This window comes from Anas acuta, chromosome 1, assembly GCF_963932015.1.
Source record: "Anas acuta chromosome 1, bAnaAcu1.1, whole genome shotgun sequence".
NCBI lineage: Eukaryota > Metazoa > Chordata > Aves > Anseriformes > Anatidae > Anas > Anas acuta.
Window position 1 is genome coordinate 96,857,506 of NC_088979.1, and position 142,825 is coordinate 97,000,330.

Here is a 142,825-nt window from a genome sequence, read left to right on the forward strand (position 1 = left end):
TATAATACCAAAACACACCTCCATCCCAAAAGCTACCCGCCTCCAAGGTGCGACCACCCCTCACTGAGCATGCGCCCTGAATTTCTCGGAGCCTATTACTTTAAACGGAGACGGGAAAACTTTACACCAATCATAACTAAGATATGCTTGACTAGAGCCACTCAAGCTCCACCTAAAAGACAGAAAATAATATAAATTGGCCCGAGAGAGCGGGGATGTTAGGGAAGATAACCATCGTCAGGGGAGATACCATCCCGAGGACATACAACATCCTTAGGACCTCCTGACTCCTGGGATCAGTCGACGGGCTGAGCCTCTCTTCCCCCCCCCATTGGGACGCCTTTGGGTGAGATCTGAATATTTGCTTATAAATCTCTATATAGAGTCTTTGATCCTTTCAACGCGTTTATTTCTAGGCTGTGCACCTATAACACCTATAACACCTGTAACACCTGTAACATCTATACCATCTATAACATCTGTAACACCTATAACATCTATAACATCTGTAACGCCTATAACACCTATAACACCTGTCACATCTGTAACACCTATAACACCTGTGTATTTCATGCATACTAGCTTGCTTTTGCAGACAGTCACTATCGCCGGCAATCCAAAAGAACCTGATTATCTGTTGCTGTAATAAACCATACTTGATTGCATTGTGATAGCTCTCATTAATGCAACTAGGGTGAGGATGGTTATCCGTGATAGTTCAGTGTTCTGAATCTAACCAGACCCCCAGACGGTTAATGCATTTTTGGTGAATGTCTGAACGGACCCCCAGGCGGTTAATACGTTTTTGGTGAATGTCTGAGCGGACCCCCAGGCGGTTATTACGTTTTTGGTGAATGTCCGAACGGACCCCCAGTTTTGGTGAATGTCCGACTGGTTCAGTATTCTGAATCCAACCGGGCCCGTAACGGTTAATCAGCTACCCCCCTTTAACGCGACAGAGGTGTCCCTGCCCATGGCAGGGTGGGCTTTGTTCATCGTTATAAAAGAACTGATATTGTTGTGGCTCATTTGGAAGTCATAACATTTATTTGTAGCAGGAATGGGAAAAGAATTGAAGTTTATCCATTGAATCTTGGTAATGCTTTAATTTAAATGAGTAGAGAATAAAATACAACCTAATTACAAGCTTTTGAAGATTAACACGTAGAGCTTAGTCACTTATGGATATCTAAGGTGGGCAATCTTAAAGGGCTTGATTTTCCACAGTTCTGTGCTTACAGTTTTCTGAGCATCCTTTTTAAGTGTTACCAAACTGGTCACCATCTTCTAGTTGCCATTTAAAGTTTTGACTATTTTCATAACAGTTAAAAGATTGATTTTGTCACTAAACCTTAAAAGGTAAGTGCTATGCAGTTGTTTTTTCTTCTCTCCAATCTGAAACTGACCTGAAGAAGTTCATCTCCATTGCATTAGGGAAGATCAGAATAGAACTTGATGATTCCTGTAGTTTTAAGAGATGCACATTTAGAAAAATCGGATTCACTAACACTTTGTTAGCCTAGAAAATGGCATTATTTTGAGATTAGCTTTTGCAGGTTTGCACTCTAGTGCAAACAAGGTTTTCACAACTAGGAAATTGTTCCCTGACAAAACGGGGTATGACAATTTGAAGATGTGTAAAGACTTCCAGAAATTGCTTTGGAATGGGTATCAGCGATTCAAGGTAAAGCAAGCCACTGAAGGCATTGCGCTTTATTTGAAGTCCATAACACTAGAACGATTTTATCTCCAACCCTCTCCAGAATAGGGGCAGGGCATGACAGGGGAAGGATGCCTTGGTTAGCAGAACTGAAACTGGATTTCATGCACTCGAACAAAACCCTGTTCAGGGAGAACAAAGGACAAACATTGTTGTCTCTTTGCCTAACAGCAAGTGGTCAAGGCAAGAGCAGAGGTGCCACAGGAGGATCAACCGGCGACAGGGGGCAATCTCTCCTGCACCAGGCTAGACAGAGCTCTTGGCGTCAGGTGCTGGAACCCAACCTTCTTCACGGCATGGGGGGAGAAAAGCCTTTGCCCACCAGCATGCGGGTGCAGATCTGCAGACATCTGAGGTGGAAGCAGTGGTGGCAGGCATGCCTGGCCATGTGCCTGACAAACTGCATCTCTGCTGCAGCACAACTCTTTGGTGGTGCCGTGCTGCTGCTGAAGCTGGCTGCAGCCTACTTGATGCTCAGGGAGGTGTCTGAGTCATCTAGCTGCACACCAAGCATCCTTTTGATGTAGTGCTCTTGGAGGCACCGGTCAGCCTGAGCCTGCGGGAGCAGCAGGAGGGCAGCACCGTCAGGCAGCAGTGGCAGGACTGTGGCAGAAGCTCCCAGGCTGCTTTCAGTGAGATCTGGAACCAGCGGGTGCTTTCCTCCACTTTCAGGTAGGAGCCGGAGCTGCTGCTTTCAGGTAGTAGCAGGGGAAGCAAGGTCTAGGGAAGAAGCGATCCCCTTGAAACACAGCTTGATGTGCTTCTTTGGAGTGGAAACACCCGTGGTACAGCACCAGCAACAAGTGCTGGGCAGCAACATCTGCTCTGGCTGCCTTTTTGGCCACTGTCCTTCCAAAGAATGGGCCTGGAGTGTGCAATCGTTGACCAGCAGTGACTTCCTTTAGGAACCTGAAATATTAGGAATGGAAAGAAACACTGAATAAATGTTCTTCTCCAAACAAAAGCAGCACTTAGGAAAATGCCTAAACTGAAGTTAACTGGACTGCTGAAGTGGTAAGTAAGAAAAGAGGTTTTCACCTCCAGGTTGCTTACTTAATTCAAGAGCTGATCTAATAAGAAGCACCATGCAATGGTGCAACTGTGGGCCTGCATGAGCTGACTTTGCTTTTTGCTGTAGTTCCAACATGACACGAGCTACACTTCCTGTATATAATCATAAAATAATCACCCAATAGCCTGAGTTGGAAGCGACCCACCAGAATCATCAAGTCCAATTCTTGGCTCCACACAGGACCACCCAAAATTTAGACCATGTGTCTGAGAGCATTGTCCAAACGCTTCTTGTACTCTGTAGGCTCAGTGCTGTGACCGCTGCCCTGGGGAGCCTGTCCCAGTGCCCAAGCACCCTCTGGGTGCAGAAGCTTTCCCTAACCCCCAGCCTGACCCTGCCCTGCCCCAGCTCCATGCCGTGCCCTCGGGTCCTGTCGCTGTCCCCAGAGAGCAGAGCTCAGCGCCTGCCCCTCCGCTCCCCTCCTGAGGGAGCTGCAGGCTGCCATGAGGCCTCCCCTCAGCCTGCTCTGCTGGGGGCTGAGCAAACCAGGGGAGCTCAGCCGCTCCTCACACGTTTTGCCCTCTAGACCTTTTATTTACCATTTCCCTAGCTTCCTTTGGACACTCGCTAACAGCTCTATGTACTTCTTATTTTGTGGCACCCAAAACTGCACACAGTGCTTGAGGTGAAGCCACATCAGTGCAGAGCAGAGCAGAGCAGAGCAGGACAATCCTTTCCCTCAGCTGGCTAGGAATGCCGTGCCTGATGCAGCCCAGGGTATGGGTGGCCCTCCTGGCCGCAGGGTACGCTGTTGATACCTATTCAACTTGCCACTGACCACAGTGCCCAGATCCCTTGCTGCAGGGCTGCTCATCCCCCACTCTGTATGCATAGGCAATGTTGCCCCAACCTACACGTAGGTGAAGAATCTGTCGCTTGTCCCTGTTAAACTTCATACGTCAGTGATTGCCTGGCACTCGGACTTGTCAAGATCTCGCCACAAGGCCTGTCTATACACAAGGGAGCTCACATCTCCTCATAGTCAGTATGATTTGCAAACTTAGGATTTATTCCATCCATAGTGCATCCAGACACTACCTCGACATCGAACCTTTCCTTTCCAAAAAGGGGCCCATTTGACCCTGTAGAGAGGGGTGTGATTTAAAAGGCTTGGAGAACGTCACTGGTTTTGTTGAGTTGCTTTCCACACTGCTAAAATATCAAATCAAAGCCTAGGAAGCCAATCAAAGAAACAAGGGCTTGTACATCTACTCTGTTATGTCATCAGCAAAAGCTGTATAGGTTTTATTCTGGTTGGACCTGCAGAGCAGCCTCTGGGAGACTGCTGACCTTGAGGAGCATCGCCTGGGTACGCAGCTATTCCCTTGCAGAAGCGGTGCTGTGGAAATCACAGAGCATTTTCAAGGAGTGGCAGGAAACTAGGAAGAGATTGCTACATTCTTTAGTTCACATTGCTCGGGCAACTGATTTCCCTCCCCAGCTGGAAAACGTAGAGGGACATCAAGGAGGCCAGAAGGGAGCTATCACACGGGGAAGGGGAAGCAAGGTCTAGGGAAGAAGCCATCCCCTTTCAACACAGCTTTATGTGCTTCTTTGGAGTGGAAACACCCGTGGTACAGCACCAGCAACAAGTGCTGGGCAGCAACATCTGCTCTGGCCGTTCCACTGTGATGTCACCGTGGTGACTGCGGGTGTCACGGTGATGTTCAAGCATCTCCCACCAGAACGCCCAGACAGACCAGCTGGGTCTCACTTGCTGACTGGCAGGACGAAGACTGAGCTGGCCACTGAAATGGCTTCAGGCGGAAGTTTCAGTGAAGATGAGACAAAAGAAATTAAAAGGGAGCCGCTTCCAGCAGAAACTTCACCCGTTGCTGCTCCAGACAAGCCGGTTGAATCCTCAGAGTCCCCTTCTGCTGAGCCTCCGGGACAGGATGGAGGAGCAGCTTCTGATGGTGCTGCAGCATCAAGAGAGGGAGGAAAGGATTGCCCAGCTTCCACTGATAACCGTGAGAGCAGACGCGGTAGTTCTTCTGAGGAGCGTGCTGTCAAAACCAATGTCTTCTCCTTCCTCAGTTTCCCAACGAAACTGTGGTACCTAGTTGAAGGCGACGAGTTTAAGAGCATTTGCTGGGCTCGCTGTGAAAGCTGTATTGTGATCGATGAGGAAATGTTTAAAGTAGAAGTGCTGGGGAGGACCGGGCCGCAGAAAATTTTTGAGGCTGACAGTGTGAAGAGTTTCATTCGTGAACTTAACCTGTACGGATTCACCAAAATGAAATGGACCTTCCCAAGATCTGCCTCGCTTCCCAAATTCATGGCAGAAGATGCATTTTCTGCTCATAGGAAGGTACATCACTTGCTCCACACATGAACCAACACTCACGATATTCTAGTGGGAGATAGGGGGGGTTAAATAAAGTAGGCCTTGGCAATAGAGGAGGTGAGGACGACAGTAAATGTTCTAAACTTAATGTCTTTCTCAGGCTGGTGTCGAGGTATTTGTCAGGTGGCATTGATGAGTGGTAGAAATGTGGATACACTATATTTGGGTTATACTCAATGAGTTTAAATTAATGGAATGGAAATATAAATAAATTGGGCTATGAGGAGTCTACTCAGTTTAATATAGTTGCAAGATCTCTTGCTGTGCAATATCTGAATTCTTGTTTCAACTGTAGGATGCACATTAGCAGGGTAGTCTTACCTTTACCTCTATGTTAATGCTACGCAGAAGCATCTGTCGAGTCGTGGTACCTGGGTTTCTCAATCAACGATTTTTTATTATTTTTGGGAAATGGTAGCAACTAACTCTCCTCCTTTGCCTTTTTTTAGTTACTCCTCTACCACAACCCCAACTTCAAGAGGTATTCTCCCCACCTGCTCATCAACTGCAATCGCCGTGCCGCCCTGAAGAGGAAAGCCACGGCTGCCCCTGCAACACAGGCGGATCTGGATGCAAAGTGCCCCAGCAGCAGCAGCTCAGGCATCCAGCATGGGCGGGGAGCAGATGCTGGGCAGGAGAAGGACGGGATGGAAAAAGCTGCAGAAGAAGACACGCAGACAGCAGCCCCCCCAGGGTCCCCTCTCCCAAAGCGCCAGGCAAAAGCCCCCCCCCAGGCTAGCGGTGCCCATCCAGCCTCATGCACGGATGCTCCCTCCCTGCCAGGCCCCGCTGCAGAGGCAGCAGGCAGGGACAATCAACAGCCTCCGGCCTCCCCCCAGCTGCCAGCACGCAGCAGCCAGAGCCCACCTGCCTCTCCTACTCCCACACGGTACCACTTTCTGCCTCTCATGGGACCCGCCTTGCCACCTATGCACCGAAACGCGGCAGCTGCGCGCTTTCCCGGGGCTGCCAGACCTCCCTTGCGTCCACTTGCAAGTCCCGGGCTGGCAGCAGCCTCTGCCACGGCCATGCCAAATCCACCCGACTGGCAGCCCTCAGCACCCCCACACTGCCCAACTTGCACCTGCGGCTCAGACAGGACAGCTGCAGGCGATGGGCCGGCACCCTAGCGCAGGACCCACTAGGGATAGCAGGGAGAGCGGCACCCACTTCCAGGTTCAGAGTTGTTCAGAGTTGTTCACAGTTCATAGGCTGATTGTTCTGAAAATAGTTGTTTGCATAATAAACCTTTTACAGTTCTCCTGTGTCCATTTATTATTATTATATACATTTTTATGGTGTAACCTCAGATTGAGTTTGCTTTTCTTTCCTCAGAAGGAAGGACAAGCAACTGTTCTGACATCAGTGTGATGGTTTTCTGTAACAGCCAAGCTCTAGGTACTTAGCTGTAGAGAGTACAAGACTGGGCATGCTGCATGCACCGAGGATGCTCTTCCTAATGATGGCTTCTGAGGGCAAGTTGAGAAAGTCTAATTAAATAACAGCATTTTAATTAGAGAAGACTCAGAAAGGGAATGTCACCTTCATAGTAGGATGAATGCTTACAAGGGAAAGGCCCTACATTGCCAGGCAGTAACAACCTGTGCTTAAATTTCTGAGCTAACATTCATGAAGGTGCTGAGAAATCAAGTGCTTTGGAGAGGCATCCCTGAAAAGCAAGAGAGCAGAGTCCAGAACTGATGAAAAGATATGTATTTAAAATATTGATATTTCTAGAAATGTTGGACCACTCGGTGGATAAGGAACTGGCTGGATGGTTGCACTTGAAGAGTTGCAGTCAATGTCCAAGTGCAGAACAGTCATGAGCGGTGTTCCTCAGGGACCAGTCTTGGGACCACTGCTTTTTCATGTCTTTGTTAGTGTCATGGGCAGTGGGATCAAGTGCACCCGCAGCAAGTTTGCCAGTGAGCCCAAGCTGAGTGGTGCGGTCGACATGCTGGAGGGAAGGGATGCCATTTAGAGGGACCCGGCTCAAGAGGTGCACCTGTGAGAACCTGATGGAGTTCAACAAGACCAAGTGCAAGGCCCTGCGCCTGGGCCCTGGGTGAAGAAGGGATTGAGAGCAGCCCTGAGGAGAAGGCCCTGGGGCTGTTGGTTTGATGAGAAGCTCAGCATGAGCCAGCAGTGTGGGTTTGAGGCACAGAAAGGCAGCTGTATCCTGGGCTGCATCAAAAGCAGAGTGGGCAGCAGGGTGAGGGAGATGATTGTCTCCCTCTTCTCTGCTCTTGTGAGATTCCACCTGGAGCCCTGTGCTCAGCTCTGGGGCCCCCAGCACAAGAAGGACACACAAGTATGACAATGAGTCCAGAGGAGGGCCCCAAGGATGGATGGACGAAGGGGCTGGAGCACCTCTCCTGTGAAAACACGCTGAGGCAGCTGAGGTTGTTCAGCCTGAAGAACAGAAGGCTCTGGGGAGACCTTACAGTGACCTTACAGTGCCTAAAGGGGGCCTGCAGGAAAGCTGGGGAGGGACTCTGTCAGGGAGTGCAGTGACAGAACTTTTTTGGGTAATGGTTTTAAAATAAAAGAGGGTACAATTAGATTAGATATTAGGAGGAAATTCTTTACCCTGAGGGCAGTGAGGCACTGGCACAGGCTGCCCAGAGAAGCTGTGGGTGCCCCATCCCTGGAGGTGCTCAAGGCCAGGCTGGATGGGGCTTTGGGCAGCCTGGTCTGCTGGGCGGTTGTGGTGTAAATGCCTGAAGTAACTAGGAAAATAAAACTAACATTCACACTTTTAAGGAAAAGGTACAGCATTGAAGAGGCTTTCAGGGTAGGGCATAACTGCATTACCTGAGCATTCCCTAGGCTCCCAACCTTAGATGCTACCGCGCTGGGGAAACTTGGTGTGCTAGCTCTAAGGAACACCACGGAGCGTGGAGTGGAGTGGAGACACCACGGCTAGGCTCTGTAATCAGGTGGGGCCTCAATTGTTCTTGTGCACAAAGCTGCACTTTTTGCCACCCTAAGCCAAAGACCTGTCATCTTTTGACAAATGCTGTACCCTAGTGTACTTTTTGCTCATTATAATATCATTATAATACCACAACACACCTCCATCCCAAAAGCTACCCGCCTCCAAGGTGCGACCACCCCTCACTGAGCATGCGCCCTGAATTTCTCGGAGCCTATTACTTGAAACGGAGACGGGAAAACTTTACACCAATCATAACTAAGATATGCTTGACTAGAGCCACTCAAGCTCCACCTAAAAGATAGAAAATAATATAAATTGGCCCGAGAGAGCGGGGATGTTAGGGAAGATACCATCGTCAGGGGAGATACCATCCCGAGGACATACAACATCCTTAGGACCTCCTGACTCCTGGGATCAGTCGACGGGCTGAGCCTCTCTTCCCCCCCCATTGGGACGCCTTTGGGTGAGATCTGAATATTTGCTTATAAATCTCTATATAGAGTCTTTGATCCTTTCAACGCGTTTATTTCTAGGCTGTGCACCTATAACACCTATAACACCTGTAACACCTGTAACATCTATACCATCTATAACATCTGTAACACCTATAACATCTATAACATCTGTAACGCCTATAACACCTATAACACCTGTCACATCTGTAACACCTGTGTATTTCATGCATACTAGCTTGCTTTTGCAGACAGTCACTATCGCCGGCAATCCAAAAGAACCTGATTATCTGTTGCTGTAATAAACCATACTTGATTGCATTGTGATAGCTCTCATTAATGCAACTAGGGTGAGGATGGTTATCCGTGATAGTTCAGTGTTCTGAATCTAACCAGACCCCCAGACGGTTAATGCATTTTTGGTGAATGTCTGAACGGACCCCCAGGTGGTTAATACGTTTTTGGTGAATGTCTGAGCGGACCCCCAGGCGGTTATTACATTTTTGGTGAATGTCCGAACGGACCCCCAGTTTTGGTGAATGTCCGACTGGTTCAGTATTCTGAATCCAACCGGGCCCGTAACGGTTAATCAGCTACACCCCTTTAACGCGACAGAGGTGTCCCTGCCCATGGCAGGGTGGGCTTTGTTCATCGTTATAAAAGAACTGATATTGTTGTGGCTCATTTGGAAGTCATAACATTTATTTGTAGCAGGAATGGGAAAAGAATTGAAGCTTATCTACTGAATCTTGGTAATGCTTTAATTTAAATGAGTAGAGAATAAAATACAACCTAATTACAAGCTTTTGAAGATTAACACGTAGAGCTTAGTCACTTATGGATATCTAAGGTGGGCAATCTTAAAGGGCTTGATTTTCCACAGTTCTGTGCTTACAGTTTTCTGAGCATCCTTTTTAAGTGTTACCAAACTGGTCACCATCTTCTAGTTGCCATTTAAAGTTTTGACTATTTTCATAACAGTTAAAAGATTGATTTTGTCACTAAACCTTAAAAGGTAAGTGCTATGCAGTTGTTTTTTCTTCTCTCCAATCTGAAACTGACCTGAAGAAGTTCATCTCCATTGCATTAGGGAAGATCAGAATAGAACTTGATGATTCCTGTAGTTTTAAGAGATGCACATTTAGAAAAATCGGATTCACTAACACTTTGTTAGCCTAGAAAATGGCATTATTTTGAGATTAGCTTTTGCAGGTTTGCACTCTAGTGCAAAGAAGGTTTTCACAACTAGGAAATTGTTCCGTGACAAAACGGGGTATGACAATTTGAAGATGTGTAAAGACTTCCAGAAATTGCTTTGGAATGGGTATCAGCGATTCAAGGTAAAGCAAGCCACTGAAGGCATTGCGCTTTATTTGAAGTCCATAACACTAGGACGATTTTATCTCCAACCCTCTCCAGAATAGGGGCAGGGCATGACAGGGGAAGGATGCCTTGGTTAGCAGAACTGAAACTGGATTTCATGCACTCGAACAAAACCCTGTTCAGGGAGAACAAAGGACAAACATTGTTGTCTCTTTGCCTAACAGCAAGTGGTCAAGGCAAGAGCAGAGGTGCCACAGGAGGATCAACCGGCGACAGGGGGCAATCTCTCCTGCACCAGGCTAGACAGAGCTCTTGGCGTCAGGTGCTGGAACCCAACCTTCTTCAAGGCATGGGGGGAGAAAAGCCGTTGCCCACCAGCATGCGGGTGCAGATCTGCAGACATCTGAGGTGGAAGCAGTGGTGGCAGGCATGCCTGGCCATGTGCCTGACAAACTGCATCTCTGCTGCAGCACAACTCTTTGGTGGTGCCGTGCTGCTGCTGAAGCTGGCTGCAGCCTACTTGATGCTCAGGGAGGTGTCTGAGTCATCTAGCTGCACACCAAGCATCCTTTTGATGTAGTGCTCTTGGAGGCACCGGTCAGCCTGAGCCTGCGGGAGCAGCAGGAGGGCAGCACCGTCAGGCAGCAGTGGCAGGACTGTGGCAGAAGCTCCCAGGCTGCTTTCAGTGAGATCTGGAACCAGCGGGTGCTTTCCTCCACTTTCAGGTAGGAGCCGGAGCTGCTGCTTTCAGGTAGTAGCAGGGGAAGCAAGGTCTAGGGAAGAAGCGATCCCCTTTCAACACAGCTTGATGTGCTTCTTTGGAGTGGAAACACCCGTGGTACAGCACCAGCAACAAGTGCTGGGCAGCAACATCTGCTCTGGCTGCCTTTTTGGCCACTGTCCTTCCAAAGAATGGGCCTGGAGTGTGCAATCATTGACCAGCAGTGACTTCCTTTAGGAACCTGAAATATTAGGAATGGAAAGAAACACTGAATAAATGTTCTTCTCCAAACAAAAGCAGCACTTAGGAAAATGCCTAAACTGAAGTTAACTGGACTGCTGAAGTGGTAAGTAAGAAAAGAGGTTTTCACCTCCAGGTTGCTTACTTAATTCAAGAGCTGATCTAATAAGAAGCACCATGCAATGGTGCAACTGTGGGCCTGCATGAGCTGACTTTGCTTTTTGCTGTAGTTCCAACATGACACGAGCTACACTTCCTGTATATAATCATAAAATAATCACCCAATAGCCTGAGTTGGAAGCGACCCACCAGAATCATCAAGTCCAATTCTTGGCTCCACACAGGACCACCCAAAATTTAGACCATGTGTCTGAGAGCATTGTCCAAACGCTTCTTGTACTCTGTAGGCTCAGTGCTGTGACCGCTGCCCTGGGGAGCCTGTCCCAGTGCCCAAGCACCCTCTGGGTGCAGAAGCTTTCCCTAACCCCCAGCCTGACCCTGCCCTGCCCCAGCTCCATGCCGTGCCCTCGGGTCCTGTCGCTGTCCCCAGAGAGCAGAGCTCAGCGCCTGCCCCTCCGCTCCCCTCCTGAGGGAGCTGCAGGCTGCCATGAGGCCTCCCCTTAGCCTGCTCTGCTGGGGGCTGAGCAAACCAGGGGAGCTCAGCCGCTCCTCACACGTTTTGCCCTCTAGACCTTCTATTTACCATTTCCCTAGCTTCCTTTGGACACTCGCTAACAGCTCTATGTACTTCTTATTTTGTGGCACCCAAAACTGCACACAGTGCTTGAGGTGAAGCCACATCAGTGCAGAGCAGAGCAGAGCAGAGCAGGACAATCCTTTCCCTCAGCTGGCTAGGAATGCCGTGCCTGATGCAGCCCAGGGTATGGGTGGCCCTCCTGGCCGCAGGGTACGCTGTTGATACCTATTCAACTTGCCACTGACCACAGTGCCCAGATCCCTTGCTGCAGGGCTGCTCATCCCCCACTCTGTATGCATAGGCAATGTTGCCCCAACCTACACGTAGGTGAAGAATCTGTCGCTTGTCCCTGTTAAACTTCATACGTCAGTGATTGCCTGGCACTCGGACTTGTCAAGATCTCGCCACAAGGCCTGTCTATACACAAGGGAGCTCACATCTCCTCATAGTTAGTATGATTTGCAAACTTAGGATTTATTCCATCCATAGTGCATCCAGACACTACCTCGACATCGAACCTTTCCTTTCCAAAAAGGGGCCCATTTGACCCTGTAGAGAGGGGTGTGATTTAAAAGGCTTGGAGAACGTCACTGGTTTTGTTGAGTTGCTTTCCACACTGCTAAAATATCAAATCAAAGCATAGGAAGCCAATCAAAGAAACAAGGGCTTGTACATCTACTCTGTTATGTCATCAGCAAAAGCTGTATAGGTTTTATTCTGGTTGGACCTGCAGAGCAGCCTCTGGGAGACTGCTGACCTTGAGGAGCATCGCCTGGGTACACAGCTATTCCCTTGCAGAAGCGGTGCTGTGGAAATCACAGAGCATTTTCAAGGAGTGGCAGGAAACTAGGAAGAGATTGCTACATTCTTTAGTTCACATTGCTCGGGCAACTGATTTCCCTCCCCAGCTGGAAAACGTAGAGGGACATCAAGGAGGCCAGAAGGGAGCTATCACACGGGGAAGGGGAAGCAAGGTCTAGGGAAGAAGCCATCCCCTTTCAACACAGCTTTATGTGCTTCTTTGGAGTGGAAACACCCGTGGTACAGCACCAGCAACAAGTGCTGGGCAGCAACATCTGCTCTGGCCGTTCCACTGTGATGTCACCGTGGTGACTGCGGGTGTCACGGTGATGTTCAAGCATCTCCCACCAGAACGCCCAGACAGACCAGCTGGGTCTCACTTGCTGACTGGCAGGACGAAGACTGAGCTGGCCACTGAAATGGCTTCAGGCGGAAGTTTCAGTGAAGATGAGACAAAAGAAATTAAAAGGGAGCCGCTTCCAGCAGAAACTTCACCCGTTGCTGCTCCAGACAAGCCGGTTGAATCCTCAGAGTCCCCTTCTGCTGAGCCTCCGGGACAGGATGGAGGAGCAGCTTCTGATGGTGCTGCAGCATCAAGAGAGGGAGGAAAGGATTGCCCAGCTTCCACTGATAACCGTGAGAGCAGACGCGGTAGTTCTTCTGAGGAGCGTGCTGTCAAAACCAATGTCTTCTCCTTCCTCAGTTTCCCAACGAAACTGTGGTACCTAGTTGAAGGCGACGAGTTTAAGAGCATTTGCTGGGCTCGCTGTGAAAGCTGTATTGTGATCGATGAGGAAATGTTTAAAGTAGAAGTGCTGGGGAGGACCGGGCCGCAGAAAATTTTTGAGGCTGACAGTGTGAAGAGTTTCATTCGTGAACTTAACCTGTACGGATTCACCAAAATGAAATGGACCTTCCCAAGATCTGCCTCGCTTCCCAAATTCATGGCAGAAGATGCATTTTCTGCTCATAGGAAGGTACATCACTTGCTCCACACATGAACCAACACTCACGATATTCTAGTGGGAGATAGGGGGGGTTAAATAAAGTAGGCCTTGGCAATAGAGGAGGTGAGGACGACAGTAAATGTTCTAAACTTAATGTCTTTCTCAGGCTGGTGTCGAGGTATTTGTCAGGTGGCATTGATGAGTGGTAGAAATGTGGATACACTATATTTGGGTTATACTCAATGAGTTTAAATTAATGGAATGGAAATATAAATAAATTGGGCTATGAGGAGTCTACTCAGTTTAATATAGTTGCAAGATCTCTTGCTGTGCAATATCTGAATTCTTGTTTCAACTGTAGGATGCACATTAGCAGGGTAGTCTTACCTTTACCTCTATGTTAATGCTACGCAGAAGCATCTGTCGAGTCGTGGTACCTGGGTTTCTCAATCAACGATTTTTTATTATTTTTGGGAAATGGTAGCAACTAACTCTCCTCCTTTGCCTTTTTTTAGTTACTCCTCTACCACAACCCCAACTTCAAGAGGTATTCTCCCCACCTGCTCATCAACTGCAATCGCCGTGCCGCCCTGAAGAGGAAAGCCACGGCTGCCCCTGCAACACAGGCGGATCTGGATGCAAAGTGCCCCAGCAGCAGCAGCTCAGGCATCCAGCATGGGCGGGGAGCAGATGCTGGGCAGGAGAAGGACGGGATGGAAAAAGCTGCAGAAGAAGACACGCAGACAGCAGCCCCCCCAGGGTCCCCTCTCCCAAAGCGCCAGGCAAAAGCCCCCCCCCAGGCTAGCGGTGCCCATCCAGCCTCATGCACGGATGCTCCCTCCCTGCCAGGCCCCGCTGCAGAGGCAGCAGGCAGGGACAATCAACAGCCTCCGGCCTCCCCCCAGCTGCCAGCACGCAGCAGCCAGAGCCCACCTGCCTCTCCTACTCCCACACGGTACCACTTTCTGCCTCTCATGGGACCCGCCTTGCCACCTATGCACCGAAACGCGGCAGCTGCGCGCTTTCCCGGGGCTGCCAGACCTCCCTTGCGTCCACTTGCAAGTCCCGGGCTGGCAGCAGCCTCTGCCACGGCCATGCCAAATCCACCCGACTGGCAGCCCTCAGCACCCCCACACTGCCCAACTTGCACCTGCGGCTCAGACAGGACAGCTGCAGGCGATGGGCCGGCACCCTAGCGCAGGACCCACTAGGGATAGCAGGGAGAGCGGCACCCACTTCCAGGTTCAGAGTTGTTCAGAGTTGTTCACAGTTCATAGGCTGATTGTTCTGAAAATAGTTGTTTGCATAATAAACCTTTTACAGTTCTCCTGTGTCCATTTATTATTATTATATACATTTTTATGGTGTAACCTCAGATTGAGTTTGCTTTTCTTTCCTCAGAAGGAAGGACAAGCAACTGTTCTGACATCAGTGTGATGGTTTTCTGTAACAGCCAAGCTCTAGGTACTTAGCTGTAGAGAGTAAAAGACTGGGCATGCTGCATGCACCGAGGATGCTCTTCCTAATGATGGCTTCTGAGGGCAAGTTGAGAAAGTCTAATTAAATAACAGCATTTTAATTAGAGAAGACTCAGAAAGGGAATGTCACCTTCATAGTAGGATGAATGCTTACAAGGGAAAGGCCCTACATTGCCAGGCAGTAACAACCTGTGCTTAAATTTCTGAGCTAACATTCATGAAGGTGCTGAGAAATCAAGTGCTTTGGAGAGGCATCCCTGAAAAGCAAGAGAGCAGAGTCCAGAACTGATGAAAAGATATGTATTTAAAATATTGATATTTCTAGAAATGTTGGACCACTCGGTGGATAAGGAACTGGCTGGATGGTTGCACTTGAAGAGTTGCAGTCAATGTCCAAGTGCAGAACAGTCATGAGCGGTGTTCCTCAGGGACCAGTCTTGGGACCACTGCTTTTTCATGTCTTTGTTAGTGTCATGGGCAGTGGGATCAAGTGCACCCGCAGCAAGTTTGCCAGTGAGCCCAAGCTGAGTGGTGCGGTCGACATGCTGGAGGGAAGGGATGCCATTTAGAGGGACCCGGCTCAAGAGGTGCACCTGTGAGAACCTGATGGAGTTCAACAAGACCAAGTGCAAGGCCCTGCGCCTGGGCCCTGGGTGAAGAAGGGATTGAGAGCAGCCCTGAGGAGAAGGCCCTGGGGCTGTTGGTTTGATGAGAAGCTCAGCATGAGCCAGCAGTGTGGGTTTGAGGCACAGAAAGGCAGCTGTATCCTGGGCTGCATCAAAAGCAGAGTGGGCAGCAGGGTGAGGGAGATGATTGTCTCCCTCTTCTCTGCTCTTGTGAGATTCCACCTGGAGCCCTGTGCTCAGCTCTGGGGCCCCCAGCACAAGAAGGACACACAAGTATGACAATGAGTCCAGAGGAGGGCCCCAAGGATGGATGGACGAAGGGGCTGGAGCACCTCTCCTGTGAAAACACGCTGAGGCAGCTGAGGTTGTTCAGCCTGAAGAACAGAAGGCTCTGGGGAGACCTTACAGTGACCTTACAGTGCCTAAAGGGGGCCTGCAGGAAAGCTGGGGAGGGACTCTGTCAGGGAGTGCAGTGACAGAACCTTTTTGGGTAATGGTTTTAAAATAAAAGAGGGTACAATTAGATTAGATATTAGAAGGAAATTCTTTACCCTGAGGGCAGTGAGGCACTGGCACAGGCTGCCCAGAGAAGCTGTGGGTGCCCCATCCCTGGAGGTGTTCAAGGCCAGGCTGGATGGGGCTTTGGGCAGCCTGGTCTGCTGGGAGGTGTCCCTGCCCATGGCAGGGTGGGGTTTGTTCATCGTTATAAAAGAACTGATATTGTTGTGGCTCATTTGGAAGTAATAACATTTATTTGTATCAGGAATGGGAAAAGAATTGAATCTTGGTAATCTTGAATCTTGGTAATCTTGAATCTTGAATCGTGACGATGCTGCCCTCCTTATCCACTCGGTGGATAAGGAGGGCAGCACCGTCAGGCAGCAGTGGCATGACTGTGGCAGAAGCTCCCAGGCTGTATTCAGTGAGATCTGCAAGCAGCGGGTGGTTTCCTCCACTTTCAGGTAGGAGCCGGAGCTACTACTTTCAGGTAGTAGCCGGCTGAGTTCCTGTTTTTTTCTCAGCTCATTCTCAGGGTGGTGAAGGAAGCACAGCGTGTCCCCCATCAGCTTCTCCCTACTGCAGGTGCACTGCATCTCCATGCACAGGCTGGGGTTGTTCGCTGGCATCTCCCCCACAGTGCCCACCTCTGGGTGGAAGGCAGGCACCCAGGGGGAGTCCTCAGGGGCATGAGCAGGCGGTAGAGGACATTGTCTTCCTGGGCATTTCAGCCTTTGTAGAGGCAGCCCATGACGATGGCTGGCTGCATCTGTGGATTGAAGGTGTTCCTGGAGAGCCTTTGGCAGGCACCAAGAAGCTCATCCACCAGCTCCTCCACCACCTTGCACATGCCAGCCATGTATGGTGCTGGCCACTGGAGGTAATCAGCCCAAACTCTGCCCAATTGACAGGTGTCATTTGAGTCACTGTGTTCTTTGACTTCTTCCTCCTCCTCCTCCTTCCCCTTACTTGTGGAGCTGCCGTTCTTGCTGCTGCTGCTGCCCAGCTCACAGCTCCTCTTCCTGAGCCACCAGCAGAGCCCAAAGAGCAGTATAAGGAGGCCAGCAAAGGCCCGGAGCTGCCGCTGCTGCAAGGCAGTGAAGAAGAGGGCTCCTGGGGCCACCCCACTCTGCTCCTGGCTCTTCTCCTCCACCTTGTGCAGCAGCTGAGACATGTCCTGTCTCAGCAGCTCCGCACACTGCCTCATGTGCTCGTGCACATCCACATCCATGTGGTCAGCCACCAACTACGGCCTCTGGGTGATGCCCAGCACAGACAGCGAAAGGAAGATCACTCGAGCCATGGCATGCAGAAGCCGTGTGCCACAATCACCTACGGCCAAGCCCACAGTGTGGCAACACTACCAGCTGGTGTCCCTGATGACAGCCCCCGCGCTGTGACTTGTCCTCTGTGCTCTAAGGGGCCCCACAGCCACATCACACCAGTCCTTCTCGCCTGACCTCACACCTGCTCAGATCGCTTACATCCAAACTGAACCTCCTCTGACACACTTTTTGCTAATATCTCAGGTCCTGTTGCAGTCCCCAGAGAGCAGAGCTCAGCGCCTGCCCCTCCACTCCCCTCCTGAGGGAGCTGCAGGCTGCCATGAGGCCTCCCCTCAGCCTGCTCTGCTCGGGGCTGGACAAACCAAGGGACCTCAGCCGCTCCTCATACGTCTTGCCCTCCGGACCCTTCACCATCTTTGACATCTCCGTTTTCACCTCCTTTAGACATTCTCTAATAGTTTTATGTCCATCTTACATTGAAGTGCCCAACACTGCACACAGCAGTTGAGGGAAGGCCATGCCAGTGCAGAGTTATTAAGGAATTGGTTTTACATAACTTAGCAGCAATTCAGGATTTATTTTATACTTTTACAGTAAATAACAAGGTTAGATTGCATTTTTAACAGTGCTTAAACAGCATTAAATCATCGCCCAACTTACCACAGTGATTTCGACAGGATTTGCTACAATAGGAACAGTGACTTCTATAAGTCCCTCTATATTCATAGCCAGCTCCCACATGACCATTCTATATAAGCAGGATGAAGAGCTGGTGTGTAGTAAAGAATAAGTATTTTAGGTTTGGTTGCAGAAGGGTGATACACAGCTTGATCTTTCTTTGAAAATTTGTCCTTGACTTAGATTGGCATGAGAAGCAAATAAACTGTGGAAGAACACAAAACAGAGAAATGAAAAGTGAGTTCAGAGCTCTGTCCTGTCTTTCTTAACCTACTCAACTTTCAGACACAAAGACAGAAAATAATCACCAACTTACATGTCAAGACTACATGCATTTGAAACGTTGCCTAGGTAGAAATTCTGTTACCAGATAGGCTTTCCTTTCCTGTCAATAGGCTGTGACAAAGCTTTTTCCTGGAAGCATCTATTATTGTGTACATTTATACTCAAAAAAACCCCTGTGTTCATAAAAGAACCTTTAGGAGCCTGAGAATATTTAGAAGCTGCTTCTCCTACATGGTTCCAGATTCTTCTTGAGTGTGCACAGATTAGTCATAACTGTTCTAAGATCATTAATAACTTTTGTCACAGTTCAAAAGCAGCTGTCATCTTGTACATTGGGGAAAGTGTGTTTTTCCTGTAAAGTAATTATTGCTTTTATGCTGGCAGGCATTCTTTCTAAATTTTTCCTGAAGAATACTGAAAAAAAAAAAAAAAAGTAAATAATAGAAAAAAGTTTCTAAGCAGAGTTGTTTAGGATAATAGCTAGTGCTGCTAAAGCTATTATATTAAGTTCAAGAAAAAATCAGGAAGTGACATATATATATTGTATATAGGAGAAGAAAAGTAAAGGAAACACTCTTTTTAAAAATTATTTGGTTTTTATTTGTTTTGGTTTGAAAAGTTTAGAAAGTATTACAGGGAGCAATTAAAATTCATTTCTATATAGAGAATTTTCCACTGAATGAAATAAAAGTTTATATTTTGAGCAACTATTTTCACTTGCTTAAGCAACATGTAAACCTTTTCTCCAGTTTAGAAATTTTCTAAGACTCCTTTTCTGAATTAGTGTTAGAGATGTGTTTGTTTTTTAATGTATAAAATTCTGTTTAATCTTGTTTTCAAGGTAACATCAACAAGATTGATTATTTTTGTAGATTTACTGATGATTTATATTCTTATCTAATATTTTAATAGATAGAACGTAATGCCTTTTCTTTATTTATTTTTAATATATTTGGAAAGACAACATATGTTAAAAAATGACAAATTTTTAAGTGCTGATGAATCAATAGAGACTTGTCTGAGGTCATTCAGGGTGTTAGTCACAGAGAACTGAAATGCATCCTGTCGTTACTGATCAGCCATCTGACCACTTGAACCGTCTTTATTCTGTGCCCTAAAATGGATGTCTCTAACTAGATGCACACAACTATTGATAATAATGCCCCTGACTTCAGTCTCATAACTATGAAAAGTCTTCTGCATTGACTTAGTAGCAAGCGCCTCCTCTGAACTCCAGGGCTAAGAATATCTCACAGAAGTTGCTTTATAAAGTGCAATTCCTGGTATCTTGGCTGCAGAACAAGAATACATTCATTTCCTTATTCCCTAGCTGCACTGTGGTGTAGATAAACTGAAAAGGGGAAGAAAGCAATAAATGGGGTGATGAACCTCTTGCCAAACCTGAGCATTTTCTTTTGCAGTGCCCACATCCCTTGCTCCAACACTCAGGGCTGAATAGATCCCCTCTACTGATTCAAGTGGCATCTACCTTTAAGTACTTCTAGAAAAACTGCATGCAGATTTTTGGAAGCTGATTCATGGGGTGCTTTATGTAGTTTTGCTTTTTTTTTTTTTTTTTTTTTTTTTTTTTTACTGTGTCATGATGTGTTACAAGTTAAGAGTGACTAAGTTTTAAGAATTACAGAATGGTGAAACTAAAGGAAGTTTGTTCTCTTGAGGTTGCTTAAACAGCATGTATCAAGTGATGTCATTAACCTGCAGATGGTCTATCTGTGCTGCAGAGGTGGAGCAACTCTGTCTCTGCTGGGTTACAGGCTCAGATACTGTGTGACCTAAAGGCAGCAGTTATTAATTCTAAGGCCTTGAAGTTCTCACCTTGAAAAAGCACATTTGATTATCTGTGGCAGAAACTTAATAAAATTTATCAAACCTAAAGCAGCTCCATACAGAAGCAGCTCCATTGTCTCTTGTCTGGACCTCAGCTACTTGTAGAGATGTCAAGGTGAGCTTCCATAGTACTCCTCAGCATGTCCTGTAGCACACACACTACCTGGGATTACCCTGGATGATAAGGACTTGACTGTATACACCCTTCCTATCAATACATTTCCCTTTTTTTTTTTGAACAAGTCAGGTGTGTACCAAGCCAAATACTAGAATGGAGTCAGCAAATCTGTATGACCAATTTTTGCCCTCAGTGGCAATGATGGGTCTTAATTGGGATGTGCCTCACTAAATGTGCTCAGTGTATGCTGAACTCAGCAGTGAGAGAAAGATTCTGAATCACAGAATCACACAGAATTTCTAGGTTGGAAGAGACCTCAAGATCATCGAGTCCAACCTCTGACCTAACACTAACAGTCCCCACTAAACAATATCCCTAAGCTCTACATCTAAACGTCTTTTGAAGACTTCCAGGGATGGTGACTCCACCACCTCCCTGGGCAGCCCGTTCCAGTGCCTAACAACCCTTTCAGTAAAGAAATTCTTCCTAACATCTAACCTAAAACTCCCCTGGCGTAACTTTAGCCCATTCCCCCTCGTCCTGTCACCAGGCACATGGGAGAACAGACTAACACCCACCTCTCTACAGCCTCCTTTAATGTACTTATACAGAGCAATAAGGTCACCCCTGAGCCTCCTCTTCTCGAGGCTGAACAAGCCCAGCTCCTTCAGCCGCTCCTCATAGGACTTGCTCTCCAGGCCCCTCACCAGCTTCGTCGCCCTTCTTTGGACCCGCTCAAGCACCTCGATGTCCTTCTTGTAGCGAGGGGCCCAAAACTGAACACAGTACTCGAGGTGCGGCCTCACCAGAGCCGAGTACAGGGGGACGATCACCTCCCTAGCCCTGCTGGTCACAGTGTTTCTGATACAAGCCAGGATGCCGTTGGCCTTCTTGGCCACCTGAGCACACTGCTGGCTCATATTCAGCCGACTGTCCACCATCACTCCCAGGTCCTTCTCTGCCTGGCAGCTCTCCAACCATTCCTCTCCCAGCCTGTAGTTCTGCTTGGGGTTATTGCGCCCCAGGTGCAGGACCCGGCACTTGGCCTTGTTGAACTTCATACAGTTGACCTCGGCCCATCGGTGCAGCCTATCCAGATCCTCCTGCAGAGCCTTCCTACCCTCGAGCAGATCGACACACGCACCTAGCTTGGTGTCATCTGCAAACTTACTGAGGGTGCACTCAATGCCGTCATCCAGATCATTGATGAAGATGTTAAAGAGGACCGGCCCCAGCACCGAGCCCTGGGGGACGCCACTAGTGACTGGCCTCCAACTGGACTTGGCTCCATTTACCACAACTCTTTGGGCCCGGCTATCCAGCCAGTTTCTAACCCAACGAAGCGTGCGCCAGTCCAAGCCAAGAGCAGCCAGTTTCTTGAGGAGAATGCTGTGGGAGACGGTGTCAAAAGCCTTGCTGAAGTCAAGGTAGACCACGTCCACAGCCTTTCCCTCATCCACCCAGCGCGTCACTTTGTCGTAGAAGGAGATCAGGTTCGTCAAGCAGGACCTGCCTTCCATAAACCCATGCTGGCTGGGCCTGATCGCCTGCTTGCCCTTCAAGTGCCGCATGATGACTCCCAAGAGGATCTGCTCCATGAGCTTCCCTGGTACTGAGGTCAAACTGACCGGCCTGTAGTTCCCTGGGTCTGCCCTCCGGCCCTTCTTGTAGATGGGCGTCACATTTGCTAGCCGCCAGTCAGCTGGGACCTCCCCCGATAGCCAGGACTGCTGATAAATGATGGATAGGGGCTTGGCCAGCACCTCTGCCAGTTCTCTCAGTACCCTTGGGTGGATCCCATCCGGCCCCATCGATTTGTGGACATCCAAGTGCCGTAGCAGGTCACCAACCAGTTCTTCGTGGATGGTGAGGGCCACATCCTGCTCCCCGTCCCCTTCCACCAGTTCTGGGTACTGGGTATCCAGAGAGCAACCGATTTTGCCGCTAAAGACTGAGGCAAAGAAGGCATTAAGCACCTCCGCCTTTTCCTCATCTCTTGTAACTAAGTTTCCCCCTGCATCCAGTAAAGGATGGAGATTCTCCCTAGTCCTCCTTTTTGTGTTGATGTATTTATAAAAGCGTTTTTTGTTATCTTTAACAGCAGTAGCCAGATTGAGCTCCAGACGAGCTTTGGCCTTCCTAATCTTGTCCCTGCACAGCCTCGCTACATCCTTATAGTCCTCCTTAGTGGCCTGCCCAATTTTCCAAAGATTATAAACCCTCTTTTTTCTCCTAAGCTCAAGCCACAATTCTCTGTTGAGCCAGGCTGGTCTTCTTCCCCGCTGGCTCATCTTTGGGCGCATGGGAATAGACCGCTCCTGCGCCATTAGGATTTGCCTCTTAAAGAGCGCCCAACCTTTCTGGACCCCTCTGCCCTTCAGAACCGCCTCCCATGGGACTCCACCAAGGAGCCACCACCCCAGTACTGCGCATCACTTTACAATGTGGACAACATTCCCTAGGAAAATCCACTGCCATGAAGCACCCGTGTGTAGTGGGTTTATGTGGCAAGGTTTGGTAGTGGGGGACTGCTGGGGTGGCTTCTGTGAGAAGAATCCAGCAGCTGCCCTATGTTAGGTAAGGGCCAGTTTCAGTCAGTTCTGAAGGGACTAGCCAGAGATTAGCAAGTAGGTGATGTTGTTTGAGCCTCTGTGAGAGCAAATTTAAGAAAGGGGAACAAAAAATCTGCACGACAGTAGCTGGGAGAGAGAGGTGAGAAGCAGCTCTGCAGCCCCCAAGCTCAGTGCAGGAGGGCAGGAGGTGCTCTAGGCAGGCAGCAGCAGTTCCCCTGCGGGCTGTGCAGGGAGAGGCCCCTGGTGGAGCAGGCTGTCCCCCTGCAGCCCATGGGTCCCACATGGAGCAGATCTCCACGCTGCAGCCCCCCCGCGGGTGGAGGAGCCCCTGGTGGAGCAGGGGCAGAGTGGCCATGAAGGAATGGCGGAGATGAAGTGTCAGGGACTGACCACAGCCACTATTCCCCAATTCCCTGCGCTGCTGGGTGGGGGGGTGGGTAGAGTGTCTTTAGTTTGCTTTCTTTGTTTCTCACTTCTGTAGCTTGTTAGCAATAGGCAGTAAATTTTACAAATCTCCCTATGCTGAGATTGTTTTGCCCATGACGATAATTGTTGGGTGATCTCCCTGTCCTCTTTCTCTGTATTTTCTTCCCCTTTCCCTTTGAGGAGGGGGAGTGAGAGAGCGGCTGTGGTGGAGCTCGGCTGCCCAGCTGTGCAAAACCACCACACCTCGGCAAACAGGTGGACTGGAAATAGCGCGGTGAACCAGGGTACGCTCTCTGCTGTATTTAATAAAAGGACGAATTGGGCCCTTTTAACCAAACGAGCGCAACACAGACTTTAAAAATTATAAAAGCGAGGTGAATCAGCTTTGTTTCAATTTTGTTTTAATTTACAAAGGCAACGCATGGAGCACACACCAGCCCATTGCAACCCCCCCCAACCCCTCCCCTCACAGCGCCGCCATGACGGGGGCCGAGCCCGCTCCATCGCCCCTCCCCGCGCCCATCGCGCAGTCGCCTGGCCCCGCTCCCGTGGTGCCCGTGGCGGCGGTTCCCGTCCCCTCCCCTCCCGTCCCGTGCTGTGCCGAGCCGAGCCGAGCCGCCATGGCGCTGCACGTCCCCAAGGCCCCGGGCTTCGCCCAGATGCTCAAGGAGGGCGCCAAGGTACGGACAGCGCCGGGGGGGAGCCGTTGCCGGCCGTTAACGGCCGCAGCGGGGCTGAGGGGGCGGGAGGAAGGGAAAGGGGGAGGGGGGCGTCTCGGCGTGGCGGCGCGGGGAAGGTTCTGGAAGGGCGGGGCGGAGCGGCGGCATGGCGGGCCGGGCCGGGTGTCCCCCTGCCAGCAGCATCACCCCGAGCCGTGTCCCCAGCCACCGCGTCCTGCTCTCCTTGAGCACCCCGGGACGGTGGCTCCACCACCTCCCCGGGCAGCCCGTCCCAGTGCCCGGCTGCTCCTTCTGAGCAGAAATGGCTCCTCACTGCCACAGCGTCTGGAAATGGGCTTAGGGAGGCGTTTGGGCAGGGGAGGTTCTGTCGGTGGTGCTCAGCAAACATAAATCGGATCCTGCAGTATTATTAGGTGTATTTTTTAAGTATTTCTTTGTTTTTGGGCCTGCAGGAGAAATACCCCTGTCAGTGCTGTAAAGCAACATGATGTTTACCATATATAGCAGTAATATAACGTCAGTACTGATAGTAGTCAAGGATTGTGCCCGATTGAGCAGATACTTTCTGCAAAAGAGTGAGCAGAAAGGAATTAGGTTATCTTTTTTTCTTTTTTTTGTGGAAGGAAAAGGGGACGAAAATCTGGTAGCTGCTGCTTAATGGAAAGTGAAGCTAAGCACCTTGGCCCTCCCTTTGTGCCTTTCAAAATCTTCCTTGGAGACGAGGAATGGCCTATTTGAAGTGTGGGGAGGGAGTAGGGCAGCAGAATGGCATAGATGCTGATCCTCAAAAGAACCAAGTCAAAGGCAAGGCCACAATGTCTGGGGCTATGTCCTACCAAATGAGGAGGCAGCTGGTGTTCAGAGATGCTTGTTTTGTATTTAGAGAGCAAGTGTTGTTAGAGAGCGTCTGTCTCTTTCCTATCATAGGATACAAATACGGTGTGTCTGTTTTTTAAGTAAGGCCCTTTTGGGGGATCTGTTCTTACAAATGAAAACTGGATGATCAGCTTCTCAAACACAAATCTTTTCTGAATCATTCTGCTTCCGAATTTTCAAACCACGTGTTTGAATGTAGAACCAAGTTAAATGATTTGGTGGAATACAGAGTTTTAAGTAAAGAAGCAGGTACAAAACCTTCATTCTCTCCCTCCATCACCAAACTAGTACTGGTTATATTCTACCTACTTTTGGTATGCTACTGACATTTTTTAGAGCAGTTAGAGATGCAAACTGTTAAAAACTGAGTCACTTTTAAAGTGTTTTGTTCAGAAACGTGTGCTTGCTGAGCTGACTAGTGGAGTAGGATGACATGCTGGTTCTTGTCTCCTTGTCTTTGGTTAAAGTTTAGTTTGCTTTTAAACTTTTTTTTGCGAAATACACTAAGTTTATCTGAAACTTTCTTGCACCTGCTAGGTTACTGCTGCTTTGCTGAGAAGTGAGTAGTTCGTCATCTTTTTTGTTAGAAAGTGTAATTCTGACCAGAACATTTAAAACTCTTTTTTTTTTTTTTTTAGCATTATTCTGGACTAGAAGAAGCTGTCTATAAGAACATCCAGGCATGCAAAGAACTTGCTCAAACCACCCGTACAGCTTATGGACCAAATGGTAAATAAATTCTAAAACTATTTTAGTGATTTTGATCAAAATGGTATGTTTGAAGGCAAATCCTGCCTTGACCAAAAATCATCCATTCCTTTCTTGAGAAAATACTTTGGACTTGCTACAGGCACCCCAGATACAGTCATTGCATCTGTGTTGCTGGTTGGGGACAGTTACTGTGTCCTCTTTTCTGTCTTACTGCTAAACGGAAGACCTACAAAAATTAAAGGAAAGACAGTAACTTGGTAGATAGTCATGATAAGCGTAATAATACTGTGTCCTGACAGATACACCAAGGCAAATTGTGTTCTTCAGGATTGATTAATTAAACTATGTATCAATATTTATGAAGAGAAAACTGCTTATTCAGAACCGAATGTGTTCTACTTATTGTAACACTTCTAAATGTTATTTCACAAAAAATAGATTAGATTCTTAAGTTGTAAGCAGGGGTAATGTTTTGATGTGTGAGATAAATCCGAAAGCTATGGAAGCGGTATTTCTGTGCAAAACAACCCTTGCCTAATAAATGATTTTATTTTTTCCCCCTCAGGAATGAACAAAATGGTTATCAATCATCTGGAGAAGCTTTTTGTTACAAATGATGCTGCTACTATCTTGAGAGAGCTGGAGGTGAGTGAGTGAAATAGCTGTTGTGTTAAAAACACAGCTGGAAGGCTTACTTTCAGGCTTCTCGCATGTTGCAGAATGTGATAGTGAAACCTTTGCATGCTGTAAATGTAGCGCAGAATCAGGAAGAAAGATGTCTGATTTATGTTGTAGGAGAGCTGTTCAGGTCTTTGTGATTTTTTTCCATAGATATTTGTACTCTTGCTAATTACAGAAATTACCTAATTAAATTAATTGTACTGACTTCTTTTTCATACTTGGTGCATACAGTGTATCTTTAGATAGAACTTGAAGTAAGAGTGCTTATACTGGATGCACAGTAAAACCTGGAGCTGCAGTCTAGGTGGGATGTTAGTGACTAAGAGGTGCAACTTTTTTTTTAAAGGTCCAGCATCCGGCTGCAAAAATGCTTGTGATGGCTTCCCATATGCAAGAGCAAGAAGTTGGAGATGGAACCAACTTCGTCCTTGTTTTTGCTGGGGTCCTTCTGGAGTTAGCAGAAGACCTTCTGAGGATGGGATTATCAGTCTCAGAGGTAAATTCTGTTATTGCAGTTTATGGAGCTTGAGTTCAGGTTGCTATTACTCAGTGTTCATGGGTCACAGTACTGTGAATAGTCTGCTTTCTTCCAAATAATTTTTAGTCAGAAGTGTACAAAGAAGAACGATATATGCTTTCCTGCTTGTGATGGCTTGCTTCCCTTGCAAGCTTTTTCATTTATGTTTTAAGTCCCTTTTAAATGGAGGTAGAAGCAGTTTGAATGTGTACCTAGGTAAAATAATAAGTGTCTGTTGTTTGCTGCACAGGTGATTGAAGGATATGAAAAAGCTTGCAAGAAAGCCCTGGAAATTCTTCCAGACTTGGTGTGCTGTTCTGCAAAGAACCTTAGAGATGTTGAAGAAGTGGCGTCTTTGTTGCATACTTCAGTAATGAGCAAACAGTATGGCAATGAAAGTTTCTTGTCCAAGCTCATTGCTCAGGCCTGCGGTAAGTGGATAAGAACACTTCTGTGCATGCATCTGGAAAACTGGGTGGGTTTGCTTATGATTAACATCTTCATACAAGAAAACATGGTTATTTTATCAGGTTAAATTGGTGACATAGATTAGCCTCTGAAGTTAGTGTAGCCTTCTTTCTCATGTCAAACACTTCATTGATGTAGCTGAGAAAAATCCTGTGCTCTCTACTAAACGTTTATAGAAATAGGTTACTAATTTCATCTTCCAAGCAGAAAAACATCCTTTTTGGTCATTAAGAGGATCATTACACTCCAGAAAAGTTGTTGCTAGTCTCAGCTACAGAACAATGAAGGCAAGATTGCAATTGTATTGAGCTGTTGGTTTCTCCCTGTAAAGAAAAAAAATTAGCATTTGGTTTAAGTGCTTTCTGAAATACTGTGGGTCAAGCTTCACTCTTGAAATACGAATGTATAAATGGATGTTTGAACTTTTTTTAGGCCTGACATTATATTAATGTTGCTTTCTGATTATTACATTTTAAAAACAATTTAAAACAGTAAATTTGAGAGAAAAGGAAATTTATTTGGTGCAAGTTATCAGCAGATTATTTTTACCTTAAACTACATGGGCAGTTCAAACCGTAAAATTCTAGTACTTAAGAAAAACTCTAGGCAGTATTTATGGTGTCATAGTTTTTACTTTATTCATTAAGCAACAAAAATACATTATTTTATTTTCCTCCCAAACAGTCTCTATTCTTCCTGAGTCTGGTCATTTCAACGTTGATAATATCAGAGTGTGCAAGATTGTGGTAAGTTGGGCATAGCTAGCTTTACTGTTACCTAAAAAGTTTAATGAAAGGCGTTTAATTTTTAGATCTTTGAACTTTTGAAAGTACCTTTTCATACGTCACATACCTTACTTTTGACCACCAACTGCTCTTAAGATGGGAACCTAAGACAATGTTAGATGTTGCTGAATCAGCTTAAGACTTCTCTTGGTGTGACAACGAAGGTTGCTAGGCTCAGATGGACGTAGGAACTGCTTTTTATAAAGGGTACTGCAGCTTCCTGGCAGTAAATGGTCAGTAATATGACTTTCACCCGTTCCATCTTTTTTCTGCCAGGGTGCTGGTATCTCTGCTTCATCAGTGCTGCATGGCATGGTTTTTAAAAAAGAAACTGAAGGAGATGTTACTTCTGTCAAAGATGCAAAAATAGCTGTGTATTCCTGCCCTTTTGATTGTATGATAACTGAAACTAAGGTATGTAGGAGCTTAAAATAAGTTATGTATCTATATGTGCTTATATGTGGTTCTTAATCTCTTATTTTTAGCTTTAACTATAAATATTTTTGACACTTGGTGATTAAGATATATTTGATAAGATTGATTTCATTAGTTTAAAAAAGTTCATAGAACACTTCTGAAGCTAATTTTGCTTTACGGGGTTTTTGGAGGTGTGGATGCTATTTCTATTTTTACTTTTTTTTAAGACCAGCTATGTGCTACAATGTCTGTATCTTACGATGCTCTACAAATGTTAGAATTGCTTGTTTGTTTTTTTTGTTTGTTTGTTTGCTTGTTTTTATTTTTAACTTGTTTTACCGACATTGCCTGAGAAGGGTGGCAGTATGATCAAATGGGATCACTTGAGGTTTGCGGGTAGGTTGGGAGATAAAATGGTTTGCCAAAAACTTTTAGGCATGTAGATAACACCTTACTGATAAATGTATGTGTTCTACTAGGGCACTGTACTTATAAAGAATGCTGAGGAGCTGATGAACTTCAGTAAGGGAGAAGAAAATCTGATGGATTTGCAAGTCAAAGCTATTGCTGACAGTGGTGCAAACGTAGTAGTAACAGGTGGCAAAGTGGCAGACATGGCGCTTCATTATGCCAACAAATACAATCTTATGTTAGTCAGGTAAGTACTGGAAGAGCATAAAACACTTGGTCTACCAGGTTCATAAAGTTGGCATATCGTTCCTTGCCTCTCAAATGACTTACAATACACAGTATTGCTGACTGGCTTTCTAGTAGATCAAAACCTGAGCTGGTAAGTGGTGGTTTCATAAGTTATGTTTTTTGATAGTGTTTCACCTCTATATGGAAACCAACTGGGGAGTAACTTGCGTATATGATACTGTTACTTTGGAGTAAGGGTCTTTACAGCTTAACTGAAATGAACTGTGTAAAAACTTGTTGATTATGTGGCCACAAAGATTCATTGTACTGTAAGGGTTCTCCCTGGTCACAGTTGTCATGTGATAACCTTAGCAATGGTGAGGTACCTGTTTTCCGTATGTATCACCATTGCATTGATGGATGGAATAACTAATTCTTAATACTTTTCAGTCACTTCTGTGGACCTTTTTATGTATAATTAAGACATATTTGAATAGCTTTGGTAACTTCCATGTATTTGGGCTGCTTGTTTTAAAATTATTACAGAAATCATTGTATAGAGTCTTTTTAATTTGATGCAGTACATTTTGATGGATATCTTTAGTTACAAAATGCTTGCTAAGTTAAGGAGAGAATGCTTATTTGCGTGTATTAACATCTGTTCTGGAAACTCATGAATAGAAAAACTGTTTGTTTTTTATAGGTTGAACTCAAAGTGGGATCTGAGAAGACTCTGCAAAACTGTTGGTGCAACAGCCCTACCCAGACTGGTATGGAGTTCTCAAATGATGAGCAGGTGGGAGGGAACTGATGAGCAGGTTCGTCTCTTGACCGTTCTTTTTCTTCTCAGACCCCCCCAACTCTAGAAGAAATGGGTCACTGCGACAGTGTATATTTGTCAGAGGTTGGAGATACTCAAGTTGTTGTATTTAAGCATGGTACGTATGTATGTTCTATAGAAACCCTAATGCCACTGTTCTGCAAGTACGAAACATTTTTACATCCAAAAACAGTTCAGTAATGAGCATCTGTCTCTTAACAGAAAAGGAGGATGGTGCTGTTTCTACTATACTCATTCGTGGATCGACAGACAATCTGATGGATGATATAGAGAGAGCAGTGGATGATGGTGTAAATACATTCAAAGTACTTACAAGGGTAAGTAACCAGAACGTTTCAGTTACCAAAACCGAGATATGGACCAGTTAGAGGCAAGATCCCTGCTTGCTTTGGGCTTATTTGCTGTAGGGCTGTAACAGGTGCTTACATTGTCAGTTTTGGAGAGTTCCTGATACGTAGGAGAAGCTGTGTAGGGAAGATGGCTGCAGATGACCTCGTGAGCACAGTGTACGTAACAGGGTGCTCATCATGCACTGAATTCAGTTTTTCAGGAATGAGGCAAATCCTTGAAGACAGATTAGTTGTACTGCTTTCTAGTGGCAGTCAGCTCTTTGACCTCTTGATAAGCTTTTTGTTTCAGTGTTCTTTGAAAACCAGGCATCGAAGAAAAGCTAGATGGCTTGTTTGTCTCTGGGAATCAAGAGAAAGCGACTAATTGCAAATGCTATTTCTGGTTCATTGGTGACAAGACACACTTTCTCCACATACCACAGATACATCCTATAAGTAGAAAAACGTAGGTTTTTTTTGTGATCAGCTTTTGTGTTTTGTGTTTTTGTTTTTTTTTTTTGAGGGAGAAAGGAAATGTTTGAGTACTTACTTGGAAGGTGGTGTGCAAAAAAAGAAAAGTAGAACTCTTGTCACTCTATGTATCAACAGATGCGCATTGATACAGAGTATGGAAACATGTAAATTGTTCATTTGTTTGTCTCCTAAAGTTGCCTGAAGATAGGCATTAAGATGATTAATTGTCTGTTTAAAAGACTGGGTGTTCTTAAGTGAATGCTGATTTGCCAAGGGATATTCAAAATTCTGAATTGTTTCTAAAGCAAAAAAAGGACCCTTGTGATACCTGCTGATACATTAAACATTGTGTACAGTAGATTAGTCTCATTCATGTTGTCTCCAAACTACTTAACAGTTAATAGAAAAGATTCAAAAAAAAAAAAAATCAACTCTTAGACTAGGAGTAATAGAAGTCACTTTTACAAATAGAAAATACCTGTTTTTTTTTTTTTTTGATATTCTTTTTCTTTTTACAAAAGAAGCTATTTTTTTTCAGAGACATTTGGAAGGAATAAATAAATTTTGTTAAACTGAAAGTGTTCTAAAAAGAAAAATGAACATGATACTTCAAGCAAAGCTTCATTTTAGTGTGGTTTGTTTGCAGGATAAACGTCTTGTTCCTGGAGGTGGTGCAACAGAGATTGAATTAGCCAAGCAGATCACATCTTATGGAGAGGTACAGCAAATTTTTTTAACTTTGTCTATAAGCGTAGTTACATGTATTTTAACTTATATAGATACGTACCTTTGTATAAAAGTATGTGTATGTATATTAGTTCATATATATCAATAGAAAAACATGGAAAAAGGTACCTTCCTATCTTGCTGTTTCTTTCAAATGCTTATGTGGTTTTCAACTTCACTTTAGACTTGTCCTGGGCTTGACCAGTATGCCATCAAGAAGTTTGCTGAAGCATTTGAAGCCATTCCTCGCGCACTGGCAGAAAACTCTGGCATAAAGGCTAACGAAGTCATTTCCAAACTTTACGCTGTGCATCAGGAAGGCAACAAAAATGTTGGCTTTGATATTGAGGTAAGTAGTTCCTCACATTACTTGCTGCTCAGCAGTACTGGGTTATATTTAAAAGTACTTCTATTGCAGTAAGTATTTATAGATTAATTCATTTCATTGAAGCTCTGTGTTTCACAGAGCTAGTAAAATACTTCTAATAGAATTCTAATACTGAAGTTTTTTTGATCAGCAGGCAGTTAAAGCGAATGTAGTATAGCAGCCTCATGTAGGAGGCAGAGAGAGATACTGAACTAGTATGTTAAAGAACAAACCTGTTCTTTACTTATTTTGACTTCCTGCTAATGGATTAGAAATGAAAATCTTGTAAAGAGAGAAAACAACATCAGAAAAGTGATACTTTGTTGTAACCTTCAAAACCTAATAACTTGTTAGGTAGAAGCTTGAGAAAACTTAAAAATAAATAAATGAATTCTTCCTGTCTGATAGGCTGAATCTGCTGCTGTGAAGGATATGTTGGAAGCTGGTATATTAGACACATACATTGGAAAATCCTGGGGTATCAAGCTGGCTACAAACGCAGCAGTAACTGTCCTACGGGTCGATCAGGTAAGTGTAGAAATAATTTGGGTGATAAACTGAAACCTCTGCTTTAACTCAAGGTGCAGAGCACTTGTAAAGCATGTGAATGGTCTGGGAATACTGGGCATAAAAATCGATGTTGGAATCTTAGTTTAGAACTAAGTTGACCACAAAGTAGTTTCCTTGGGAGCTCATATTTTGGAATATGAGTTCAATACTGCTGCTTCCATACAAGTGCTGTAATGTTCATTTTTAAAGATCTGACAATGATAATTGATACCCACGGACAGAAAGGAACCTTCTGTAGGAACAAGGCTTATCACAACAAAACCTTCTGATGTATATTGGTTTGTATTATTTTTAACATGAAAAATCCCACTTAAGTAAAATGGGGGTTATAATCTTAATGGCAAAAATCTTTACATATTTTGTGGAATTCCAGTGAACGTGTATTTGCATGTAAAATTTCTGTAGATTATTATGGCAAAAACAGCAGGCGGTCCAAAAGCTCCTAAACAACAAGGACATTGGGATAAGGATGACTGGAAAGATGAGCCTGAGAAGTAGTATGCAGTAAGCTGGTTCTGTAGCAGTGATCAGTGTGCGAGTGCATGCATGACAATCACGTGTGGCAGATCTGTGTTTTCTTGAGGGCACATAACACTGCTGGTCTTTTGCTGATTGCTAAGTTTCTTACCAGTTCCACTGCAAGTTAATCTTGTTCCTAAAACCGAACTTTCATTGCAGTTTGTTTCATTGTACTCACAAGTTCAGTTTTAGCTTTACTTTGTCACTGTAACAAGTGCAGAAATGAGCCTCTAACAAGGTAGGATTAGTGGGCTAATTAGGCCTTAGAAGTGTGATGTCTAGGCTGGAGTTCAGAACAACAGCTCTGATAATTCTGCTTTCTGTTGTATGCACCCTGTGCAGCAGTCACTGGCTAGTTTATTTAAGCACTCACCTTTCCTTAGACTAACTGAAGTCACAATTTGCATGCAAAAATGAGGTAAAAGTCCTTTGTATATCAGGGCTCAGTTTCTGCCATTTTCAACCAGATGTATAATATTAATCACTGGTTTAGGTTCAGAGCAAGGAATCTGCATGATTTAGTGATTGTTGTCAGTCAGCATCAATGACTATAAATAAGATGTGTGGGGAAATGATTCTAACCTTATCTTTTTCTCCTTCCCTGTCCCCTTCAAGATCATTATGGCAAAACCAGCAGGTGGCCCTAAGCCTCCATCAGGAAAGAAAGACTGGGATGAAGACCAAAATGACTGAACAATTTAACTGTGCTTTTGAAGTTACATGATTGAGAGTTTTGTAAGGTTCCGCTTGGGGCCTGTCATGATGGTTTGGTCCCTTTAAGTTATGAACTGCGTCCACTAGGATGAAGAACTTTGAACACTTCAATAAATGTACTTACTGTTAAAATGTTTGCTGTCGCTTTATTTGGACTTGGTATGACATGTTTAGTCCCAGTATGTGAATGTGCAGGGATGTGCTGTGTCGGGATGGAAGTGGGTGGGGTGGGGTGGGGTGACCTTAGCTGGCTGCTAGCCACCCACCCAGTTGCTCTCTCATTCCCCCTTTCTCCACAAGATAGGGGAAGAAAAGATAAAAAGCTTGTGGGGGTATCACTGAGAGTTACAGTCTTGGGAATTATGTGATGAGGGGAGTGGTGAAAAGCAAACTAAAACTTCTTTCCCCTACCCCATCTCTCCTTCCTGAGTTCAATCTCATTCCGCACTCTTCTGCCTACCTGGGGCAGAGAGGATGAGGAGTGGGAGGCTAAGGTTGTAGAATGGCTTGGGGTGGAAGGGACCTCATCTGCTTCCACCCACCCTGCCATAGGCAGGGGTGCCACCCACTGCATCAGGTTGTTCAGGGCCCCAACCAGCCTGACCTTGAACACCCCCAGGGATGGGGCACCCACAGCTTCTCTGGGCGGCCTGTGCCAGTGCCTCACCACCCTCATGGTAAAGAATTTCCTCCTTGTATCTAATCTAAATCTACCCTTTTTTAGCTTAAGACCATTCCCCTTGACATACCATTACCTACCCAGTAGGTAATTCTCTTTTTTTATAAGACCCCTTTAAGTACTGAGAAGTTGCAATGAGGTCTTCTGTTCTCCAGGATGAACAGCCGCAGCTCTTTCAGTCTTTCTTCATAACAGAGGTGCTCCAGCCCTCTGGACCCACTCTCCAGATGGGGCCTCACAAGGGCAGAGCAGAGGGTGACAATCACCTCCTTGGACCTGCTGGTCCCTCCTCTGTTGATGCAGCATAGGATGCAGTTGGCCTTCTGAGCTGTAGGCACACTGCTGGCTCATGTCGAGCTTCTTGTCCACCAGAGCCCCAAAGTCCTTCTCCACTGGGCTTCTGTCAATGAGTTCCTCTCCCAATCTGTGCTCATCTCTGGGATTGCCCCAACCCAGCTGCAGCACCTTGCGCTTGGACTTGTTGAACCTAACGCGGTTCACATGGGCCCGCTTCTCCAGCCTGTCCAGGGCCCGGTGGATGGCATCTCTTCCTTGGGTCAGCCCCATACATTTATTCCGTTACCCCGCTCCCCAACCTTTTCCCCTGCTCTAGGATCCATCCCATGGGTAACAGCTGTTCAGGAGCTGTTCCAGAATTTATGGACCTTGATGAAAAATTGCTCCAGCAATTTTTGTTTGTCCCTGTCCACTGAGGGCAGTTTCTTCAGGGCACATCTGTCTGCTCCAGAGCCTGTGCACCTCCTCTCCCCAGGGTGTCCGTAGGGCCGCTCCTCACACTGCTCCCCTCACCACCCCCTGCCCTGCAGTGTTTGCCCTCCCTTCCCCAGGCTGCCCCCAGGTGAGGTGCGGGGCCTGGCCGTGCTGGGGCAGCCCTGGCATCACCTCACACTGTGGCTCCTGTTACCTGAGCTGGGTACGGGGGGTGAGCGACCGTAAGCTTGTTGCAGGGAACAGGCATCTATAAAAACTGTACCTCACTGGGATCCTTACCAGTATTTGAGTGTAGAAAGTCAAATGAGTTTTGAAGTAATTAAAAACAGCAGCCAGGCTGTAGTCTGTGCCTAAGTTCAGTGTTACATCATGCATCTGTTGTGTCCTCACACTTTAAGAGGCTCTAAACTCTCAAAATTTTTGTCAGTCTGACACTGGTGAAATGCTTCTCATCCTAATAGCCTTAGAAATAAGAGCAGAGAGTGTTAGCTGTTGAGAACTGTCAGGCACATCATTTGCAGAGCACTTGAAATCTTGCATGCACTTAAGGGGAAAAGCTGAAGCCCTGTGTTAAGATTCCTTGTGGAAAGCAAACAGCTCATGTATCTCAGTCACTTTAAAGAACTGTGCTTGAAATTCAAGCCACTTAAATAATTAATCCTTTTATTACTTGCCAGTGCTACTCCATTTCACAGCCAGGAGGGAGTGGAAGGCTAAATCAAGTCCCGAACTATCGTATGCCTAAATAAGGCTGCTGTACAACATCTACACTACTGCTTGCTTTATGGCCAGTAGCTGGCATGGTTGAAAAACTCAGCAAGTTTTCTGAAGGATTGGCATACTGATGAGTCAGCTGCACAAGTGCTGCTGCTGCTGACTTTAAGGGTAACAAGAACACATAAGGATACTCATTTTCTTAGTAAGGGTGTTGTGAAAAATTCATTGAATGAAAACAGCTGCTGCCTTAGCACAGGCAGCCAGAATTTTATTTATGTGAAACATTGCATGAAGCCTAGCCTGTGGAGAGGAGAACTTAAAAACCTCTACGTCACTGGAGGACCAGCATTCTTAACCCTCTAGCACAAAAAGGCTGAACTGGAACACCTGTACTGAGAGGGAGAGAGAGCCAAGTTCTTAGCCCTATCAAAATACCAGTGAGATTCCTATGTACAGAATTCCCCAAGTTTCCAAATTGAGGGTTCCCACATAGAAAATAAACCAACAGCAGAAAGATGGCCGATAACTGCATTTGTCTCAGCTCTGTGAGGTGTAGAAAGAAAGAAGTGTGTTCTAAGTGTAAGAGGCTCTAAAATACATACAGATGTAACTGAGCCAATTAGTTCAAAATTATTACTGGTCACTGTAAAGTGAAAGAATTGCTGAAATGTACAGCACTTGCAAGAGACTAAGAAAGCAGCAGTTGCTTGCCTGTAGCACCACACACATTACTCACTAGAAACCTGAAGCTGTAATTTTGAAAAAAGACTTTTATTTAAAAGTAGTGAAAACATTGGAAAAAGTATAAGTTAACCATTTGTCAGTGTGTTTAAGAAGCAAAGTATATTCTTGTAGTTAGCCCCAACATGTTAACATGATTTGCAAGTTCCTGCCTTCTTTCAGGCTGTTTAAGATGGATGCAAGAAGGTTTCTCTGATTTAGAGCAGTCGCTCATAGAACAGGAGATAGGCTTGTGAACTCAGCACTTTTGATAGAGACACAGCTTGTACATGGGTATCACTGATGTGGAACCACTGTCCTTTTACTGGTTCAGTTTCTAAAGCTGTCAAAGTAAGAATTTAGGAGATAAAGTTATTACTAGGAACTGAAGTACTTAATCCTGTTACTGTTTGGCAGTAAGAAGTAATTTGTAAAAATACTTGTAATTATTTACCTTCAGGAGATTGTCCTTTAAGGACAAGATCAGACAGATGTTTGTTCATATTTCTCATTTTAGCATAAGCAGTGTAGTGCCCAGACCTCATTGTTCCACTGTGCTCAACAACTCCATAGAGAGAGTATAATACTTTTGTACTCCCTTCGGCCACATTCTGTAAAAGTGAAAGTTATGGTACATGTATGTCAGTCAGGGACTGGATTCTAAACAGGCTAGAAAGTAAACACTTCTATTTGTTTGCCAGTGAAAGGGAAGTTGTCATTACAGGTCCATGCAAGGTGCTACAACTGTAATCAATGGAAATACACTGAGAGGCTCAAGTACAAATTGCACTTCCAATTTGTATTAGCACACAATAACGTGATGAGCATTCTACACAGATTCTGCTAAGCAGCTTAACTGTGAAAGCATATTAAAACATGGGAAAGGAAAATTTGACTGTTTTTCCACTTACTTTACATTTAACTGTGCAGAAAGGAGCCAAGTCAATCACTTCTGGAAACTTGATATGCCTGTTAACCTTCCGTAGATTAAATCCAGCCTTAAACAGACAGGAAGGAGAGGAAAAATCCATAATGTTAAGTGTAGCACATTAAAACCATCAGGTACTATGTACTCATGTAACTATGAAGAGATCTCTTGCTTTTTGGACACTGTAGCATGCCTGATGATCTAATTTTAGATTGCCAAAACTGACAAAACTCCTACTCTCACCTTATTCAAATAATCTTCCAGTAACAAACTGGAAAAGCAAAGTAAGAGATGACAAATATTTTTTCCTTAGTTGTATGAGTCTCTTGAAATATCCTACACATTTCATTTTCTCTGTGGAATGCTTTTCATCTGCTAAGTTACCTCCCTTATTTATTTATTTTAAGCATTTCAGTCAAAATACTTAATGGCTTTAAACTGAGAAAAGGCAATGCTGTCTCCTAATCCTATTTATTTTCTATCTTTCTTCTTGAAAAGTTAAAGCCCTAAATTTAAAGTTTTTCAAGAATTTGAGGAAAAAGGTAAGTCACGTCACTTTGGTGTCTATAAATAAGACTTCAGTTGTATTGTTTTCCATTCAACTGGCCTTTTTGTTAATTCATTTAGTAAGGAATCCTATTCTATCTGTATGGAAATGCAAGAGTTAGGAATGGATGTAGATGCAGGAAACAATGCTAACATACTACTTAATACAGTAAGTAGTAACCTCAGTGAAGGAACACATTTCAAGTAAGCTCCCAAAAAGTGTTGCCTCAATTATTAATAGAACATTTTTTTTTCCCCCTGGAAATGAACGCCCCAGTCCCTACCAATCACAAAAAGAAAACACAAAAACCTACCAAACAAAAACAACCCTGCACACAACTACCTCCCAAATGCTGAGGAAAAAAAAATAAAAAAAATAAAAAGCAGGCTTATAGGAAAATGGAAACGTGCTAACGTTAGATTTAAGTTAAGCTATATGCATATATATATACTGGACACACACTTTTTTTTTTTTTTTTAATAACAACCTGTTTGTTACCTGTTGAAATCTTTTTAAGTGAAGAGTTAAAATTGGAGGAGCAAGAGAGATTAGCATTTGCTTTTTGGCATTAGTATAAACATACTTCTTTTCACCTGTAGAACAGAAAAACCATCAATTAATATCTAAAGAAATGTTACATCACTAATTTATTTTCACTATTTATACTGTTACAATGTCATCCGCTATAGTGAATGAGAAACTGAACATTCCCCTTTAACACGAACTGTGAAACTGCCATCCTGCAGCTCCCATGTCACAAAAGTAGCTGCTCACATCACGTCTAAGCAGCATCAGCAAAAGCAGGATGAATTCTCACATGCTCTTTACAACTCAGAAACTGCATGTAGCTTTCTTCCACTGGTCTTCTGAGCAAACATCAACATGATTTCCCTATGACTGTTACAAGAGAAGTTTCATATTTGAGAAAGGAACAGAAGTCATCTGGTAAATAACCACTCTCTACATTCATCCACAAAATGAATTTCTAGATTGCAATGACCGCGCTACCCCAAAACCCAAACCAAACCCACTCCTCTCTGACCATTCTTCTGTTCTAGTCATTATTCTGTACACAAGCTTGTGAGCCCATTATTCTGCTCAATTAAGAATTTGTATTAGCCTGTGTAGAAGAGGTTCTCACAACCTGCACAATAAATACTGTTCTACTGATACATGCTAAGTTTGAAGTTACATAAATACTGTTTTAGGAACAGCCCCATCAACCACCCAAGCACTATATAGTAATCGGCTCTCATATGGGTTCCTAAATTTGTTAAAAAAAAAAAAAAAAAAAAAAAAGATAATTTATCATACTTTTCATGTTCTTTGGTCCACAATGTCTCTGCGTACATACATCACATAGTAGTTTATTCTTCTCACTAAGTTTCTCATTATGGGTAAATTGATACAAACAGTGATGTATTGAACCTTCTTCTGGGTTCAGGTCTTCCCTGTTTGCAAGAGTACAAAATGCCATTTCGGGATCTTCCGTCAGTACTTCACAAGTTTGAAGGTCATTTAAGATGCTCATATCCGATTCAACATTATCATTCAAGTGTATTTTTGAGAAGTCAGTAGCAAGCCCTTCCTCATCTTCATTTTCATCATCCTCATCTTTCAAAGATAGGTTGTCAAGGCCATTGACAAGCTTCACAGGAGAATCTAAAGCTTCTGTAGGGAGATCCATGAGAGACTCCTTTTCTGCACACTCTTGTTCTGGTTTTCCTGTATTTTCAAGCATATTCTGAACTTCTCTTTCAGTTCCCTCTATACTTAAGTCTTCGTGAGTTAAGCAGTGATCTTTGCAGTCATTTGATGACTCCTCTTCTTGCTTCACATCAGGAGTTTCAGAGTTAATATCTGCCTCTCTTTCCTGGTTATATTCTGCATCTTTTTCTGACTGTTCAGTAGCACAGATATCTGCCAATTGAAGTACTTTTCCTTGGAGCTTCTGCAGGCGGCGCTGGCTCTGCAAATTGGTAGATAGAACGTATAAGCATATAAAAAGTTTCAATGATATTAAGCATTTCCAGCCATTTCTTTATCAAATTATTTGTTGTATGTCATAGGTGTCAAAGGGGGAAGTTATCTATGATTTCATAACCTGAGGTCATCAGTTTAACTAACATTGAATTTACCCTTGCTCAGATATAGCCCCCACTACACCTCTGAATATTATCTTATTCCTTTCATGGCAACTATTATCAGAGCATGTAACTTCTTCATAGCTATGACATACATACAACTGATCGTCATGGTTGTGCATTTGACAGAGGAAAAATTCTAAGCCATCCCCTCCTCCTCTGTCTCAACTGAGGAAGCAAAAAGAATTTATTTTTTTACCATAAGTTGCAAGTGCTTTATTAATATAAGTAAAATGTTTATCAAAACCAACCTTGGCTTGTTTTTTGGCCAGTTTCTTTGTTTTTTTCTGAAGGTGCTTACTTGTACCAAGGGGCTCATCTCTCTGTTTAATATAACAGCCATCATTTTTATCCTCTTCTTCACCTTCAGATTCCTTCTCTTTGTTTTTTTTAGCATTTCTCTCATTTGTATTTTTTGTTTTCTACACACAAATAAAAAAACAAATAATAATTAAAAAAAACACAACCACAGAAATAGATATGTTACTGTCCTGAATAACAACATAGAATTTCAGAGAAAACTTCAGGGATGTTATCTGAGTTTTCAGCTCAAAATACAACATTTCACTGACTGTAACGTATGCCTAACACCATAATGCCCAAAAGGGTCATCTCACTCCAGAAGGAGTCCACGTGAAACAGTATCAAAAAGTATGCCTATCAAGGCTGAATTCTGAACATATAAAAAGACATTTATCTGTTAGAGGCAAAGGTAATTAATTAAATTCACTGAGGAATAGTATTTCATTCAAGTGCAGACATTTTCAGTTGAACTGTGCGCCGTATAATTTGTAGTACTGTCCTTTATTTGCTTCTGTTAAAGCAGAATTTGTTCATTGCAGATGACATGAACCCTTTAGTTGAGGGGATTTTATTTCAAAAAGCATTCCTTAGTTCTTGTGTGAGCAGTGCTACATGGCAAATCTGACATACTATATATGCAGATTGCCAGTATGAAACCCAGAGAAATCAATTTTTTGAGTGTCAGTTTTTGAGATCAATCATGTAAACCAAAACAGATCAACTTACATGAATAACTCTCCTGAAAATCTTATTTTCTACCTTTTGGGGACAAATTTATTATTTTAACTTCTGAAACGCACATTTAGAAAGCTGCATACATTAATTCCCTCCTGATTATAGAATAAAGGTAGTTTTATTTGCTTATATGAAAACAAGTCAGAAATAAAACACGTACAGTTTCTTACCTGATCATCTGGTACAGGAAGTGACAAATCAAGGAAAGATTCATGGACCAAGGACACCTTTAAATGAACATTAAACAGTCCAATTTAATTTTTTGGAATTGGCTGGCTTGCTGTCAATAGGCTTATCTGTATGTATCTTCGTTTGCATTCAAAGCATTCTTCTACTTGTGCGTACAAATGTAAAACAAAGCTGTTGGTAAATGTAGATAACTACTCATGACCAAAATCTACCAGTCACGTTACTCCAGAAGTAAGAAATGGTTTCCCAAGTTTTGGTTTTCTTGTAGCCTAGCACATGGGAACCCAATTTAGTGCCTATGGGATTGATTCTGTGATCAACTGGGATATTCATCTAGCCCACTCACTAATATCTGTAATTAGTTTGTTCTCAGGATGCATTATCCCTGCAGTGCCTTCTTCCTTATTTATTTCCTCACAACCCCACAATCATTCCCATGTGAAAAATTGAGACCTAATAGTCTGAGGGAAAAAGAGAGTTACCAGCAGCATTCTGCTTAAACAGAACAATTCATCCACTCTACAGTTGGCACCACTGGAAGGTGTTCACCAGGAATCTGAGTAATTTTTTTTTTGGCAGAGGCAGATTGCTAATGCTGCTGCCCTCTTTTTTATGGAACTCTTTTGAAAGGAACTGGAAGATTTTCTTCCCTTATGCTATAAAGGAAGATTCCAGCCAAACCATGCCCCTCTTCAAAAAGCATGTAGCTAGTCAACTCAGAAACATTAACTGAAGCAACTCTCTCTAACTGCAGTTATTTCTACAAATAGTTACTCTGGAGTTCTGTGGATTACATAAAAACATGCTCTTGGGTATTTAAGGCAGGCAGTTTACTTACTGTTCTGCATTCCTCACACATAATCGTACTGGTTAATTCTCCACCAAAGATTCGATCTATGAAACTTTTCATTCCCTTTTTCTTCTCATATTCTGAAAATTGACAAAGTATATAGTAAAGTTAGTAATATTGCGTATAATATATAATTTAATGATAACATACCAAATTAAAAATGCAGTATGTAAAACATACATAGCATGTGTCAGTGCCTGTTCTAGTTTACTTAGGAAGTACAGCAAGATTCTTAATTTAAGATCCTTTTATATATTAAAGGTATGGGTGTGAAAACACATTTACAGAAGACACTTTGACTGAACTGACAACTTCACTGCTTTCTGAAGTCAAATGCATTTTTTATTTTCTTAGAACTACTATATCCCAGTAGGAGTTCCTGTTTTCTCCCCGGATTTAACTCAGACAACTGTCTGAAGCTAATTTCCTCAAGTTATCTCTCCCGTGTAGCACATACTCTGCACTTAAACTTGCTCTTCATCTTCTAACCCAAGTCATGTTGAAAAGTTTAAACATTCTTCTGTTCAGTGTTGTGTGTTTTTTTTTTTAACAGCAATAAAAATCCAACAAACTTGTTTTTGACAGCACTGATGAGTAATAATGAGCTATAAGGATGGAGCAAGTCATTACATTCATGTGCTAATATCTTAACTTCTTTCATAGTATTTGAATAATTAAAAACTACCCAAACATCTTTTAATGTATAATGACTGTAGAATCAACTCTCTTTTACTCTTATTATAAAAGATATGCCACTGAAGTCAGTAAAACCTTTAAACAGAATATTTAACATTTACAAGCCTTATGTTCTAGATACATACATATTCAAGATGTAGCATAAATCTGCTTATTAAATATGTATCTTTTAGTCATAACTGTTACCACTAGTTTGCCTACTTGAATGAAAAGAAAAATGTACAGTTATCACATCATCACTGACACGTATTTTACCTTTAATTTTTGTTTTCAGTTCTTCTTCATTTTGTTTGTTAGAATCGGTCAGGGCCTTCAGTATTCCAACACTTACTCGCTGAAATTTTCAGAACAAATTGACATTGCACAATTTCTTAAACTAATTCAGTTAGCTTTACAAAATGATTCACATGGAGAAAGAAAATCTTTAGTAATTAAGAAAATCAATACAAACAACACAACTGCCTACAAAGATGCAACAGTTCTCACGTTTTGATATTAAAAAAAAGCCAACCAATCAATAAATACACCATAATATTACAATTAGTATTTAAGAAATATTTTAACATCTTTATGTTAAAAGACTTCCAACATCTTTGTTGTCAGCATGGACAGTGGGATGAAGTGTAACCTCGGCAAGTTTACTGATGACACCAAGCTGTGTGGTACAGTCGACACGCAGGAGGGAAGGGACGCCAGCCAGAGGGATCTGCACAGGCTTGAGAGGTGGGCACGTGAGAACCTCACGAGGTTCAACAAGGCCAAATGCAAAGTCCTGCATCTGGGCTGGGGCAATCCCAAGCACAAACACAGGCTGGGTGAAGAATGGATTGGAAGCAGCCCTGAGAAGGGCTTGGGGATTCTGGTGGATGAGAAGCTTGACGTGAGCCAGCAATGTGCACTTGCAGCCCAGAAAGCCAACTGTATTCTAAGTATCCATCAAAAGCCAGCAGGGAGGGGGAGGTTATTCTCCTCTCCTCTGCTCTGCTCATATGAGACCCCACCTGGAGCACTGTGGTTCATCCCTGGGGCCCCAACAGAAGAAGGACATGGACCTGTTACAATGAGTCCAGAGGAGGGCCATGAGGATAATCAGAGAACTGGAGCTCCTCTCCTGTGAAGACAGGCTGAGGGAGCTGGGCATGTTCAGCCTGCAGAAGAGAAGGCTCTAGGGAGACCTTACAGCAACCTTCCTAAAGGGGGCCTACAGGAAAGCTGGGGAAGGACTCTTGATCAGGGAGTGCAGATACTCTTGATCAGGGACTGCAGTGATAGGACAAGGAGTAATGGATTTAAACTACAAAAAATAAAGTTTATATAAGATATTAGGAAGTTCTTTACTATGAGGGTGGGTGGTGAGGCATTGGACCAGGTTGCCCAGAAAAGGTAAGGTCTCCCCAGAGCCTTCTCTCTGTGAATCCCTGGAAGTATTCAACACCTGCTTGGATGGGGCTTTGGGCAACCTGGTGTGGTGGGAGGTGTCCAGGCCCATAGCAAGGGGCAGGGATGAAATACTTCTCAAAATTAGATCTGGACAATTAAAAAAAAAAAAAAAAAAACACAAACAAGAACACCATGGGATTCCCACAAGTGTTCTTTCAGACTTTTCAGAAATGAACACAAAAGGATGTGATTTAGGATGACTGCACATGCTCCAACTTATTATTTCTGTAGTTTTGGACAAGTCAATCTACTTCCTGAAGGTCAACAGACATTTATATGAAAAATGTAAAATCAACCAAAGACCCTTTAGAACAAAACTGAACCTTTATACATGATTTTACTAGAAGAACATAGAGAATAGCCAGTATATTGCTTTCCAGAAACGCAGAAAACACCATTGCTTTTGAAACTTACACAACAAGGGCAATCTTTAAGAGATACAGGCCAAGAACAAATTTCTTTCTTTGAATATTCTTTTGTAAAATTAAAATCACAATACTTGTGGTTGCTCCTTTGCAACTGTACTACTCAGAGGTTGTCACATGCTACACTTCCGTTGTAATATGCTGCAAGTGCTTATGGGCAGCACAAAGCACTCTACAAGGGGTTGACTTGTCTGAGAAAGAATGCTTTTTCTCCCCTCAGATGGGGAGAAAGTCTTGGTCTGGGGTAGGAGGAAAGGTATAGGCAAGTGTGGAATTACACTCACTTGGATTTCTTCTGCTCTCATGCCATCAAGTAAGTAACGAAGCAATTCTTGACTGTCTTGCTGCTGATAACCTTTAAATCGTATTGCTCTGTTAATTGAAGTGTAAATTGATAAATGAAAAGCATAATTGACCTTAGAGATAGACAAAGTAAAAAACAATTCATTCCAAACATACAGAAACATAGTCTCAAGCATTCATGTATACAAGAACAACAAATGTAGTACACTAGTTTCTAAAAATGTAAGGCTAGACAATCTGAGCATATCGCTGGGTATCTTTCATTTTACTTCTATTCACTTATATTTTGGCTCTTTATCCTTTTTTTTTTCCAAAACTTTTTACTTATTATGGAAATTTTACATGCTGTGATGTGAGATCAAGAAAAAGAAGAAAACTGACCTTTGTTTAAACAACTAACATTTTTTTTTTTCCATACTCACTATACCATGCAATTATACAGATACTCACTTTTTACAAACCTGAGCAAAAAGTTCCTTAGGGGTAACCACCCCTTTCTTTGTCTCTTGCATTTCTGTCAGGAACTGATGCATGGCTAACGTCAAAGGACCTGGCGGATCTAGTTTTATTAGCTGAGGTTCCTGTTTTAAACAAAAGCAATAGAATTGTTTGGCCTTAATTTGATGGCAGATCCTTCTAGAATTAAGTTTTTCCTTGTCTGAAATTCCAAACTGACTAAATTCCAAAATTGCAGTATGTTAAACTAACAAAAAACAAACAAGAAATGGTTTCTCATCACACAATATCAAAGCACTGGGCTAAGAGTCCCTACCTATTTCTTGCTTAATTGCAACTCTGTATTTCTTGCTTTTAGTCAGGAAAATTCTACAATTTCTTAGAATGCACAACCCTTCTTTCCCAGCCAAATCTCTATTGTAATGATACATGCATTATTTAAGTTAGTGCTGAAGACATCCTCTAGTTTCCTATGTTGCATTTAGACAAATTACACTATCAAAAGTTACGTATTTTCATCACTTTAGAACTGAAAGGGCACTACTGACTTCAGTAGTAGGTCTATTAAATTCAATGGTGAAATTCCCACCAATTTTACATTTTAAACACTAACAACGTAAAACATTTTAAGTTAAACAGCTTTAAAATACAGAGTATTGTTTGTTTCTTTAACAGAATCGGGAAAAAAAAAAAAAACAAAAAAAAACCACTATGGAGGCTGAAGCTTATATACCATAGATAATTCAGGTGACTCAATTTTAACTGTCGTGTCAGGCATTTTAGCTTCTTTGAGCAGCTCCCTCAGGACTGGAGTTTGTGATAAGTTCTGTAGAAGAAAAAAGACAGACAAAGGATTGGTAGCCAGGGAACAAGACGATGGGCAAAGGAGCTCCATTTGCCATGAAATTTGTGGCAACCAGATTAACGGCAAGTTATTTTCGCCAAACAGGACTAGAACGGTAACTTCTACCATGGACACAACTTTGGAAATTCTAACAATGCTTAACAGCTAAAGATAAATTACATAGAGCTGACAGGACTTGCAACTATCCTCTTTGTGTATTACTTTAGGTTGCAGAAACCCTAAACGTACTACTATCTGGTTTTAAGTCAAAAGGTAAAAGGTAACTATTTCCTTGGTTTAAAACATGTTAACAAGTAAAAATGAATTGTATTTAGTAAAACCTGCAAGTACAATGGGTAAAAATTTTTACAAAAGTAAAATTTGCTCAAGTAAAGCTTCAGTATCAAGAATGCATTTGCTGAATGAATACATACAGAAAAAGGAAGCTCATTTTATCCAAACAATTCTTGACTCACATCCAAGACACACAAGATGGCAATGCAATATGCTCATGCAGTTAATATTGACCTCTATTTGATTTTCCTGTTGCTGAGAGAGAGTATTTTGTTTCAGTAAACACCCATAGTCTTCGGTTATTAATCTCGCACATTCTAAGAGGTCGATGAGGGTGATGAACCAGACTGTATTTTTATTTTTTTTACTAAATTAGGAAGTTGGCATGCTTAATCTCTATAAAGAAAAGATGCTGTCCCTCAAAGACGAGGCAATTGGTTACATCTTCACTTAGTGCAAGTCTGAACCTGCAGCTCCATTCCTTCATACTGTTCTGGGCCAACACACTATTTTTAAAACGAACCCATCATTCTTGGCAGATAAAAATCATATTTGAGTTGTGCCACTGTACAGTAAAGAAGGCGCTTTTTTTTTTGCATTTTTTTTTGTAACTCCTTTCTTGTTCTACTAAATTATTTTTAAAAGCAGCAGTAACTACTGTACCTGCATCACTGCATTAAAGAAACACGTATTCCCCAGGTTACTAAGTCCTTTAACAGTCACTTCTGAGTTAGTATTTGAAGGAGAATTCTCTTCTTTGAGAGAGACTTCTTTTTCTTGCTCATTTCTGTTGTCTTTTTCTACCTTTTTATTTCCAAAGTCTTTATTCTCTTGCTGTTTTTCTGCTGGAACAATCGAACAGACATATATTAACCCAGAAACAAGGAACGGGATAGGAAAAAGTTGTTACAGGCAGCAGCAATCTATAATGTTTAAAATTTAAACATAATAAAATTAATTCTGTAATTGTATAGCTGCAACACTACTGGTTTAATTTCTTAACTCCTAACACTTAGTCTAAAACAAGCAAACAAACATTTGAAGCCATTCCAGAGCAGCATAGAATTTAAACATGACACTTAGTTCGCAAGCCATTAACGCCAACAATTTCTGAAACTCAGCATGTGTTATTTAAGATTTCATTCTTGTTGCACCATCCTCTATGTTAGGGGTTTCTACAATAACCAATAAGATGACATCTGAGATAATACCCCTCTTGACATGGCCTTATTGTCTGAAATTAAACACGCAGGTTTCCCACTGACAAAGAACTCTGATGAGAGTACATTCATCTAAATAGATGAAACTGGGAGGTCCATGCTCTTCAAGACATTAGATATTTACCCCTTATTAACTTGTTGTACAGCTCAAAAATTCAATGACCTGTTAACAAAACCATAAATGAACTCTAGGTAGTTTTCAGAGTAACACCTGTAGTGGTTCTACCAGTTTAACAGTTTAGCCTTGATAATCTTTCCAATGTACAGGGCTGTGAGCCAAGATTGACTTAAGACAATGTAGTAACAGCTCAGAGAAAACAAGGAGAATGGGCAATGCAATCTTTGCAGATGAACAAGAAAACAGCTGGAAAACCTGAAACAGACAACTGCATCCAGGTATTCATCAGCACTCTTGTTCAAATCTAAGAAAAAAAAATATCGTGGCAACCAATTTAAGCTCAAATTTTAAATGTAGAGAAACCACCTCTTTGGTAAAGACTGATGAAACGCACCCAAAGATTCTGATTCCTTGTGGTAAATCAGCTGATTCCTGAAAAAAGTACTCAGAGATGACTACTGAGCATTGGTGGATTACGTGTGATCTGTTTTCCAAAGAGCCTAAATTTTGGTAGCCTTGAGTTAAGGTATTTTGATATGCAAATACTTCCAAGTATTCCAGTGGAAGTGCCTTGTAGAGAGAGAGAGTTTTACAGACCACAGCATGCTGTGGAAACTATGGGAGTTGTTTAATGACAATTTAATGTTTTTCCTCAAATCTCAAGAAAGGCTGAGCAATATGGATGAATAAATATGACACTCCTGAATACTGAGAGTCAATTCCTAACTCACTGAACAGACAAATGTCATACTTATTTTTTTTCTCCTCTCATTCCTGTATTTCTGGTTTCTAAAAGATATGGGTACACTAAACAAAGTCCTGGTCAGATTAAGTGGGCTAGGATGTTATGATTTCAGAACTCTGACAAAGAAAAACATAAAGGAATAAATTTGCTTTTTAATGGACCATAAAGTGTTCCAGAAACTAATTATTGTACATTCTTGATTTACAGAACTGTCTGCTGCATTAAAGGGACTTTCTGACTTACTGTCTATATACTATAGTCACTTACCTGAACGTGATGAGTCATGACAAACTTGTTTTTTAACATATTCCACCGTCTGGCCCAACCGTGTTGAAGTACTATATGGAACTTCATTATCACATATGTAGCACCTGTATCAGCCCACCCACCCCCAAAAGAGAAAAACAATTAGTTCTATTTTTTTCTATTTCAATTCCTCAACTATTTACTTGTTTGATGAAATTTATTACACAAAGTTATAAAATTGCAAGGTTTGTTTTGTGTGTGTGGTTTTCTGTTTTCTTTAGATTTTGAATTCTTACAGAAGTGTTCGATTTACTTCTCATTAAGAAAGTAAGTTAAAAATTATCTTCATTGAACAATTTTAGTGATTGAAAGTGATGACCTGCAAACATAAATTAGACCCTTAAAAGATGTTCTTACAAACCTATGCTACATGCAAAAGTAGCTGGGCAAAGTTTGCCTACATAAAGAAACTGAGTTATCAGCCCCATAGGAAACTATTTGCCAATTTTATAGCATGGAAAAAAAAAATCTGTTTATTCTAGCCAACAAAGTGTTCACTATATTTAAACTGGAAAAGAGTGCTCCATTAGTCCTGAATGCCTTTTTTAAAGTTTTATTTTGCTCTTTTGTTGCAGATATAAACCTGTTAATCTTTTTACAGAGAAAGAAAACAGATGGTTAGACCACTAATTTGTTTTAAACAAAATTGTGAGAGAAGCTGAGGTAATAAAGGCTTGAGTAAGAGTTAAATTCTGCCAGAACGCATACAGCATAAGGAGAGTTGTATGTACCAATTTTGTAGTTTTGCACAATCAACTCTTTGAAGAGGTCACAAAAGGTTTTGAAGAGAACACAAATACTTCTGCACTTTGAAACACATCAATTACAGTTATTAGGCACAAATGCATTTAGCAGATCTCAGGATTACCTTAAGTCAGACTAGTTTCCGATCTTAAAAACAGCAGAAGTCTGCAGTAAATTGCTTTCCTGTATCTCTAGCATCCTCAGTATTTGCTGAGAATATTCCAGCTTTTTCATGTCTCAATGAGAGAAAAACAAAACAAAACAAAAACTGGCACTACCTGTAGAATCCTTGAGTACGTATTTATTCTTTTTTTTTTTTTTTTTAATAATTAACAAGACTGACATTCTTGCTCCTGGAGTAACATACAATAGTTACTTCCATGGGCAATTTTTAAACAAAATAAATAAAAAAAATAGTTGAAAGTTGAAAGATTAAAAGACTTGAAATTATCAAGAGATTGATAATGATGCCTGTTTGACCAATGGGTGAAAGGCATACTGAAAACGTAGCACTTGTAACCCCAAAATAGCATAACTTAATGAATTACTAGAACTCTCCTCTTTCTTTCCATGCTCAAAACCATTTCTTTAGCAGTTTACAGGTATTATTCAAGTACAATTTCAATCATGTATGCACGCACACTGCAGACATTTACTCATACATTTGTAGAATTAATAAATTCTGATTAAAACTGCTTTTGCGTACTAATCCCAGGGTGAAATATAGTTCTGGATTGTAGTACTGATTTATAACAATAATTTACACCCCATATACCATCCTGTGAATAACCTCTTGGACAAATCTGTACAAATGAAAAATTGTAGAAGGAAGCAAAATACCTTGCTTAAATAACTTCCTCTCATTCACAAGTAAGTTGATTTAAAAACTAGAGATTTTAGAACTGAGAAAATGAAGTGTTTAGAACCCAGATTTTTAATGCTGATTTAAAAATCACAAAAATAAACTAATTCATTAGCAATATGTATTTCTAGCTATGTCCATTTCTGTTCTAGAGTACAATGGAAACACTAGTCATCACACATATGTGCGATACATTATCTCTTTACTCGATCACGTTATATAAAATGAACAAACGGTAGGTTTAGAAAGAGGTGAATTTAAGCAAAATCAAAACTATGTCAGATACAATATTTCTGCATGGCACCATTTAGAATATTAAGGTTCTCCCTTCCATAATAACACTATTTCTTTTAAGAGAAGGAAATACTACCAGGGAGATAGAATTTATATTGACAGATCCACTGGCACCTTGTAATTCTACAGATGTGCTTCTTAACTATACCTATGGTATGAAGAGGTCATAATTACTGAGGAAAAAAAATGAATCAATTTTTTCATTAAGCGTGCATCAGGAAAGAGTTTCCCCCGAGGGCAAAAGTCAAGATTTAGAGCGACATAACATGCTTCCATTTGTCAGTAATCTGATCAAGCAAAAGCAGTAAAATACTAAACCAACATTATTTACTACTTGGTCAATTCCAGGTTCAATTATGAAAGTTTTCTAGTTACAATTTTTACAGAAGAGTAATATTTATTCAGCAGATCTTAACAAAGACTGCTGGGATTTTTGTGTGTGGAATGATTTATATACATTTCTAGAGTTAACTCCCAGAAATCACATAGAAAACACAAATTATATCCCAACCTCTGTTGCCTTCTATGTGTTAACTGTTGCCTGACAAACTCACCACACACTCCAGTTGTCCAAACTGAGAACCAAACAATGGGGGTCTGATCTTGGCGTTGTGTAATGCTTTAAAGCATGCTGTTCTGGAGAATTTCTGCCACAGCCCTATAATGTTGATAACCAGAAGTGTCACAAAATCCAGTTGACTATCAATGAAACATATATAGTCAGTGTATAAAGTATTTAAATGAAAACTGTTTAATTATGTTCAATTAATTAGAATAAATAGATGGCTCTATTTCAAGACAGTTATTTCTGCAGAGAGAAAAGTACCTCACTGGGTGCAAAATAACCATAAAGTCGCCTGAGCACTGAAAATCTAATTTACAAATTTCACTTTGAACCGCTTGAAGAATGCAACAGGAAAAAAAAAAAAAAAACAACAAAAATAAAACCTCTTCAGCATGCAGTTCTAACTTTAATAAAATAGTATTAGCACAAGATAATATGGGAAAATAAAAAATTAGGAGCATTAACAGAAATTAATATTTTCTTAGAGAAATAATTTGGACTTTCTAGGAAAGTAAGCCTCAAGACTGTATTTTCGCCTTAAGTCTGCTAAATGCCTTTGTGCCAAGCTTCTAAATACTGCATTTCTAAGTACTTCACTTGCAATTCAGAGCTGACATTTTTCATAACACTAAAGTATATCAAATCATTCATGTAACACCACCTTTAAAATAACAGTAATAAAAAAGTTGTAACAGTTTAGCAGTTTTAACTCTGTTGCTCTGCTATATCAGGAGGCACTGGAAAATATGAATAGAAATAACAAGAAAACAAGAGATACCCTGTGGCCACATTTTAGACATAACCATATGGAAGGGCTTTCGTCTGTCTCCTCCTCAGAATTCTCTTGTGTCTTATTGTCTGCCTTGCAGTCCTGGCAAACGTGCCATTCCACGTTCACAAGGGCCTTTTTCAGATGACCTTGTTCCAGTCCTTTACGAATATGCCTGCACGTAGGTTCTACAAAATAAAAAGCACAAGAATGCTCTAGGTATCGTAACAAATGTAGACGTGTCTATGCTTCAAAGACATAAGCTGAAAACCAGAATCTATGATGACCTTTAGCAAAAACACCAGAAAACTTTTCAGAAAAATATTTTGTTCCAACACCTCTGAGGGAGCAACCACAGCCCCCTGCTATGGTTTGCAGTCTCCAAGGCAGCTCCCAGCTACCTACAGAAGTGGAGATTATGTTTCCAGCTGAGCTGTCTCTGTGAAATTATGCTGCAGACTATGGTAGAAAAGAATAGCAGAATCACCCTATCGATATCGCTATCACTTTGCATTACAATCTTACACCCTACTTAGGACTGCATCTTCTGGGCCTGCACCTATTTAAATGAACTCTGCTGAGAATAGATATTTGCTGCTAAGAGAAAATACCAGAAGTTTATTTTTAATTTTCCTTGTTTTCATTTTCTGTTGGTTACACTGACACTTGAGAATGAAGAAAAGCCATCTGTAAGCTTAAGTCCTATGCTGAGAAATCAAGAGTGACAGACAACAGACATGGCAAGCTGATTGAGGTTCTTCAAAACAACTAATGAGGAACATATTTTAAAGACTTCTGATTTTTTTTTAAATACAGCGCAGGTTTAGATGTTTATTATCAGCAGCCTACCATTCTTCACTATTTGCAGTTACAAATGTCTACATTTCCAAATACAAGGTCAAATATCTGACAGTATGAATAGTTACCTCAAAGTCAAGAAGCGCAGAGTAAAGAAACCCATGCTATTAGGAAAGCATCATGTGTACTTAGTATGTTAAAATCATATTTTTGTCAAACTTTTATTGAGAAGAATTACTTAGTTGTTTATGTATTTCAACAGTCTTAAGCCTTAGGTCTACAGAGGTGTTTTTATTGATTAAACAGAGACAGCATAACAGCTCTGTCTTTGTTGAGGACTGTATGCACAACTACAGCCTTGACATGCTAAACTTTTCTTCACGTGAGCTAAAACAAGTGTAAGTTTTGTACCTACAGTTCCGTTTCTGACCAAGCATACAGGATTTTATCTCAGTACAAACACCAGCCGGTAAGAGCCAAATGCAGATATTTAGATGCATTATTTAAGCTGTTAAAAACAAACAAAACCCACAGGCTTCAACTTCAACACTGTTTCTTAAACAAAGGTTTATATCTTGGCTGCTACTCTACAGTGCAGTTACAATACTTTCCATTTCCAGCTTTACAGGACTTTATCAGGGTAAGCTAGCCTGTTATTAGCCAAAGAAGTGATAGGGCATCAGCAGTTGCATCATAACTGATTTTTTTTCTGGAGAAAGATGAGGAACAGTCATAGCAGACCATTTGTCTTTTTGACACAGAAGCTAACACAAGACCAGGACAAAAAGACCTAAGAACAAGATAACATCTGAGTAATAGTTTCCAAGGCCTTATTATTATTTTATAACATACTTACAAAAGCAGCAACACTAAAGATTCTTAAAGGACTTCATTTATATGAACCCACACTCTATAACCACATCAAAGCCAGTGAAGCTACCTAGTGTAAAGGTATTCTAATATCAAAGACTTCACAAGCCTTCTTTGAGGTCAGAACAAAGATCTATTTTTTTTTTCCCTGTCGGACTACAAGACTTCTCTGAAGAAACATACCCAACATATCCAGAGACTCATCAGACTGTGCAGTTTTGCCTTTGGTGCGTTTCTTTCCCATATTTGCAGCCCTTGATTTTCTTTAAATAGAAGAAAGACCTAGCAAGGAAAAATAGGAAATTGGAAATTACATTTTGGTTTGACTTAATAATTGCTAAACAATAAATTATTTCCATGGCTGAGATGGCCCTTGAAATGAATTAACTTGTTTGACATTTTCAAAAGAAATTAAGTTAATTATACTTTAACATGAAGCAACTGTAACTGTGGTAGAGACAAGATGCCAGTGTGAATTACAAAAAAAAAAAAAAAGTGTTAAGACCTTAAATCAAAAGCAACCACCTTGTTCCTCTTGTGCACTAAGTTATATATCGAAAATCCTATATAATTTTAAGACTAACTAAAAACAGAGGGATTTTAGGAAATGGAATTGGGTTTGTCCTTATTAAATCTTCAAGTTTTTTTCTTGCATTTACAATCTTTCGGTTTTCTTTACTGAAAATTCCTTCAATCTTTTTAAAAGCCTGACGCATGAGAGTACTCTTAACACATTTAAAAATCCAAAACCAATGTGAGTTCCAAATTATAAGTTTCCTTTTTTTCAGGAAAATTTATCATTGCCTTCCCACCATAACTAGCAAATATGGGGGCTGGTATTTGGTATGACTGTAAACCTTTCTAGACAAGAGTGACATTTGAACAGAGCCCTAGGCCAAGTGATTCCCTTCAAAAACTTGGCTACTACACACACAGCAGGATATTCCACCCCCCACCTCCACCCTGGTGAGGCCCCACTTGGAGTCCTGCATCCAGGCCTGGGGCCCCCAGCACAAGAAGGATGTGGATCCTATTAGAATGGATCCGGAGGAGGGCCACGAAGATGATCAAAGGGCTGGAACACCTCTCCTGTGAGGACAGTTTAAGAGAGCTGGGGCTGTTCAGCCTGGAGAAGAGAAAGCTCTAGGGTAACCTTATGGCATGTATAGTGGCCTTCCAGTCTAGCAGCCTCCTCCCTAAAGAAGGCCTACAGGAAAGCTGGGGAGGAGCTCATTGCTATGGAGTATAGCAACAGAATGAAGGGTAACGGTTTTAAACTAAAAAAGGGTAAATTTAGATGAGATATAAGGAAGAAATTCTGTACCATGAGGGTGCTGAGGCACTGGCACAGGCTGCCCGGAGAAGCTGTAGATGCCCCATCCCTACAAGTGTTCAACACCTGCTTGGATGGGGCTTTGGGCAATCTGGTCTAGTGGGAGGTGTCCCTGCCCATAGCAGGGGGGGTTGGAATGAGATGATCTTTTAGGTACCTTTCAACCCAAACCATTCTGTGATTTTTATCTTTTAGTCTGCATTCTTTAAGGCTCTGTGGCTTACTTCACAAATATTAAAATTGGCATTTGTAGTACACTGAGAACATGAAACCTAGAAAGGTTCAAAATTGAGTGTGTGCAGTTTTATGCAGCCTTTGCAGACCTGCCTAACGCTGTTCTCCACCCCTCAAGTCAGCTTCATGTAAATGTGTCAGCACGCCACTTAATCTGACTTGTAACATCCATCCTTTCAAAACCACTTCTTACCTTGAACTCAGCACCACACCTGCCCCAGCTAAACAGCTGCCTGCTTGGAGCTGTCACAGCCAAAAACTGAAGCCAGCCCATGGGGATCAAAGAGCAAGTAAGCCTGTGAGAATTTAGACATGATACCCACAAAGAGCTTTTCGTAGGAAGAACCTTTTCAGAAGCGTGCTTTTAGAAGAGGTGACCCAGTTAAATGACAGCCAGGCAGCCACTTCAGTAGAAGTAACACCTTTTACAACTGAGCATTCAATTTGTTTGGAAAGAGAAATGACAGCTCATCCAATAAACTCCCACTACAGCCTGTCATTCCACACAAGCTACAAAACTCAATCTTTTACAAGCAACTCTAAAGCATTAATCACAGAATGGCTTGGGTTGGAAGGGACATTAAAGATCATCGAGTTACAACCCCCTGACATGGGCAGGGACACCTCCCACCAGACCAGGTTGCCCAAAGCCCCATCCAGCTTGGCCTTGAGCACCTCCAGGGATGGGGCACCCACAGCTTCTCTGGGCAGCCTCTGCCAGTGCGTCACCGCCCTGAGTGAATGATTTCCTCCTAACCTCTAATCCAAATCTCCCCTCTTTTAGTTTAAAACCATTCCCCCTCGTCTTGTCATTAACAGATTGATCAGAGCCGCTCTCCATCTCTTTCAAAAGCCCCCTTTAAGTACAGAAAGGTTGCCAAGAGGTCCGCCCGGAGCCTTCTCTCTTGCATGCTGCCCAGCCCCAGCCCCCGGCCCCCCCGAGCAGCGCGGCAGGGCAGCACCAGCACTCGGCGCGGTTCACTTCACCCACGCCGCGTGAGGACAGACCCGTCCGACAGGCTCCTCTCCAGCCTCTTCCACTAAAACCAGCCCACGCAGGGGGCAGCACGGCAGGGCTTTAATTTCGCTCCCAATTCCATGTCCAGCAGCGCGCACCCTGACGCCTCCCCCCCCCCCCCGCCCGCCCACGTGCTGCCCGGTCCCGCCGCGCAGCCTGCCCCGCCCCGCCCGCTTCCGATTGGCTCCCACCCTCCTCAGCGCCTTAACTGACAGGCGCCGCAGCCAATAGAAAAAGCCGCCCCCCCCCCCCAAGCCGTGAGGCGGCCCGGCCGTGAGCGGAGCGCTGCGGAAGCGAGCCGAGGGGGAGCGGCTGCGCCGGGGGAAGCTCCGCGGGCACGGCCGGGCTCGGCGCCTCCCGCCCCTCACCTGCTGCCGGCGCGGCGGTGCGGGCAGCCGGGCGGCGCATGGCGGCTGGGGGAGGCCCGGCTCCTTCACCTCAGCGCCGGGCAACGGTCACCGGCTGCCGCGCCTACTTCCGGTGCGCTGCATGCTGGGAGCGCGAGGGAACGGCGGGGCGGAGGGGATAGGCGGGGAATGGGCAGCGCATGCGCGGAGGCGGCGGGTGAAGCGGGGAGGCGGGGCCGTAAGGGGGCGGGGAAAGTGGGCGGAATAGGCGGCGCATGCGCAGTTGCGGGCGGTGAAGCTGCGGCGCCCTGAGCATGGAGGCGGTGCTGGAGGGGGAGGGGGCGGGTTAATGGCGGGGCGTAATGGCGGCGCCCCGAGCTGCCGCCCTGATCCCGAGCCTTCGACGCCCCCCGGTGGGGTTAGGAGTAGGTGCACGGTGAGCTCTTTCCCGTGGTAAAGCCGCTCTTCTCGCCCCCTGCTTTCTCTTTCTCGCTTAGGAAGCCGCAGGAATGGGCAGCCGCGAGGAAGCCGAGGTGCAGGTGTCGGAGCTGGAGCTGCTCTCCAGCATGTTTCCCCGCCGGGAGGAGTTCCTCGTCACCGACCCGCTGGCTCTGGCAGAGCTGCAGCTCGCCGCCGCAAGCGAGGCCGCGGAGATGCCCTCCTCGAAAGTCCAGTTCACCCTCAACGTAAAGCCCGAGGGCCCCGGTGCCTCGATGGTATCGTAAAGATGTTCGTCTGGGTGCTTTGGGGGTTGGGTTTTTAATTCTCATCCTAAAAATATCATTGGGGCGTTTTAGGGTTTCCTCCAACCTAACATTTCATCGTTTTTAGGCGGAATTCTCTATGGTCTGTGCTTTACCGTTTAAATATCCAACTGTTCCACCAGAAATTACGGTGAGGTATGTTATGAAAGTATACAGATATAATACCCAAATCAGTCTTTTTTGGTTAGTTTGTTGTTAAATTAAGCCAGAAGGACAATGATGCTGAAAAAAAACCTACAAGGGTATGATTTCTTCCGTTGCTTCAGAAATAACTGAGAAAAAAGTGAAAAGCGAAGAGTGCCATCTTCTGTACAAAGGGGTCAGATGTAGCTGTTGTTCCCAGGTTTGATGCTCAAGAAGTCTGGTGTCCATTCTGACAAGGCTTAACACTACTTAAAAGAGTAACAAGTTACCCAGTGGTCTTATTCTTCCCTTGTCAAAATGCTGTTACTCTCTGGCTATTTTTCAGGGAACTTTTCTTTTTAAAGAGGTACTTTCTATCATTCTACATTATATAAAGTTAGTTCAGTCACCAGGCTTACTTCTTATGTACCTTTGTCTTGATTCTCATGTACAGATTGGTAGTACTATATGCGTACTCATAAGGTAGCACAACGAATATTATGTATGATCTTTGCGTAGCTAATTTGACTTAAGTATCAACAGTAAGTGCATGTGGCCTGATTTTTTTTTTTTGGCAGCTTGAAGTAAACTGTTTGAATAACACAATATATCATAAACATATTACATCTACACTTTTTTCTTTTTTTGTTTTTTTTAGGTCACCATTATTAAGCCGCTCTCAGCAGATTCAGCTGAACTCAGATCTAAAAACATATTTAATGCAAAACTGCAGTGGTGAGCCTTGCATGTTGAGTGCAAGAGAATGGGTTAAAGACCATGCATCTGCTTACGTTGACAGAGAGCTTTCATCCTCCTCAGTGACGACATCAAATGCCTCGCAGTCAGAGGATGTCATTTTCACTAGATTGTGGATCTACAGTCACCACATTTACAACAAGCAAAAAAGAAAGAATATTATTGAATGGGCGAAGGAGCTCTCTCTGTCAGGGTTTTCTATGCCAGGGAAACCAGGAGTTGTTTGTGTAGAAGGTCTACAAAGTAACTGTGAAGAGTTCTGGTCAAGGTTAGTTTTCCTTTACACTTAAATGCCGTTAGTAGTTTAATGTTGTGTTTTTATGTGTTGTGTATGCGGCCAGAAGGCGGGATGCTCAACCACCTTCCAGCCTTCAAAGGTCTGCAAAGAAGTTTTTTTTTTAATCATAATGTTTTTGCAACTCAGAATAGCCACTGTACTGTTTGATACAGCAGTCAGAGTTACTAATTCTTGCACATTTATTTCTGTTCTATCTTCCTCTTTATGTCAGTGGTATAGCCATGGACTACAATAACCCAAGCTTCTTGGATATTTGTGTTTATATTGCCTTACATTCATATTTTATTCTACTCACATCATTTATGTTACTATGTGGTGGAAACTAACTAAGCATTACTGTTTGATTGTAACAGCTAAGAGAGTGTGACAATGCATGATGAGAACATGAGAATTAGTACAGGCAAGGCAGAAATGAAGAATGAAATTGAAATTGTATCTTCATCAATTATTTTGTGACCAAAAAGCATTAATGTTTTTGACAGAGATAAAATGAAACAAGCTGCTGTTTATGGGAATATTTGAAATGTGGGTAGCATTCCTGTGACCAGCTAGGGAACCATTATCTCTGTCCAGAAATTTGTGTACAAATTAAATGTATTGATTTTGTGATAATAGCTATTTCATAGTATTTGCTAAAACAGTCTGTGTTTTATGGATAGATTTGTAGTTCTCTGCTTGCTTTCAGAGTAAGAAGACTAACGTGGAAAAGAATACTAATTCGGCACAGAGAAGATGTTTCTTTGGAAGGTGGAGGACATGCTGAGATCCAGAAGCAAAGAAAGTTTTCCACTTTGGAAGAAAAATGTTTTGATGCGCATGGTCCCAGAGGAAATCATATGGATTTGGGGCAGCTATATCAATTTTTAGAACAAAAAGGATGTGCAGACATTTTTCAAATGTACTTTGGGGTTGAAGGGCATTAGGTTACCATAGGTGCAAGTGACTACATTTGTAAGTTAATCCTCATAACAGATTCCTTAGCTGTTCTGCAGCTGTTGATCAGAGAAGGAATTACTATCTTTGCTTGATACGACGAATCCAGTTTTCTACGAAAACAAATATTCAGTTCGATCTGAGTAATGAAAGTGACTGAATGAATGCTTTATTGCAAGGCCTGATTTTAAAGGAATTTAGGGGACGTAGCTAATTACAAGGAATGAAAATAAGTTTGATAACCTGCTGGGCAGAGCTACAGAACATGGGGTTTTAGGGAATGAGTAAATGAATAGGAATTGAGAAAAATGAAGTGTGGACATCTGAGGAGAGGAAATGTGATGTTTACATGACATGTTTACATACACTACATGAAGACTTTGGTAACAATCTTTTATTGTTCTTTCTATATTAAGTGATGAGGTTAATACGTTTTATATAAAAATGAAACAGGAGCACCTCATTCATGCAAATAGGATGCGGTGGGACGCCTTCTCTAAGTAAGGCACGAGACTTTTTTGTAGGTGAGCGTGTGTACGGGTGAGGGATGCTGCCGTGTACCCACTACCTCTATCTGCTCATGGGGGGGGGGGCTCCCTGGAGGTGCCCTCCAGCATAATAAAGAGTACCCCGCTGCCTTCAGCACCGTGCTGTGTTATTGTTTTTATCCCGGTCTCAACACCCCCGTGTGCGATATCCGCCGGTACCTCAGGCAGTCCCGCCCCGCCCGTGACGCGGCGCCGCTCCCCGCCCCGCGCCGACGGAAGCGCCGGCGCCATCATGGGGGGCAAGAACAAGCAGCGCACCAAGGGCAACCTGCGGGTGAGCGCCGCGACATGGCGGCACCGGGGGCGGGACCCGGCCTCAGGGGTGCCCTCGGGCCGGGCCGGGCCCCCGGGGGGGCTGCGGCCGCCCTGGGGGAGCCGCTCCGTAGTGGGGGAGAGAGGGGCGTCCTCAGTGCTCCTCAGTGCTGGGGCTTCCCCCGCGGTTAAAGTGGGTTAAAAAAGAAAAAAAAAAGGGCACGTAGTCAGCTGGGAATGTGGCTTACGTGCCTAGAGGAAGTGGGAACGTGCGGTGAGCTTCGGCAAGTTGGTGTTAATTAACAAAAATGTCGGATCTGTGGCTGTCACTGAGAATTTAGTGGGTGTTTGGGGCGTAAGGAATGACAGAGAACCGTAAGGTGTCGTTCGGTCCCAGGACAGACTTCCAAAGAGGCCACTCGTATGATGAGCAAGGAGTTGTTGAACTGGGACAAACGGCGTTAAATGTTGAATTTCAAAGCACTCCCTGTGATGATGATGGGTTGTAATATGCTGTGTGTGTTACACACATACCCTTTTGCTCCATTCCTCTGAATTCTTCGTGGCCCTTCAGAATCATGAGGGTTGGAAAAGACCTCCAGGATCATCTGCTCCAACCACCCCCATACTACCACTGTAGCTCGCTTTGTATCATGCTTTGAAGCATGTTGTAATTGTCCCCTGTGACAACTTGAGCATACTTGGGAGCTGTATTGCAGTATGCAATAACACTAAGTAGCTTCAAAGTAACAAAAAAGTAACAAAAGTAGTTTCTCATAAAGTATTTGTGTGTTAAAGTCATGACAAAAAAATGGAATGCTGATTCTACAGAGAAAACTAATTTTCTAGGTTAAACTTCTATCTTTAAAGTATGGATGGCCTTTTTTGAGAAACTGTTTTAAATAGGTAGTTAATTACGTTACGTAATGATTTATATTATATATTCACTAATCATTATTTTGAATGTCTGATGCACACAAAATTAGATAAAGTGACTGACGTGTATAACTGACGTATGTTCCTGTTTTTTGTCAGCCTTCTAGCAGTGGCCGAGCTGCGGAGCTCCTCGCTAAAGAACGTGGAACAGTGCCTGGGTTTATTGGCTTTGGAACATCTCAGAGTGATCTCGGATATGTGCCTGCAGTTCAAGGAGCAGAGGAAATAGACAGCCTGGTGGATGCTGATTTTCGAATGGTGTTGCGAAAACTCTCTAAAAGAGATGTCATAACAAAATTAAAAGTGGGTGTATTCTTTGTCCCCCATAAAAAAAGTATCTGTGTTGGAAGAGCATTCCTTTTTTCTGAAGTATGGCAAAGGAATCTACCATGGTAGCTAGTTGTATGTTTGTACCAGTAAATTTACTAGAGTTGCAGTACAGAAGGTACCTTGAAGGACTTAAAAGGTCTGTCAGGCACTGCTGACAGAGCATTCATAAAATTAACTCTATGGATAACCAAATGCCAGAAATTAATTGATTTTGGAAAATAACAGGCAGTGTCTAGTAGAAGCTGGTAAACTAGAAAATGTGTATGTCTGACACTTCTTAAATCATGCTGTTGATATCTTGGTTTTAGGCTATGCAGGAGTTTGGGACGATGTGCAAAGAAAGAGAAGCCGAAGTGGTTAAAGGTGTTCTTCCGTACTGGCCAAGAATTTATTGTAAAATCTCCCTAGTAAGTACTAAAGTATCTAAATTAAGAACTTCTCTGGATACTTCCTGTGAAAACCTGTAATGTGGTCCTGCTGATATATCTAACTTTGTTGGAATTGCTGGTGTATTCTAGAAGAAGAAAGAAAAAGGAAGAAGCAGAAAAGTATCATGCTTTGTTATTGAGATGTTTACATACAGTGTAACCGTGAACTGTTGATGCCTGGGCTGTATTTGCTGTTTGTTGGGCCTTCATCTTAAAAGGATTACGAAATATTTATTCTCTTGAAAAGTTCTTTTATGTAGATACCAGAACAGATAAAGAGAATGTGCTGTTTTGTTAAGAAAATTATATATTTTTTTGATCTAAGATTAATAGCTGGCCAGACTTATTATTAAATATATATATATATGTAGACAGCTAATCCATAATTTTCTGATACAATATTTAATACATCTGCAAACTATCTGGACTGACTACTGTTCTAAACAAGGTAGTGAACAAAATGCATCACTATTCTGAAAATTAAAGCAATTCCTAATGTTTCTTGTGGGAGCCAAGAGCTTAGAAATTCATGATGTTGTAAATACATACACAAATAATGGATAGCTGCAAATAAGTGATGCACAGTTTATGTAAGCTTATGCTTTTTTTTAATCCAAAAAGCATCTTCAAGGCTTTCTGTTTTTTTCTTCCTTTTTTTTTTTTTTTTTTTGGCTTTTCTTTCTGTTAAATGTTTATATAAAATGGAGATAGCAGCTGTAGTTACGGATATCAGGAAAAGGTTACAGTTCTGGATGTGCAATTGTCCTGGTTTCAGTTATGACAGAGTTAATTTTCTTCCTAGTAGCTGGTAGAATGCTGTGTTTTGGCTTAGGATGAGAAGAGTGCTGATAACACGCTGATGTTTTAATTGTTGCAGAGCAGTGCTTACACCAAGCCAAGGACTTTTCAGCTTCTCACTCTGTCCTGCCAATGGGCAGGCTGGGGGTGCAGCAGGACCTGGGAGGGGCAGACCCAGAACAGCTGACCCAAACTAGCCAAAGGGGTATTCCATACCATCTGACGTCATGCTAAACAATATATAGGGGTGGCTAGCCGGGGTGGGGGGGGGTGGCTGCTTGGGGTTAGGCTGGGCATCAGTCAGTGGGTGGTGAGCAATTGCATTGTGCATCACTTGTTTGTACACATAATTATTATCATCATTATTGTTATTATTGTTGTTATTATTATTTTCCTGTCTTAATAAACTGTCTATCTCAACTCACAGGCTTCACTTTCCTGTTTCTCTCCCCCATCCCAGAGAGGGAGGGGAGAAATGGCTGTGTGGTGTTTAGCTGCCGGCCAGGTTAAACCACAACAGCAATATATTGGGAATATGTTGGTGCTAAGCTAGGACTGTTCCCTTTATGTAGGGATACTCGCATATTTTCAAACTGCATAGCTTGATTCATTGCAAAAATGGCTGAACTGAGAGACAGCTTTTTTTGTCATTTCTGCCTTGAAGTGCTTGGCATCAAAAATACATTTCTTTTTGCTTTAACAGGATCACGATCGCCGTGTTCGAGAAGCAACTCAGCAGTCTTTTGAGCAACTGATTCTTAAAGTGAAAAAACACTTGGCACCTTACTTAAAAAGTATCATGGGATACTGGCTGATTGCTCAGTGTGACACTTACTCCCCTGCTGCTTCTGCTGCAAAAGTAGCTTTTGAAAAAGCTTTTCCTTCAAGCAAACAACCCGAAGCCTTAGCATTCTGTAAAGATGAAATTCTTAATGTAAGTTAGTATGTCTTTAAATCTTTGTGTGAGTATATATCAACTTTTAATAGAGGTTTAAAACTCATCCTGCCCCCACCTATTCATGGTTAAATTTCAGTAAGGTAATTTTTTGTTTCCATGTGATGATGCTTGGTCATTAGATAATGTTGCAGACAGATGTAATAATGATGCAAGAGCTGTTTATCTGCAATAGTAGGTGATTAAAGAGTGATGAACACTGTTTCAGAAAACCTCTACAAGCGATGTCCTTACCAGGGTTAATGCTCTTCTGCCAATCATATGTGAAACTGAATTAAAAAAGGTGAAATTTTGCATTGCTGACCCATCATATGCAAACATAACCATTGTGTTTTGTCTCAGTTTGGCTTCTTTTTGCCAGAAGTGTGTCACCACGGGACTGCAACTTACAAAGTTACAAAATTATGAAGTTTTGATTCAACCAGTGCAGTACCACAGCTACTGTGTTTAACAGGGGTCCATTAAACTGTGTCCTTTCTCAGTAGCATATCTAAAATATGTTTAAGAGACTTGGGTTCTGAATGTAGAGCTGTTTCTGAATAACTTATAGACTATATTATTCACATGAATGTATGCGTGTATATTTATATATATTTTTTTCTCCCCTCCAGGTTCTTCAAGATCACCTTCTAAAGGAAACACCTGATACACTCAGCGATCCCCAGTATGTTAGCCTACTTTAATGTGTGTGGTTTAGGTCTTGGTCTGTATTGGGTTCGTTCCTGGGGCAGTGGATTTAGTTCTGTTTCAAAAGACAGAATAATTACGTGAGTCCAGATCCCAGTAACTTTCTGTGGGACTTAACGTTCACAAAAGCATTTATAGTTATCAGTCATCCAATTCTGTTTTAATATCTTTTAGAAACAGTATTTATGAATAGCTGGAAGACAGGATGACTTGAAACACTTTCTAACACTTTATAAAGTAATTTGGTACCCGTAGAACCTATGGAAAGCCTGTTGATTAATTTAAAATTTGCTTTTGTTTTATTTTTCTTAGAACTGTACCAGAGGAAGAAAGAGAAGCCAAATTTTTCCGGATTTTGACCTGTTCATTGTTAGCTTTAAAAAAGTTACTTAGCATGCTGCCAAAGAAAGAGATGCAGTCATTGGAGGAAAAATTAATGTCACTTCTGTCTCAAAACAAATTTTGGAAATATGGCAAACATAGCACACCACAGGTTTTAATTATTTTTATTATTATTGTTTTAATTATTTATTTTGTTGGATTTTAGTTGAAGATAATGCATTGAATCTAAGCAGGTACTAATCCCTTCTGTTCTCCAAGAATGATCTGTGTAGTCTGCTGGTTTATGTTTCAAATAGTCTTCAGATTTCTAGGTCTTAAGTAGGCAACGTTGTCTAAAATTTGTCTAATAGGCTAATCTGTTATTTCAGTGTCACAATCATCTTCTTAGCAGTCTGCAGTCCTTTCAAATTCACATAGAAGAAAAAAAATAATGACCACTGCATGTGGTCGTCATGCTTTTAGATTTTCAGTTTTTTAACTGTTTTATCTTGCTACTGCCAAGACCAATAGCTACATAGAGTGCTGAATTTATTCTGGTAGTTATTTATTAAAATGTTTTAAGGTACTTTTGGCAAAATGTATCTTTCCTGACATATGTTATAAAATGAAGTGTTTAATGTGTTTTATCACCAAACAAATTAATTTAAAATTTTAAACAGGCTTATCAAGTATTTTATTTATTTTCATTAATATTCAAACCTTTGCTGATGTGCTAAAATATGAGGCTGCCTGTTGTAAGTTACTCTAACTTTAAAAGGAATGTTATAAATCTATGCGTAGTAGCAATGTCTTGTTGTTTCCCTAACATTTTTGTTTTTTTCTGGCCTGTCAGGTTCGTTCAGCTTTCTTTGAGCTGGCTTCTGCCTTCTGCCAATACTTGCCTGAGCTGGTGAAAGGTGAAGCACCAAGAGTTTGTCCTGCTGTTCTTCTCAGCATTGATGACAGTGATGCAGTGGTGTGTCCTGCTCTTTGGGAAGCTGTACTTTATGTTATTGCCACTGTTGAGGTAATATAATAAACCTGAGGGGCAGGTGTTTTATTGGAATGTCACACTTAACTTTTGAGTGAGCATCAGAGTTCTTTGTGAAGGAAGAATAAGAACAGTTTGACTGTGTTTTCTTCTTAATTATTAGCATGAATTTATCAATGGGACACACTCCTTCTTCCTCCTTAGAGAATCAGTGTAACTTACCTATATTGGTTTTTTGTTTGTTTGTTTGTTTTTCATAATATTTCCCATTGTATCCAGCATAAGTTGTTTTATAAATACAATTAAATTACCCTTAATCCCTGGGATTAAAAATTGTTAAAACCTTTCTTTTTTTTTTTTTTGGTTAAAGGTTACAAAAATGATCTTGAGTCCCCCCCCCTTTTTGTTTTGTTTTGTTTCCTGTTCTAATTTGGTGTTTGGTTCCATAACTTTGTAAAGTAAAATACCAGGTTTATTTAATTTCATAGCAGGACAAGCAGCGTTCCTCATAGACAGATATGTTTTGAGAGTTTAATGTTGCAGATACTTTGTAACTGCTGGTATAAACTGTAACAATTTGTGGAAAAACAAATCTTTGTTTATTGGGTTTGTAATAAATATAGGTATCTTGTACCATGATAGATCAGATGACAAAAATCTTTGGAGTATGGGAGGAAAATGCTGAAGTATTTTTGTAGCCATTATTTTGGAAGTTTTGAAGTTAATGATGCTTCTGAAGTTAGGATTTTGAAATCATTGCTTATGCTCAATTACAAGAACTGAGAACTGGATACAGAAGCGTTTATAATAATGATTTTTGTGAAGCATTCTTAAATACAGTATGATTAAAAAGAAGTCTCCGATTGCAGTTTGCTAAGAAAATTTCACTGATTTTAAACAATACTGGAACAGTTTTATTGCATTAACTTCTTAATATTCACAAGCTGAAATAGGGAGAACGTAATTTTTAAAAATACCTGTATTCCTTGAATACTTGAAAGTCAATTGAAATTGTACAATAACTTTCTTCAGCTACAGTTTAGGGAGGTAGTTTAAATGTCTAGGTAGGGAGTTCTTCTAAGTCAATGTACTCTCATTTAATTTACAACAACTATGTTTCTTTCCACAGGACTGTTGGAGTCATGTAAATGCCAAAAAGGGAGTTCTTCCAAAGCTATGGACAGTACTTCGAGAAGGTGGACGAGGCCTTGCTACTGTTATCTACCCAAATCTTTTGCCATTCATTAGCAAGGTACCTCCTGGCATCACAGAACCAAAGCTGGAATATTTCAGAACTTTTTTCAGCTCTATAATTCAAGGGTATGAACCACAAACTGTAGTTATTTGTTTATTGTCGGTCTCTTTCATGTTTGGAAACAGAACTAATCTTTTAAGCATTTATATCCTTTGACTTGGTATGTCAAGGATATTGACGTATCTTGATAGTCAATCATTTGATATTGACTAAATATGCACGCATCATTTATTTTTATGGAAAAAACTCTTTTCATTATGATATTTGAAAACTGTAGTTTCAAAATATTTTTATCCAAAGCTAGAGTCAGTCCTTTGTGGCTGTCATCTTAAACCTTCAACCTTTTCAACCTTTTTTTTTTTTTTTTTTTTTTTATTCCTTGCCATAAACATAAAACTTTGACAAGGAAAGATAAGAATGTTTATTCCATAACTTTTACAATGGAAAATGAATTTAAAGTTGAGTGACTTTTGAGATACCAGGCACCTCTCACCAGTGCAGAGGTCTCACTTTTTATTACAGAGTTTAGTGAGGATCAGCGTGGTCATTGTGAAATTTACTGTATGCAGGAACTTGAATTCTCATGATACAAATTTTAAAAGATTTGAACTGCTGTCGTATTTTGCCTTTAAAATGTGAAAACCAACTGCCTATCAAATACAATTTAAATATTAAATATTTATGCATTATATATGCAAGCATATATACATCGTTTTCTGAAAGACTAAAATACAACTTATTTAACCAAAATTCAGTTCTTAATTTTTGCAATGGTCATTAACAAAGTTCTTGGAGAAAGTAGTTATGTCAGGACTGGTTTTGAAGAGCATATGGAAAATTGCAGATGAGTTTTGACAAATAGCTGAAACAGTAGACAGTAAACCTGACTGGGTAAGTTTCCTCAAGTTAAATAGTTCCCTTCCTGCACTGAATGCTAAAACAAAATGAAAAAGTTATCCTAATATAGTTTATATGACATGCCTGGACTTACTGTTTTTAACTCTTCGAACATGTATTTTCATATTGGTGTTGTCTGGATAAAAGCAACATACTCAAGGTTACCTTATGCATTGAAGTGCACAGGTACTGGGCTACTCAGAAGCACAGATAACTGAGTGTCTTCCCCCAACCAATGTTACCTTTCAACAGGTTGTCGAGTGAGCGAGCAATAGCCAGTCCTTCAGAAAGTTCAGCAATTATATCTGCATTTATGGAATGTCTGCGCTTTGCTGTACTACAGAAAGTAGACGAAGAAGATGACCAAAGACAAATTCATCAAATGCTAATAAATGACCAGGTATTCATTAAAATACTGTTGTGTATACATTTAATAAAACAAAGTTAAGGAAAGGTAAACATACATTTCTGTGACGACTTACTTCTCTGTTGAAAGCCTCATTGGATGTAATGGAAAAAAATAACGCTGAAGTTGTTCAATGTTTTCCTTGCTATAAAATCAGCCATACCTCTGCACAGTTTAAATTACATGGGAAAAGGCAAAAAATTGAGCATCCCGTTTATTATGTACATAAGCATGATTATTTCTGAGGCTTTTGGCACTGGTTCCAGAAAGTCTTTCAAAATTTTAGTATTTCCTGGGATTATAAAGAACATAATGCTTATATAGTTGGATTGATGTTCTTTATTTTTTTGCCTTTGTAGCTAATTCCTATCATAGATGCTGTACTTCAGGAGCACAGGTTACAAAATGGACCATTATTTTATCAAATAGCAGAAACACTGAGCTCCTGGGAAGCTAAAGCTGAAGTCTCCAGTGATGATGGTACAGAAGAAGTTTTCCAGAAACTGTTGTCAAATTTTTGGGACCGTCTTTTAAAATTGTGTGTGCTTCATGTTGATAAGTTGGATGCTGATGAGAAACCGTTGTTTGCCATATCTGGTATGCTAGAAGTTCTTCAGAATCCAAAGACTGCTACGAAATCAAACAACAGAAAATCTGTAAAAATCAAATTTAAAGATGAGGATGAATCTGAAAGGAACACAGAGAATGGAAAGCTCACAGAAGTGAGAAAGAATAGTGACTCTGAAATTCAGGCTTACCTACAGCAAAGTTCAGTTCTAAGGAAAGAACCTCTAGAAAATTTAGTCTGTAACCTTTCTGAACTGAGTATTGTGTATGTCAATGAGCATAAGTCAGAGCAGCATTTGAAATTCCTTTCTGCCCTACTGAGTTCTTTTTCTTCAGACAGAGTTTTTCAAGTACTTTTAGAGCAGGGAAATGACACAAGCTCTACTCCTGCTGAATCCCATGAAAAAACAAAAGTTCATCATGAAAATCCATCTGTACAATTTCTATATATGAATTTAATAACTTGGCTGAAAGAAGACTGGAGGAAAGACACACAGTTTCTGGTTGATATTCTGTACAGTGTGCTTAATTGTTGCAGCAGTAATGATGAAAGGAAAGTCATTCTTGATGACTTAACAAAGGTATTGTATATATTTTTTTACTAGATTTTATAGAAGTTTCTATTGTTGTGGACTGTGATTGATTAATCGTTTTATTTTGGGGATGTGGAATGGAAGTTATTCTACGTGAATTTGGATAAGTTCAGCCTAATGAAGGTAGACTTAGAAAAGGGTTGACATTACAGTGTTGGAGTGAAAACTTACGAGATATTTGTCTTTATATATATATTTACAAATATACAAATAACATCAAATTCTCTATTCTTATCTGCTTCTTTATACAGCGTGCTTTTATATCAGTTGTCAGCAACCTTTCTCTTAAATACAGTCCTTTATTGGTCTATGTGGTGGAGAGAGACTTGAGAGGCAAAATAACTAATCAACTAATCATTCTAGTGGGAGGTGCACCTGCCCGTGGCAAGGGGGTTGGATTTAGATGGACTTTAAGGTCCCTTCCAACCCCAACCATTCTGTGATTCAGTAAGTTCCTGCAACTTAGTAACTCGTGCTTATCTTCTGCAGAAAATGAAGTTGTAAAACAAGCAAACAAAACTAAAAATATTAAATGCTTCCAATTCAGCAAAGAATTTCTGTTAAATTTTATGCAATTCTGTTTTCCTTCCAGATGGATCTGAAATGGATTATTTTTCTTCAGATAATTCAGAAGGTACCTCTTCTTTATTGTTTTGCATGGTTTTGAGTATTTCCCTGGTTTTAGCTTTGCTTATATGGGTTAAACTGATCTTTTTTTTTTCTTAAAGTAATGATAAAATCATGTAATAATAGTTTCATTGTGTTGTTTTAACCCCATTTAAGTCTGGGGTTATATCATCTATATCATCTAAATCATCTGTATTAATCATCTAATCATCATTCTCCCTTGACTATCAGTGTGTCTTAGCTTTGAAAATGGGTATGTATGCTCATGTATATTTTTTAGAAAGCCATAAAATAGTGGCAGGTTAGGTATCCGTCACTATTCTGGGGGGGGAAGGAATCATCACAGACCTAGAGACAAAACTTTTTGTGATGTGATATGATTCCCACTCAGCTTTTTTAGGTTTCATTTATTATTTCTGATGCTTGGATATTAATCCTATGCTTAGTAATAGATGTTAATAACCTCAAAAGATTATTAGAATGACTTTCCTGTGATTCAGGCATGTTCAAGTACAACAAAACTTTCCTTAGTCTCTGACTGGCTGAAAGGAGATACGCTTGGAGAAAGACTTGTAATGCTGGCAGATGATCTGTGTCACCTGGGTTTAAAACCCATACCAGCCTCAACACAATCAGCCTCTTCAGAAAGGTGGACCATCCTGAGCTTGGTGTTGTCACAACACTTTAAAAATGGTAAGCATATTTATTCTTTGGACTTCATGAAATGTAAATACTGCACTTCTGTTTTGCAGAACATCAGAAGGAACTTGAGATCTTCCAGAGTACTTAATTTGCAACATCTATTCCTCCTTCTATTTTTTTTTAACCTGAGCCAAAAATCATGCCTAGTTTAGTTTCATAAGCAGCATGTGCATCATGATCATCACATTATTTTTTTTGTCTCTGTAGGCAAACAAAAGTCAATGTATAAAGAACAGATTCAGATTTGCAAGTTTGAAAAATTGAGGAGAACTTCAGTAGATGGATTTATTAGCTGATGTGCTGTAAAATAATACTGGCTTTTAAACCATGCTATCTAAAATTTACCTTCAAAAATAGAATATAAAAATTGGTGGTTATAGACCCATGTGTGCATTGGTTTGCTTGTTAAAATGGATTGCCAGAAATTAGAAATACATGAAAGGGATAGAGGTATCACTCTGTATTTGCTCTATTGACTTGCCTTTTGTTTAAGTTGATTTAGAGAAAGGGTATTTGGTTATTTGGACCTTTGGCTATGTGATCTGAAATGGCTGTTGAATAAGAACGAGAGTTTAGGCATACTTTAGACTGAAACTACTTTGTTGCTTGATTTTTATATTCAATATTAGTAAATAAAAAAGAAATACGTGCATATTAACATGATGTCTTTGAGTGATTATGTTTGTCACAAGCACATTATCCTTTTCCAATCTCCAATAGAATCTTTGATTGGTGAAACTTACGTTGAAAGGATTATTGATAAACTTCAAGCAGCTCTGTCTAAAGCTAGAGACCTTTCAGAAGCTGGAAATACTGAACCTTCAGTGTCTTTCATCTGCGATGTAGCCTCAAGCTTTTTCAGCTCAGTGAAAGGGTGTTTACTGATGCCATCCTCAGAAGACTTGCTGCTTACCATCTTCCAACTGTGTGCTCAGAGGCAGGATGCTACACACTTAACAGGTAATTTGAAAAAAAAAATTGTATTTCTGACCACCATGGGTTGAAAATTGTTTCACAACTGGAAACTTACATATTTGCCTGTATGACAGTTATCATATGTAATTGTATAGAAAAGAGAATTCTCTTCTTGCTTTAGTACCTTTAGACTTGTGATTGTTGCTGTAGGATATAATTTTTTAATTTTTTTTTTCTATAATAGATTTACTTGTATGTAAGTTAAAACACACTTGGATGTCTGGTGTCAAGTCACTTGTCCATCAGCTTCAGAGTATACAGAAACAGAGCAGCAGCTTTTTGCTTAAATCTGCATTGTGGATCAAGAATCAAATTCAGTCTTCCACTTTGGATGTTAAGAGGTAATTGTAATGTACATGTCCATTTTGTAATACACTGTTCTCCAAAACAAACCAAGATCAATGCTATACTTTCCTATATTTAATTGGCATCTGCATTATTTATTTTTTCAGACTGTCAGAGGTGAGAACCGTGGCTAATAGCATAATTAAAACAGCATGTAAATAGCGTTGTATATGATATAAAGGAGCAGGATTTTACTGCATAGTGCCAAACTTGTTTTCCCTTTTTCTCAGCCTTCAGGTTTTGATCTCTGCAGTTAGTGACTTGCTGTCTATGCTTCTGGAAGCTGACGGACAGTCGGGATGTCTGGTGGGAGCTTATGTTGAGCATGTTACACCCAACATAACTGAGTGGGTGAAGTTGCGCGAGTCTCTTTCTGCTGAGGTACGGAAGTGATAATTGACTTTCACACTGTAGTCAGTCTTACTTGTTCCCAAGTCTCTGTCCCTGACAGAGCACTGCAGTTATGATTATACGTGTGTCTGTTGAGTGTTTCTTTTCAGCCTCTACCCATGCTGGAAGACAAAATCTATATTCGTATGCGCCCGTTTCTCCCACTACTGGAGAAAAGCATTTCAATGTGAAATTATCCTTCTCTTTGTGGAATACCAGCAACTTGCTTTACAACTCAGAAATCTTGTCCGACAGAATGTACCCCAGGAAGATGTTCTATCTTTAAGTTAATTATTTCGTATGATTCTTTTTTTGCAAGACACTAATATCTGCAGAAGAACATGATATGCTGAGTGCAGACAAAATACTGATATGAATAGATCGGGAGAAAAATAATTTCCTGTCTAACTGCCGATCTTCAGTAACCCTACTACTTTTTGTAGTATTGTATAGAGTTCTAAAGGTGCACATTTATTTCTGAAGCAACAATGCAGTTTTAAGTTACTGCTGTGCATTTATTTTCTTTATATACTGGAGGGGGTGATCCTCACTATTATGCTTTTGGTGTTAATTCGTATCTTTCATGGTTATTTTTAATAATTCTGAATTTTAACTACTACTACTATGTATCGTTAAAATGGCAATTATTTGTTCATATGCTTTTTATGTACATATTATAGTGGATGCACAAACCTCTTTTGGAAGGAAGGCTGAGTATGAATTGTGAGCATTTGGGATCCTGTGTTAAACTATCCGGCACAACTAAACTTCCAGGGCATCTGTGTACTTCAGCCTTATTAAGTAAAATGGTGATGCTTGTATTGGAAAATGGTATGGTCCATGGAAATGATGATGCAGAAAGAAAGAAAACTGACAATATAAGTAAGTTACAGTGATAAAACTTAAAGAATTTTTAATTTCATACTAGTTCTAAATCTACATTAATTGATAATTAGAAATGAATAGGTAAATTTTGGCATATAACTATCAGAAATCATTCTTGTTCCATTTATTTTCTTTAGTTCTCCTTTTAAAGTATGAGTTTGTGTAGCACTTACACTTTTAGGGCCTTTTGCTGTTATATACATGCTGTCTCAACAGAACTTTAATTTTAAAGAAGCTTAAATTTACAGTGAACTTCAGAGTTGTTCATTGCTAAAGCATGTATGGTGCATTGGAATGAATGAGCAACAGGAACTGTGTCCATGCTGTCAAATAACAGCTGTGAGTATTTAGCTGTAACATAAAGATATTTTGAGGCAGCAATTTTTCTTAATTCAACAAGGTGGAATTTCATTTCTTTTTATTTGAGAATGCTCAGATTAGAGCGAGTATCTTCCAATTAAAAATTCTACCTCCAGAAGTCTCACTGTGAAGAACAGTGTAGTTGGTCAGTGGAGGTCTTTGTAAGCCGATGGAAAAGAAAAAAAACTCTATGCTAGCTCTGAGCATCAAATTAATTTATTTTTTTTTTTAAATTTAGATCTTGATTGCCTTGTCTGCAAGAAATGTATATTAAAAAAAATAAAAAGAGAGGATTTAGGGTTTAAAATTTCCTGAACTTTTAGAATAGATTATTGTAACTTTTTCTTTGTATTTTATGGTGCAATTGCAGATACCCAGTTCATGCTCTTGAAGTACCTGAAGTTGTGTGTAAATGTCATCTTCTTAATGCATTAAAAATATATTAAAACAAAACATAACAAAAAAATCTGAAACTTCTTGCATATTCACTGAGTATATTCAGTAGTTATTTTTGCTGTTTAATTAGTTGCAGAGCTGTTGTATTCGTTACAATGGATTGAAGAATTGGAGAATCCTCCTTACCTGCTTCTGGAATATCTTCATATGTTAGAAGAAATGCATATTACATACCAGAAGTTCAGTACGCTTAGTAATACAGCTGACCTTCAGCAAACAATATTTGATAGGTATGTAAGAGCAAGTAAAACCTCAATTGAAATACAACCCAGAATTGAAATACAATTTATGTCTTTGTATTTTGCCTTGTATAAAGTGCTACCATATTTCCTTTTGTATGTTGATTCATGCTTCATAAAACAGTTTTGTTGTGAAACACTGTTCACCTGCAGTTATTAAACAGGGTCTTTCTTCTTTTGAAGGTCAGAGGAACATGGAAGACTCTGGTCCTTAACCATGGCCAAACTGATTCGTGCAGAAAGTGGGGTATCCTGTGAGATGAAACATCTTTTTAAGACAAGCGAAGGGTATCTAAATGCTGTTGCCTATGACCTTTTATGCAAAGTTTATATTGCAAATATTGATGATGATAAATGATGTTGATTCTAATGAATGACATCTGAAGACCGAAAATTTGGTAGAATATGTATGTGTTATGTAAAAGTGAAACACTGTAATGTATGGGGTTAGTTGTATCACAGAATATTAGATGGTTCTGTGTTCATTATGAGCCAGTTAACATTTTGTTTACTAGTTAAACGTTTGGGTATGTTTATTTTTGATATTCTGTTTGCATGAATAGGTTTCTGCCATTAACAGAGGGCAGATTGCATACACTTCAATGCTTATCAGCCTTTTTAACGGAGGAAGAAAAGAAAGAACTGGTCTTCCACTGCGTGGCCAAACTTATGACATGTGCACAGACAGAGCTCTCCAATACTGATGGTCAGTATGTTTTCTACCTTAGCCCACTTCATTAGAATTTAAGAATGTCACTCTGTAATACTGTTTGCTTTTAGCTAAGATTCATTAATTATAAGTGTACGAATTTTACTAGAATGAAATGTCTTTTCATTTTGCATATTTCTTTTAGACTGTTTGTCATAGTGATTTTCTGTCTTACTAAGGAAGTACAGCCTATGCTGCCTGGTCCAAAATTAGAACTTAAAAGATAGATCAAAGAAGAAGTGAGGCAGTATCAAAATACTTTTAGCAATATCAGTCTATCTGATTTAGCAATATCAGTCTATCTGATTTAGACACATTTGTAAATATCAAGGTTTTCAATTATTTAGGCTTTACATAGCATGCGTATTATTTCTGCTGTCTACTGGTAGTGTTGTGATTGATTTTAGACACTTCAGCATCCAAACTCTTTCGAAGTTCTTGTATAGTTTTTGAACAGTTCATCCAGTGCATGGGATAATACAGTATGCTCAGTCAGAGCTCTTGTGCATGCACTTTTAACAGCTTTTGAAAAATTACTTAATGAGGTGATTGAAACGTGTTACAACATTACTTTGAATAAATGCTAACTTTCACAAACTCACTGCTTTTCAAGTGCAGTCTTTGGAAATAATTATACAAAGTCCTTCTACATTCTTATTATGCAGTTAAACAAAACCGTGCACACCTTATCTTCTCTCAGTACTGCTTTCATGGTTTCATGAACATACTACATAAGTCTTATAAAAACTTGAAAATTTGCTTGTTTTCTTAACAGAACCATACTTAAATTGAATAAACTATGGTTGTTTTAAACTGTTGACATCTGTCCCTTGGCAGTGTCCCCACGTTTTCAGATGAGCTCTTTCAAGTGAATGTCCTCAGAATGTGAAAAATTTTCAGCATTAGTTTCATGCAGCAATTGAGAGGAATCTTGATTCTTAAATACGGTTTCCCTAACGCTTGTTCTTCAGACTTAGTTTGTAAAGCTGTCCTGGCTCCATGAATGAGCCAGTGAACCAACCAAATGGGGCCTTGAAACTTTAAACAGAAAATAGGAAGAAGAATCCTCACTGCTCCCTTGCTACTCTGTTCTTTGTAGAGTATTCTTGTTTGTAACTCTGGTCTGCATTTTCCTTTCTGCTGCTTCTCATTTTCCTAGGGGTTCCTGAACAGACAATATATACGCAATTTTTCCCATTAAGTGTGACGTAGGATGTGGGCTCACCATTCAAGGTTTAGTTTTTTTTCAGATCAGGAAAGTGCTGGTAAATTTCTTGTAAATCATTGCTGCTTAAGTGAAGTGTGTGGTTTCTTGCTATGCATATGTGGTACTTTAACTCAGTTCCATGTTATTGTGCCTGTAAGAAACATTCTTGTTCTCCAAGAAATCTGGGTGCATGCGGTTTTCCTTAAAAACGGAAAACAATGCTAACGCAACAGTAGTATTTCAGTGTGAAAGTAAAAGCTGTCACTCTTGCAACAGTATTGGAATTCACAGCTTGCATTTACATTTACTTAATCATCTGTCCAAATTATTGTTTGGGATACTACATTTTTAATAGCACAATTAAATTTAAATATTACCAGGTATTTTTCCTTTTTAATTGTGTAAACCATGTATGACTCTTATAGGAGTTTTTAGTTTAGTGGCTTGATTTTTTTTATTATTTTTTTTAGTTTGGGTTGGATGTAGTAGTTTTGATTTAACAAGGGCATCTGTGGGCTAAGTGTTGAAAGAAAAAAGCTTAGCTATTATCCAAACTATGTCATGATATTACTATTAAAGTAACCAATCAGTTGACACACATTCTAATATTTACCTGCCCTGATAATTAAGACCTACTGAGGATGTTTTTATTATGTCATAGGAGCATTTGGGTGTCTTTCCATTTTGAATTCCTGCTTAAATGACAGCAGTATTGATTGCGATCATCTGTTACCTGGGATATTAAAAATCATAATGTCTTGGAAAAACGATAATGAAGACAACTTTCTCTTTAGCTGGTGGGTACAACTTTGAGACCATTTGATAATTTTTTTTTTCAATTTGTAAAGAGTTTAAAAAGGGTGATCATTAACTCAAAATCAAATTGCAAGTTAAAACTGTCATTTGCTGCTTTAATATTATATTTTCAAGCCTTTGTAGAACTGCATCCCTCAGTTTAATATACCTGTCTCTAAGTATCTAGTTAGTTTATTGAAGGGAATTATATGAAGATAAATAGGTGTAAGAAAGTTGGTCTGACATTAAACCTGTAATCAAGGCTGGGAAACCAGGAGCTCGTTTATGCATCTAGATGGTAACTGTTTTCCAAAGCATGCAGAACCGACCAGCTTTGCAGGTGCAGCTGGATATTCAGTTAAAAATTCTGATTCCTTATTTAGATAGCAGAAAGAAAACTTGGGTACCAAACTGAAGTGTTTTTTGTTAGTTAGTTTGTTTGTTTTAAAATTTGCACCTGAAATTGTAACTTGGAAAGCTAAACTTCCAACAAGGAGTAAAATTACACTTATGCTTGTTTGTTTGAGTGAAGTGAGAAAAACCCAAGCAACACAGTCTGAGAATAATATACAGTACTGGGGCATCTGAGGGCTTTTATTTTATTTTATTTTATTTTATTTTATTTTATTTTATTTTATTTTATTTTATTTTATTTTATTTTATTTTATTTTATTTTATTTTATTTTATTTTATTTTTGCACTGATTAAGTTAAAATTGCTAATTTTCACAGTTTATGTAAGTGTTACAGTTTTAGGAATCTGTTAATATAACATGCAAATGAGCAAGTACCTCTGATAGTCTGTTTTGTACCTGTTGGCTGACTTATTTAGGATTGGTAGCTAAGGTGGGATCCTAGCTCTGAAATAGTGTCAAAAGCATCTAGGGCAGAGAGGCTGGTATTAATTTGTCCTAAGAGAAGCAAAGGTAAGAAAATAAATACTTGTGGTTACAACATGACAATATGTTAGCTTCAGCTGTATTTTTATTTCAGCAATCTGAAAGAAACAAGTGCTCAGTTGCTGGGTTTCAACATAGAGATGATCCGTTACCTTCCCTTGTTGCTGAAGTATTCCACAGCTCCTTTGGCTGATAATGAATGGGACTTTATCATGTGCTCCATGCTGGCTTGGTTAGAGGTAAGATGAAAGACACTCTTACTAACCATTGCATTGCAGTTCTTAACACAATCCCCTAATGCCTTCTGAAGGTTCTAGACTAATTTTGGCTGGGGCAAGGGGGAAGGAAGGAGGAATTACAAAAAAAAAAAAAAAAAAGGAAAAAGGCTAGGAAATAACTCCATTTTTATTATCTTTGTGGGCTCTCTGATCAACATTTTATCCTCAGACTTTGAAAGCTGTATGTTAATAGTTCATCTGTTTGTATGAGTATCTATACAAAATGGGAAGGTGGATATCTAGATGATGCAGTGAAACATTATAGAAGCTATGACATATAGCAGTTAAGTTTGAACAAAGATGCATGAAGATTGCCAAGACGAATGGAAATTGGGATGTCTTAATGACAATTGTCTTAACAGTTGTAACTTCTGGCAACCTGGTCTAGTGGAAGGTGTCCATGCCCATAGCAGGGGGGTTGGAACTAGGTGATCCCAAAGGGTCTCTTCCAACCCAAACCATTCTATGATTCTATGCCCTTCGTTTCAGCTAGCGTTTGTTAATTTCCTAGTACTTTGAAGTAAGGATCATTTCAAAGATAACTTAATGTAAACCCCAAAATGGAACTAAGAATATATATACTTTACATACCACGTGTGCCTATGTCACATTTTCAGTACTAATACAGCTAACTTTTTAGATTATTCCCTGGATGTGGCAGGAACACAATCATCTCAGTTTAGCAAATATTTGAGATAGTGAGATTCTTAAAAAGAATAGTGCAAAATTCTAAAATTCTCTCTTTTTTTTTTTTTTTCATTGAGCTTTGGCAAAGCTCGTGTGGTTTAAAAGCACAAACAATACTAAATCTCTACTTTGAGGTTTGCTGCTATAGAGAAGGATGAAATAAGGCTCTGGTTGTAAGACAGCCAGATCTTCTGTTTCCAAAATCAAATCAGCAAGACAGTGGAAAATACCACCAGGGTGTGGAAACTTTCATGTGGCCTTTCTTGGTCTCAAGATTAATCTTACCTGTGCAGTATGTGCCTCAAAATTTTATTTTCCTATTTTTTTTTCTGAAAGAACTTTTATGAAAATTTTTTTGCATAGATCAAGTGCTTATGAATATTTTTAAGATTTAATGATACTCCTCTTTTTTTTTGGGGGGGGGGAGTGAATTATAAAAATTAAAAGGAGCTGCTTTAGGAGAAACAAAATATTCCCCTGATAATCACTTCAATAACTTCCAGTTTGCAGTAATGCATTGTTAATTTCTTTTTACAGTTTGGAAATACAGACATTAGGGAGAGAAAAGTGATATCTCTTCATGTACAGTTTTGGCTCACTTGGCTCTACAAGTGTAACAGATTGTCTGCAGTTGCATACATTTCTATTCAAATCCACTTGGTGGCAGTTTCTGTCTGTCATTTTAAGGAAGGTCACATAAGGGAAGCAATCTAGAATTTGAAACATTGGTGGGACTTAGTAAGACATGCTGAAATGAATTTCTAAGGTACAGATTATGTTTTCAAACCTATTTTTTTCAAATAGTTATAAAATAGTCTTTGCAGCTTAGTCTTCTGTGAAATTACACTTTTGGATATAGATGGGGAATGCGAAAAAAACATTTCAAAGCACATTTGTGATTAAGAAATATTCCTCTTATTTTTTTTCTCCTAGACAACATGTGAAAACCATTCGCTTTATCATATCCCACTTGTGCAGATTTTTGCTTGTGTCAGTTGTGACCTGGCATCTGCCCTTAGTGCTTACTTTGAAGCTGCAGCTCCTGAGACTACTGAAAACCTTCCTGTGAACTTGATCAGTGAATGGAAAGAATTCTTTTCTGAAGGAATTCACAATTTGCTGTTACCTTTGTTGGTGAAAGTCACAGGCGAGTATATGGTAACTGGCAAGGAGGCTGTTAGTTAGTGATACATATCAGCCTGTTCTGAAATAGAACTTGCTGGGCCATTTTTTTCAATTTCTAGGAATATTATCTTAACATAGTTCATTAAAAAATAGTACTTTCCTGAAAACATGTTAATTGGTGAAGGAATTATATTCTTTGGCTCTTATTAGATGAATTCTTCTAAACACGATGTGAGTTGTTTCTAATTATGCTTGTCTATGATATCATCTGCACCTTCTGCATCACAGCTTACCTGTCTCTGTTTTAAATAGGAGAAACCAAAACTGCAGCTGAAGGCTCTTTTCAGAACGCTGTATTAACATCTTTGGGCGAAGCTCTAACTTATATCTCGAAGGACCAGTTGTTAAACCATAAATTGCCAGCGAAGTTTGTTGCAGGCCAGAAAACAAACCTGCCAGATAAACTACAGACTCTGTTAAACACACTGTGTCCGTTGTTGCTGTTCTGGGCTAGACCTGTACAGATTTCTGTCTACCACATGTTGTATAAGTAAGAATCAACAAATTTCTTGCTCTCCTCATCTCCTTCCCCTGTTTTTTTTTTTTTTTTTTTTTTTTTTTTCCCCAATATACTGTAGAATATGTACTTGTTTATTAAAGTTATGTGTCATTATGGGAGAAAATGCTTAACCGGGCAACTTGTGTTCTGGATCAGAGTATAGGCTCTAAAGCTATGAATGCTAAATTTATTTATAAAAGCAGATTAAATATATACTGAGAAATTTTACTGCAGTACAGGAAAATACAATTTTCTGTATCATAGTTACATAGATATCACTGTGGTAACTAGAATGCTATTTCTTTAGCACCTATTTTAATGCTCATAAATCCTGAAATGTAAACTGAAACATTACAAGTTTCTGGTAACCACAGTATCATTAAACAATATGACCATTTTATTTTCACTAATTTAGGTAAGAAAGTGAAAAGAAAAAAAAAGTGTGGTATTCTTGTGAATTTTTTTGGGTATCTTTCATATGGAAAAACTACAGAATTTGAAAAACAGCTTGCATTTGACTTCTCAAAATGCAAACTGCAGAGCAGCTGATTTGAGCATAAGAAGCAACCATTGTACTTGTTACGTCTTAATGCCTCAGTATAGCTTTGTTTTGAGATGGGGAAATTTATTTTAGCATGACTGGGGATGGTTAAAAGGTTTGGAGAAGAGCTGAGCAGGGCTACAAGCTCTTTGACTGCTGTTGATCTGTAACCAGCTTTGCGTGACACGTCTCTTAAAGATTCCTTACTTTACAAAAAGGTGTTGATAAGTATTTCCCTGATTATATTGATTATCAGGAACGTTGACATTAATAATCAAAGAACTGTACATTGCTCACATACTACGAACATAGTAAAAATTAAATTTATTTTCTGTATTTCTGTAGATTAATGCCTGAATTGCCTAAATTTGATGATGAAGATCTCAAATCCTATGGTGATGAAGAGGAAGAATCAGCATTGTGTGTATTTTTTCCTCTTTCTTTTTTTACTATCATTTTCCCTGTTTTTACTGTCTGTTAGAAAAGTTGATTTGCAGCAGAGTAGTGTCTGTCAGAAGATGTTAAAAGAAAAAAATAAGATGGTTATGACAGTAGGGGTATAAATATTGAATATATAAAATAAATTTGATTATGTCTGCCTTTGTACTAAAACTGGAAATAACATTTTTAATGTTTAATAGTTTTATAGTTTTCTGGGTACAGTTACTAAAGTAACTGGAGCATATATGTTCCATTGTACAATATCAAGAGTTCTTATATGGGACTGCTGTATTGAGAATATTTCCAGTTGCACAAGTAACTTCAGTTTCCTGGATTATTCCTTTTAGATAAATTTATCCATGAATTAAATTAAATGTGAAGACCTCCAAAACTGACGTGGGTGTTTTATACGTCTTGAATCTGATAAAGTCAAAAGTCTGAGGAGGGAATACAATAATTGATTTAAACAAAAACAAATAAAAAACTTCAGCCCAGCAATTAATAGCATGTTTTACTATAGAGCTGCAAAAAATGTTATAATGCATTGCTAAAACCCACACCCAACACATTCAATGATTAGGAGATCCATTGTTCAATTGCTCTTTTGTTGGTGGCTTGACAAAGAAGGAATTGAAGCGTTCCCTGACATGGGTTAAATCAGCTCAGCCATAGACCAAACTCACATTTTCAGATTGGGATCAGCATTCAGTTTATATTCTTCTTCCGAAAGGTAGAGACCAACGGTCTGTTTTGGGGAAAAAAAAAAACTGGTAAAATTGCCACTGGTGTGGCAATCTGAAAGTACATTTTTCCTGTAATAAAAAATCTCCTTAGATGTTCTACATAGATGCTTTTACTAAAAGGTTGCTAGGAAGGCTGTGAATATAAATTCAGTTAATGCTCTACTGAAGTTTTGAGTTTACAATGCCAGATGATGTCTTTCCATAGATCGCCTCCAGCTGCTCTTATGTCTGTCCTTGCCACTCAAGAGGTCTTACTAGAAAACATCCTAGAATGCATTCCAGTTGGAGAATTTGCAGTTATTCAGCCCTTGAGTGATGAGTTCTGCCTTGTTCTTGGATATCTTCTCACTTGGAAGTTAACGTTAACTTTCTTCAAAGCGGCTTCTTCTCAGGTATATACTCAGAGCATTTTCCTTTAAAGTGAATTTCTTAATATGCTCACATGGTTTGAGCCTTGAGGTTTCATTCAGCCTTTTTATTCTTTTAATTATGCATCTTCCTACCTCCATTTTTTGTGGAATTAGTGGGATTCTGAAAACATCAATAGATCTAGGTTTCTGTATGCTATAGTTAGGGATGGCAGTATTAGAGATGATAAAAATTTAACATTCATTAATAGATGTTTCTTTTTACCATTTTCAAACAACTTGCTATATTGTATGCATTTCTAGTTGCTCAGAAGTTTGCAGAGAGCTAAATCGCTCTTCTAAACACAAATTGCAAATCTCAGGATCGCTCTTCCTCCCTACAGAAACGTGTTTGTATTATTTGCAGAGAAAACTATTTTTTATTAAGTCTCATCTGCTTTTTGTGCTTTTTCTTTTTTTTTTTTTTTTAACACTATTAGCTACGAGTTCTCTATTCACAATACCTTAGAAGAACAAAAAGCTTGAATAAACTGCTTTATCACTTGTTCAGGCTTATGCCTGAAAACCCTGTCTTTTCTGGGCCAATATCAGAAGTTCCGAATAAGGATACAAAAACCTTCTTTACTGAAGAGCTTCATTTAGACGTTAAAGGTTAGTAAAGAATGGTGTTTGTGCATTTGAAAGAGTTTTGATACTGCTGAGGCTTAAATATGCTTTTCTGTTTAAAAAAATAAATTGAAAATGCTTCATTGAAAATGCTATGTTATGTACCCTTATAGACGTTCATACACCTTTTTATGTACCTGCAAAGATACTGAGTTTTCATTTTTTAATTTTGCGCTTGAATATCATCGTGTGTTGCAGAACTGTTTATCTGGATGACAGTAAGAAAGGCAGAAATAGGGTTGTTTGGGGAATTACTAACACAGCTTCCCGAGAGAAGGATGTTGCTTATCTGTTTATATACTTCCATAGAACACTGCAAATCTCAAATGTGCTCCAAACATCTGCTTCATCACTCCGAAGTGAGCAATTTGGAATTTCTAGAAAGTAAAATTATTCTTGGCTTCTGGTAGTCCACCTAGAGTTCATCTCTAAATTAGAAGATGCATTTCCAGCTATGAGATGTTAGTCTAAGAAACAGGAGTCATAGAGAAAGGTGGAATCAAACAATCAGTTATAGTAACAAAGTTAGAAGGAGCAGGTAAATGAATTTCCTATTACCACACATATTGTTGTGTGTATATATATATTTCTTTTTTTTTGTGTGTGTGTGTATGATGTGAAAGAAGCAATATTTGTGACTGTGTTAAGAGTATTGCAACATCCTTTTATTTCTCTCACAGGAACAGGAGCCCTGTCATCCCAAATTCCACACTTAGCTTGTACTGTGTATCATATAACTTTGAAAGACCTGCCAGCCATGGTTAGGCTTTGGTGGAATAGCTGTGAGAAACGTGTCTTCAGTGTTGTAGATAAATTTACAAGCAAGTATGTCAGCAGCGTGCTTTCTTCACAGGAAATATCTTCAGTTCAAACTAGTACACAGTTATTTAATGGCATGACGGTTAGTGAAACTTATTGTTCTTTATTTATTTTTTTTGCAGATTTGTAGAGAAATGTTGATTCTCAGAGCAAGACTGTATGACAGTATTTTATATGATTTCATTTTTGTTCTACATGACTGATGAGATTGTAATTTAGCTTGCTATCTACATATATATAGTCAGTTGGTATATATTAGAATAAGTTGGAAAAAAAGGGTTTTAAGAATGTTGGAAAAGTAGAGGAAGTAAATGCAAGATTGTTTGGTTCATTAAAAAATATAATCAGCCACTAGATTGGAAAAATGGCTGGTAATTTCAGATTGCCAAGATACGAGAAAATTTCTACTTTCTTTTAGACCAGGAAAACACTTTTCTCAGAGAATTATTTAATGTAAGGCTAGAAATGGTGTGTAAATCTCTCTGGTTGTGGAGATTTTTAATACTTGCATTTTTTTCATAGGTGAAAGCTCGGTCTGCTGCACGGGAAGTCATTGCTACCTATTCAGTTGATGATATATTTATTGAACTAATAATACAGCTTCCAATAAATTACCCACTGGGGTCCATAACAGTTGAGAGTGGAAAGAGAGTTGGTGTGGCTGTTCAGCAATGGCGCAATTGGATGCTACAGTTAAGCACGTATCTAACGCATCAAGTGAGTTTAGAGAAAGCCCCTAGTTCTGAAAACCTAGTCCTGATAAAAAAAAATAAAATCCTAGTAATATAATATTTAGATTTATATAATGACTCTCATCAGGTTTCAAATGTGACTTTATAGATTTGATCACTCTTATCATCTGCTTTTCTCCAGATGCTAAAACAAAGAGGTAGGTAGAATTACCTGCCTAGTAAATCCTGATAAATCCACAGCCAAAGATGAGAATCTAGATCTCATAAGGCCAGTGTTCATCCTATGCCATTCCAACTATACTTTGGAAAAGAAACACAGTGTGTGAAATTCTCAAAGTTTGGTGGTTGCTAAGTTGCACATTTTTGCCTAGAACAAAACAAAGAAAATGTTGAATGAAATTATTGAAATTAGAAGTGCATTCCTTTTGTTGTGAGAATTACAAGTTGACTGATTAATTACTATAATTTAACATTTTAAAGTAAAGTAAAAGTAAAGTAAAGAGACTTTGTTTATGTGCTTGTGAATAACAGTAAGAATACTCTGAAGGAATTCTATAGTATATTAATAACTGTTTTTTCTCTGCTAGAATGGAAGTATTATGGAAGGCTTATCTTTGTGGAAAAATAATGTGGATAAACGTTTTGAGGGTGTAGAAGATTGCATGATCTGTTTTTCAGTCATTCATGGTTCCAACTATTCTCTTCCCAAAAAAGCTTGCAGAACATGTAAGAAAAAGTTCCATTCAGCTTGCTTGGTAAGTACCTACACTAAATCCTTCTAAATAGGATTCATTCATTAATGATTTGAACCAGGTACTTCTAGTGAAATGCCATCAGTTTCCCATTTTGTTATTGGATTATCTGGGATTAAGTGAACTCCTAATAATTTGCATGGATTTTGTACTAAGCTGCAAAGGCATGTAATGTGAGAGGAGTTTCTGCACTAAACAGATAATAACTATTTTGTGTTCGAAGACTTCAGCCATTACATCTATGTAGGGTGTAGCAAGAGCATATTGATGTTAGCAGCTCAGATATGGGAACAGAAATATTCAAATTTAATTTACACAGCATGCTTTTCAGTAAATCCTGCTGATCTGGATAATTTACAGTTAAATATATCCAAGTCATCATAGGCTCTGGGTGTGTGGTTACTGAGTATGCTGGTACAGGTTGGCATCTGTATTGCCATACAATAGAGGAATTCATGCTGCTCTGAAAACATTACTTCTGTCTAAAATTAGACCAGACAAGAATTTCTTTGTTTTTCTCTCGTTTGTTTGTTCAGTATAAAACTTTTGTACTTTGTGTACACACACACACAAATTCACAAGGGGAAAGGATTTTTAACTGTTCTTTTTTGTTTGTTTTTTAAAGCAAAATGGATATTTTGATATTTAACTTTATTGGCAAGTAACATTTATTACTAGTGATAAATCAATGTTCTTGATAGTCAATTTGCATTCATATATTAAGCACTTATATTTCTCTTTCAGTACAAATGGTTCACATCCAGCAACAAATCCACCTGTCCGCTTTGTCGAGAGACATTTTTCTGAAATAAAATGGTCTGCCTTATTTCTGTGAGCTAAGTCATAAATGAAGAGGGGACAATAAACTCTATGTTGAAAGAAGCGAACTACTTGGAAATAATGTCAGTTACTTTAAATTCTTGACTAGTGGGATATGACACATATTTACCTCTGGACTGTTTTTTGTAAAAGTTTGAAGATTCTTCTTTGATATAAAGAAATATATAAGAATAATTTATTTTAATTTGTATATTTTTAAGGTATTAAGGTATGTTAAAAATTCAGAAGTAATGTAGAATTATGTCTGAAAAGCGGTGTTTAAGCCACAACATAGTTGATTAAAACCTCTTATTTTAGGTATAATCTAACGTGGTATGTGCTTAAGCCAGATCATGCCTCTTAATGTAACAGGTGAATTTAACATAGGTGGTATAAAGACTTGACTTTTTGCTCTTATATGTTAAGGTATGGAATTAGGGTGATAACTTACTGTTAAAATGTGAAATTTCAACATAGCATGCTCTAAATCAATGTTTATAAATTGAGCTTTAACCATCTTATAATCTCAAAAAACCTGAGCCATCCAGCACCCTAAAAACATGAGTACTCTGAAGCCTAAGTGAGTAGAGAGAGCCCAATCATTCCTGCATGACAATGAAAACTGCTACCTATGTAGTGCAGACTGGCCTTAAATAAGACATACACACAGATCAATTCTTGAGTTTCCATTATTACAATTAATGTCTTCATTAGTTGGCACATAAAATACCACTGAATTTACCCTCTACTTCCAGTGTCCCATAATAAGGACTCAGAATACGATAGATATATCAGAATTTAACATTGTCTTCATTCCACTAGTCTTTTTTTTTTTTTTTTTTTTTAAGCAGCAGTAGCATACTAATATGTTCTAACTTGGATAGTATTGTTCTGTGGTGGATTTCTTTGAAAAGTCAATAAAGGGGGAGGAATAAATGAATTTTGTCTGTCTTTGTAGTCCCTGGATTGCTTTCTCTTCCTCTGTGTGACAGAATTCCAGAAATTAATAGTACACATCAAAATACATCTTAAAGTTGTCTTTTGACTTTTTTTTTTAAATTTGTCTTTTTTGTTTGTTTTTTTTGACTACCTCTTAAAATTGTCCCTTAATGTTGTGACCTTTGCACAGCACCCTAACTTGTTATCCTTCTAGAATTGTCTTAAGGATGAGCAGCAGTATAGATACAACACCAAAACCACAATTATTCGTAAAAGCAAAATCCTTTCCTTATAGTAAGGGATAACTGAACAAAACCAGAAGTGTTGCTTAGCAAAGGGTCTACTGTCGACTATAAAACATTATAGAGTTAGGGGGCTGCTGAACTGAAATGTAACTTTTTATAATTGACAAGTTGGTAAGTTGCAAGAACACAAACTGCTTAAATTCTTCACTGGAAATAGACTATGGAAACATTTCATATACAGATGTCCACAAGGTTACATCTCTTTCTCACCTTTGGCAGTCCTTGGACAAGATATTCTGAAATAAGAATCAAAGACTTGAGTCTGGCCTCACTTTAGTCAATAAAACTCACTTTGTTAAACTTAGTTTCAAGTAGTAGGGAGTCTGGTATATAACAAATATCAAGCAACAGCCTTTATATGACTGAAACTGCTTTGTAAACCCTCCTCCTGTGTGCACATATTCACGTTCATATGCATCTATATAAATACATATTGTCAAAAAATGTTACTGAAAGGGATGTACTAGCTCTGCTTGAAATGCTGAATTGCAGTGTTTGGCACTAATCTTCTGAGTTGGAAAATGGTGACCTGAGGATGTAAAACAATAACCAGTGCATATCTTCTGCTATCCAATACTTTTTCTATATACTTCAGGCTAGTGTAAGGAATAATCTTTATGCCAGAAAAGCATCAACGTGTGACCCGTATCAGTCAAAAGCAGCTTCTTGCATTACTTTGCATTATGGTATCTCAAATCCTCAGATGATCCAGCTATTCTTTCAGTCAAATTTTTCTTCTAACAGGCCCTACACTTAAATTTCTTGCATGTTGTTCTGCCTATAACTTCTTTTTTTTTTTTTTTTTTTTTTTAAATCTCCCAGATGAGTTTTTTGGGTGGTCAGTTCCAAACATGGAAAAATTTGTACAGGCTGGGCAAGTAGAGAGTCATATGTTTAGTTCTGAAGTCTTAAGTGGAATAGTCTTTCCAATGCCCCAGCATTCTACACAAAAACTTGTGACTTTAGTTCCCATGAAAAGAGAGAGCTGATTGTTTAAATTTCTGTTGCCACAAAACGTTAACAGTTTCTTTGAAAGCATTCTTCAAGGCGGTGTTAGCAGCGCTGTGCGCCTACAGTGGCTCTAGCTTTGTGTTGCATGTGAGCAGTGTCTTCCTCCTGGGACTGTGCCCACCTCACACCATAATGCCCCTGGGGTAACGCTGAACACTTTGTGGGCACGTCGGGGTGGGGGGTGGGGGGAAGCTGTAGAGGAAAGCTTTTTGTAAGGATCTGGCGTTCAGGAACTAGCTTCCTAGTTTGTGCAACGATTTTCAGAGAGGACTCATTCTACTTCTCCACATAATATTCATTGTTTTCAGGTATCCAGTAACTAGCCTTCTTAATAGCATCTCATATGTTTTTTTTTCCTCAATACCTTTTCACAGATGAGAACTCTACGTCTCTACAGTGGTACAAACGCTCCTTGTAAAATGGCATAGAAGGGAGAACAATCAACCCGTATATCAGGAGAGCAGTAGCCTACTTTTGTTCAGCTCTAGAGATGCACTGACTGCATCTTTCAGTTCAGAAGTACATGGTTTCTCTACTACAGAAACAAACTCAGTAACTGTGCTTTAGACTTGCAAAAGGAAAGTGCTTCATACGACATCAAAACAAGTAACACCAAATATTTAAACCCAGCACAGGTATAGAGTTAACTATTAAAACAGGAAGCATTATATCAAGTACATTCTTTTAATTAAGCAACAAAGACAAATATACAGATTCTTATTTACAGAGGGAAAAAGTGGTGAAGTGCAAAATGTGATGGGGTAAGGTATTTCACAGTTCACCTGCATCTGTCCTGTGGAGAGCCAGAGGACAGCTGTACCTCTGACAGCAGATAAAAGCTGGTTGACCTCTAGAATAAAAACAAATAGAGTCTTGATCAGTTTCACTGCAGTAATCAGGAAGTAAGGATACACCTTAAGAGTGTGAGAAATGATTTTACAGCTTCACTGGTCTGTATTCAACTTCCTGTATGCCTGGTATATGTAGTAAGAACAGTTATCCAGGTTTCCTAAATTTGAGGATAGTAAGCATCTCTTGTCCTGCTTGTCTGGAAAGTGCTCGTGTGCCTTCTAAGCCGTGCTTCTTCATTGTTTCCAGAATTTCATCTGTAGTTTAAAGCACAATGTTACAATAAAGTTTATGCAGAAATCAGCTATAAAAGGCAATGCTAAGATGTCTGCAAAACATAGGCTGCAAAGATTATAATTTATCATTTTACTCTTTAAGACAGTAATTTTTATGCAAAGTAGTCTTCCATACAGAAGAAACAGAGCTTATACTAACTGCAGTTCCATATTTTGGTATTATCACAATGAAAAGTTCAATTATGAAGCTAATTTGCAGGAAAAACTGAAATTCATAGCACTTTCTCCCAAAAGCTGCCTAATCAATCAAAACAGTGAAAGAATAATCATTGTCCTTGAAGCCACCTCATAATGTACAGCCCATTAAGCATTAGATCAGAAGGAGCAATTCCGAATCTCTTCTCTATGCAGGTCAGCGATAAATGACATCTCATTTCCAGGTGAAGGCTTTTTTTTTTTTACCTATAAGTCTACAAAACTATTCTCTTTTGTAAGAAAGGGTTGGACAGGCTTCATTACCTAGTTAGAAGATTCCAGACTTTGAAACTGTCAATCTTAGGTAATATGCTCATTGCCGCATTAAATTAAAATTACATTGGGTACTTTTTTGCTTATGTTGACTGAGGTCTGATAACCTCCAGAACATTGCTGTGATCAACAATTTGATGAATAGTGTTAAATCTAGTTTGGCACAAAAGGGTCAAAGGAGAGCAATTACCTGGATTATTTTCTTTAATTGTGACCAAGTAGAATAATCCTCCTGGTGAAAGCAAGTCTGCCACTAGTGGAAAAACTCTGTCCATTACTTCTCTGCCCCTTTTGCCACCAGCCCAGGATGCCTCTATTCCATGGCTTTTCACCTAGGAAGGATGAAAGCAAAGGCCATCTTACTCAATACAGAATAATACGAGTGTCAGTGGTACTTAGAAGAGAAACATCATCATGATCTCTGTGTTCAGGCATCTGCCATTAGAACTCTGACAACTTTGATTCAGCAGATTGGTTTATGAAGCAAAATTTCTTCAGAACTACTCCACGCAAGATGAATGTATTGCTTTTGTTTCAAGTTCTATTTATAACGCTTAGTTGGAAGAGATGCGTTTTGTCACATGCTTTACGTGTATTTTCTTGTAATCTTGTATGATCTCATTTGCCAAGTGAAAGATGGCCAGTGAACCCTTTGAGTATCAAAATCAGACTCACAAACACAGAATCTGAGGAAGCAGAAGAAAAACAAAAATGCTAAGATATTTTTATAGAAGGTTTCCAACGGAAAATGCATGTCTAACAAGTCTTGATGGAGAAACTACCTCCAGCAATCTTTATTCCCACGTAGTCTTACTATCAGTTCTGATAAATCATTTTCACTAAAACAGTTGTTACAACTTGTACAGTTATTGACTGGTTCCACAAAACCATTTACTATTTTGAAACAAACAACAAACCTACACTGAAAATTAAGAAAAGGTCACTGAACAAGCTGAGTTTTTGTACCACAGCTTATTTGATTTGCCATCTTCTGTGACAGCAGAATTAGTTTTATTGTGGATTTAAAATCTATTTTTTCCTACCTCTTCAGAGGGTGTTACCACATATGGCGGATTAAAGAGCAGTAGATCAACTTTCCCATTTAATCTCGGTGACAATCCATTGACCTACAGATGAAATTAATAATAACAAAAACAAAGGAAACATTTCCATTTACAAAAAAATATTACGTAATCTTGCATATTCTTCTATTAATTTAAACTGCAACACAGACCAACCTAAACAATAACAACAAAACAATACAGTGTGTTGCATTAAGTTACAAAACTTCAGCATTCATGAGGTAATAATGGAAATTCAGACCTACAAATGACCTAGGAGTAACCAGAAAGTATTTAATATATATTTTTTTAAATTCTGAACAGTTAGTTTTATATAAGAGAATAAACTGAATTTGAAGCCAATCTTCTGTAATACAACTACATCACCACTCTAGAAAACAAGCTATTTGTCCATCTGTCTGTGCTACATGAGCCCGATAATACTGGATTAGTTAAAAGTACATGTAGATCCATGTCTATTTTGTTTACTTCTTAAGTGCAATGCACTGTCAACTTTGGTTTGGTTCCAAACACTTCAGCCTGACTCAGGAACTTTCTAAGTGTGAGAGAAACAAAACAATTCAAACAGTCTTAAGACAACGTTACATGAAATGTAGAAGAGCGAGAGACACATATTACAGACATAAAGGTATTATTTTATTCTTGCACTTTGGCCTTTCATCATTTTTTTCATCTGTCCTTATCAAGAGAATATTTTTCTTTTGGACTTTATGGTTACTTTTCAGTGTGTCTAAAAAGTAAAATGGAAATTATGAAGAAGGTATTACTGAAACATCTGTCTTACCAAGTCAGTAATGACTGGCTGAAGGTGAACATTGTTGAGCAGAGCTGTCTCCAGTGTACAGTAAGCTGCCATTGGATTGATATCTGTACATCTTAAATAAAAATATTAGAAAATGGAAGTTAACAGCTACTTGACCTGGAAGTTTAACACTGCAAACTATATGCTAACACAATATTGGTGAGTACCCTTTACTTTGCAAGTAATAGCAAAAAAGGGACAGGAAAATACAATGTATCAGCAGTTACACCACTCAACACTGCCCTGGAAATTCTTTAATGACTGTCTGAAACCTGAAGTATGTGAAACAAACATTTAACAGGATGTTTACCTTTTCAATGCCAGCTCTGTGTAAGTACGTATGTATACAGTTGCTAATAAAATTTCGTTACTGCCAACAATCAGGTAACTAGTACGTCATCAGAACTCAGTAAGACTACTCAGTGGCTAACATTTAGGATTCAACACGGTAAACACAAGTGTAAGCTCAGCAATTTGTCTAAGAAGTGGAAAAAATGAGTTTAACCACACCACTGCTTAGTTGTTACAGAAACTGAAGTAAATACTTTAGGCTCCCTTCACTTTGATTTTTTGTATCTGTAGAACTGAGCTCGCATTTCTTTGTGAGAAGTATAGCTTTTGACTGTGCAATGGATGTATTCTGAGGACAAAGCATTCTTTGTTATTTCATGCAACAGCTTCAGTAAGTGTTGCTGTACTTACAAGTAGAGTGCGCTGGATCCAATAATGGAAGCTAGAAACGTCGAAACCACACCGGATCCTGACCCTATCTCAAGGCAGATGTCAATTCTAAAGACAGAAAATTCTGTGTGAGTGTTTTTTTTGTACCATATAAACCTGCTGCCAAGGTGCCCTTCTCCCAAACGTGCTGAAATACTTGCTGGGCCCTAAAAGCCCACCTTGTGTGGGCTGCTTCACAGCGACTGCCAGCTCCACGTGCGCCTATATAACCGATTCCTCTTTATCACAGGGCAATTTGGGAAGAACTTCTTTACTGAAAGGGTTGTGAGGCACTGGAACGGGCTGCCCAGGGAGGTGGTGGAGTCACCATCCCTGGAAGTCTTTAAAAGCCGTTTAGATGTAGGGCTTAGGGATATGGTTTAGTGGGGACTGTTAGTGTTAGGTCAGAGGTTGGACTCGATGATCTTGAGGTCTCTTCCAACCTAGAAATTCTGTGTGATTCTGTGAGACGTGCCAGTTCTCCCGTGCCTCACACTACAATTCCCACGAACCACCCCGCACCACAGCCCCGGCTGCACTGCTCCGCCGCCCATCGCAGACCCACCCCCCGGGCGGCCGCTGCCAGCCCCCCCTCCCCCCCCCATCCTGCCTGACCACCAAGCCCCGCCCCCTGCCCTCAGGCCCCGCCCCCTGCCCTCCCATTGGCTGTTCCCCCCCCGCGCTTCCCGCCATGCCGCGGCTACCCGGCGTCCCGCAGTCCCGCCGCGTCGCGCTCCAGCGCGTCGAGCAGCAGGAAGGTGTCCTCGGCGGGCGCGTACACCTCCCCGAACCGGCACACGTGCTCGTAGCGCGGCGTGGGCACCGCGGGCACCGCCATCGGCGCGCATGCGCGGACCCCCCCCCTTCCCTCCCGGACCGCCCTGAGGAAGCGGATGGGGGAGAGGGGGCGGGGAGACGCCCGGAGCCAATGGGAAGCCGCTGGTCACGTGGCCTCAGGGGGGGGGCGGAGGGGAGGAGCTTGGCCGCTGGGCTGCGTCATGGCCGCCAGCTCGGCGTGTGGGGCGGCTCCGCAGCGTTACAGCGGTCTGCGGCGAGCCTGCAGCACCCACAAATAACACCGGCACCCTGCTCGTTACCCTGAGTCAGTGCTTCCCCGGGCAGCCAGCGGAACTTATGGGGAGTCATAATTAATACATTAGCCACACACAGAGTCACAGAATCACAGAATTTCTGGGTTGGAAGAGACCTCAAGATCATCGAGTCCAACCTCTGACCTAACGCTAACAGTCCCCACTAAACCATATCCCTAAGCTCTACATCTAAACGTCTTTTAAAGACTTCCAGGGATGGTGACTCCACCACCTCCCTGGGCAGCCCGTTCCAGTGCCTAACAACCCTTTCAGTAAAGAAGTTCTTCCTAACATCTAACCTAAAACTCCCCTGGCGTAACTTTAGCCCATTCCCCCTCGTCCTGTCACCAGGCACATGGGAGAACAGGCCAACCCCCACCTCGCTACAGCCTCCTTTAAGGTACCTGTAGAGAGCGATAAGGTCACCCCTGAGCCTCCTCTTCTCCAGGCTGACACAGAGCAGTGTGGTCACCTGGTCCTTAGCGCCTCTGCTCTGTGTCCCCTCCATGGGGGTAAATCAGCGCAATCAGCCAGAAATCCATAACCAGAGATCCAGCATTGAGTTTATAATTCAAGGATCGTTTTTGTCCTGGCACAGAAATGAAATCATCAGGCTTCATCTTAAAAGAGTTTAGGTTGCTCGCACCACTGCCGAGCACAGAAAGCCAGGTCTAAGAACTCAAAAGTTCAAGCATGTTTTCAGAGTAAATTTATTCCTGGACCTGATCTTGTATTACCTTTTAACTTGAAATGTTCTCTTCACTTAATTTATTCCCCCCAAATACATTTATGAAATATTGTCAAAACCCATCCCAACCTTCATTTTGCCAACACAAGTAACTGTTGTTGCCTCCTAGTTTATCTCCTAGTCATGCTCTGTCCCAAATTCATTCTGGTAAATTATTCCTTCTTTCAATATGGTGTCTGCAGATAGGCTAAATGAGATTCTAGCCTGTGAGAAGATACTAATAGTGTCCTTTCAGTGCAAAGTCCTTGACTGATGCCTGGTAAAATTATCACATTTGTGTCAAAAATAGAACATGATAACAGATTAACATTAACCTGTTTCTTCTTCCTAAATTCTCTTCATTAGCATGGAAAGACAGGTTGCTTCAGGGAGCAGTAATGAGCAGGAGCCTCACTGGAGACGGTTTTGGGGTTTTTAATGCAAAAGGAAAATCAGTAGATGCTCCTTCATTTCATCCGTCTTCCCAATGATTTGCTTCTGCTCCAGAAGAACAAGTAGTTATAAAACCGATTAAGTTTACATAAAATTCCATTACTTTGGCAAAATGAATTCATGGTAAGCAGCAGAATTTTGCACTCTGTCCTTATTAGGGAAATTAATTCTTTGGATATATATCTTTTTAAATCTCTACAGGTGGTCAGGCTTTGGAGTGCAGTAGAAGGAATGACTTCACCATCTTCAGCTGTATGAATTGTTGGTTTTGGCTGTTTCATAGCTCATGAAAACTGGTTAATTATTATTGTTTGTTTTAATACTTATAAGTCCTTCTGGGTGAATTTTATAAAACATTTATTTTTATTGCTTATATAACTACCTAAAGTGTTTTTCTTGGTAGACAACTGTACTGTTTTTGCCAAAACAGATTCTATTTCAATTTGGGGAAATTGTTGGAAAGTTAATAGTCCCATTTTCAATGGTGCCCATGCCATGTTATTAAACTCAGCTTTATGGAGATGAAAAATTGTTCTTGACAGGAATCATAACCATTTGTTTACCCTAACTGAGCTGTATGGCCCTGTCCCATTTGGAATTCAGTGCCGGTTCTCTCACACAGCAAGGTTTAACCCATAACTTCCTGGCTGCCTGTCAGCCCTCAGAGACCTCCATCATAAACTTCTCAAACATCTCGTGGCTGCTTCTGGCCCTCTGTGTCCTGGAAAAAATGTAGACTGTGCACACTTTTTTTCTGTGCACGTGAGGCAGTGGTGCCAGCAGGAGCTGCAGTGAGAGAGCTGCTAAGAGTCATCTGTAAGAAACCACTTTAACCTATGGAGTCCAGCAGGCAACTACATCATATAACCTCTTTTGTAAACTGAGCAAATGTCTTTGTAGAAGTAGCCAGGTTTCTTATGGTCAGTATTTCTAGTGAAAGGCTGTTACAACACTTCAGTGCCATGATGATTAGAAACCTTGTAATTCTCAGCCTTAATGTGGTGGTGATAGGCTTTATACTCACTCATTCTTCTAGCAACTGTGTCAGCTTAAACAGGTCCTTTCACAGTTTTTGTTTGATGGATTAGTAGATGAAAAAAGGCTCTCATCAGCCTTTGTTTTGCTTCACTATGTAAGACGTGCTCTTAAAAGTTTCCTGTTATAAAACATTCTCTTCATTTCTCTTACCATGTTTTTTGTCTTTCTGCCTGTGGATTCAAGTCTGAATCGCGAACGTGACTTCACCCTGAACGTGACTTCTACAAAACATTCCCAGTAATGCCTTAGTGGTGTTTTGCAAAATGAACTGGTTTCTTTATCTGTCCCAGAACACCACAGGATCATGTTTGCATTCTCCTCAGAAAAGTGGTTTCTTACCATTTTGTGCTCATCTGTTTTTCCTTAGGCTTTTCCTCAATGTTTTCCAGATATAAAGTTGACTATAAAGCGAGAATTCTGTAGCATTTTATTATTTTTCCTAGTCTGCTCTGCATGTCTGTTGCTCATGTTCTGGTTGTCTTGCTCCTGTGTTTTCTCCTGACTTCATGCCCTTATCAGAGTGGTGGCAAGGATAGTGATAAAAACGCTAAAGTAAACTCAGCCCCAAGATCAATCTTTCAGGAAGCCACCTTTAGCGACTTCCTTTTAACTTGATACTGCCCCTTTTCAGTATGATGTATGAGTAGCTCATCTGTTTTCAGTTCCTTGTTCATGTTTCCTCTGCCAATGCTATCATCTCCAGCTTAGTATATACTTTTCCACATAACACCACATCAGAAGTTGAATGGGAGTCTGAGTAGATTCAGAAATGGAGACAGACACTGCAGTAATGTAGCAAGATCTACTGCTGTTGCCATCATGGCCAAAATCATCACCTGTCCTCTTGTTTTTAATCTCTATCCCAGTTTAGTGGTACACTGCTTCTTTATTTCTTGTCTTTTTGAAAATGTGTGCAAAACTTTTTGCTCTGTTTTAATATCTTCATTAAGATTATTTCAAATTGATTTAAACAATTCTTATTGTAGACAGTATTTCCTAGCTTCTAAGGCATAGCTTTTTACTGATCAATCTCCCCCCCCCCCCCCTTACTTTTTGACACTGCATATTAATAATATCTTTCTTGAGACAATTATTTAACCAGTTAGGTCTGAAGCATATTCTTACACATATGCATTCCCAAGTCTTTGGACAATTATTATTTTTACCCTCCTCAGATTACATTTGCCTTTCTAATTGCATTACTGAGTTCCCTGGCCATACCAAAGGCCACACTCTGGAGTTTATACTCCGATTAATCTTCTCCACAGATACTGTTACATGAGTCAGTGTTTTTTTTTTACATACTGCTATTTCTTTTGTATTTCTGCAGTGAGTAGATGATTGAATCTTTGTTCGCTTCTTTACTTCCCTACTGACTGATGAAAATTCTTGCCCTTACATCATGACATTGCTTCAATACACCATGGCATGGTAATGTTTAATCACAGCTGTGGAATTTCTAAGTGCGCTATGAAAGGTCCAGAGATGACATACTAGAGAGTAAGAATGATAGTTACTTGTTTGTAGCCCTTCCTGAAAAAAAATCCCAGAGTGCATACTAAACTTAACAAACCAATTACGAACTATTATATTGAAGGAATTACATCACTCATCATTGAAATGCAGCTACCTCAGGGAGAAGGCAAGAAACATTTTAATAGTGTACAGAAGTATTTCAACACTTCAGGAGAGAAAATGAATAATACCATAATCAACTGAGCAGAAAGAGAAGGTTTAGGTAAGTAGTTATATATAATTATTTTAACTGGATTTAAGCCAGAAATCAAGGAAAAATCTGTTGCTAATGCAAAATAAATAAATAAATAGACTTGGGATTTTGAAGTCACAAACTATCAAGTCCTTTGATTTACATTACGTCTTAAAATACAACACCTCAAGCAGTAGAGCTGTAGTGGAGCTTTCTTTTATAACTGAGTTACTAGCGTTGCCTCCTTTAGAGGTTAGGAATGATGTTTGATCTCCCCAAGAGACAGATTGGCTTCTTCAGCTATTTTAAGGGCATTTCTGCCTTCTCCCCATGCCCCCCTTTCCCCATTTTTGACTGTTAGTGTTGAAAGGAAAATAAGACTAAGGATGTTTTTTAGCACTGGTAGCTAAAGAACAAACCAGCAAGATAAGAAATTCACTTACTTCCTGCCTGCCAAACAGTGAGGTGCAGGATCATGACTGGCTCGATCATTTTGTCTCTCACGACTTTGAATGGAGAATTCAAAAAGAAAAGGAGGAAATAATATGCAGTTACATGTCAATATACTCATATTCCTTCATGATTATTATAAAAGAATGGGAGTCCTTTTAAAACAGTTAATAATAACATGGATTACTCTAGCCCCCATGTTAGTCTGTCAGCAGTAATCATGGTAGTCTAAAAAGCAACTTGTATTCCTAGTACATTTTTATCTGGAAACATCACCTACAGGAAAGTTAAGAGGTTCATTTAGCATCTCTTGCAAATAGCAAAACTGTAACACAGTCATGCTCAGTAGGCAAGGAATTTACCAAAGAAACAGCAATTTTGAATGTGTGAATGTATGCATACATAAAACAGACTTTTTAAAAAATTACATTATTAATGAAATGTGTACATCTGCAGGGAACAATGTGACATGGGAGAAAATCATACCTGCTAGAAGGTTATTTCTTCCAAGGCTGTATACAATAGAAAAGAATCTTTAGGCTACATATTCAGCGAGCACATTTCAGAATGAATCAGTTGTCACTCTTCAGATCAGTTGCTGTCATAGAGAAATCAGTGAAAATCTGTTTAACAAATGCAAGAGATTAGCATTTAACAAAGCTAATATATGTGCATTATAATAGGAAAGAAAATAAAATCAGAAATATTGTAATACTGTTATATATTGGTGTTTATATATATGAACACATATAGTAGGTATACTATTATATATATACAGTTATGTGATGTATATCTATACACATATAACATTGTGTATTTTTTTTTAAAGAAGCTCATAAATGGTTGATGGAAAGCTGTTGAAACTAGGGAAGAACTGACTTTCTGGAGAATATATTAGGATGCTTGAGAAGGGAAGAGTAAGAATAAAATGCGATTGAAGCTTATAAAACTGAATGCTGAAAATACATTGCACAGATTGAAGAAATAGGAACTTTAAGTGAGTTCTCAAGAACCCATAAAACTCACAAGTAAGAAAGACTTTTTTTCCACAACATGTAATTAAATAATAGAACTAATTTTCAAAATATGTACTTGAAGCCAACAGTTTGAAGCAATTTAAGGAACAGGTATTTAAAACATCAACCCTTTTGCTTCAAGGCTTGCAGCCATCCACAAATGGTTATTTAGAATAAGATATATTAAACAGTCAGGTTATTAAAAAAATATGCACAATTATGCACTTGGCTTTAATTCTGATGGGGTTATTCTACATTAAGAATGACTACTGAGAGTTGTTTATAGAGAATGAATATTTTTTGTTGATTCAACGAAGGACGTTGCACCAGGAACATTGGGAGAAACTCACTGATTCAATTTGAACTGAGTTATCTTAAGTTATTCTTGGTTATCCAAAGGATATCCAAACATTGTGAGAAAGTTTGAGGTGATATTTCTTAATCTTGCTCTTTCTGTAAAAAGACTTTTGATTTAATTACCAGTTGAAGGAGTGACTTTAGTGGGGAGGAGGTCTCTGGTCCCACCTACTGCCTTGAGCCGACCCAGCTCTGGAAGCAGACCAGGCTGCTCAGGGTGTTCACCAGGCTGGTCTTGAAACCCTCTGAAGATGGAGCCTGGACAACCTCACTGGCAAACTGCTCCACTGCCTGACTCTCCTCAGGGTGAGAGCTTTGTTCCTTTATACCCAGCTCAAGCCTCTCTTGTTTCAACCTGTGGCCATTGTTTTTCATCCTTCCAGCACAGAACTGGTTCCCCTCAGTTAGCTGTCACCTAAAAACTTGCTTGAGTGTCCTTTATTATACAACACACTTGTTAAAACATCAGGAAAAATACCCACCCTGTAGAAGATTGTACCTTCCTCTGGCTGATAATGCTGGTACTGATTACATTGTCACCAATCTTAGATTGACAGGCCACAATTCTTGCATTTCTAAATGTTATTTTTCTTTTTATCTTTTTGTTTGGATGTATTATGAATATTTTGCCAGCACAGTCTTATCCATATTATTTTCTGGACAATGTAATGTGTTCAGATAGTCAGCGCAACTGTTATGAAACAAAACAAAATCTGCATGTAATTACATTTTGGGTGGCAGTTTTCCCTGTGTGTATTTTAATATGAAAATTTAATAAAGAGATATTAAAAAGGATTTTCATTTCAAAACAACCTTGAAATGTCTTTCATAATGACTCCATTACACTAATGATTCAAAAGGGGGAGTTTAGACAGCTGTCTACCAAAATTCTGAGTGTTGTTGCAAGCTTAATAGGTACTAGATAGAACATTTCATCAGGCACATCAGAGGGAAAATTTTCATGAGGGTTTTGTAAATAAAGCATCTTGACAGACCATAAGAAAAAAAACATTAGTGTGCAAAATATGTTGTCTCTATAGCTGTACATAACTGAGTATACATCATAGAAAATCAGGTCATAGGTCTTTGTATAAGGCTATTTTAGTAGAATTATTACAAGACAATCAAGACAAGACTGCCACTAAAATATTCTAACTTAATGCTAAAGACTATGGATTTGACTCCACACTTGCGATAGCTTTCTATAGAAACAAACATCTGCTAGCACTTCATGAATTATAACACAATCCTGTATTTCATGGATTTTGCAGGTTTTCAATTAACCTTAAATTTATTTAAACACATTTCCTTTTTTATTATTATTCTTATTTTTACTTTTTAAGGAGAAGTAAAAGGAGAAAAAAAAGACAGAAAGAAGAAACTAATATAGAAAGTGGGAAGGAGCCTGAAGATTAGCTTCTTTCTGGCTGAAAGAACCTGATCTGCAGTCGAAATGTGAGATATGAGGATTTTTTTTTTTTTTTTTTTTGGGGGGGGGGGCTCGTAAGGCTATATAATGTAACATTTTCATTGGACTGCACTCAAACTGGGTCTTTGTCCAGCAACAACAGTCTCCTTAAGCTGTCCATTTTTTTTTCACATGCACACCTGTTAATATATTTTAAAGGAAATGCTGAAAATATGTTACAAGTAGAGACATAACATATGTCAGTAAGAATAAATGAGGTGATTTAGAATTGTATTAAAAATCTTCAAGGTGCCTGGCTGGTAAGCCATGCTCTAAAGCATTGCATATTGACCTCATCTGGAAACAGGATGTAGCCAAGCAAGACAAATGGCTGCAACTGATCCTTGTCATTCCTATTCTTTGTGTAGCATGCTACACCTTGGCTTTGGTCTTTCACTGTGGAGTTAACATTTGTAAGAAATGTTGGAAAGCATTTTGTGGTCTATGGTGCACTGGGGCAAATGCAGTCAAAGCTCTGCAGGTCTGTGCCTGTTGCACAGTTGCTTGTAAACTTGAGGGACTAAACTCAAAACCCCATTTGGTCCCTTTCAACAGGGAATCTCCAGCTGGGAGAAAAGAGGAAAATAAGAGTGGGGATTTAAAATTGCAAAGGCTGAGAAGTTGAGAAGGAACTTACAGGGACAAATTTTCTAGCAAGAGGAAAAATTTTAAAGCACTTGGCAAACTCCACATTGAAACAGGGAAGTTATTTGCTTTAGAAAGATCCATATTTTTTTTGTATGGTATAAGATAAATGATATATATTTTTTTTTTGTGTGGAATCTTTGTGTTTTCAACTGCCACCTGTATTGTTAAAAATTCAGAATATGCCAGGAGAGAGGTATTTAGGCACATTTGATCTCCTAGGGTACCTTTGTTGCCTAAAGACAAGGCCTGGTAGCATCTGCTTTTTGGAGACTTATTTTCAGAAAGCGTGGGGAAGTTTGCAGTCCTGAAGCAGGGCAACAACAGAGCTGATGGCTGCATCCTACCTAATTGTGGAGAATTTAAAGACTTCTAAGCCCCCCGCAAATGCATACAGACGTACAAATTAGCAGAGTATCTACAGAAGTGGTACAGAAAATGATACAAAAATGGCAGTGTTAATTTAAATTCTAGACTGCCATAAATGCAAATGTGAATAGTAGTTATACATCAAAATTGCCATTAAGTTTTTCACCTAAAGGGAATAGTGCACATCTTGAAGTAAATGTTCCCTAAATTATAGGCACTCTGTAGTTATCTATAATACCCTCACTTTACAAACAATAGTGTTTTGAAACATCACTTTCAAAACTGTAATAAACTTAACAGATGTTTAATCAAACAAAAATGTTGAGACATATTAATAAGCTCTGTGAGATAAAATTAGGGATGGGAAACAAAACCTGTAAATGGATACATAAGCAAGCTCACTATTTAATAGGTCTACAACAACTGCACATCTAAGAAAAAATGTTATAAATCCTTTCTGCCTGTCATAGCTCAGTACATATGTTAAAGAAACCAAGACTAATCAAACTCTGAAAGATGGGCTGGTGGTCTGATTACCTAATTCACCTGACTATAATTAATTCTTCTAAAATATGCTAGACATTATGGTTAAAACTATCAAATAAAAATCCACTTGGCCACATTTTTTTCATTTACAGCTTAAAATAACAATACTGACCTTGGCGTGAGGTAAGTTCTTGAGATTAATGACCAGCTTGGGTTAATGATCCTTGGCTGTGCTGCTGACCTTCATCTCCTCCCAGCCAGTCATTAATCCTCAGGAAATATACTGCACCTTGATAGTTATTACTTAGATAGCCCATGTGTAAACCTCAAGAACCGTGGCAAATATGTAAGTGGTATTTCACTCACAGAACTCTTACAGCAGAAAACAAGGCAAAAACAGCTTCCAAACTTCTAAGAAGGAGAATGGCAAATCATATGACTTTGGTCAAAGTATTAATAAGAACCTTGCATTCATTGTGTGCTGTTTTCTCTGTATGAGTCCTGGAGCAATTATTGAAGAATACTGCTGAACATGAAAAACGTAGCATTTGGCATTGATTGTCTAGTTCAGGCATTTCTAAAACAGCGATCAAATTTGTTTTTAAAGGCCAAATACAATATTTGACCTTGATGTAATTCTTCAAAGTACCATTCATTCTTCTTTCACTGAAATACTGCAAATCAAGAAAATGCATTTATAAATGTATAAAATGAGTAAGAAGGAATTCAGGTATTTGCTCCTCAGTTATTTTTCCCTGTCCACCTGTCACATAGTTAATTCCTGCACTTAGCTACAGTTTATAGATGGAAATTTGAGGCAGAGAAAAGATGTGATTTGTCTAAGACTTTACAAATATCCCCATATGAAGTTACAAGTGGAAGATTAGATTTTTTTTTCTAGTTAACGCTGATATGAGTGTTCATTCCTGAAGACCATTTTGCCCTTTCTTTCTGTGCTAAAGATCGTGTTCCTGATGACAGTGTGAAAAACTGAGCTGCCTTTCCTAGCACAAAAAACATCAGAGTTCCAGGTTTAGTAACAAATAGGAAGGAGAAAAATAAAAAGAAAGTGATACAACATTCCTTTCTAGAGATTCTTGAATGGGTGGTTCTGGAAAAACAAAGAAACAAGCAAAACCAAAAACCAGTACCATGACTGGACTTGAAGACATAAATACTTCATAACGTCAAAAGCTTTCCCATTAGATTTGGATCTAGCTGGGCTTCCTTTTCCCCCAAGAAACAAATACACTGCTCCCATGGCAGAGGTGACATGGTTGAGCCCAATGGCGTCACAAGCCTGGTGGCTGTGCCCAGGATGCCCAAGCACAGTCCCTGCCACTGCATCTTTCTGCCACTGGCACAGAGGTGTAATTGGCAAAGAAGTGCAGTAGCCCCAGGCTGTGTGCCTCCTGCTGAAATGGCTTATAAATAGATAACTGTGTGCAATGCAGTATGGCAGGTAAGGATGAACACAAAATTTACCCTGCTGCTAATGCTACAGTAAGAAGTCATAGCTGGGGAGGGAGGCTTGTTCTCCATCTACAAGCATCTCTGTGGCAGGAGGAGCAGGAAAAAAACAAATTCTGCAGTCATCTGACTGAGGATAAATCCATCTAGTAGCAGTCAGGGGCCAGGTGTGGCAAGGGCCACTGCAGCTGGGAGAGTTATGGGCTCCCTGCAGGCCTTTTGAAGCTAGCTACTCTGCACTCAGACCCAATGAGACACCCGTTGGAATTGGAAAAACAACAACAACAAACACCTGTGTTCTTAACCCTTAGGCATTACTGATATGTTTGTAAAGGGTTTTGCAAAGGAGACAGAATCTTATTCAATTTGTAATTGCACATCAACTTACATCATATTTCATTCTTTTTGCCTTTCTTGTTTCATTTGTCTACCTAACTAGGCCATACATTGCCTACCAGCAGTGTTCTGGCTAAAGAAAACTAGATGAGAAGCTTTGGAGAACAGTGGTACTTTAACCACCTAGAAAGATAACCTTTGAAAGACATTTTTTTTCCCCATAAGCAATTGATTTCATTGTCTTCCCAGCACTCCTAGGTCTGCCAGTCTGAAAGGAAAAAGCAAAACCAAACCAAACCAAAAAACCAAAGCTAGGAATAGAAATAAACCAGCTACTAAATGTTTTATTTCCACTGCAGTTTCTGGCTCTGTGCAGATGTGGACTTAACAAGCAAAGGAGTGGTTTTCCCAAGAGAAGCAAAAGCATCAAAATGCAGTTACTTTATAAGGACTGTTGTTACAGCAAAAACATTTTTTAATGAGAAGGAGAAGTCATATTTCTTCACACACTATATATAACTTTATAAACCCTTCCTTTGAACTATTTGCATGCAACGTAAGCTGCATCCAAAGTTAACATTTTATTAAAAGTTTCCCTTCCATGTTTTCATAATACACAACTTAAAACCATATGACTTTTCTCAAGGTCTAGGAGAACTTTACCAAGATAAAATGAGAAGAACTTCAGAAGTTAGTCAAAAGTCTGATTTTAATGCAAATGTGGTTCCTTGTAATAGAGTGGAAGAAAAAAGGGAAAAGATCAAGAACTGACAGAGTTTATATCTGCAGGCCCTGTGACCTGATGAGGTAAGGATAAAAATCTTCCGTCAGAGTCAAGATGTTCAGAAAAAGAGATGGATTCTGCTAAGGATGTGTTTTCTGAGGACAGCAGTGGATGCTTGTGGGTCAGCTATGTGGCAGCTTGTTGCTGTAACGAGGGACAAAAAGCAGAAGATCTGCAGGAGTCAGACAGCCTGACTGCTGGAAAAAAGGAGGAGTGAGTGGATGAATGAACGAAGAAATAGACAAATAGATACACTCCATCTCAAATAAACTGCAGCACCATTACAGTATACCAAACAGCTTGATGCACATAGTGGACTACCAGATAAGATGCAGATTTTCTTTCACGGAGACTTAAATGTGCAAGTAGCAAAACTTAGTTGTCTCATGTGTTCCATAACATAAACAGAAATGCTTTTTTCTCCATATCTTCTTTGGTCTCATGACATTTCACTAAGATAAGCTTTATCTATTTTTTTTATTCAAGTATTTTTTTCTGATGTCACACTGACATTATAATACGAATGACATTTTTAGAAATGTCAGTGATACAGACAATAAATGTTAATGACTTCTCTGAAAGTCAAAATTATGCATGACTTGTCACCTTTTCAATACTTTTCCATCTCTGTCTCAATATCCCATATCTGAAGCAAACGTACTCAAATATTTGGTCATTAATTACTAGCAGCTAGCTTGAAAAGACTTCTAGAAATGAAGAGCTATTTAGACAAGCAGACGATGTACTATATACTTTTGGTATCACAACAAAGATTTCTTTCTTTCCTCCTTGCAGAAAAGGAATATATGAATGAAGAGCTTTGGTTATTAAATACATGCAACATCAATACATTTATTACTGACAGAAGTAGCTCAGTGCCAACTGAGATTTTCCAAAGTCCTTACTTACAAAGGACTTAAGGATTGTTTCGTGTAATTATGCATTAACGGCAGCAATTTGATGATGTTTATTAAAAGTACATTAAAGGAAGAAGATGCAGAAGATAGAATAACTGTGGTTTTAATAGACTAAAAGACAAACAATCCAATATATTTTCCCACGAGAAAATACAGTAAATGATCGAGCAATTAGACAACAAAAATATAATACATAGTGTTAGGACATTGAATTAAAATTGCCTAGATGAAATTAAATTTTATATACCTTAACTTTTGAATGCTTCATTTCATAAACTTAGTTTTATTTTAGTGTAGTTAAATTGCATAATGCAAATTATAAGGAAGAGAAGAATTTTAAAGGAAGAAGAGAGTGTTTGTATATAAGTTACTATTTATGTGTGTACATATACATATGTGAATTATAAAAAATCACCAAAAACCTGCCATAAAGGTAATGGACATCCCTGCACTAGCAGTAGTTAGTCTGAAGATCTTCATGTTGATATTTTTCTTCTTTGTTACTGGTGATGTTTTACTGCTTCTGAAAGCCTGCTCCAAACAGTACAGATAGATTTCATATTCTCCCTATTATAATCTTGTTTATTATTCTTTGCTGTGAGGAATTCACAGAACAAGAAAGCAAAAATATGGCAGGAAAGAAGATACAAAGGAATAAAAGAGAATCTCACCTGACATCTGAGTGTTAAAGCTGCGTTAATACTAGCAATTTATTCTGGAACTGTAGTGTGTTTTTACAATGACCTGATTGCCTCCATTTTACCATGCATTGATGCAGCTTGTGGAGAAGTTTCAGTCTGTGTGAATGGGCATCACTTTAGAGGAATCTAAACTGGAAGCTTCTCATCAGCATCATGCCAGACCTTGATGGGGATACCATAAGCCAGGGTATAGGCTGCATCCATTTGGGAGATCCTCCAGGATTCCTGCTCCCTGCTCATGTCCACTACTGTCCTGTGCCAGTGCTCCTGGGAAATGTGCATATTTCTGTACATTTTGTACCTTTCACTTGCTAAGGTGATGGGGTGGGAGGGGAGTGCTTGAGGGTTATGGAGTAGTTGGGGCATTGGGCTTATAGCTCTGGAGAAGTGAGCACATCACAAGTCTGGCTGCAGACTCGCTTGCTTTTAGAAATAGTCCCCCTGGGAAGGACTGAGCTGATGTGGCCCTACCAGATATCTCTTTGCAGATGCTGCGCTGAGGCCTCCTCCTTGCCCTGAATGCTCTGGGTGATGGCTAGGGGAATGATGCCATGTCCAGAAGTGAAGTGCAGCTGCCTAAGGCATGTGAAAGACATGCTCGGGCTGAAGGGTCTTTGAGTGTTCAGTGGTCATCAGCTGAGGAATGGCAGCCAGTCATGGCAATGCTCTTCTCCACCACCACCTGCATTCTTACAAGCACGAGTTACATGGCCACCCACTTTCAGTGCCAAGCACAGCAGGGGTGCAGGCCTGCCTCTTGAAATCTTTGCCCCAGGCCCTCCATGGAGACTCAGCATGGCACTGAGCTCACCCCTTGGCTCTGAAGGACTGGAGGCTTGCAGGAGCACAGCAGTTCATGTGCAGGATTGCTATCATTCCTGGTTTCAGCAGGCAATCCTTGGATGAGTCCTGGCAAGGGTTATGTCTTCCCTTGATTTTTTGGCCCATCAATGATGGGCTGTCACTGCCTGTGGGGCCCTGGGACCACCATGCTGTCTCCTCCACTGCTGTGGGGAGATGGGTGGGAAGGAGCTGCCAACAGGTACTGCAGGTAGCTAGCTGCGTGTTATCCTGGGGGAGGCAGCCTGTGGTGGTCAGCACCACCCTGATAGCCAGTAAGCTCAGACCATGCCTTGGACTGGATGGGCAGTAGCATGGCACAGCTATCCAGTAAGATGCCCCCACTTTGTCTGAAGGCACTGCCAACTCACTGGATCAAATCCCTGTCTCCGGCTAGGTACAAGAGGAGATGCCTGGACAACAGCATAAGAACAGGACAAGCATGAAGAGACATTGCTAAAACATCTTTTCATCTTCCCATACCTACAAGTGATGAAAGGAACTGTAGTTTTCTGACTGACTCCTGTTGCCCAAAATTGCCTGCCTGAGCAGCATCCATCCAGAATACCTAAACCAGCCTTTCCCTTCTGATGGTGGGGGAGGAGGACTGTCGCAGCTCTGGCACAGGGAAGGGCAGCTTTGGGCTCTCTCTGGATGACCATCTGCAAATGTTGGTGTACGGGAGCTGTAGAGTGGGGAGGGAGAAGTATGGGGAGGGTTGCACTTCCTGCTGAAGACATCCAAAGATGTGTGGAGTATTTGACACAGTCTTGGAGAGGCCTGTAGCATTAGGGCCTATACAAGGGCCTGACTCATTTTCTGGTGAAGCAGTAGCAAAGATCCTTAAACCTACCATTACCTAAACCATTAAACCTACCATAACCACTTCCATCAATATGAGGGGATTAGGCAGTCCATTCCCTCATTTACAGCAGAATCAACAGCATCATGGTTGTTCTTGACAGATACCTATGCGGTATGTCCTTAAAATATCAATGATGTAGACTCAGTAATCTATTACAGGCAATCTATTACAAGGCAAATAATAGGCAATCTATTACACTTCCACTTTGTCCTTAAAATTAGAAAGCTCTTTTCAAAATGCCTACTCTAAGTATCTTTCATTTGAATTTAAGCCTGACTTCTTGTTGTCTTCACCAAAGACACCAAGAAAAGAAATTACTCCTTGCAATCAAAGTTCATTATCATGTCTGTCACTTACATTACCTACCTCTGAGTTATCTGTTAAGGATTACATATAAATATATATTTAAATATATTGTCTTTAAATAAATAAATACTGAAAAGCATTTTACTCAAAGGTTACGTGTTAAAATCTACAGCAAGGGCTGTACAAAAGCTCCTTTGCAAATACAACTATTATGTAGTGCTTAATTACTTGCTACCAATTTGAATAGATGCTGCAGTTAAATATGGTCACACCCGATTCACAACATATGTGCCAGAACAAGAGAAAAACAATTAGTCCTTCTGTTCTATTCAAATCACATTTACTGTGGAGAAAAAAAGTTTCTTTCTCCATGCAGGAAGAGTTCTAAAAGGGATTCTTTTTCTCTCTAGCTATGCCAACATTCCTTTCACATTAGGAAACTTGAACAGATTTAAGGCCTCATTCAAAGCACAGTTTGTAGTACAAACATGCTACAGTTGTCAACACACAATGCACAAACACATGGGCAAAAATAGACAGCGGAGCGGACGCGAGCCCTTATTGCTAAACTGCTTGTGGGAGGGGGGAATAAAACTATTTTTATAAACAGCCAGCCAAGCTCTTTGAATTCTCAAAAAGTCTATATTTGGAGTAATTATATGACTATGTTACATCTTGGCTAATTGTAGCAGTCATGTTAAATGATTAAATTATTCAGCCATTTCCCTTTGTGTGAGAAATGGCCCCAGATGGTCACCCTCATCCATTTCATACCAGCACAGTGCAGCAGCACTGCTTATTAAGAGCATATGGGGGAAATATTTTAAGTGCAGTGTAAGTAGCTTTATACTATAGTTCATTTTAAAGAAATAAACAAACTGCAGTAATGCCTTGAATTTTTTATTCCACAAAAGTTCTATAAAATTCTTGTTATATCCGGGCCCTTACAAAATAATTTGAGAAGCTGGCAAAAGAAAGAAGTGTTATAAAAACAAATCACTGTTCTGTATGATTCACAACATAAAAAGTGGTTAAACTAATGTTACCTATAGGATTTAAGGTATACACTCAATAAAAAAAGTTCAGTCTCTATAAAATACAGTTTACCTCAGCACACTTTTGCTTCATCTGCTTGGATTCCACAGGTTAGATTTATAACACAACCAAGGAGACAAGAGTTATTATTGAAATTCCACCTGTCCCCAGTGGTATGTACCCGAAAACTATGCCAAGTCTAGCATGATGTCAAAATGAATTCCCTCACACAAGAGCAGAATTAGCCTAAGTGCAACGATTTGATATTATCCAGACACTCTTAGAAAAGGGAGAACAGCTAAACTGGGCTGAATTTTGATCAGGGAAAATATTATGCAAAAATGAGGTGCTAAGTTTTGTTCTGAATATTCATCTCTGACAAATATTTAATCAGTCTTCTCATTTAGTGCTTAAGTGCAATGGTGAACTGTTTGTGCAATGGGGTGACAGTAATGTATATACAAAGCTATCTTATTGCATCCTAATCAAACAGTACCATAACCTCTAAACGGTTATGCAAAGCATTAAAGACAATATTCATGGAAGAGCTCCTGGAAGGCTTAACATCAAAAAATGACAGAATAAAACCATACTCACACAGTATTATTGCAATGCCAGTCCCAAGCTGGTATTCAAAGAAAACAAAAATCTCTTTTCTTTATTCATCCATTGGTGGCCATGTGTACTACAGTATTCATGTATGCTATTTTTTCCATAGCATGTCTGAAATAGGAACCATTTGAAACACAGTTCTGGATTAGATTTTCCAAGTTTCCTTACATTTATCCTTAAAAAACAAACAAACAAGCAAACAAAACAAAAACAAAACAAAAACAAACAAACAAACAAACAAAAAAACACGTTATCTACATATAAGTTGGCAGAGAGGGGAGTTTGAAATTGAGTGTTTTTTTGTTTTGTTTTGTTTTTTTTGAAGAAATATCTGGAATTTGGTGTCTTTAAAAGTATTATTTCCTGTAACTGGATGTTTAATTTCAAGAAGATGATCCGTAAAGACTGCAGACTTAGAAAGTCATCCCCTAAGGCCCCCTGAGGAGGTGAAACTAGCCTTCCCTGGGAAGAGGTCTCTCTGCATGGGTGAAGGGACACTGAAGGAATTAATTACAAGGGTAACGTGGGTGTACGTGGTGAAACTGCTTTGTGTGTGTGAGAGACCTTGCAGAGGGAATATCAAGAGCAGGAATGGAAATACACCAGGATGAGATTTGAGTTAGGAGGTTCAGTAGAAAGTGTGAATAGATCTTGAAGAGGATACAACCTCTCTAATGGTAATTAAGGGAACAGTGAGAGTGCCAACCATTAGCACAAGAGTCTACAGTACCCTTTAGTGGCAGTTGTTCCTGATATTAATGGAGAAACAGGTAACTAATTCAAGGAAAAGCTGTAAATTGCATGGTGCGCACAAATCTTTTGTAAGACACAAAAGATTGTCACCACTGAGTGATTTAATGGATGACTTCTGTAGCCTATTGTTTTGTATTCAATTGCTGAATCATCGCTTTTAGTGTCCATGAGGTTTATTAAGGTCAATATTTCTTTCTGGTGTCTTATTGCAATTGAATTAATTAATGTAATCCTTAATATACAGATTTTGAATGGCTATTTTTTTGCCCTGAAAAAGACATTTAGGTGAGGATTCTTAGTATCAGCTTGGGCAGATTTGTCAAAAAGACACAGAACAAAAATAGAAAAAAAAAAAAAAAAGGAAGAAAAAGCTCCAGTATTCCTTGGCAGATGAATCTATAAAGGCAAAGTGTATCTGATGGTTGTAAACAACTTTTAGTGTTCTTTTAATGCACAGATTGGCAGAACACTGTTGTTCCTTGAGAACATAAAATACATATGCGTAAATATTGGAAACATATTGTAATTAAAAATGATGCTTTATTAATAGGTGGTTTGTGGGCTATGTGATTCTCCACCCCTGCAAATTACAAATAGTACAAACAGCCATGCTTCGTGAACTGAAACGGTACCAAGAAATTCAACATAAGTACAATCCATGACATATTCAAATTGGGAAAAAACATCTGTGTGGATAAGTGTATAAACATGAAAATATATGAGATTTTGAACTGAAACTCCAAGAATCTTTATTTCTAAAAATGCAAGTTTCAGATTGAAATCTACATAATTTCCTTAGTAGCATTGTACATGCAATCGTACTTTAAAACTTCTTATGAAGGCTCTGGTGAGACTTAATGTTCTGAGGGCCTCCCTTTGTAAGATTTAACATTCCTAACACAATGCCATTACCCAGGCAGTAGAAGGTGCTCTTGTAACAGCAAAAGAGGTTCCTTCATTTGACCGGTTAGAGCTTAAAATTATTCTGCCCCTCATGTAGCCCAGTATTTCAAAAGCAATGGAGCCAAATGATTGCACAACCTAATTGTTTTTAATCAAGCAAGATCAGTTGAAGGTTTAGAAATTTTATATATTATACATACATATACACACACACACACACATACATAAATTCTTTTCAAAAAGTTTCAATTGGTCTCTTGGGTGTCTTAAGGCAAAGATTTCTAAATTGTGTAAATATATCCGATTATTGTTAGGATTGCATGTGTTTTTATGTATGAGGAATGGTGTGAGGGACTTGGCTCAGAACAAGTAAATAAATGTCAGTATCACACACGTACTTCATGCAATACTAGTGTTGACATAGACCCTATGGTTTCAGTACGTAACAGAGGCAAGTTTGCAGGATTTCATCACTTTGCCTGGGAGAACAAGTAATTGGATAATAGTTTTCCACGCATTTATTCCAGGTCTTAACCTCAGATAGATCTTTCCATAGAATTTAAACACTGGCTCAGTCCTTTTCCTTAAGCACCACCCAATATTCTGGTACAGTCTGGCTCTACATGACCACTTCCAGCACTTCCACCATTCCCTTACTCTCCTGAGAGTTCAAGTATTCAATAAATTCTTCAACAGAGTAACTTCATGGTCTGGGGACTTACCCCCACTGCATTTGCTCACTTTCTCAAGTCCTGTATCTCCAGCAGCTGTCTTGTCCCACATACCAGGAAGTTCTGACAGCTCTGATGGTGAAGAATATTTCACTTTTAAATAGAGGAGAAAAGGTAACTTCTACTATGTTTAGTTCTTCTGTGTATCCTTTAGGAGTGATCAGTGTGAAATAACTTTCACTGTTTCACAGGGTCAGCTGTAACTGCTTTAAAATCTGTGTCTTCAGTCTTCAACAGTAAGAGCTGTGATTTGGTGGTTAACAATAATGGAGGAAAACTCAACCATTTTTTAGTTGTTTTAATACCATATCTGGTTGCTGAGAGCATATTTATATTCAAGCATTGCTTCAGCTCTACAAAATAGCCACAGCTTTCCAAGTAATTTATATCTCTAGGTAAAAGGAAGCAGGCAATTGTGAAAAGAGCTTGTGACTGAACAGTTGTTGAAGCTTTCTGGTTCTGATACTTGGGACATGGTTCCTGACACTCAGAGAATGATGTTTGTGGAGGAGAAACAGCTAAGTAACACATCTTAAGTTAGCCAGAACATTTAAAAAATGCTAACATTTTCTTTAGACTTTAATGGAAGAATTTCAGTTCATTCCTCCAAGATCTAAAACAACTTACAGCTGTTACTTTCTGGAGGAAGACACCTCCAGTATTCCAATTCCGACTATACACAGGAAATACTCATATATTTTCATTCACATCTTAATACCAGTACACCAAAACTACCATTATTATTTGTCTCCCTCCACTTTTTTTTTTTTTTGGGGGGGGGGGGGGGGGGGGGGAGGGGGGAGGGGAGTGGGATTTTAATAGTTCATGATGCTTCCCTGTGTGAAGAAAGTACAGTGACATTTTATTAAGTTTCAGTCTGCCAGAAGGTTTTAGTGTTAACTTGATACACGTGAAATTCAAGCTAAAATGAATTCTTCTAATTTTGTACCAGAAAGAAAATGCTGTGAACTGCAGTTTTATGGGCTTAGCAGGTAATCAGAGCACCCTGAGTATTAGGCCTAGGATGTACTGGTTGGGGTGACTACATTTGTATTCACCTGTGTAGCTAAATGCAGCCTCATTTTCAGGGGGTGTTCAGGCACCTGTAATGAGGCAGACCTGCAAGGGGTCAGGGAAGTGTGAAAGCCTGAGCATTTTATGGTAACTGCAGATGCTTATGAAAACTTTGGCAGCAACATTTCATTTTTGGCCTGAGGTGTTTATTTGATTACAATTAATTGGAAACATAGTTTTGTTAAGAAAATATTTACACAAGTTTTTAAGTAAAACCAGTACCTACCTGCAGAATGGAGCTAGCTTTCTGCTCTACTTGTGGCCTTTCCCATTAAATGTATTTTAAAAGGAAGAGTAATCTACTTACCAAGTTTTAACAATCTTGAATAAGATCTCTTAAATTTCTTGTAATATGAGCAAGTGCTAGTGAGACTACATTAACTGCTAGTGAAACTACGATAATTGCATAATCCTATATTGGCTTGTTATCTTGTTCCATTGTAAATTAAGGCATTTGAATGCAGTAGACGTGGAAATAGGCCACCAAACGAAGTCACACAGGCACAAATATGTGCAGTTCAGAAAAAAAAATGAGTAAGGAAATCAGCAGTAGGTAAATTTTATCATATGCAGTGAAATCCCACATCCTGAACTGGTGGCCACTGCCAGCTGGAAGATTGTTGTACCAGTGACTTGCATCATATATGCTGTGGTGATGAATCTGGCCTGCAAATACATGGTAGACTGTCCTGTCAGCCTCTTCCCCAAGCTCTGTGTGTCTCTATTACTTTCTGTTTTCCTGCTTGCTTACCTTGCTTTTTTTTTTTTTGTTTTTCTTTTTTTTTTTTTTTCTTAGTGAATATGAGAGGAGTAGTAAAGCTGTCTTTTCTTGCAACTTCAAAATAGCCTTACAAATCTTGTAAAAGTGAGAGAAGAGTCAGTGAAGAAGTTATTTTTGGTCTATTTTTTCCCTGAAATTTAAGAACTTCACATTCTTAGAATCAAAACCAAATTTTAACTTGCCCCAAATTGCACTTAAACTGATAGTCTTTCCTGTTTGAGTAGCACCATCACAAAATCTATTTCAAGATCACTTATTTAATCAGGAATAATGATTAGAATAGCTTTTATAGCTGTCCTTTACAATGGAGATCAAAGTATCTTGAGTATCTTTTAAAGCTGTGTCTCCTGATGGATTACAGTGTTAGCAGAATGACAATTCAAAAGTATATGTTCTTAAAAAAAAACCAAACTCTGCAAATATTAAGTGAAATACATGAATTTGTTAATGATTTTTCAGAAGCAAAAAAGAAACTGATATTCTGAAGTCAAGACTTCTAAAAATAATCATCCATTTCAGTCTTGCAGTTTCTGCATATAATCAACTAGAGACAGTTTAAATACAGGATATTTTCATGGAGTGTCTAACAAACACTCTTGAAAGTGTCACAATTTGTCCATTCATAACTGACAATGTCTTAGAATCCGGGTTTACTAATGGAATCATCTCTGCATATAATGAAAGAGACTCTATACATTTCTATCAACCTTTTCTTTCTGATTTCCTGAGGGATTTAATTTCAAATAGTAAATGTAACAAAAAACAATTAAATAAAAAACATTAACTTGGTTTTTGGTATTGACATTATTTCATTTGGAAAGAAAGTCTTCAGTATAGAGCAATTTCATGCAATGAAAAAGTATCCTGAGGGGTATTATCCTTTTGCACTGCAAGGTAGTACATTCAAGGCATACTTTCTTTTTATGCAGGGGAAGTTGGTACAGTAATTCTAAGCCTTCAAAGTACTTTCATTTTCTTAAGCACTTGCACAGTCTTCATAAATATAGTACTTGACCTCTTCTAGTATGTAGTGTATAAATGATATCCCTTTAGGCAGGGAAGGACTATTGCTCATTTATAATGATAGGGAAATTCAAGCTCAAAGAGAAGGACAGCCTTTGTTCAGGTTGCTGAAGAGATCTGTGACAGAGAAGGGAAATGAAATGACTTCAGATCAAATATTATGACATAGATGTACCTACTCTCTAAATTCAGTGGTTTTATTTCCTGGTTTGGGCTTCATATGCACTCCTCCTCCATCTCTCTTACATAAAGAAAGCAATTTACAGAAGAAGACACCAAACACAATAAATATTACAGATTTTAAATTACTTTTATGAAAGAACATGTTAACAACGGAGAAAATGTTACCTACCTTCTTACTGCTGTAAAATAACTGAATTTTCATCAGGCATAGGAATAAAGGGGGAAAACAAAACAAAACAAACAAACAAACAAAAAAACAACACCTGAAAAGATACAGAAACCTTTAGTCCATTAAAGTGAAAACTAAAAAAATTACCGAACTGTAAAAAGTTCTGATGAAGAACATGCAAGTCATTGCTGCTGACAAATGCAGAAACAGTAACATTTAAAAAGTAACCCACAGTGATTTCATGTTATATCTACAAGGTAAAACATCATTTCCTAAGCAACTTAGAGCCAGAGCATCCATTGCTATCAAACAGAAAATAGTTATATTTTCTTCAATATTGTATTTTTGTAGGAAAATATTGCCAGCAGTGCTGTGAAAATAATGAATAGTGCCTTGCTGAAAAATATAAAACTATCAGCTCACTGAAACCATTGCTTCTTCATACCTGAGATTATTCATCTTTGAATTAACTGGAAGAATAGAAGGTCCTTATTTCAGACCCTGTTTTAAGTCTTATGTCTGCAACAGTGTTTAGTTTTAAACACTGAAAATTCAGATAATCTAAATTAAATAGGATTCTCTATTCAGGTGGTCAGATCAGTCCATTAAAAATGGCTTTTAACTTTTTAGATCATCAGTGCAGATCCACCTAATTTTCTGTTCAAGAATAAGAATCCTCAGTCTAATTTTTTTATTTTTTTATTTTTATTTTTTTTGTCTCCTGTAGGTGGTTTTCACAAGGATCCATATAGTCTATACCCCCCTTTTTGATAGTGGTGTATTTTTCAACATGTCCTGTGTGCTCTAACAAATATTAAAATTCATAACATTACCCTGGAAACACTTTTGCAGTAACCCAATTCTGTCTCCTGTAAGTTGCAAGAAAGGTGAACGAAACATCAGATCCATTGTCAGTTTGGCACATCAGCAGGCGTCTCTTTGGGATCACAAAAGAATGCTGCAGCTCTGGAAAGGTGCAGCTCCATTGCCATGGGTAAGGGGGAGGCTGCTGACATGGCAGTTAGACATGACAAAGAGAAACCTGAGAGAATCTAGTGCCTCGGAAGAAAAGCTGCCAGTCAAAAGCATGCCTGCTCTGGCTTGTGGTGTGTTGAGAGCAGCCACTTCGTTTAATATGCATACTTTCTTCCCCATCCACTGCTGTCATGTTTATTGCTATCCATGCAAAGCCACTTGGAGATGAATCAATGGAAGTGGCAGAGTTTTTGGGGTCCAGTCCTGCTCTGTGGTTTTGAGGGAGGAAGAGCCAGTCTGTTAGCATTTATGTTCTAAATGGGATTCTCTATTTACAGCCTACCACAGTTGTCCTCATTAGCAATGGTATGCGCTACAGACTAAAAAGATGTGCCAACAAGTTTTTATAGAAGATTTTTAATGAAAAGGAAAAAAAAAACAAAAACAAACAAAAAGGAAATTTAAAATGATATGATTACATGTCTAGTCAGTTGCTTCTTAACTGGAGCAAAGATCACCGTATGACAAGGCAAAAGGATTCCAGATTCTACAGGTATTTCCCCCAAAGAGCTATCATGTTCTTCTGCATAATGCAGACATTTTCCTTTTAATGTCTCTGGTCTTTAAAATAATGCAGTAACCCACACGTCATCAAAGAGCAGCACCAGACACCCTCAGATGCTTGGCGTGGCAAAATGTTCAAACAGAGGAAATATGACGGGTAAAATAATAAATTCACCTGAAAAATTATTCCTGTCTCCTAAACTCATTACAACCCCACTCGTTACAAGTATAGACATTACACTTACAGTGCTTGAAGTTATGTTCATGCTTAATTTAACATGAGATTATGCAAATGATTCACTTCTGTATGAACACAGCCTCTGCTGCTTTTAATGCAGGATGGGCAGTGACCAGCGCATCCCCAAGCTCACAGCACAGTTTCCCTTTGTCCTTTCCCACATGTACTGTTTGCACAATTCGCTCCTTACATGGCCCTCACAGCCCATCAGCCATCCCTCTCCCCACAACAGATACCCGTCAGAGGACAGATCATCGTGAATGGAAAATAGCCAGCATGGTCTTTTTTCTTAGATGGATTTTTGGCAAACGAGCAGGCACTCTGGAGCATACATGAAGTTATGAAGTGCAACTGCCAAGTCACAAGGCATTTTCCTTTTCCCGATCAGCTCCTCTCAGCCCACTTTGAAGCAGAGATTTCAGGGCAGCTGCCTCATGATGTCTCTGTCCTCTGGAGCCATGTCACTTACGTTGTCATCTTTGCTGTGTTGTAGCTGATAGGTTGTGCTTGTGTTTCCACCATCCTCCTCCTGTTTTGGAAAATTATTTTTCATCTTGGTATTGGAGTGACCAGTGCATTTCTGGTGCTTCAGGTCTGCAGCCTGTTCTAGCAAGAGGGAGGGGAAGGAGCACTAGGCTGAGGTTTAATGAGAATTCATTAACCTTTGTAAACCAAACACAATGTTTTACATGAACAGACATAATTAATATCATGGTCAGGGGCAGACAGGAGCCAGGAGTGGTGCAGGCATTGTATAAGCTCCACACACATTGATGTCATAGATTCTCATCTCCACCGTTGACCTCATATTAAATTTTCTTTTGAATACAACCTGCCAGTCATGCTCTATTGGGCATTGCTTTTGCAGTGTGCAGTATGATCTCTGACGACTTGGATGATATCTGTAAGATATCTCAGAAACCAGGCATTAGACCTTCCCATCTGGAAATGCTGGATGTATGCTTTAAAGTCCTCTGATGTCTTGCAGAGTTCCAGGTTCACCATACCCCAGGTCTCCTTTCCAAACCTTGCTTTAAAGTGAACAGAGCATAAGAATTTTATTTTATTTTTTTGGCTGAACATGGGTATGAGCTTGTTTCAGGGCTTTGTAATCAGCTTGTTTCACAGAACACTGCATATGGCATGCAGCAAGTGATTGCAAAACGAATAATAAATTAACTTGTAAAAAATGTGACACTTTGGCTTGTGACAGATTTCCAAAGGAAAGTGTTGGAAGTAAGATATTATTTTGATTTTTAACACCTGCAAGAGAAAAGCGATGTATTTCTCCACCATGCTCCTAACCTGATGCCACAGTTATATTTTGCTCACATTGCAAACATGCTTATCTAGAGTTTAGGGTTTAACTTCTGATCAAGCTTTCAGGTGCCAATGCAATAACAATTTTAACTACAGCTTTTCTGTGTTGCTTCAGCAGACTTTTAATTTTCATATTGTGTTTCAGTTTATCATGTCCGTACAAGAAATATTCTTTCTGAGTGTCTTAAAATCCCATCAGAATGCATTTATGTCCTTTACATGCAAATAAGAAAGAGTTTCTGACACTCTGCAATGAGTCTGGAACCTTTATTTCTGACTGGGAAGCTAAAGTTTGTGCAAGCATGCTATGAAATACTTTTCCTCATTTCCCTACTCCTTTTCATCCAAACAATCAGCTTGTGGAAAATATCACGTAACTACTACATATAACATCTGAATTTAGGACTCCCATGATGCTGCAGAGACAGTGAATTAATGGACTAATGTCTCTGCAAGAATACGGTAGATTTTCAGTTGTAATATATTAAAATATGTTTTTTATTCTAGTATATATTTGTTGTCTTACATTCAAACTATTCCCAGAAAACAGAGCAGAATGTTGTAAATTCTTGTCTGATTTAAGGAGCTTTAAATAATTTTCTTTTGTGGACCTTACCCTGTTGGTTGCATGGTCAACACATGTTAAACACTTGCTCTGTAAAAGCACTTTTAAGCTCACTGAACTCAGAAGAAAAATCCAAGAATTTAAAAGAGGACAAAATAACAAGTAAGTTTAAAACAAAGTGAGTCCTTCTCTTTGTCTTAAAAATGATTTGTCAAAACAGAATGGATAATTTAAAAATGTACTTTTTGATATATTATCATTTACTTTTTTAACCTCTGAATTATAATTACTATAAATTAAAATCTTTCTTGCACACATGCATTTAACTAAATGTGACAAAGCCTTCAGAATCATTCTGTGGTAAACATGAAGGCACCAGGGGAGTCAGAAAAGACTTGGAGCATTGCTCTATTACAGAGATAGCTTCTCTGTTGAGGTCTCCACCTGAAAAGCAGACCTGAAGATGATTCCCTTCTTCTTGTCACAAGAGCTGCATCTACCCACGTTGAACACCAACAGTGCATGATATGGACACCGTGCTTGACTCACATCCTTAATTTATGTACGTTTTCCAAGTTCAGTCAAAGCATTTGTGAGTGCTGTGAGATTACACAGGCTCAAAGAGAGACTGGACAGGCTCTTGGAGTCTCTATGAAACTAAATACAGTTGCTATCTGAAGGTGTTTCTGAGAAGCAAATCACAGCAGGCTGGGAATGTCTATCTATCTCTTCAGAGAGAAGAACATCTCTGTGTGCTGCTGTTTCTTGTGCTTTTTGCTAAAACTCTGGTTTTGCCTGCCATGGAGGACAGGATGCCATGGCAGAAGAACCCAGCACTGCCACTGTGTCTTTATAAATGCAGGCACTCAGACCTGTCTTTTAGGTGTCATTTAGGAAATACATATATTTTTATATTTATATAAATATAATATAAATATAATTTGCAGTGTTCACGGCCACAGTGACAGTAATCTGAAGATATTTTGGTCTTTCCTTGAAACAAAGTCATCAGAGACACTGGACCACTATCAGATAAACTTCAACATGTAATCTGTAATAAATGAGACATGACTTTTGTGGAAGAGACAGAAATGGCATCCACAGTCTTTGAAATCACATTAAATACATTATTGCTGTAAAGACAGTTAGGTTTTGTATTTCCTTAAGTTTAATACATATTTCTACGTCCCAGAGTATTTCATATAACTCTTGATAGTTGTCAGTTATTTATGTGAAAGAATTTGGTGGTACTCTAGTCTTTGGGGGACATGTGTTTACGTCAGCACCTTCCCCTCATGCCTGTGATCATATGTCAAGGTTTTGGGAGATGTCAGGTTGGCTGAATAGGCAGTAAATGTCGTGCCAGGGTATGCTCATGAACTGGGAACCAGTGGAATTACTGGTCCTTCCCCATGGTTATAGTGAAAGCCTTTCTCCTCAAGGGTCTCTGTCACTATCACTAATCTTAAGCAGTGGCACAGTCAGGTAAACTCCGCCCAAGATAAGGATCCAGGCTATTCTGGGTGTCCACTTGGGCTTTTATGGTTCTATCTGAATTTTTGAATTTGAATATTGCTGACTTGTGCATTATAGTTCTCAACTGCAAAATAGAGGTAGAATTATGTTACCTTGCCTGTTCCAGACGAGATGGTGAAATGTTTTCCTTCTTTTTTGTAATAAATGCTCTATTGCCAGGATTGTGCTTGTTATTTTAATTACCGTATTTAGTTAAAGCAGGGACTTTCCTGTCCATGTACAGGCCTTCCCCCCCCCACCCCCTTAAAACAAATCTATTTATTTTCTCATCTTAAATTCTGTTTAAAAATGCCATTCATGTTTGTTAACTGTTGATTGCTTATCTTGGAAAACAAGCTTCAAAGACATCCAAAACAAATGTTTTTGTGCAACTCTTTAGACTGGGGATACAAAGTAAGTGACTTGTAGCCTTTAATTAATATATCAAAAAATCACTATTTATTGAATTACAAATTTAATTGGCAGTGCAGTCAGAATTCCAGAAATAACTGAAGATTTAAATTCCTACAGAAATATGTTACTAAGTTGTCCTGCCTCAAATCAGCAGGAAGAATGCTTTTGTTTATACAGCCTTTACAGTGATTCATCTACGTATTTCTAAATAGAGCTGATCTGGGTTTCTGCTGAGAGGAAAAGTTCTCTGCAGACCTTGTCAAAAGCTGAACCTTCTCAGTCTGTCTCAGTACAGATGCACAATAGGCAAGTCACAGCCTCCTGAAGCAAGCAGAGAAGAACAACTAGTGCTGTTCGTTTCACTGGAGTGTGAACTTGCCTCGATGAATAGATACGAGGGTGAGCGTACAACAGAGAGTACTAGCCTTGCTCTAAGAGGGTTTCACACCATGTTTGAGGGATTGTGTCAGTGTACAGTTCAGCCAGCCAAACAAAAGTCAGAAGTGAGCCTCATTTAGGTTGTACTGAACGTTAGGCTCTTTGATTTGTTTTTCAAACTAAAAGAATTTTGAAAGGCTTTTGTATGTAACTCAGCAGAATTGGAGCAGTGCGTTCCTGTCTGGAACACCCCTAGCAGGAACTAAGGAAACAAAGGAGCTGGCTTGAGGAACTGGTGGAGATGGGCCTGCAGGCAATGCTGTCCTCACATCTGATACCCAGGACACATGGAGGCTTGGTCGCATCTCTGCCTCACAGGATTTGAACTTACAACCTCTGCATGAGTAAGGTGCAGGCAAACTCTTCTCTGGGTCATGCTGTTTGAGAGATTAGTTCCTTAGTTAGCAAAATTCAGCTGTCTCACCATCCTTTTTGAGTCCTTAATACCTCGCTAAAGGACACCCTCAGCGTCAACTGCTCTGACCCGCTGATCTGCTCCTCCGGTGCTGCTTTGCTTGCTAATGGCTGACATGCCCTGATCTTTAGACTGGCCTATGCTTTTTTCTAATTAGTTTTTCCCTAAATAGTTCTGCTCTCCTTCTATTTGGTTTAATTCTTGTCCTCTTTTGCTTTTGTCCCTCCACCAAAGCAAGGGGATGACATCCTGTGAACAGCAGATCATGAAGTCACAACAGAAATTACACAGACTGGGATTTTCTAACATAAAATACTTCACCCCTGTGCATCCATGCTCAGCTAAAAGATTTTTACTCATTCTTGTTTCTGCTATTTCTTCTGGGAAATACTGATCTTACATTTGGTTTTTTCAGTTATTCCTGGTGCTGTCTTTGAGAAACTGTGTGTTCGTCTCAGCGTTCGTGTACTGGGTGGGTGCTCTCCTCCTTCCTTTTGCCTGCAAGTTGTGCTGCATGTACTCCTACACTGTTAGCACAGCTGTGTCAGGTGGAGCGAGCCAGTGCATAACAAAAGAAAAAGTACAGCAGGGATGTGGTGAGAAGTTTTAGGATTTCTGAAGACATATTGAACATGCACCGGAGATGCCTGAAATGGTTTTTTACTCTTGTAGCTGCCCTGTGAAAGTGCTTCAGCACCCAAGGCCCAGTCCAAGACTCAGTGCAAAGAGGCACCAATGGTGTCAGTCGGTCGATTAGTGTAACAAATTTGAAACTAGGTTATGCCTAGGTATCAGTAGAATTTAGTAGTGGCACAGGCAGGAATTTGTGCAGGGGTGCAAGAAAGCAGCCTATAGAGATATTTCTGATGACAAAGGCAAAAAGTCCAAATCAACTAAATAATCTCCCTAAGCCATTTCCTGTTATTTGCAAAAGTCCTATGACATCAAGTTGAAAATTAAGCACCTGCCAGGAAGTGCCAGTAATAAGATTTTCAGGCCAACCTCAATGCCTCTGAATTATGATTCAGTTCTGCAAGTATGCTGGTCCCTGTCTCATTTACAGTGCAGACTGCAAAGCAATTTTGTATTTGACTTATGCGTATAAAAGAGGATTTGTTTTTGAAAATTAAGTGTTCATCTGACACAGATTAAATAAAAATCATGCAATCCTACAGATGTAATAGTGTCTTAGAGAGATTTTGCCCTCAGTTTATTACAATATCTCCTGCTAAAGAGACGGTTTATTGCCTGTCCCAGTCTAGTAGCTTTCCCTTGCATTGCACAAAGGATCCAGTTCAGCAAACACGTTAACCACAGGCATAAGTTATTTTACTGATTTGGGGCCTTGGCAGACGATGCCCACCACAGTGTTTTTTCTGTTAAAAATATTTTCTGCTGGTGATTTTGATTTAGAGAGGCCTGAGATTCACATTAAATAAAAGACATCTATAAATTTTAATTAAATCTCTTTCCATACACCATTGTCAATGTTAATTTTTAATATCTTTTCGTAGCTCCTTTTCCATTGCATTTAAACTGCACATTTCTAAGGCAAAGTGCACCATCTGAAATATTTCCTTGACAACTGCAGATAGGTGCTCTCAGAGAGAACAGAAGAGATACTCAGCACTGTGCTTGGAAAGCTTGTTTGTGCTGACCTACTAATGATGTGCAAGGAACATTGCAGCAGGCATTGCTGAAACCCCCAGCTGCAAATCAATGGAAACAGGTACGTGTACCAATAACTGTTAAGATGTCCAGTTACGTCTGCTACCAAAAAAGTGAAGAGTTTTATCATGGTGTCATATCTAATAGAAACCAAAATATATTAAATGTCAGGATCTGCAAGTGATTATAATTTAACACATTATTTCCATGAAATTGTCTCTTACAGGTGTCTGCTTGATACTTCATCAGGAATGTTAACATTGAAGATTTTAGTACCACTCCTTACTATCTGTATCAATTTCATGGAATTTAATAAAATTCAGATCATCAAGGCAAGATGGCAGAGATGAATTTGAGCCTTTTGCTCAGTTGTGCCAGGCACTGCAGACAGACCCAGCTGGTTTGCACCCCTAGCTGCAGAAGGGTGTTTTACTTTCCCAGAACAGTCATGGCAAAAGTAATAGAGTTTTACCAAAGGTGGAACTGTCTCATGTTTTCTTCCTGACAGAGTCTAAACCAGATGCCTGGAGAAGAGTAGGAGAGTAGGCTACACACATATGGTACTTCTACCTAATATTTCTCCAGCCTCCAGATTTCTACATCAAATGCAGTTCCTATATATTTACAAATCCTTAACTGAGGCTTTCTGTTCTGTGTGTTTGCTGTATCTGCCCTTTGGTTCACATAATTAGTATCCACAGCATTCTGCAGAAAGCATGCACACAGCATGACAAAACATGTCCTTTGGTTTGTCCAGAATTTGGATCCTAAAAGGTTCATTAAATGTTTTGTATTTTCTATTCGGGTAGAGGAAGCAACCCCTCCATGTCATAATGTGATTTTGTAGAGTTCACTTTCAGACGTCTCTTTTCCAGACAGAAGAGTCCCAGTTGACTGGAATGGAAAGTGTTTCTTCCTTTGATCATCCTTGCAGTGCTTTTCTGGTCAAGGGTGGCAATGTGTGACCCTAAGCACTATCATCTGTGGATGCACTGTTGGCTATGGAAATCGTAAATCCTTTGCAAAACTACCAAGACTTGTTTGGTTCTAGGCTGCAGGAGAGATCCCTTGCTTTCATTCACAAAACATTGCATTTATCAGCTGTGCTGGTAGGTCTTTAGTCTCTCAGCTGTCTTTACCATAGCTAAAGCTCCAGGGCTGGAAAAAAAAATTAAACCATATATGGTTAATCTTTATAGGTCACTTATGCGGGCATAAATTATTCAGAGCTGGAATTTGTCTAGGACAGCTGACTTTATCAGAGCTTGTCTCACAACAACAGTAAAAAAAACAACAACAAAAACACACCATAATCTTTACCAGCCTTGAGGACTCAAAAACCTATGTCTTTGCTAACTCATGTACCAGAGTAGTGCATCCTAGGACCAAGCTGAGACACACGGAACTTGGCCTGGTGAGTCATCAACACCCAGGAACAGTTTGAGAACTCCAAACAAAATGTTGACTGTGCTTGACCCCGTGTAGTTTGTACTAGATGAAATCCTGGTTTTGTGTGGCTAGAACAGATGAGTAACATTCTTCATTAGTTTACTGGCGCCTCCTTGAATTTGGAATTGTGCCCAGATGTATCAAGTCCCTAGAACTATTTGTTCAAATTGGCGAAGGTTTTGTCTTTTTTAACCATTAATCACTAAATTGTGAAAAATAAAGAGTGGGAGAAAGAGTGAGACCAGCATATAGCCACAGACATAATAAATATTTTACCAAGAATATTAGATGAAGTCTCATGTATCATTTTATAGTTATTTATCTTTAATGCACACCAGCTAAGAGAGTATTAAAGAATATTTGGTGGCAAGATTTGTCTACCATCAGGAAAACATTTTATAGAGCTACTACAACAGTCTAGATACTACACTAGGAATAATAATGACAGTGCTAATGCAGTACCTGAAAGAACTCTCAGTCAGACAATGGTTTTAGGTGCATGGATGGAAAAGATAACAAATTTGCCACATCAGAAAACATTTGAAAGCCAATTAAAATATTTCTCTTTTTCAAATAGTTTCAAATTTGGCAGTTAATTTTGTAAATGTTCCTTAACTTGAACAAAAATGTTTTCCATTAAAAAACAAAACAAAACAAAACATTATTCTTTTGCTCTTTGGTTGCGTAAGACAAAACCGAAACATCAATTTTATTGCTGAAATCTGCTTGAATTTATCTTGTGACTAATTGGACTTTGATTAAAGTACAATAAAGTATTAAGTGTCTGTCAGCTGAGTCCACTGGTTGCTTTTTCTTCTCAAAAGATGAGTTTTAAGCCTATATGATCCAATATTTCAGGGTTCTTTAGTCTGAGGAACTACTGATACTGTAAATACTTGTAGCAGCACTTATAATTTGTAGTTATGCACAGAAGAAAACCACCACATAATATACCACATTGCTGTGATATTCATAAAAAAATACTGTGATTTGATCAGCTCGTAGAAATCTGAACTCTTGGGATGGGGACAGGGAATTCCATGTCCCCAAGACTCTTTGAAGTATTCAAAATGTTTCTTTCTCTGAGCACCTGCCATAACATCTTGTGACTAAACCCCTGATTTATCACTGGTGGCAACTTATAATTTGCTTGCAATTAACATGAGCTGAAGTGTGTGTGCTCTGTTTTCCTACTATTTGAGTAAGCATCCAAGTGAGCATAAAAGAAAAAGGATATAAATATAATTGACATACTATGTCTGTTAATACAAATAAATATTTATCTCTTCCACCCCTCCCCTGCCCTTAATGACATAAAACTGAAGTGCTCCTAATGGAGGAGCTGGTGTCAGGGTCAATACAGATTTGGGGGTAAAGCTTGTGCTTTATTTTATCATTTTATATATTTTTTAAAGATTATGGTTTATTTTCCTGACTTTCTCATGGGTTTGCTGTTGTGCCAGTAGGAAAAATGTACATGACCTATTCAAATGCAGTTGTCACCACCTCTGTCTACTATTGCTTTCCATCTTTGCTGGGTTTTCAGATGTGCTGCTGCCCTAAAACCTCAGCCATGCAGAAAAACAACAACCAACCAACCAACCAACAACAAACAACAAAACAAACAAACAAACACTCTTCCCCCAAACTTGCAGCTGTGAAAGTGTGAATTTATCCTGTAACACTGAAAGAATAAATTGAACATTTATATGTACAATCACAGTCTTTCTTACTTTGTTTCTTTACCAGAAGGGAGAGGAAAAAAAAAAGAAAAAGTGAATGCAATATACACACTGGAAGACTTTCTACACTACTGTGGTCATATTCTGAAAAATAACACAGAAAAGATGGCAAGATATGGCCTCATGTCTATGTAACAGCAGCTTTTATGGAATTTTGTTGAGTTTACAAGGCATATTTGTCCACCTGCCAGCTCAGCAGACTTCTGACGTTCTTGAAATCCAAGCTGAATTCTCCTTGACTTCTGCATTATCACCATAAATTTCCAGCAGCCAAACCATGTCTTGTTTTGCATTTATGCAAGCACACGTTCTTCAAATTCTGTTTCTAGTTAATCTTTTTCACTCTCTGTCTTCCAGAGGCTGTCTGGAGAGACAGGGGATTATAGGCTTGCATTTGGTATGTATTGATTCATGATACAGAACAGAAAATTGTTAGTACATGATGGAGAACAGAAAAACATGTTGATACATGATGCAAAGCAGAATCTAACTCATTCTTTCTTAACAGATGTCGCTTTACAGCACTTACAAAGGGTAGAAATTAGAATAAGTATCTACTCCAGGAAAAAGAAAAATATCATGACTAAATATAAGCAGAAATATATTCATTTTACATATTAACTTTCTAAATCCTGTTATGTGCTGGAGACGACACCATGTGTATTTTAGAATGTAAGGTAGGATGGTCCGGTGGTTAATGTAGCACTCAAGGGGGTTCAAGGCTCTCATTTGCTTTAATTTCACTTTAAGCAAGTCACTTAACTTCTTTATGATTCACTTCCCTGCTTCTCAGAAATGTTATGAAAATAAAAACAAGCAATATTTTGAGTAAACAACTAAAATGGACTGCAATAACTAGGGTTGCTGATCTTATATGGCTACATAGTGGCAAATAATCTTTATTCTTTTTAGTTTTCCAGAAGAACCTACTAAAAGCATGATGATGATCATGTACAAATAGCTAAACTCATTAATAGTGTCATGAAGTTGTTTGTCCTAGAAGAGTTTTCTTCCAGTTAGCAGTGTTTTCTTCCTGTGTGGCTGTTTTGATTTTTTCTAAACCTGCGCATGTTGCTTCTAAGAAAACACAGATAATTTTGAGGCCATGTGTACAGTTGTTCACTTGGTCATTCATTTAAAATGTGTTCCTAACAGCAAAGGAGATTACACAGTATCTCAAGTGACGTGCTTCCTGAAACTTTGTGTTTCTGAAAACACTTCAGAGGTGAACAATTTATGCTGTTCAGTGTTGGTGGAAGTTGCATGGTTGTTTCAGATGACCTGTTGGACAGCAATAAGGCAGACAGTTAAAAGGAGATGTCTGCCTGGATTTAAGAAACGCTGACTTGCGCTAACCGTGCCATTAAGCCTTCTGCCAACATTGGCAGAAGTTTTTGTAGCACATGTGAAGGTGGATCCTGCAGCTCCTCTGTAAGGGATATGAGTTGTCCTTAGTAGCAGAAACTGAGCAGTCTTGTCAGAAAAATGGGTATGGGATGTGCCTACATCCTGTCAAGCACCTTGCTAACTGTCCCCTGCACTTTGCACTCCCTGTGTTTCGGCAGAATGATTTTGGCACAGACCTAGTCCTCTTCAGCCAGAAATCTGAAATCTCTTGATGCAACCATAACTTTTGTAGACTTACAAAAGAAAGTAACTTGTTAAAGTAATTCACTTAACGCCTGTGGTGAAGCATAAAGAGTGGTGTAGTGCCTGTGGCATATGCTGAGACATCACTGCAACATTAAATGCAATCTCCCTTTTTCCCTGACTTGTAGCCTAACTCTTCTGCTGGTTCATGGATAGACCTCAAACCTTCCAGGAATTATGGTGAAAAAAAAAAAAAAAAAGAAAAAGGAAAAAAAAAAAGAATAACTATTTCACACAATTTGAACACCTGCGTACATTTCTCAGATAAGATCCCCACCACCACCACCACTGCCTTGCTGCTACAGAAATTTCAGTAAACGGTCCATACCAACCCACACCCACATATTATCAGCAAGATGCCTTTGGGGGCTGTAAGGTGGTAGGAATGTTTCAGGGCCACCAGAGATGAAGCATTAGGCCTTCAGCAGCACATGCTCCAGAAACTTTTCAGCGGCACGATGAGAGCTGTAAGGCTGTTGGCAGCTCAGCTCACAGTGAGTGCAAAGGCTTCAGTTTGCATCCAGTGCTACTTACTGCTGACTGAAGCTTCACATCCTGGCCATCAACTAATCAGCTGCTGTTTCCCAGAGATGTTTCCCAATCAATGCTGTCATGTTCACTAATACTATGTCTCTGTAACTCTCCATGGAGTCTGTATGTTTCATTTGCCTCCTGTCTTACACTGTTTTAAAACATGAACAAATTATTTCAGATAGCAACCATCTCTTGTTCTCTGGGCAATACCTAACCCTGAAGTGTGTTGCTCAACTGCTGAATTTCCTGGGCACTGTGGTAAGGTGAAAAACAACTCATCCATTTTCAATTATTCCTTTCAGAGATAAGTTCTGCATTCATTGGGCAGGAGAACATACAGAGTTCATTGTTCTTCAAGTGTTCTAAGTCATCTACTTTCACCTACTTTCATCTACTGAACTTTTCCTATATCTATTTTATCACCTGCCTTGGCTCCTAAGCCTCATTCTAAGGAGACAGACAGAATTTGACATGTGTCTGTTCCTTGATGCTTTCACAGAATCACAGAAAATCCTAGACTGGGAGGAATCCCTGGACATCAACTGGACCAACCCTCTGTTGAAAACAGGACCTTTGGTTTGGTTATCAAGGGCCCTGTCAAGCCAAGTCTGGAGCAGTAAAGAGTGATTCCACCACTTCTTTGAGCAACTTTTTTTATTGTGCATTTGTTCTCATAGTGATTTTTTTTTATTTAATTTTACCTAGATGGCATATTTCCTGTAGTAACTTGTGCCCACTGCTTCTTGCCTTGTTGTGCATCCATGTGAAGTGCGTACTGCTCTGTACCTCTCTATTCCTCTCTACAACTACCTTTTAGAATCATAGAGTCACAGAATCATCTAGGTTGGAAAAGACCTTCAAGATCATCAAGAACAGCACTCAAACTGGCCTACTGAGTCCCATCACTAAAACAAGTCCCTTAGTGCCCATATTTCTAAGTATCCTTAGGTGTTAGAAGTCTGAGATTATATTCCCCATGGGCTTGAAAGCCCAACTCCTTCAGCACCTTCAGTCTTTCCTTTTGCATAAAGTGCTCCAGCATTCTAGTTATAAGTGATTGTTATCTACCAGGTTGTCTCTGATTTTTCAATGTCTCCTTTGAGAGGGAAGAAAGCAAAATTGGGTGAAGTATTCCAGGTGTGGCCTGATGAATGTCACATGAGAGCAATAATTGCATCCCTTGGCTTGCTGGATGTACTCTTGCTGATATAGCCTGGGACACAGTTTGCCTTCTTTACTGAGATTGCAGACTGCAATCTTTGCCTACGCTCATACTGCAGTCTGTCTGGACCCACATAGCTTTTCCTACAGAGCTACTCCACATGCAGCAACTCACCAGTTTGGGCTGCTGGTTGGGATTATTTCATCCCAGCTGCAAGACTTCACATTTGTCTTCAAACCTCAAGCATTTATCATTTTAACATCATGTTAAACAACAATCTTGTTGGCTCATTCTTCCAGCCTCTTAAAGTCTCTCTGTGTGGTGGCTCATCTCCTTCCAGCATATCTACCTCTGTTCTCAGTATGGTGTCATCCACAAACTTGGTGTGTGCACTTAATCCCATCATCCAGATAATTTATAACTGTGTTAAATAACATTGATTCCCACATAAACCCCCAAGGAATGCCATTTGCGACTGGCTGTCAGTCCAGTTTTGAGACATTAATTAGCCATCATGCTTTGAGCTTGGAATTTTAGCTGGGTTTCCATCCAACTTGTTTTGACCTATCCTTTGGATTTCAAAGAGATCAATGCTTTCAGTACAATTATGGGCTGCAGAGTCTACTGGAAAAAGCAGACTGAACTTCCATGTCAGGAAAAGAAACTATGGAAAAACAATATATTTAGGTGGGACATGTTGAAGTGCTAAGGAAGAGGAATAAAATCTGAATCAATAAAATGGAGGAGTGATAAAAGTGGGAGTTAGGATCAGCATGCATATGTTGGTTGCGAAGGACAGAAGCTGGCAATTGGCAGAAAAAGTTTTGCAGGTGTGAAGAGCTGAGTGGCATTAAGTGGCTAAGTTTCCTTTGTAACAGAAAGTGGGGCCTTTGAGAGGTGGCAAACACATAAGGAAAGTGGTGAGCACAGGAGTATAAAAATGAAGGAAAAAGGGGTGATAAGGTGAGGGAAAGGAAGGAAAGAAATGAACACTAAAGAAATAAACAAAGGGGCTCAGTGGGTGAAACTAAAAGTGATAGGGCAGTACTGAGATTCATCAAATGAAGAGGATTGATGAAATGGTAAAAATAGTATTCCCAAGCTGTAAAATAATGGGGTAGTTTGAGTATTTAATTGCTTTACCACAGTGCAGCATTATCAGCTAATTCATGAAGTTCAAAACTGTCATATAAACCCACATAACTCTCCTGAGCTGTTCTGAAAACAGTTCGAGATTTTCATGTTTCGTTGGTATGTCTGAAGATCTTTTTTGGCACCCACCATTTCCATGTACCAATGATAAATGGAGCAGCTTGCCAAGTAAATGCACCTATTTATCATCAACAGCTCTGTAAGAGTCCCCTATGTTTCCCGTACTGCAATAAGAGCTAAAATTTTCAGCTGGAGCCTGCAGTACTGTTAGTATAAAACAAAACAGGGTGTGATCATGGATTTTTGGCTTAATTGAGCTCCCACTGAAGTTATTGGAAGATTTGCCATTGACGTCAATGGGAAGAGAATTGGGCCCATGATAGGAGCTGCAGTAGTAACAACAATGCATTTGACTTATATAGCTCTCTCTCTGCTTGCCAGAGGCCTTTGGGCACTGCATGTAAATGAATACAAAACAATAAAAGAGATTAAAATGTCTCTGATTCCTGCAGGATTAGAACAGACAAACAGCGAAAATCAAAGTATGCCTATATATGGGCCATTTCTTATGCAATGGCTCTGACTGTGTCATCACACAGTTTATGGCAGGTCATCACGTACTTGATCTCCACAGAGCTGTTGTGGATTGATCCATGAAACTACTGCCTGCTTAGAATTTTCTTAGCATGCAAATAAGCACAGAAATGGATATTGATAAAAGAGAATATTTTTAGGCTTGCAAATCAGCCAGAATCAGTCAAATTCTTGGCCCCAACCATGTGTTGCTGAGTAGTGTCAGATGCTCACACATACACAAATTGACATTTACAAGGCATGCTGCACCGAGTGCCAAGTTCAGAAATAAATTGCCTCTTTTGATAGGTTCACCAGAGCCTCCTAAGTACACCAGAGCCTGCTAAGATTCATTTATTGTTTGCTACTGGAGGAACTGGAATGCTCCTGGACGCAGAATGAAAATCCATTCAGTGCAGCGTAAGGGAAGCTGCACAAACTGAAGTACAATAACTCTGAAGCTGCAGTTTCATAGGGTAACATATTCGGCATGCTGCATGTGGAGGATTAGGTGCTTGGCTGTCATTAACGTCAATGTGGGCTGCATTAATTAACTCCATGTGTATTCAGCTGAAAACCTACTCCAATAAATACCAATGCCACTTACCTGGGGAGCATAGAGGAGGCTGGATCTGACCCCTGGGGTTTTTCTTGTAATGGATACAGCCCTGAAAGTGCTGCACAGAGGTGATGCTGACTGCTGATGGATCTTCCCAGTAACACTTGTACTTCGGTGCTGAGGGAAGCTGAAGATCTTTGTTTTTCTTCTTCCTTTATCCAGGGCCAATCTGAGCTTACCTTCTGCAAGTCCATGTGAGGGAAAGTCTGTACACATTTATAGTACAAGAAATAGGATATCTTCACCTGGTCAGATGATTCATTGATCAAAAGAACAGCATGCTGACCTTCAGCCTGACCAGTATAATTCATAGTATCTCAAAGGAAACATATAGTTATTCCCCCATGCAATACTCTATACAATAATAATGTATGACAAGTGCTAGACACCACAGCCATGAGCTTACTTCTTAGAGCCTGCAAAGCCTATCTAAACACCTTCACGACGTTCCAAGAGTCAGTGTTTGTCAAATTCAGATTTATCAGGCTTTGTTCTCTTCCCCAGACTGTCTTACCTTTTGGAGGTACAGGCACTGACTTTGCTGACAGGACCAGATCTCAACAGCATTGTCATTTCACAGATAAGTACGATATGAGTCTGGACATTTAAAAATTATGTCCTCTACCATGTGGTGCTGTAATATTTATCAACAGAGCTGAAGGAAAAGCTTTGCCACAGAGCGATCTGGTTAGGTAAGATGGGGACTGTGGTGAGAAGCAGAGCAGAAACCTCTTTAACAGCAATCACTCTGAAAAAGAGCTTGTGTGTCTCCATCTTGTCTGTGGTTTCAGACCAGAAGAAGATCTTGAATTGTTGTGGTGCTACCACAAGCAGTAATCATGTTGCTGTGATGATCTCCCATAAGTAAGAGAAGGTTTCTGTGGAGAAGTATGGTCCTCTGCTAGACTGATGGGAAAAACTGGACATGCTTTGGGGCACATAAGTCCCTTTTGGCTCAGAAGAATCTCAGCTAGGGTGCCTCACAGCTTGCCTGTTTATCCCAGTTTTATCAGTATGTCTAATAAAAGGTTTTGCTTCATCCTGAAAACCCTGCTGTAGTTACATCTGTAGTTCCTAGCAGCTTCAGTAATATTTCAGAAGAATTTATTCCATTTAAAACTGACCTCTGCAGCTTCAAGCCCTACTATGAAGAAGCGTTGAGTGTGTGACTTGATCTGGGCTTCTGCAGTGACAGTGCTGACAGTTGTGGCTGGCATGGTTGCTCAGATTTGGAGAAGTTTAGGGATCTCAATACAGACCCATTGCTAAATGTCTCAAGAATTTCTTGCAACCATAGTTAATGATAAGCTGGTGCCATCTACCATCATTTGACACCTCTAGATATGGTGAGTGCTGAAGGCCTGCAGGGAGGGTTGCTGTAATCACATACCTGTGTGCCAGCTGCCACTATTGGAACAAAGTGGTCCTGAAATTAGTTATCAGTTACACTGTCACTGCTCATATTTACTCTCTGTGGTTGTTACCAGCCATAAAATGTGTTGACCTGACAGACTGGAAGAATGAGCACTTTGCATCTATGCAGGCGTATGTATTGCAAACACTGCCCGCTGCCTAGCAATAAAGTCAGCCGAATCTCTCAGTCTTTAGATAATGCGTATATTTTAAGGGACTATCAAGACAAATGGGAAATAAGCAACAGAATGACTTTGCCTTCTTCCCTCTATTATACTTGGTTTTAAAGGTAGGAGAAAACAAGTGCCAAGCAGGCACAGTTTCAGATGTGGTATTAAAGTGGCCACAGAAAATCCAAGAGCAGATCTGGCAGACCTCACACAGACAAGGTACCTCCCACCCCCATGACCCTGCACCACTGTTTTTAAATAATCCAGTTTTATACACTTCCACTCTTTCAGAATCACCCTGTGGGAAAAAGAAGGGAGTATGTTGATGGAGCATCTTTCCCACCCTTTGTCTTTCCTGTGAGAGGACTTTGGACATTTCAGAGACAGGCTGGTGGAAATTTGTTTGAAGTGCAAGAAAGCTTGGAGGAGAGATGGCTTGAGAGCAGCGCGTCGGGGACGATGGGAACAGCCTGAGGCTGGGAGATGTGAACTCCCACTCTTGCCTATTTGTGCCTTAGTAACCGTAACCAAATAGTTCCCAGTCAGTTTTTATTAGAAGGCTTTATGTGTTTAGGGATAAATGTTAAACTCTACAATTTGGTGTGAATGTCAGCTGTTGATGAAAAGCAGATCCCATCTGGGACAGAAAGGACATTGCATCCAGCCTGTGTTTGAGGTACATGAGTAGAGCTGTGTGGGAGAGATTCAACTAAGTTTATTGCTCAAGTTCTGCTCTGGCCACTTCTTTGTAACTTCAGCTGAAGTCATTTGAGCTACTTGGGCACGTGGCTCCATTCTGCCCTCAGAAATACCTCTCTCAGCACAGTGACATTAATTCCTGCCTTTCTATTCTCTCACGTTAAAAATAAATAGGGGAAAAAAAAAGTCCAGCTTTTATTAGCAGAGCATTCTGCTTGTGCTGGTGCCACTTGTCATCAGGGACTACACCCACACTTAGCTCCTGTGCAGGGGATGCCTGAAGGCAAATGGTCAACATGCTTGTCCTGGGGTCAAACTTGCAAGGTCTTGTGAGCACTTTTAGGACATCTGTCCTTAACTTCAGGGACTGTCACCCAAGTGTCCTGGGTCAGGAGATAGGTCTCTTCGCTCCTTTTGCATCCTCCACAGAGAGAAAGAGAGATGACAGTTCTGTCTATTTCATGGCTTTATGTATGCTGTTGCTTTGAATTGTTCTCTGGAGAAGCCCTTTCCTAAGGTACAGGGTATTTATTGTATTAGTAGTTCTGAATTGTTCATAACAAGCAAGTCCTGTTTTCCTCAGTGTCTGTAAGAATTCACACAGTGGACACAGGGGACATTCAGTGCTCTATCAAGTGTCATTAACTCAACTTTAACTCAACATTAACTTTAACTCAATGCTGCAGGCCTGAGAGCTGCTTTTTTTTTTTTTTTTTTTTTTTTTTCCTCTCCATGGAGCCATGTAAAGCAGGGAGGAGAGGATTACTGTCTTTCTTACTTTCCATTTTCACTCTGTTTTATTATTTGTGCTTGCTAACTCTTCCTTGCCCTTGAAGATTATTGGTCTTGATGCTCAAGGCCTGGTGCAATGACAGCTTGGAGCAAGCCTGTACAGCAAAGTGGACCATAGTGCAAAGATCACAGAGTTCTTGTGGCTCTGGGTGGCCCAGTGGAGATGGAATAACTCAATGCCCAGAGCTGAGTTGCTGAGCACCCCAGCCCTCAATTCAGCAAGGGCAGGAGGCTGCACATGCTGCTGGTAGCTTGAGGATCTGCTGTGCTGGCTACCATGTCACAGTGCAGATATGCCCTTCAACCCTCTCTGTACACACTCCTTTATCCATCCTTTCTTGGACAGAACTCCAGCAGTCCTTCCTTGCCCTTGCTCCAACATTGTCTTTGAAAAGAAAAATCCTAAAATCCTAAAATTTTCCTAAGAAAAGTCTTATGCTCTTGGCAGTCAGAGTGGATTATAAGTGGTGTGAGGATGGTGTAAGACTGTAGAAGATCAGATCTGTCAGATCTTCCAATTTTATTTGGGCAAAATCATATTCTGTAGGCAGTTACTGCTGGTTACTAGAGACTGATATAAGGGCACCCATTAGCTGACCAAAAAAGGGCTGGTTTAGTGTTTCATAAACTTTAACCCAGACATTAAAAAACAAAAAAAGTAACAAGGATCCACAGTTACGTGTAATCTTCAAGATGGTATGAGTGCTGAGCCAATTTTACAATTTTTCCTGCTAGATCCATCTTTTGAGTGACTGACTTTAAATACAGCTTTACCATTAGACTGAAACATTCATATGGAGACCAGGTTAACAATTACATGCAGAAGCAGAAACTGAAATGAGAGTCAGTTTATCTATCACCTTAAATATCGGACCCTCTAATGTCTTGGGGGAGTCACATATTATTCTGCTGAAAAAAAATAAAATAAAATCTCACCATGCTTTACAAGTATAACCATAACTCACCATATAACCATAACTCACCATAACTTACAAGTTAATTCTTCTCAGGTGCATAGTTAAATGTTCTGCACAAGCCACAAGATGTCAGTCTGGCTACATGAAATTCAGCCACAGTACTGCACACTGATTCATATGGTATGATTCTTAACTATAATATCTCTGGTAACATAATCTCTTCATTTACCTGAGCAATTTGTCCTGCATTTTTCCCATATGCACATTTATGTACATAACCATAAACCTCCTTTCTTTTTGCAATGACTCCTTCAGATAAGACAATATATTGAAGACAAAATATGATGTCAGGGAATGTAATTTACCTCTTTTTAAAATGGTTTTTAATATCAGTGTCCTTGATCTTTACTTTTTGGCTACTGTTTTGCTGTGCTAACAGTTGCAAGGACACATACTGGCAGCAGGGATTAGATGTACTATTACGTACCATTTCCTTGAAGCAGACAGTGCAATAAAAATATTATGTATTAGACAAGTCATGGGTCACTTTCTCTCCCATTTCCCTATTTAATCCCTATGCTAGCATTTAAATTTTCCAGAGACCTTTGGTCCAACAATTAAATGTATATTTTTTGTTGCCATTTATACCCAGAGACCTGCAAGTGTTCAGGCCAGGGTGCCTGACCCCAGCAGTTTTGGGGCTGGATCTCAGTTTTGCAAACCTTTTTGACAATTTTCTTGATGTGATGTTTCTTCTGTTCACATGCCTGTGTCAGATATGCCTCTAGGTCAACCCATGCCTCTTAATAGACTCCTGAAACTAGTATTAGGCACTGTGATTTGACCAGACACTAGAAGAAGCGTTTGGCTCTTAAGGTAAAGCTGACTCAGTAGCTATTCCCCAGCTGCATCAAGAAGGCTATAGCTGCAAGTGTCTGGAAGACAGGATCTGGCCCATACTCTGCAAGTGAGACAAGGCTGAATCTTTCAAGAAACGCTAATCATCTTGAACAAGTGTCTTCAAATTATGGATCTTTTCAGGCTAATTCTTTACTTCAGACCAAAGCCCACCAAGTCCTTATACTGTACTAGCAACACTGAAACAATTTACTTTGAATATTAGCTGTACAGCAGGGGTTAGTGCCAGAAGCAAGAGTCCCCAGGAGGGTGTGTGGGTGGTTTTTCAACACACTAAGCAGCAGGGCAGAGGCAGGAGCATGGTGCTACAGCAGCTCAAGAAAAGCATCTGTGCAGGACAGCAGGTCACAGCTCCTCTCCCTGCTGACTTCTGAACGCAGCAGCAGCCAAGAACTGCTGCTTTATAGGAAGGGGTGATACCACTGATTTGGAAAAGGTTGGTCTGGTCAGGCAGCTGTATACCACAGCAGCTTGGTGTTCCCAGCTCTGCTACTCATTTTTCAGGAGCAAGTGGGCACATACGCTGTGTTCACTATCTACAGACTGACTGTCACCTCTGAGCAACAGAGGGACAAGACATTCAGAAACAAGGTTAAGCCACTCACTCAGTTTCTTGCAGTTCTGACTTGAGCTACAGCAGGTCTTAGAGACATTAATATAAATGGTGCTGCTGAGCTTGAGCTGCTGCCTTCAAGGCAGAACCTGGTGTTCTGAAGTGCCTTATTTGCTCTTTGACAACCAATGAATATACTCGGTTTAGTTTATTACTATTATTCTCAGTTTAGTTTATTGCTATAAAACAGCCTATTCTTTCCAAAACCACATTTTCATGTCTATTTTCTCTTCTTAACCCTGGACCTTTTCTTTGGCTAGGAAAAGTCATTATGATTGTCCTAGATCACTCCTGGTCTAGCCATGATTCTGACCCTGCAAACCCTGTTAATTCTCTGCTTTACAATCCTCAGCCATGTTAGATTGACTCTAAATGAGCTGAAGAGATTGACCACATGAATTAGTTGCCACAGCTTACTATATTATTCCCAGTCTGAGGAGATGCAGCTCATGGCCAAGAGGTATTGCTTGCAACACACCTAGGTTAGACTCAATGACCATTCAGGCTGTGGTTTTATATCACAGAATGGGAGAAGTTTCAGGGAAGATCATGGTTTGTTGTGGTTGCTCATTACTGGTATGTGGTGGCTTGCTAAACTGACATACCTTTGTACACGCTGCATGTTCTGTACCCTGATGGGTAAATAACCAAATGAAGTTAGAGCTGATATGTTTCCATAACCCAGAGCAGAACACACTTAGAGATGGGCATCACCACTGAAAAAGTGTATTATAACATGTTTTTAGGGTCCAAAAAACTTTTGCATACAAGAAAATGTTTGCTTTTTTTTTTTTTTTTTTTTTTTTAGTAATAGATATTAAGGGATATATTCTATCAAAACTCAGTTTTAATGCTGTGACTATAACGGCACATAATTATAAAAAAAATCAGTATGCAAAAAAGACACATTCAGTATGTAGCAATTTTTAAACCACTCTCCTTTATCAGCATATTAAACATTTTCTAGCATATCAAATTGCTTTGGGTCTGACATGAATCTTCCATTAGCAAAGACAACAGAGAGGCGAGACAGAAAGCACAATAGACTGGAAAAAGCATGAACATAAGACTCAAAAGGAGTAATATTTTGATCTTTTTTCTTATCATATTATTTGTGGAAAAAATATCTGATGGCCACAGAACCCTACTAACATTTAAGGGGATCATGTCTTACTAAGATTCACATGTGCCTTCTGGTTTAGAAACCCCACTGTTACCAGGAGGCTGTAGATGGCAGTAAAGGACCGCGAATATCTCTTTAGAGGCTTGATTTAAAAAATCATCCTTAAAATTGCTCGGTTTTAATCCAGTTTGCCTTTTTTTTTAGGTGAGTTATTCACTCTTCATTATTTATGGTGAAACTTGGTGCAGTAATCAAGGTTTGCTGCTGTGTGCTCACTCTATTGACTGAATTGCAGATAACTTGCCCTCACATGACCATCCTCCTTCTAAGTTTATTCCAGCAAGCATAACAAGTGATAACAACTAAAGAGTGACATAGTTTAGTAGCAGATGTAAAGCAGAATTTATATATATATATATTTTAAATTAGCACTTTGTGATATCGCTGATCATACATTTGTGTTTCTTGTGATAGTCACCCAATTCAGTGGAGCTAATATACATTGCTTTAATAGAGCTTGTTGGGAGACTTTGAAAAGAACAGAGAACAGATATGTGCTCAGGTTCTGGCAAACCTTTAGGTTTCCTCCTAAAGCCTTCTGAGATGTGGCTTAGCTGTTCTGAACCTAAATCATACCTTACAAGAATGACTGAAAACAAGTCTAGGTCCTGATCTTGCAGACATGTGTTTTAGTAGTCTGACTTGAGACACTGCGTAGGATTAGTCCCATGCAGAAAGTATTTATGGAGCTGATGCCTATGATGAAATATAAAAACCAGAAGGCCCTACTTCCAAATAATAAAATAAGATGCATAACATTTTTGCTACATAGAAAAAATTAATTACAGAGTTATAGTCATTTTGGGATTTGAGCGAGCTGAATTTGAATTCCTCTTCTTTTACAGACTTCCCCCGTGACCTTTGAACAAGGCAGTTCACTTGATCTGTAGTAGAAAGCAAGGCTCTTCAAGGAGGGCTGTAGGAGCTGCAGAAGCCTTGGAGTACTTATTATTTGTTTCTAATGAGACAGGCCACAAGATATAAATTCACTTTTTGTGCAAGAATCTGTGTGTGGTTTCAGATGTTTTGCCACTGCAAGCAGGATGATACACCATAGCTACTGCCATGCTTGAAATGAAAGACTGAGAAACTACAAAGGAGAACCTACACCCTCTATAAATGTTTTTGTGTCTGTGTGCATGTGTGTCTTCCTCTGTCAGTGAGGTTACATCATTAATACCAGGTGCTCTCCATTTCCTGAGGTGCTTACTGCAAATGCTTAGGAAGACCAGAAACCTCGTGTGGCGAGCCAAGCACTGACTGTGCCTCCACCTACAAGAAACCACATATTTTTTGACTGTAAATGGTGCTTGGAGAAGACTTGCTTTCACTGGGCTGGAAGATTGTTGTGAAGTGGAAGCCAGTATTGTGTGGTTTGGATGAGGCTCTTCTAAGATTAGCAGCAGATCAGTAGGTTTCTCCTTCGCCTCTTTCTGCTACAAGCAGAAGGAGGGACATCAGCCTGGGATGTAGGAGAGCTGGGCTTACATCCAGTGCTCTTCTACATTCTCCTTTCTGGCCCTGCGGCAGGGAGCTGGAGTGAGGTTAAGCACTTTGGCTGGGGCATCCTAGGAGTAGGACAGAGGAGGAAGAGGATGCCCTTGCCCAGGCAGGTTTGCTGTGGGTGTTACAGTAGCATCTTTGCCCACAGACCTCAAAGATGTTTCTCAGTAGAGCTCTGGGCAGGTAGCTGGAGGCAGTTGTGCTGAGGGGCCCCTTTCAAGTGCCCCATGTCCCCTCCATCACCTCAGCTCTGCCAGGATAATCACACTTTCAGTTGATTTCCTTGATCATAAGACAGCAAGTCTGGGCTAGCCCATACCACTTTCCTTGAGCTGTGTGAGGGGGAAGTTACATGTGCAGTTATTTGGGTAGACCTGGGCAGGTGTTAGCTTTTGGCAAGGGGAAAAGGAGAGCAGCTGGGGACAGGAGTACTTTCACCTCACACAGATACAGCCAGGGTGGGAGATGTGGAAAAAGCCTCAGGCATGATTTTCACAAGCAGGAGGCACTTAACATCCATTTATTTTTGAGTTCCTGCAGGTCCAGATCTTAAATTCTTCCTCTTGATAAAGTGCAGATAGAGGAGCCTGCCTGTCTCACCAGGAGTGGTTGACAGCATTGATGTAAACTTTACTGAGGCAGTCAAACAACACATGCATGTGTCCTTGGATGTGTGACAGGTTGAAATGCACGTCTGTTTGGTTATTTTAGTCTAATTCAGAAGCCAAGTCAGAGTCAGAGTTACACTCAGCTCTGGGGTAGAGCTGGGAAGGCTGTGCTGTGGGTGGGTCATGGGTGTGCCTTTAAACTCACCCTGATCCATATGCTAGATAACAGAGAGAAGTGTAGTGTTTAGACATTAGGCATTGTTAGACAATAGTCAAGGTAAAAAACAAACAAACATTGACATTGACTACTACATCTGAAAAAATGCCTACTTGTGAGAAGATCCAAACTTAAGTCTGTGAGTGTGAAGTCCGCTGTTTACCCACAGAGCCGGTCCAGTCCAGGCAGCAGTTAAACAAGCTTCTCACGTTTCCCCATCAATGTGCCATCACTTTGTCCTTCAGGGACCACCGGTTAGCGATGCCTAATCAGTGCCTGGCAGGTGGCCACTAATTCATGACACACAGATTTCGACATAGCTACTAGATGGCATTGGATTACTGCTGCCGATACCTGGACTCAGACCAATGACTGGGTGGGTGAAAAAGATCATGTTTTCCTTCCCACTATTCAGGCTATTCAATCTCCACTTCTCCCAGGGTTGCTGTTTTGAATGTTGGAACAAAAAGCAAATGAGCACTGAATCTTTGCATAGTGTCAGCTTTC

General features: G+C 40.1%; 5 protein-coding genes and 1 long non-coding RNA gene across 11 annotated transcripts; 4 read left to right on the forward strand and 2 right to left on the reverse strand.

Moving 5' to 3' along the window:
* Positions 1–23,588: 23,588 nt before the first annotated feature.
* Positions 23,589–33,520, forward strand: CCT8 (chaperonin containing TCP1 subunit 8). Of its 2 annotated transcripts, XM_068689747.1 has the most exons (16): positions 23,589–23,754; positions 25,269–25,359; positions 25,907–25,986; positions 26,369–26,518; positions 26,790–26,970; positions 27,692–27,753; positions 28,069–28,206; positions 28,689–28,867; positions 29,552–29,618; positions 29,699–29,786; positions 29,891–30,006; positions 31,139–31,210; positions 31,403–31,567; positions 31,994–32,113; positions 32,561–32,659; positions 33,290–33,520. In XM_068689747.1, the coding sequence occupies exons 1-15, from the start codon at positions 23,695–23,697 to the stop codon at positions 32,651–32,653; spliced, it is 1,662 nt and encodes a 553-aa protein (XP_068545848.1). In that variant the 5' UTR covers positions 23,589–23,694; the 3' UTR covers positions 32,654–32,659; positions 33,290–33,520. The 2 variants fall into 2 exon arrangements, with proteins under 2 accessions (XP_068545848.1, XP_068545857.1); XM_068689756.1 differs by lacking the exon at positions 32,561–32,659 and having other exon boundaries at positions 23,590–23,754.
* A 2,746-nt stretch (positions 33,521–36,266) lies between these two features.
* On the reverse strand, positions 36,267–56,772 carry USP16 (ubiquitin specific peptidase 16). Of its 3 annotated transcripts, none has more exons than XM_068689735.1 (18): positions 56,635–56,772; positions 53,865–53,963; positions 52,023–52,201; positions 51,234–51,337; positions 48,741–48,844; positions 47,054–47,232; positions 45,986–46,078; positions 45,247–45,377; positions 44,778–44,865; positions 42,884–42,962; positions 41,921–42,012; positions 41,064–41,120; positions 40,107–40,277; positions 39,026–39,680; positions 38,210–38,304; positions 37,148–37,234; positions 36,691–36,847; positions 36,267–36,579 (listed from the first exon to the last, which is right to left on the reverse strand). In XM_068689735.1, the coding sequence occupies exons 2-18, from the start codon at positions 53,923–53,925 to the stop codon at positions 36,455–36,457; spliced, it is 2,457 nt and encodes an 818-aa protein (XP_068545836.1). In that variant the 5' UTR covers positions 53,926–53,963; positions 56,635–56,772; the 3' UTR covers positions 36,267–36,454. The 3 variants fall into 3 exon arrangements, with proteins under 3 accessions (XP_068545836.1, XP_068545817.1, XP_068545827.1); XM_068689716.1 differs by having other exon boundaries at positions 47,054–47,235; XM_068689726.1 differs by lacking the exon at positions 56,635–56,772 and adding an exon at positions 56,257–56,374 and having other exon boundaries at positions 47,054–47,235.
* On the forward strand, positions 56,612–60,129 carry RWDD2B (RWD domain containing 2B). Its single transcript, XM_068689770.1, has 5 exons — positions 56,612–56,746; positions 57,111–57,329; positions 57,445–57,512; positions 58,159–58,524; positions 59,240–60,129. Exons 2-5 carry the CDS (start codon positions 57,123–57,125, stop codon positions 59,475–59,477), a joined length of 879 nt encoding a protein of 292 aa, XP_068545871.1. The 5' UTR covers positions 56,612–56,746; positions 57,111–57,122; the 3' UTR covers positions 59,478–60,129.
* Positions 60,130–60,166: 37 nt separating this feature from the next.
* LTN1 (listerin E3 ubiquitin protein ligase 1) lies at positions 60,167–87,469 on the forward strand. 2 transcript variants are annotated; one of them, XM_068689692.1, is made up of 30 exons: positions 60,167–60,309; positions 61,323–61,526; positions 61,862–61,960; positions 63,483–63,713; positions 64,346–64,398; positions 64,734–64,914; positions 65,596–65,769; positions 66,863–67,053; positions 68,138–68,285; positions 68,651–69,439; positions 70,044–70,085; positions 70,579–70,771; positions 71,501–71,740; positions 71,940–72,096; positions 72,331–72,481; positions 73,171–73,372; positions 74,262–74,421; positions 74,614–74,718; positions 74,994–75,136; positions 77,008–77,143; positions 78,134–78,278; positions 79,938–80,151; positions 80,442–80,679; positions 81,575–81,649; positions 82,619–82,805; positions 83,261–83,432; positions 84,128–84,348; positions 84,789–84,983; positions 85,546–85,713; positions 86,455–87,469. In XM_068689692.1, exons 1-30 carry the CDS (start codon positions 60,268–60,270, stop codon positions 86,515–86,517), a joined length of 5,319 nt encoding a protein of 1,772 aa, XP_068545793.1. In that variant the 5' UTR covers positions 60,167–60,267; the 3' UTR covers positions 86,518–87,469. The 2 variants fall into 2 exon arrangements, with proteins under 2 accessions (XP_068545793.1, XP_068545802.1); XM_068689701.1 differs by lacking the exon at positions 60,167–60,309 and adding an exon at positions 60,410–60,561.
* A 1,980-nt stretch (positions 87,470–89,449) lies between these two features.
* On the reverse strand, positions 89,450–93,902 carry N6AMT1 (N-6 adenine-specific DNA methyltransferase 1). 2 transcript variants are annotated; one of them, XM_068689781.1, is made up of 6 exons: positions 93,706–93,899; positions 92,984–93,070; positions 92,264–92,354; positions 91,441–91,524; positions 90,588–90,729; positions 89,450–89,890 (listed from the first exon to the last, which is right to left on the reverse strand). In XM_068689781.1, exons 1-6 carry the CDS (start codon positions 93,837–93,839, stop codon positions 89,781–89,783), a joined length of 648 nt encoding a protein of 215 aa, XP_068545882.1. In that variant the 5' UTR covers positions 93,840–93,899; the 3' UTR covers positions 89,450–89,780. The 2 variants fall into 2 exon arrangements, with proteins under 2 accessions (XP_068545882.1, XP_068545893.1); XM_068689792.1 differs by lacking the exon at positions 92,984–93,070 and having other exon boundaries at positions 93,706–93,902.
* A 3,501-nt stretch (positions 93,903–97,403) lies between these two features.
* Positions 97,404–110,506, forward strand: LOC137860039 (uncharacterized). Its single transcript, XR_011098717.1, has 5 exons — positions 97,404–98,048; positions 99,968–100,147; positions 101,185–101,296; positions 105,353–105,422; positions 108,255–110,506. It is a non-coding gene; the product is annotated as an uncharacterized lncRNA (long non-coding RNA).
* The last annotated feature ends 32,319 nt before the right edge of the window (positions 110,507–142,825 follow it).

Excerpts from the sequence above, each read along its gene's own strand:
- LTN1 (XM_068689692.1), top strand. The coding sequence starts at position 60,268 with ATGGGGGGCAAGAACAAGCAGCGCACCAAGGGCAACCTGCGG. Across the intron at positions 65,770-66,862 it reads ATGTTATTGCCACTGTTGAG|GACTGTTGGAGTCATGTAAA; the intron begins GTAATATAATAA and ends TTCTTTCCACAG. Across the intron at positions 80,152-80,441 it reads TTTGTTGGTGAAAGTCACAG|GAGAAACCAAAACTGCAGCT; the intron begins GCGAGTATATGG and ends TGTTTTAAATAG.
- RWDD2B (XM_068689770.1), top strand. The coding sequence starts at position 57,123 with ATGGGCAGCCGCGAGGAAGCCGAGGTGCAGGTGTCGGAGCTGGAGCTG. Across the intron at positions 57,513-58,158 it reads CCACCAGAAATTACGGTGAG|GTCACCATTATTAAGCCGCT; the intron begins GTATGTTATGAA and ends TGTTTTTTTTAG. Across the intron at positions 58,525-59,239 it reads TGTGAAGAGTTCTGGTCAAG|AGTAAGAAGACTAACGTGGA; the intron begins GTTAGTTTTCCT and ends GCTTGCTTTCAG.
- N6AMT1 (XM_068689781.1), bottom strand. The coding sequence starts at position 93,839 with ATGGCGGTGCCCGCGGTGCCCACGCCGCGCTACGAGCACGTGTGCCGG. Across the intron at positions 92,355-92,983 it reads GGATCCAGCGCACTCTACTT|ATGTACAGATATCAATCCAA; the intron begins GTAAGTACAGCA and ends TTTTTATTTAAG. Across the intron at positions 90,730-91,440 it reads TGGTAACACCCTCTGAAGAG|GTGAAAAGCCATGGAATAGA; the intron begins GTAGGAAAAAAT and ends CATCCTTCCTAG.
- CCT8 (XM_068689747.1), top strand. The coding sequence starts at position 23,695 with ATGGCGCTGCACGTCCCCAAGGCCCCGGGCTTCGCCCAGATGCTCAAG. Across the intron at positions 26,519-26,789 it reads TGGGATTATCAGTCTCAGAG|GTGATTGAAGGATATGAAAA; the intron begins GTAAATTCTGTT and ends TTTGCTGCACAG. Across the intron at positions 29,787-29,890 it reads AGTTGTTGTATTTAAGCATG|AAAAGGAGGATGGTGCTGTT; the intron begins GTACGTATGTAT and ends GTCTCTTAACAG.
- USP16 (XM_068689716.1), bottom strand. The coding sequence starts at position 53,925 with ATGGGAAAGAAACGCACCAAAGGCAAAACTGCACAGTCTGATGAGTCT. Across the intron at positions 39,681-40,106 it reads TGGCCAAAAAACAAGCCAAG|AGCCAGCGCCGCCTGCAGAA; the intron begins GTTGGTTTTGAT and ends ACCAATTTGCAG. Across the intron at positions 36,848-37,147 it reads TCTGCACAGTTAAATGTAAA|AATGTGGCCGAAGGGAGTAC; the intron begins GTAAGTGGAAAA and ends TCACTTTTACAG.